The 127,601-nt window shown below is 41.9% G+C and overlaps 2 protein-coding genes across 2 annotated transcripts; both read right to left on the bottom strand.

Moving 5' to 3' along the window:
* Positions 1 to 7,803: 7,803 nt before the first annotated feature.
* LOC308105961 (uncharacterized protein) lies at positions 7,804 to 8,820 on the bottom strand. The gene is made up of 3 exons (XM_080456931.1): positions 8,796 to 8,820; positions 8,462 to 8,621; positions 7,804 to 8,318 (listed from the first exon to the last, which is right to left on the bottom strand). Exons 1-3 carry the CDS (start codon positions 8,805 to 8,807, stop codon positions 8,164 to 8,166), a joined length of 327 nt encoding a protein of 108 aa, XP_080313057.1. The 5' UTR covers positions 8,808 to 8,820; the 3' UTR covers positions 7,804 to 8,163.
* An 8,913-nt stretch (positions 8,821 to 17,733) lies between these two features.
* On the bottom strand, positions 17,734 to 109,354 carry acvr2aa (activin A receptor type 2Aa). The gene is made up of 11 exons (XM_080456517.1): positions 107,563 to 109,354; positions 83,388 to 83,613; positions 65,930 to 66,042; positions 52,084 to 52,238; positions 39,798 to 39,941; positions 38,353 to 38,496; positions 37,427 to 37,572; positions 35,445 to 35,559; positions 32,676 to 32,814; positions 25,911 to 26,041; positions 17,734 to 23,839 (listed from the first exon to the last, which is right to left on the bottom strand). The coding sequence occupies exons 1-11, from the start codon at positions 107,615 to 107,617 to the stop codon at positions 23,645 to 23,647; spliced, it is 1,563 nt and encodes a 520-aa protein (XP_080312643.1). The 5' UTR covers positions 107,618 to 109,354; the 3' UTR covers positions 17,734 to 23,644.
* Positions 109,355 to 127,601: the final 18,247 nt, after the last annotated feature.

Here is a 127,601-nt window from a genome sequence, read left to right as displayed (position 1 = left end):
TTTAACCGTTGGCGGATGGTTTCAGGTGGCGACACATGTGAGGGTTTATGTGACTTACTACTGTTAGAACAGTTTAAAAATGCAATCCCAAATCGTATAGCAACATATATTACAGAACAGCAGATTAAAACAGTGGCAGAGGCGGCCGCTTTGGCTGATCAATATGTGTTGACGCACCGAGAGTGGGTACCGCGGGGCGCCCAAAGTACGCACCGGGAGAGCAGCGCACCCAGCCATCATTATAGCGCACCCAGCCATAATTCTAACGCACCTTTCACCAGGTATTCGAAAATGGAGGATGGGAAAAGTAGGGCGGCCCGTGACGGTGAAAAAACATGTCACTTGTGGCAAAAAGGGTCACATAAAAGCAGACTGTTATTCTTTACAACAGAGGAATAAAACGCACGTGAACGTGAAGTCAGCAGCGTTTGTTGCGCCGGTGTCTGTGGTGTCGCGGTCGGAAGGTCCTTTACATGGGAACGAGAGGAGTCTCGTCGATGTAGACGAGGCGTACCGTCCATTCGTAGAGAGGGGGTTTGTCTCCCTTGTTGGGTCCAATGCAAAGGTGCCCGTAACAATTCTGCGGGACACTGCGGCGCTGGGCACATACGTGCTTGATTCGGTTCTGGCGTTTTCCTCTAAGTCTGCAACTGGGGATGCCATGTTGAGCCGTGGTATGGGCATGTCCATAATCTCTTCTCCTACACACAAACTTGAAATTGACTGTGGCTTGGTCCATGGTGAGGTGGAGGTGGCGTTGCGTGAGGCGTTTCCGATGGCTGGGGTCGATGTCCTCTTGGGGAATATGCATGCGGGTGGCCTCGTATGGGCTAAGGTGCCGCCAGCACCATTGGTGAGTCTGGTTCCGATTGTAGCCAGTGATCCAGACGAGAGCGAGCGGGATTTTCCGCAGGTATTTGCAGCAGCAGCTGTGACACGCGCCGGCGCTCGTGAAATTGAGCGTGACAAAGTTGAAAATTCTGATGCCGGTTTTGCGTTATCTGATGTGCCCATTTCTGTTTCCCAGACAGAGCTTGTTGCGGCGCAGCAGTCCGATCCGTCCATCAGAGGCCTCTTTGAGGAAGTTCTGACAGGTAGTGAGGTGGAGGATAGCGCAAATGGGTATTTCCTTGATAATGGGTTGCTAGTGAGGAAGTGGGTGCCATGTGGGGAACTTGGGGTGGGGGAACCAGTGTTCCAGGTGGTAGTTCCAGCTAAATACAGGGATTTAGTGTTGAAACTTTCACATGACCAGTCAGGGCATTTGGGTGTCAAGAAAACATATTATCGGATTTTGCAGTATTTTTTTTGGCCCAAGTTGAGAAAGGATGTGGCTGCATACATTAAAACGTGTCACACATGCCAGATGACTGGGAAGCCCAATCAGGTAATTAAGCCTGCCCCATTGCACCCCATACCAGCTATAGGGCAGCCATTTGAGCACATCATCATCGATTGTGTCGGCCCTCTGCCTCCCTCTAGGTCTGGCGCAAAGTACCTGTTAACAGTCATGTGCCAGGCAACCAGGTATCCAGCTGCCTATCCACTACGGTCAATAACGACTAGGGCTGTGGTTAAAGCTCTCTCGCAGTTCATGTCAATATTTGGTATTGCTCGGGTTCTGCAGAGCGACCAGGGATCCAACTTTTCCTCCCATATGTTTGCTCAGGTTCTGAAGCAGCTCCGGGTGAAACACTCTCAATCATCAGCGTACCATGCTCAAAGTCAGGGGGCGCTAGAGCGGTTTCACCAGACCTTAAAATCCTTAATGCGGGCTTATTGCATGGAGTTGGGCAAAGATTGGGGGGAGGGCTTGCCCTGGTTACTTCTGGCTGCTCGGGAGGTGGTGCAAGAAAGTACTGGGTTTAGTCCTAATCAGTTGGTTTTTGGTCATTTAGTTCGTGGTCCACTTGCACTGCTTCATGACAACTTTAAGGCTCCTGACCCTCCCAAAAATCTAATTGACTTTGTCAATGGGTTCAGGCAGCAGTTGTATGTGGCAGGTACAATGGCTAAAGAGAATCTAGCAAAGGCTCAAGTGAAAATGAAGCGCTCCTATGATCGGCGGGCTGAACGTCGGGAATTCAGTCCGGGCGATCAGGTGCTGGCTCTTTTGCCAATTGTGACCTCGCCTTTCCAAGCAAAGTTTACAGGTCCACACACTGTGGTTGAGAAAATTTCAGAGGAAAACTATGTCATTTCAACTCCAAACCGTCGTAAAGCTACTCAATTGTGTCACGTAAATCCGTTAAAACCATATTATGGGCGAGAGTCTGGGGAAATTCTACCTGTGTGTTTGGCAGCGGGCGTGGGTCCTACCTCTCAGTCGGTGGCAGTGGCTGAGGGCGAGGACACCAACACATTTGACGAGACATTGGTGTATGGGCGCTTGAAAAACACAGAGTCCCTTAGTAAGTTAGACAACCTGTTGTGTCATCTCCCCAAGGCTCGGCGGTCAGAGTTGGCTAGGTTGATTGGTAACTTCCCAGGTTTATTTGGGGATACACCATCACAAACACATCTTATCGAACATGACATTGAGTTGATTGATCCAAAACCCATTCGGCAGCGTTTTTATCGGGTCTCTGCAGACAAACGCCGGGTGTTGGATGCAGAGGTCCGGTATATGTTGGAGAATGGGATTGCGGAGCCGTCGTCGGCTAGTTGGGCTTCACCATGCATTTTGGTTCCGAAGTCTGACGGGTCATTTAGGTTCTGTTCAGATTTTCGCAAAGTTAACAACGTGACAAAACCAGATGCCTTTCCATTGCCTAGAATGGATGACTGTATTGACGAGGTTGGGTCAGCGAAATTTGTCAGCAAATTTGATTTGTTAAAGGGATACTGGCAAGTCCCACTGTCAAAAAGAGCTAGGGAAATTGCATCCTTTATTACTCCGTCCGGTCTCTACTCCTACAAAGTCATGCCATTTGGGTTACGAAATGCACCGGCGACGTTCCAACGCCTTATGAATAGGGTTGTTGGTGACCTCGAAGGCTGTGCCGTTTATTTGGACGACGTGGTCGTGTATAGTGACACTTGGGAGAGTCACATTGCACGTATCCACTCGCTCTTTCAGCGTTTGGCTGATGCGCAGTTAACAGTCAATCTTGCAAAATGTGAATTTGCTCGTGCAACGGTCACGTACCTTGGTCGTGTGGTCGGCCAGGGGGAGGTCCGTCCGGTGCACGCAAAAGTGATTGCTGTGGAGAATTATCCTCCTCCCGCTACTAAGAAAGATCTTATGCGATTCTTAGGGTTAATAGGATACTATAGAAGTTTCTTCCTCCATGTCTCTTATGAAGTTTATCGACGAAAAGTTTGCTCAGACTAATATCGTGTGTCCTCTCGGCATAGAAGTTTCTGCCGAAATTTTTCTTCTGTTGTCTGTCCTCTGACTGACCTTCTCAAGGACAAGGTGAAGTTTGTCTGGTCCTCCCAGTGTCAGCAGGCATTCCAAAATGCTAAGATCTTGCTGTGCTCTGCCCCAGTGTTGGCAGCTCCTCGCATGGACCAACAGTTCAAGTTGCAGGTTGATGCGAGTCATTTTGGGGCAGGTGCAGTATTGTTGCAGGCTGACAGTGGGGGGCTGGACAGACCAGTCAGTTTCTTTTCTAGAAAGTTTAATAAGCACCAGCTTAATTACTGTTATTGAAAAGGAAGCATTGGCACTGGTGTTGGCTTTGGTGCATTTCAGTGTGTATGTGGGATCTGGGGTGCCTGTTGTCGATACAGATCACAACCCACTTACATTCCTTAGCTCTCTTAAATGTCCAAACCAAAGACTTATTAGGTGGTCTTTGTTGTTACAGTCATTTTCTCTGGACATCAGGCACATTAAAGGGAAAGATAATGTGGTGGCAGATGCACTGTCTCGTGCTCCTGTGTAAATGACTGTCTAATCCTTGATGTCTTTGTTTTTCTAGAGCCTGGCGTTGTGGTCCCTGGCCTGTCCTGCTCCTTGACAGCCCTATTGCTAGCTGAAACACCAGGATCCAGCTGTTCAGGGGGGAGGAGAGTCCAGGGGTGTGCAAAGCCAGGGCTCTAAGGGTGTATTACACTCTAGTAGTAGACACATTTTCTGAAAGTATTTGAGTCTGAAATTGTAAAATTTAATGTTAAAATAGTGTGATGTAAAGTGCACTCAAGTGTTTGAATTTTGGGTTTGATTATTGTTTTGTATTTAAGTAGTGTTCAATGGGGAGCCGTGGTTCCTAGTGGGACCACGTCTTTAAGGGGGGGGGGGGTGTGATGCCCCATATATTAGTCTGGGTGGTTGTGGGGGTGATGCTTGCACTAACTCTTGCCCTATAGGGGAGCAGGGTGGAGCTGATTGCTCATTGGAGAGCACCTGGGCCCGGTGCCTCCAGGAGGATATAAAAGCCCCACCCTGGCCAGTCTCTAGGAGAAGCCTGAGAGAAGCAGACCTATCTCCACCAGCTCCAACTCTACTCTCCATGCCCTTACCATTTTGATTATGTTCTTTCTTTCCATCCACACACCTCGCACCACACCATGCTCCACACATCCACATCTACACTACTGATTACTGACTTCACACTCCATAGGATCCGTATGTTCTGTTCATTCCTCCTGAGTTTATTGTTAGTAGCTTTTGTTTAATAAATATGTATTTGATTTATAACTTCATCCTGGTCTCCGTCCCAATGTTTGTCACGGCCTAGAGCCAAGCTGTGACACAACTACACTTTAGCAACAAGCCCAAATAAACAACTACACTTTAGAAACAACCCCAAATAAACAAATACACATTAGAAACAAGCCCAAATAAACAACTACACTTTAGAAACAACCCCAAATAAACAACTACTCTTTAGAAACAAGCCCAAATAAACAACTACACTTTAGCAACAAGCCCAAATAAACACTCTTTAGAAACAACCCCAAATAAACAACTACACATTAGAAACAAGACCAAATAAACAACTACACTTTAGAAACGAGCCCAAATAAACAACTACACTTAGAAACAAGCCCAAATAAACAACTACACTTTAGAAACAAGCCCAAATAAACAACTACACTTTAGAAACAAGCCCAAATAAACAACTACACTTTAGAAACAAGCCCAAATAAACAACTACACTTTAGAAACAAGACCAAATAAACAACTACACTTTAGAAACAAGCCCAAAACAAACTACACTTTAGAAACAAGCCCAAATAAACAACTACATTTTAGAAACAAGTCCAAAAAAACACAACCCGCAACTACCAATATTTACAACAAGCAACTTTACAGAAAAAAAGCCCAAAGTCGCTTATAATAAGCAGACATGGCAACACTAGTTGGCTGACGGAAAAAAATAAGCCAAGTCATACTTCGGCGTACGGCGGTGCGGCACGCGCCGAAAATAGCCAGATCTACAAGCTCATAACGTGTCGCTGGCGCAACGCGTTATGAGCTTGTAGATTGGCTATTTTCGGCAAGCACCGCACCGTCGTACGACGACGGGAGCACAAGCACGACTATTTAAAAATAAAAGCATCTGTCATGATCCCGACAATATCATGCAGATATTTTTTGTGTTTTATACCCTTTCATCAACATAATAAATTACATAATATATGTAATAATAACAGTATATATCATGCAGATATTTAGTTTTATTATAGCCTTTGATCAACATTTACTAAGCTTCATTATAATAATGATAAATAATAAAGCATAAAGCAATGGTCATGGCGATAATAATAATAAAGCAATACTAATACTGATGTTATTTTTTACCATGACACCATTGCTTTATGCAAAGAAACATAACCCACAACCCTAGGGTGTAACTGTTGACAGTGCACTCAACTGTTCCAATATATTACATAATATCCCAGTGAAATGTAGGCCTTATTAAATGTAGGCCTCATTAAAGACCAAATGCTCGCATGATAATAATGAGTTGTAGTACAGTAGGCTATTACGTTATTAATGATAAGTTATCATTAATAACGTAATAGCCTACTACTGTACCTTGACCAAATAAACAATCTCGAGTAGGTTCGTTCATGTCTATAATTGGATATATATAAATGCTAGTCTGCCATTAAGATTAATATTCCATAATCCCAATCATTAAAAAGATGTAGCCTACACTAAGTAGTAGCCTTCGCATTTATTTATAGAGTTCTTACAGCGCACTCTAGTGGCAGTTATAAAGATGCCCACCAAATGGAAATAATAAACATAGCAGGCGCTCTACTGGTGGAAAAGTACTCACATTTTATACTTAAGTAAAAGTATCAATACTAGTAGAAACACTCTGTTACAAGTAAAAGATCCGGAATTAAAAATGTTCTTGAGTAAAACAAGTGTAACCAAATGGACTTTTGAGGTTATTAAAATACTCCCAGCCAGCACGCCCACGTGGGTCCCATATGGGTTCAAGGTGGGCTAAACCACATGGGCCCCATGTCGGCATGTCAGCGGGATCCACTGGGGTCCCATCTGGGATGCCCATGTGGGCCATACGTGGGTACTACCTGGGCCCCACATGGGCCCCATGTGGGCTTTTAGGTGGGTTCTACCTGGGCCCCACATGGGCCCCATGTGGGCTTTAGGTGGGTACTACCTGGGCCCCACATGGGCCCCATGTGGGCTTTAGGTGGGTTCTACCTGGGCCCCACATGGGCCCCATGTGGGCTTTAGGTGGGTACTACCTGGGCCCCACATGGGCCCCATGTGGGCTTTAGGTGGGTTCTACCTGGGCCCCACATGGGCCCCATGTGGGCTTTAGGTGGGTACTACCTGGGCCCCATGTGGGCTTTAGGTGGGTTCTACCTGGGCCCTAGGTGGGTCCCATATGGTTTCAAGGTGGGCTAAACCATATGGGCCCCATGTCGGCATGTCAGCGGGATCCACTTGGGTCCCATCTGGGATGCCCATGTGGGCCTTACGTGGGTACTACCTGGGCCCCACATGGGCCCCATGTGGGCTTTTAGGTGGGTTCTACCTGGGCCCCACGTGGGCCCCATGTGGGCTTTAGGTGGGTATTACCTGGGCCCCATGTGGGCTTTAGGTGGGTTCTACCTGGGCCCCACATGGGCCCCATGTGGGCTATAGGTGGGTTCTACCTGGGCCCCACGTGGGCAACAACTAGGCAAGTCTATATGGGACAATGGTTCCTTTGATTTCCAACGTGGGTCCTAATAAGATTTAAATATAAATGAAATAGATGTAAGCACACCTAAAGTAAAAATTGGGTATAAGATTTTACACGTCTTCAGTTTTACCAGGATGAAAATAGACAACATATATTTTGACAAATTTATTAAAAACAAAATTTCAAGATAATGAAAATACAATGACAATGAAAATGGGAATAAAGATAGCAGCAGTGTAAAGGTGCAGGAAAAGAAGGCACACATCAAATGTGCAGGTGTACATACAGTATATACATACAAATTGTACGCTTAAAATGCAAAAAAAATATTCCCACAATGCTCCACGAAGGCTCTGAGTCCTCCTGGTGGGGGCTCCTCACTGGCAGGTGAGTCAGTAAGATACAACAGCAGTGACAACACACAAATGTGTGTGGGGAGGAATCAATTGGCATAACAACTAAATTGGGGAGAAAAGGGTTAAAAAATAATTGGCTCTAATTTAGGGAAAAATAAGGGGGAAAAAGCAGCAGTGTAAATGTGCAGGAAGAGAAGGCACACACATCAAATGTGCAGGTGTACATACAGTATATACATAAAAAATTGTACACTTAAAATGCAAAAAAATATTCTCACAATCCTCCACAGAGACTAATATCAGAACAAAATATAAGAATAACAATCAAAATCTTCCATTGTCCATGTAACAGGGCAGAGGGATTCTGAGTCCAAGCAGTGCAATAAAAATGGTATTAAAAAAAATTGTGCGCATCAAAATCTTCCATTGTCCATGTAACAGGGCTGAGGGATTCTGAGTCCAAGCAGTGCAATAAAAATTGTATAAAAAAATAGTGCGCATCAAAATCTTCCATTGTCCATGTACAGGGCTGAGGGATTCTGAGATCCAGTTTCATGTTGCAGATGAATCTGGGCCCTCTGTGCGTGTGGGTGTCTCTTGAGCCTTTCGGTTTTAATCCCCAGTGACAGAACCAACCACAGGGCAGCATTGTGCTGCCGAGGGGAGAGAAAGAGAGACAGAGACTTTGCCTACTGGGGTGGTGCATCATCCAGTTGTGGAAGCTGTGTCTGGGGTCTAACTCTTTTTCCACCTCTATCGCGAGCTCCACTGAACCACTTGGAGAGAGCCTTTTCTGCATCCTTGTGGTTGGTTTCTTGTGTGAGGGCATTTTTCTTTAGTCCCCCTAATAGAAATGACAAGAGGCCAACTGTTAGAAATTATAGTATTATGGTATTGCTGTGGCATACCATCTACTGGTATACATCAAATGTGTTGCCAAATTAAAAGATTTAAAGTTAGACTGAGCAATTCAATACTCAAACTTACCATATATGACATCATAAAGGCGCATTTCTCTGAACTTCCTCTTGTTGTGACGTCCACAAAGGTTGAACTGGACTGCCAGATCATGCGAGAGGAGGTACTGCATCATTCTTCTGGTAGCATCATCCATTGAAGTACCTCCGATATCGGCAACCATGGCAACCTGAGTGAATGGGGGGGGAAGGAAAAAAAAAATCACAGGAAGGAAAAGCTGTTAGTGAACAGCAAGATATAAATTCCAAGCAGTCATTCTATCTTTAAACACACTTACATATTTCCCCCAACTCACATGTACAATACAAGCAAATTTTCAAGTGAATAAAAGATTCAAACTTACAACTCCAGACATGAACGCAGGGTCACTAAGCTTAGAGTAGCTAAACTACTACTACTAAGGGACCAGTCGAAATTTACATAAGGGGGGGCATGGAGGAAAATAGGGGAGGGTCATGCCTTTCTAATTTTGGTCCAAGGGAGGGTCAGCTAATTTTACTTTGAATCCAAGGGAGGGTCATGCAATTTTGAATTGATAAAATAGTCCGTTTTTTATATACCTTTTTAGTACAGCAGAACAGTGGTCAATGACCCCTCTCCATTTCAAAGGATACAAAGAATTCAAATCAAGTAACACCTTGTCTATTTAGAATCAATGACGGTCGTTAACAAGCCATCAACGCACAGCGAGTGTGAACGACCCAGTCAAATCTATTCAGCGTCTTAACGATGGTGGTTGAACAATTAAGCAAAACTTCAACAGGCGTTATTGGAGAGATGCATTATAAATAGGCCTACTATAACTGGATATTCATAATCATTTGAAGTAATTCTGTGCATGTGATTAATGTGGATCTATATGGACAGTTGTGTATAGATGCCTAGCTCCACAAGTAAAACCAGAAGCATCAGGCCATAATTGATAGCCTAATTTGTTTTATGTAGGCAACAGTGTAGTTGTAGTCACTGTAGTTGATAATTAAAAGGGCAGAGTGACAAAAGTTTTAAACTACTGGTTACCAAATATTCAACTTTCTTCAATCTGACCAGGATTCAATGGGTTTCCCACATGTAAGATGAGAACACTATCCATTCTGCTACCACTACTACAGATACACTGTGCATTTAGCAAGACTGACTACACTACAGCAATGTTCTAATCAATGTGGAAAGCAAAACATTGGACATATCAGTTTTAAATGTCATGTTGTATTTGATGGGGAGGGTTAGGGGTGTCAAGAATTTCACAATACGATGATGTTGGGCATGATATCGATATGATATATTATGAATGTTCTTTTCTCATGTATCATCAACATTGGCCATCATCTTATAAATAACGTTATAAAGCAAGTTAGAAACAATTACAAAGTGCTTTCTACACACAAATAAATACATTTGTGCAAGCTTAATGGAGAAGTGAAGTTCTATACTTAAACCCAACTATAAACCCATTGTTTCAGAGGACAGATAGACACTAATATAACAAATATAATATAAGACTGCATAACTATAAATTCCACAAACCTCATATTTTTGTCATCTGGACTTTACCAACCAAGTGCAGCCTAGTTATTTCCAACAGCTAAACAAAATCTATAATACCAGATACAGTATAATACAATCTTAGATTAGATGTAGGCCTATTTGAGAGTGCAGATGCATGTCACATTAACGAGCGTCAACGAGCATCAGCTGACACACAACACCTCCCCTCTGCAGTGCTCTAAACTGAAAGTGACTGACTGGAGTCTGTTTCATTTCTCTCCAAAATACCTTGAATATGATGGAGGACATGATTAATAATTACTATGATTATGATAAGCTTTACATTTCATATCATACAGTAAAAACTCCTAACTTTCACCGGCAAAAAAAAAGAAAGTGTTTTTTTTTGTATTAAAAAAACAATAAAAAAAATATTACGATACAGTATGACATCATGACAATACATATCATCACATTTTAATACCACGATAGGCTATATCGTGACACAATATATCGTGACACTTCTAGGCGGGGAGGGTTACTCTTTTTTTTGTAATCACTTGGGGAGGGTCATTGATTTTTTTTTTTGTCAAAGGGAGGGTCATGGCATTTTAGATCAGGGCACATACATTTCCTCCATGCCCCCCCTTATGTAAATTTCGACTGGTCCCTAAGCCAGTTGGAATTTCACCAACAACCAATTAAGGCTTTAACTTAAGAAAAGGAGGTTCGTAACGGAGCTTTAAAGAACTGGGTAGGGAGGCTCAGGAAAGACACCAGGTTAAAGTTGACATTTTATTTATATCAAGTTAAAATACAGTGCATTAGGCCACAATAAATTAGTCATGTTCTTCCCCAATAAATTACCATTTCATTGCTGACTCAAACACAAATTAATCAGCAAACAAAGCACACAACACTACAAAAAGGGTTTACTGCAATCTGAATGAGATATGGCATATAAAAGGAGGGAGGACCAACATTCTAATAAATAAGAGGGTTTAAAACATTACCAGATAAAACAAATACATATTTTCAGAAACAAGCTAACATTATGTGCACGTAATACCTAAAAACACTTACCACGGGGCGAGCAGAGTGCAGCGCCTTCGCAGAAAGCTGCCTCACTTACATCTACAGTTTTAACCATAAGCATTTAGACATCATTTACAAATCAACCCCATACCATAAAAACATCCCTTGCTGGTCACGCTGGCTCGCACTCTGCTTGCTCCATGTTCAGACTGCTTTGTGCCAGAACACATTGATTTTAAAGGGCACTGGCACCACACCCACAAACACCTGCAATCAATGAAACAAGCAATTAGTTGGTCTCAATGACACACCCACACATAGACACCAATACATGACACATCAAAATTCCACCCGGTTACACAAGTACAAACGTATTGGTATCAAAGTACCAAAAGCAGAAAGTAATCATCCCATTTCACAAGTTTTCAAATGTATAAATTGTATAAACATCTTTTGAAAATAGCAGATCTACAAGCTGGGACGCATTGTGCTTAGATGCTTAGATGGCTATTTTCAAATGGCCAAAATGTATTTAGGGCTGAAGTGGTTAATGTATGTTTTGTAATAATAGTCTAAATCTACAAAGTAACTAGCAACTAACATTTTCAAATAATTGCAGTGGAGTAAAAGTACAACATTTGCCTCTGAGATGTAGTGGAGTGGAAGTAAAAGTATTGAAAATTGGAAATACCCAAGTAAAGTACAAAAAGTACAAGCGACATGAGCTTGTTGTAGATTGCCGAAATGTATATATAGGGCTGAAGTGGTTAATGTATGTTTTGTAATAACAATAATAAAAAACGAACTAGTATTCTAGTTTTCAAATAATTATAGTGGAGTGAAAGTACCCTATTTGCTTCTGAGATGTAGTGGAGTAGAACTAAAAGTATTGAAAATTGGAAATACTCCAGTAAAGTAAAAACACCTCACAACTGTACTTACAGTAGGGAGACCAGGGACAAAAGAAACAGGGGGCAAAAGTAACACACTCAATAATTCCAATTAGAAACAAGCTAGAGGGGTGAGACTTCTTGTGCGTATGTATCTTTCTGCCTATAAGGATAGAATGATAATTTCACCTCAGCAGAAGTTTTCAACAAAAAACTGATTTTGAGGTGTAAACGTAGATTTTTTAGTGTACGGTATGTTCCTTATGCTGAATAAAGATAAGATGTCAGCTGATTTAAACTTAGATTAATAGTATCTGTATGTTATTGGTCACAAATTAACATCAGCAGCCTATGCTAGTATAGGTGTTTCTAGCTAGAATATGGGATTTTATCATGGTTGCCCCATCGGGGGCAATTGTAACAAAGTGACCGGGGTCAATTGTAACAATGTGTTTTCAATGCAAGCAGATTCTTTGTCTGGGATTACATACTTTTATGTTAGTAAATGTACATATTTCACTAAATGTCACTACATTTCAAAGTAAAAAATACATTTAAATAAAAAATTGAAAAATTGAAAAAACTAAATTGAAAAATTAAATAATTCAAATAAAAATACAAAATAATTGTAATTATGTATATAAAACATTTGTAAGTAAAAATGTTATTTTTACAGTGTTACAATTGCCCCCAACCACTGTTACAACTGCCCCCGTCACGGGGGCAATTGTAACACTGTGACTCATTGCATTCAAATTAATATTTTTGTCTTGTCCTTATTAGTGAAAGCTTAAAAATTGTATAATTAATTAGGGCACATATATATGTTTCTTATAGCAAAAGATGACTAGGATATTTCAAGTAGTCTGTGAATTATGAAGGCAAATACAAAAAGTGTTACTTTTGTCCTTGGTCTCCCCCTACTTAAATAAATGTACTTAGTTACTTTCCACCAGTTTTTTCCCTCATGCGGCTACCTTCTGATGTGGACCTGGGTTGGTTGTGCTGCTACTTTTTGCACCTTATGTCTGACCTCATGTATATACATACCTGCTTCTTCTTATTCCATTATGCCATGTGTATACGGTATGTGTATATACGGATACGGTACGTGTATGTGGATATCTTAGATGTTTATTTTTCATCCTTGATCTCTCTCCCTCTGCCCCCCCCCCTCCTCCCTTTCTTTCTTTCCTGTAAAACAACGTAATGATGGAGCTTGCACGAAAACAAATTTCACCCACTGATTACACCTGTAAACCTGTGATAATAATAGTCTTTATTGTCCCCTCAGGGATATTCGTCTACACAGTCTATTCTGTTCCAACTGAAAAACACATATAGCACAGAACAGCATAGCACGCAACAACATAACACAATACATGAAGTCCCCAGTATAACACAGAACCATCATATCAGCAAGGCAGTTTGTTTGCAATGGCTGAAGGGACAAAACTTCTACTAAAAACAAACTTTTTGCCATTTCACAGTTCTCATCTTCGTCCAGGTGGCACGAGTCTGAAGTGACTGATGTGATGCGACACAAGGGCGCCGATACTGTGGGTGCCTCGGGGCTAAAGCACCCAGGGGAAATGACGAGCACCCATCACAAACTCATCACAAAAAAAAGAAAAAGAAAAAAATGCTGACATCATTTTTGGTACCAAATTAACCGAATTAACTGCATTAAAGTAACAGAAAACCCTCAAAAAGGTAACAAACCCGTTACGCGCGCGTGCAACCCAGAAGCGCGGACATATATTGGCACCCCTGATGCGAAAACTGATTCCAAAATCACTGGGGCACACTAAGGCGCCCGTCCTACTGCGCTTACATGGACCATCTACAGGAAGCTGCAAGGAGCACATGCCCCATCACTAGCCTGGCATGGCCAGACTAATATCACTGCGTAGAATCTATATTAGACTGGAATGTCTGTGTGGAACCTACATTTCCGAGGGGCAAATTAAAAAAATGCCCCATATTTGCATACTGGGCCCTGATTGGTCCCTCACAACTTCGGAGGGAGAGAAATCCAAATTCTATTGAGAGGGGCCAGACCTAATCTGCCATGGGCATTTTTTTTTAGCAACGGTAGATTCGTCTGGAACCAGGCTACCTATTCACATCAACAGGGCTGCAGTGGAAAGTGAGCAGCTCAACAAGGACCTGAGCTGGTCACATCATGTTGGCACCATTGTTAAGGTGGTGGCGAGACGGTGTGGTGGCTCACTGCTTGGTATGAAAGATGCCCCACTCACGACCGCAGGCCAAGGCTCGACTTACATACTTACTTATGCCTATCGCTCCTTTTCATGGAGCATAGGCCGTTGACTACAGTCCTCCAGAGTCCTCTTTTCCATCTGTTTCCATGTCAGTCCACACTGCTTGAAGTCAGTCTCAGGGTCCCTGTGCCAGGTGTTCTCTGGCCTTCCTCTCCTTCTTCTGCCGTGAGGGTTTCATCTATAAGGGCTGGTCGTGTAATGCTGGTGTTGGGATTCCGGAGCAGGCTCTACAGAGGGTGACGTCGATACTGCCATCATGGTGGCTTTCTCAGTCACTATCAACCAAGGCCTGGGGCAAGAGTTGGCTGTCACGCAGCACACTACAGAAACAGGAGATAGGCTCCTGACCTATGGACCACATGACCGTATTGGTTCCCAAAGCCACTTATAAACGTATTAATACTAAATATTGTTTTTAATGCTGAGACCCGCAACCGACCAAATGCTTAACCTGTTCTTGCACTCTTAACAGTAACTCTGCTGGCAACTAATCCGTTTTTGCAGACCTGAGTATGGATGGAACTGTTCCCCTCCACGACCGATGACCGTTCTTTTAATAAGCTCTGTTTGTCAGCTCTACATTTAGATGTTGCCCCCTTCAAAATGAAAACCTAATTGGTTGGTGCAGTAAACTCACCCCCATGGATGAAGGAGAACATACGCAGTCAGAAAAGAGAGTGCAGTAAAGGCAGGACAACCCCAGAGCTCAATCAATAGATTGGTTGTCCTTGCTCCAGTAGTTCTCAACAATTTTTCGGGCCAAGGACCCCCAAAATTATATGTATTATTATTTGGCCGTGGGCCCCCCCATCTGAAAATGTTTTGTACCAGGGACCCCCCCCCCCCAGAAGAGAAGATCTGTGTTAAAGGGATACTTCACTTTCACATAAAATAAACATTAAAAATATATATAAAAAAAAATGAAAGAAGTTATGGCAAAATAAAGGCCCCCTCACACATTAGTAGGACACTCTAATGCGTGAGGGGGCCATGAATTTTCCAATACTTTTTTCATTTATTTTTAATATATTTTTTAAATGTTTCCCCCCGCCGAAAGTGAAGTATCCCTTTAAGAAAATCAAAAATAGCAGATGTACAAGCTCGCAGCGCGGCATGAAGTGACATGCTGTGAGCTTGTAGATCTGCTATTTTTTGAGAACTACTGCTCTAAATCCTAAGAGTAAAAAAAAATAAATATGTTGCTATATGTACACATACAGCTAAAATCTGAAATGACATGCGTTCCCGGTTTTAATGGGATAATGACTGTGATTTATTTATTTATTTATCATTCTTTCTGGATCAAGTTGCTAATATAGAGTCCAAGGCACTGAAGATGACATTCTTATGAGCACCGATCGATTGCACTACACATGTACACATGTATTGGAAAATGAGGACATTTTGCCTAAATAAACACAATACATGAATAATTAAGTAGCTTACATTCTGAAAGTGACAGGGTGGGGAAAGGAATGGCACTAAGAAGTAATAGATAATTGAAATAATATTCTTCGAGGCGTTTAAAAAAACTGTGATTTTTTTGTTTGTTTTTGTTCTGAACATTTCAGAGAATAAGAAAGCCACGCCCATGTCATATGATATGATGGAATGTGTCAGTTTTCTGAAGCAGGACCCAAGCAGGAGAAGGTAGACTAGACCTGTGGTTCTCAACCTGTGGGTTCGGGACCCCCAGGGGGGTCCTTACAGGATTTTGGGGGGGCCTCCAGATGACAGTGACAGTAACAATTTAAGGACTTTTAAGACCTTTTTAATACCTAAAAGAAATCTAATGAAAAAAGACCATTACTGCATCAAAAGTAATCAACAAACTATACTATAAATTGTCAAATAATATAAGAAAGATGCAAAAATTGTGAAAATAGCAGATCTACAAACTTGTAGATCTACTATTTTCACAATATTTATCTGTGGAGCCGAGTCAAACTAAATGTAATGCCCCAGTTCAAATATGATTATTTTGGGGGGTCCCCAGTTCAATTATGATTATTTTGAGGGTCTCCAGTTCAAATAGGATTTTTTGGTCTCCCGACCCACAGGTTGAAAACCACTGGATTATACAGACAGTACTCAGAAACCAAAAGCGAAACCTAAACTGAACTATTAATGTCCGTTGGTAGGTTAGTATGTCTTGATAACACCCAATGAATGGTCTGATAAATCGCGGGTAGGTAAGTAGGTCGCCTATTTCGCCCATTCAAAGGTCTAATAAACTCGCCTATCAGGTGACTCAGTACTAAAACAGTTCACAGTTTACCACGTTGCCACCTGGTGTCCAAAATGCTGAACTTAATAATTAAATGTTGCTAGGGAACAGCTTGGGTGGAAGTTTGTTTCCTCTTATAGCAATTAATATTCACATAAACATTGCAAAGAAATCTTGTCACGTGTAAAAAAATATCTATAAAGGTGTTAAAGTAGACAGTAGTACACGTAGACAGTAGGCCTAGTACACGTTTTACTACTAAATAGTTCTCATCAGTGGTGGAAGAAGTACTCACATTTTTTACTTGAGTAAAAGAATCAATACCACAATGTAGAAATACTCTGGTCTGGTTTTCAGAATTTACTTTTGTAAAAGCACAAAAGTATTGACCAATTATTTGTTTACCAACATCGACTGGACACTGGACGCACAGGTGATTGTTTCATGCAATCAATTCCCAACATATTGTTTCGGGGTTTCGCTGGTTTCAGTTCATTCAACTTCCTCTTGTGTGTTGGCTAGTGAGGCGCGTCCTAGCGGGACCTGACAGAATGGGTTTCATTTGGTGCCGGCCTGCGCGCACATACTGGTTCTTATCAGTGTGACGTCGTCTGTTAAGGGGTCTAAGTTAAGTACCACAAGTAAAAGTACTCATTGTGCAGAATGTCCAATTTAAAGTTGTCAAAATGTATACAAATCTTTTTAAAATAGCAGATCTACAAGCTCACAACGTGTCATTATGCGACGCGTTGTGAGCTTGTTATAGAGCTTATAAGGGTATGTTTAGTTATAATCCAAACTAACTAACTAAAGTTTTTAAATAATTATAGTGGAGTGGAGTTAAAGTACAATATTTGTCTCTGAAATGTAGTGGAGTAGAAGTAATAGACCCCTTAACAGACGACGTCACACTGATAAGAACCAGTATGCGTGCAACCAGTATGCGTGCACAATGAAACCCATTCTATCAGGTCTCGCTAGGACGCGCCTCACCAGCCAACTCACAAGAGGGGAAAGGGTTGAGAATTGATTGCGTGAAACAATCACCTGTGCATCCAGTCTCAATGTTGGTAAACAAATAAATGTCCTGTTAAGAAGGTGCAACTCTGAGTGTAGCCTACAAATGGAACCATTTGGTTCCATTTGTACACTCAAGAGTTATGGGGGTCCTTGAAATTAAAAGGTTTGAGAACCACTGTGCTACATGAAATGGAACAGAGCCTTCATTAGTATCATTGGTAAAACCTGTGAAGGAAGTAAGGAAGAGGACCAATTTCTTTCCAATATGGCTGCTGTGCATAGAGCCTATTCAACCAACCTGGGCCTTACAAGATCCAAAAGACAACAACACGCAGGTGCAGAGCAGTCACTATACTTTATTTTATTTTAGGGGAGGGGGAGGATAGCATACATTTTGTCTTCTGTACAATATTCAACAATCACTTCCAACCAAGCCCTGAAACAGTTTGTTAAATACTTGTAAAATGAAAAAATAAAATAAATCAAAAACAAAAAAAAGAAAAGATGTCATTCTTATCCTATTGGTGTGGGATGGCCATTTTCTGTCTGCTGATGGAAAAGCTAGGGCAGCTTTTTAAAAGAACACACGCACACACACACACACCTCGGGGTGTATTAATGGTGACATTCTGAACTACTGTGTTTTAGGGAGAAGCAACGTGTCAGATTATGGCTCTTTTCCACTACGAAGGGTTAAGCCCAGAACCTTCCATTCAACCTGAAACTAACCAGAACCTGTTATGTTCTGTGATAGTTTTTTTGTTGTTGTTTTACATTTCCGTTATAGCCAGGAACCCCCGCTGAAGGGGGAGGTAGGTGTCATTAAAATAAAATAAATGAAGTAGTGAAAATAGCCAGTCTACAAGCTGACACCTTGTGAACTTGTAGGTTGGCTATTTTCGCTATTTCTGAAAGAGTTTAGTTCTGAAATTTGTAGTTCTGAGTTTCCCCAGAAGTAAGGGCTCTAGCACCACCTCCTGGGCAAGGGACCAAATGAAAGTTCCGAGAACCTTATCTGGGAAACCGAGCTGTAGTGTATTGGTTTGGAAATGAATCCAGACACCTGTTAAATATGTTTCACAGCAAACAGACATGGTTCACTTAAGTTCTGGTTATGGAAAAGAGCCATATGATGTCAGCATATTTGAGGAGAAAAAAGACCCCCCAAAAAGGAAAGAAAAAGCGAGAGTTTTTTGCAGGTCAGATGTGGTGATGTCGTCTTCAAACACTGCTGCAGCATCATAAAGCCTGCTCTCAACACTGATTGACGCGGGGTGATGATGTCATTAGAATGGTGGAGCACCAGTAGAGGGATGTCTGAGGTATCTAATGAACCCATCCGAAAAAATGAAAGCAAAACAAACAAAAAATAACAAAACAAAAATAAAAGACTTCACCAGTGTGGGGGAAGAGAGAGAAAAAAAGAGAGAAGATATATACACACCACACCGATTCCTCCACAAGGGGAAATTAGTGTCATTTTTGAGCCTTGGACATAAATTAATAAAACAATTTGTTTTGTTTTTGTTTGTTTGTTTCTTAAAATATCATTGTCATATAAAATAAACAACATAAATCTTTTTTTTTTAATATTAACATTATAAAGGATTTTTTTTTTGCCTTGAGACCATAAAAAACAACCTCATGCTAAAATCACAATCTAAAACAACATTCATATGTACACACTGTGCATTTTGCCATCCAGTTATCTAATGTTCTCGAGGAGAGGTGGGGGGGGGGCGTGGGGGGGGTGTGGGGGGGTTTGGCTTTGATTAAAAAGGACAACAACAAAAAAGAAGAGAAATAAAAGAAAATAATGCGGGCTGCGTTTTCATAAAAACCATTTCAAAGAACACATTTACACGTGACATAAATAGCCAACTTTCGCTTGTATGGCGAGACAATTATTTCATTTTCTGGAGAGGATTGGTTGAGGAGACAGCCTTTTTTTGCAGAGCACAACAGCAGCATAAAAATAAAAATAAAACAAAAACCCAACAACTTTGTGGAGCAAAATGTGGATAGAAATGCCTAATAATGTTGACCGTCCTCTTTTAGCGTTAGCAGTGCTACAGATAACAAAGTTCGAGTTATATCAAAATGGCAGCGGGTTTGCAAAAATGTTAACTCCTCCCTGCATCTCGGATACAACCATCTTTGGCTTCACGTCCAAGTCCACGTATCGTCACCTCCACGAAGTGGCTTCTGGGACAGACAGCAACGTGAGCCAGCAACAGCATCAGTGGATTGAACACGAACGCTCATCATCACACCCTCCCTGGGAGAGCTTTGAGGATTATCTGTCTTTTTAGGTGTGATGAACAACCTATAGTTCTTAAAAAAAAACTAAAAACTCAACCCATTAAGACCTGAGGCGATTCTTAAAAATGTTTTTTTTCTTCAAAAATAGCAGATCTACTAGCTCATAGCGCGGCACCAGCTTGTATATCTGCTATTTTTGAATAGCCAAAGAAATCTAAAGTGACACAGATGCGTTCCAGGTCTTAATGGGCTAAAAACAAAGGAAAGCTGAGGATTCTGTGGTGTTGTGTGGCCATCTTTTTTAACCCAAAACCTGTGCTAATTAACGCAGTGGTTCTCAACCTTTGCTGGATCAGGGGCGCCGTTTGAAAATCTCGTGCATTTTCAGAGCATGTTTATTTTAATGATCAATCAATCTATTGTGTTCTGGCTTATATCAATTGAACTAACATAGTATACAGTTCCTTATTTATCGGTATCACAATGAAAACTCATTTTATCAAGGTTTTAAAATATATATATTTTTACATTATCATTTATTTTATATTAATGTTATTATAATAATATAATTAATTAATATAATATAAATATTATCATTAAAATCTTAAGTGGGCCCCCCCCCACTTGCAATACCCTCACGGGCCACCAGTGGTCCCCGCCAGCCCACAGGTTGAGAACCACGGCGCTGATAAAGCACGCCCACACACCCAGGGAGCTTGACAACCGTCCATGTGGTATAATATTAGCAAAAAAAAAGGCCAGAGGATGCTCTGGTTCATTTAACTTTTTTTTGTTTTTCTTTTTCAAAAGAGTTGAACAACAGCAACAACAACGGCAACAAAACGCTACAGAGAAGTAAAAAAAAGTTGGCAGGTCTAGTGTTTGCTCCAACTTTTGATTGCATACTGTTAAAAACTGAGTATAGAAAACATAGCGTTCCATCCCTGAATGTCTGTTTTGTGGAAATAAAACCAAAAAAAGGTTTTGCTGGGTAGTGGGTAGAGAAGCACACAAAAGTTTGAAGCCACCGTTTGTGGAAACCATTTTGCAAGATGACCTGTAGCCAAAAAAGATCTCGTTGACAGGTTGCCTCTTGTTTAAAATGCTACAAGCTCCTCAAAGTTATGCGAGGGCTGGCTTGCATTTGACCTTTCTACTTTATCGAAGATGCCGAGACTTGCCTTTTGAATACTTTTTTTTTGTAGTTGTAAAAATAGCACATCGCCAAAGGGAGGGGGAAAAATTCTATTGGGCTGATTGGTTAAGAGGGTCTACGGACCCCCAGAGAGGTTGAAGAGGCAACAAACACACGCTCCGCCCCATTCCAACCCCTGAACCCAACAGCAGAACACCCAACGCTGACTGTAGCAACTTCATGTCCGTACACCCCTTTTTGACATACTGTAATAGGTGTCAAAAAAATTAATGGCACGAGTCGCCCAAGTCAGTTGGACCGTAGCGGATGAATGTTTTCCTGAGATGTCTTTGAAATCTGGTGTGGGGTAGCAACACCTCAAAAGAAGAAAAAAAAACAATTAACTAAACACGAACATACAAACAGAGAGAGGGGAGACCTAACAAATGGAGTACAGTGGATAGTAGACGTTTTTTTGTTATAATAAAAAAAAAAAAGGAAAAAAAAGGGAGGGGGGTTTTACACATTGACCCACCTGTACTTATAGAGGCTCAAAAATGTAAAGAAATCCCCCCTTCAAAATAATATATAAAAACAACAGGCATGCATCGTAAATATTCAGTGGACACCGCAAACCTAAAAAGGGGAAGTGCTTTCATTTATTTCTTTTTTCACGCTCTCTCTCTCTGAAATTCATATTCTCAGGGATTTGTCTTAATCAAAAAGGGTCTAAATTTCAGGACAACAACAGTCACAATCACATTAAAAGTAGCATGGGGGGGGGGGGGGGGGGTCAACGAGGAAACACAGAGAAAACTACTAAGAAGGCAGAAACACTGTTTTTGTGAATGGCCTTTTTTTTTCTTCTTCTTTACGTTGGCATACTCATAAAGTCACCCCATCCACCCCCCCCCCCTACCTACACCGTGTGATTTGAAAAAAGCTTCAATACCAAACAGGTCATCTGAATGTTCCGTAGTGGTCGTTTTAGTGTTATACCGAGGAGATCCTCTACTGGTAGAATGTGACACTGAGGTATACCTGGTTGAGAGAGGTTAGAAGGATACGCGTTTTCCTGTTTTGTTTTTGCCATGATGCGCTGCTCAAGGTGGTTCTTTTTTGCTCTTACGGTCCTTTACACATCGGAAAAGCGTTTGTTTTGTGTGATTTCATTTGCCTTAATTCGAACGGATGTTGTCCTGACACAAGTCGTGCTCGTGTCAGGACTACAGACCGTAGTCCCGACCGTTAAGCAGTGATAAAGAGAATGTTTTTTAGATTTTTCAGCGTGAAGAGCATCAACCTGAATGAGGCATCGCCAAAATGTATAGTTTGATGTGAAATATTTGCCGACGCTGGATGTGTTAAGGACCTTAAGAGTAGTCAGTGAGCGGACTGGGCAAAACTGGAACGCACGGTTCCACTAGCCGCCGGTAATGATAAATGAACAATGAGGATCAGAGGGCAATAGCAGACATGTTGCATAGTTCTCGTTTCAATCACCTGAAGTCAGTGACACCGCGGTGCGAGGAGTTTTTTTTTCCTAAAAACTAAATTCAAAACATGCCAAGATTGCCTATGAAAGCCCTGCTCATTTAGCATTAGCTACGGCAAAATGTTTTACTCACAAAATAAAAACCATGCATTACATTCTCACTCAGCTCTCGACTCTTTGCGCTAAAGAACCCCATAACCACAACATGAAATGATTTTTTTCTTTTTTAAACCAGGATTTACCCTTAAATGGTAGTTTTCGAAAGAAATGCTGCGAGGCAGGTCTGGATAAATAAACTTGATTACACTCTTAGTCTCTCTCTCTCTCGGTTGATATATATGTATATATATGTATATATATACAGCAGCGATACACAGACATTCAGAAGCTGTTTCTTATTGGCATTACATAGTCATTCATAGAAAGACAAAAAAAACAAAAAACAGCAAATGTGTCTAAAAACCGAGTTGCCCTTTTTTTTTGTGTTTATACTGAAATGAAATGAAAGTGTGTATGTGAAGGATTCTTCTCTCCACGGCTCCTTTTTCTTAGAAAAGAACCCAACAGTCTGACGTAGTCTTTCCAGGAAGTCTTTCGACTAAAAACAGAGAAAACTAGTTTAGGTTAAGGGTCAACCTTAAAAGGGTCGAGTTCATTGTCATGGTGCTTAGCTTAGCCGTGGTCCACCTTGAAAGAGAGGTTGTTCTCTGTGCCGTTAAAGAGTTTTCTCCTCCATGATTCTGAAACAAGGTTTCGGGCTCCTGAAAGTTTTGTAGGCACACATGTAGCCATACGCTACAACACATGTAGCCATACGCTACAACACATGTAGCCATACGCTACAACACGTGTAGCCATACGCTACAACACGTGTAGCCATACGCTACAAGATATGTAGCCATATGCTACAGTAGCCATACGCTACAACACGTGTAGCCATACGCTACAGTAGCCATACGCTACAACACATGTAGCCATACGCTACAGTAGCCATACGCTACAGTAGCCATAAGCTACAACACGTGTAGCCATACAGCTACAGGGGACCAGAACAATGGGAGCTTCCAGCCAATCCGGGCCCCGGGATTCAGCCTGATCCGCCACCAGGTACACCTTGTGTACAATGTGATGGCGGTTACGTGGTAGAAAAAACAACAACAACAACGTAAAACCAAAATTAAAAACACAACGAACGGGACGAGTCTCGGCTCTTTCCGCTCACGGGGGACTAGGGGAGGTGGGGGTGTGGGTGGGTGGGTAGGTGGCTCGGGGTGGGAGGGTGTAAGTTTCGGGGCGTCGAGTGAGTCTTTTGAGGCATCCCGTCCGTCTCGTTGTGATTTTGGTTCTCAGCCTAGTCATAGGCTGGACTCTTTGGGGGGGTAGTCCACGTTGGTGACCATGGTGACCACGGTGACGATCTCCTCGGGCGCCGTGACGTTGCCCAGCCGCTGCATCTGCACCACGCGCTCCTCCACGCAGCCCGCCGACAGGCGCGCCTCGGCCTCGTGGTCCCAGCACTCCTCGATGGTCTCACACAGCATGGCCAGGCCCTGGGGACAGAAACGTGGGGAAGCAGCATTTTAGTTTTTATGCACCACATATCTGCAACAAACTCCCAGAAAACTGCAGGTCTGCTGCCACTCTTTCTGTTTGCCGTTGCCTTTGATTGAGTTACTTTTCTTTTTCTTTCTCTTCTGCACTGTAACTGTATCTATTCTGTTATTTGTTTTGTGCATCCTAATGTCATATATATAATTGTGTTTCCTTTGCTTGATGTTCTGTGTAAAGCACATTGAATTGCCTAACAAATAAATAAATGTGCTATACAAATAAAACTGCCTTGCCTTGGGTACAGCAGGGTCAGACACACACATTTTTTCCCCGTCTACACAACATGTCTTTGCCAGAAATAGCCGTTCTACAAGCTCATAATGTGTTGCCACACATTGAGCCACACATGAGCTTGTTGCAAGCTATTATTGATCATTTATTTTATGCATCACGTAAGTCTTAGATTTGTTTTTGCGGGGGGGCAATGCATTGATATTAATACGAAAATGTACTTTGTAATTTGTAGCATGTAATTTTGCATACTATAATATTTTTTTTTATAAAAGTAGTACTCCAGTACTTTCTAACTCCAGTACAAATTTGACTGAGCAACTTTCAATTGTAGTTGAGTAATATTTGACCAGGAGTACTGGGGGATCAAGTACTTTGTCCACCACTGCATAAATGGCATTTCATGGCCATGGATATTGAAAGACATATAATTATTTTATCAACTTTCTTTAATGGAAAAAAAGCACCAAAAAAAAGCAAAAATTATTTTATAATAACATAAAAAATGTTATTGTGCACACTGGGGTCAGGACATCCCATAAAAGACAAGGACATGACAGTGCACCACGGCCCCCACAGGGCACAGCGCTGGGGCCAGAGAGCAGACACCATTAGCAAAAGATAATCTGCCGTCACAGACACCGCAGGGGAGGAAGTGGCTCAATGCGGCCTGGAAAACAGATACGATGGGAGACACTGATAGTGCAAAAACAGTGAGAAGAAGGCCACTCAGCACCAATTTCAGACAGAAATGCCTGCTATCTTCTTTGACTGGGGGGTGGGGTGGTGGGGGAGGGGGGGGGGGGAGTAGGGGGGGGGCGAGGCGGGAACTGGCCACAGAGACGGTATCAGTCTGCGATCAATAGCAGTCTGCTGCTTGGGGGCTTGTTACAGTTAGGATGCTCTGCAGACAGACAGATTCGGACCACTATTTAGACCCCTGGTCAGTTAGGCTGCTCTGCAGACACAGACAGGTTCAGACCACTGTTTAAGACAGTGGTTTTCAACCTTTTTCATGCCAAGGACCCCTTAATTGATATACATTTGTCCGCGGACCCCCATCTAAAAATGTTGTGTGCCAGGGACCCCCAGAAACTCAAAGTGAGAAAATGTCACCCTCCTCCCCGCCCGGCTTCCCTCCCCCTTACACGGGCCGAATTGTGTTTGTATAGAAGCTCGACAAAGCCGGATAAACTGCGGTGGATTCGAACCCACGCTGCTGTTGTGTTTCACATGGTGGAGAAGTAGGTGTTGTAGTTTACAGTGGTGTAAAGTAACTAAGTACATCTACTCAAGTACTGTACTTTACTTTATTGGAGTATTTCCAATTTTCTATTCTTTTACTTCTACTCCACTACATCTCAGAGGCAAATATTGTACTTTTACTCCACTACAATTATTTGAAAACTTTAGTTACCAGTTACTTTGTATATTTTGATTATTATTACAAAACACACTAACCACTTCAGCCCTATATATATTTTGCCCATTTGAAAATAGCCGATCTACAAGCTCACAATGCGTCGCAAGCTTGTAGATCTGCTATTTTCAAAATATATTTTTTTGAAAACTTGTGAAATGGGACATTCTGCATAATGAATACTTTTACTTTTGGTACTTTAAGTACATTTTTAAGCCAATACTTTTGTACTTTTATTCAAGCACATTTTTTATTCCGAGTATTTCTACATATTCATACAGCAGAATTGATAATTTTACTTAAGTACAAAATGTTAGCACTTTTTCCACCACTGGTAGTTGACATGGTGGTGGACTCACCGCGTGTTTCTGCCAGCACTCCCTGAGTATGGGTCTCAGCTTCTTGTGCACCACCACCTCCTGCATGTCCTCCAGGGAGGGATGCTGGCCCACCTCCTCCTCAAACGGCAGCATGTACTCGTCCAATGGGCCTGGAGGAGATCACACATGTCTTAACGGTTAAATCAAACCCAACAGATTCAATCGATTATATATATATATTTTTTTTTATCATTGATCATTTTTATAAAAACACCCACATGTCTTTTGACGTCTATTAAAAAAAAAAAAAAAAAAAAAAAAAAAAAAAATATATATATATATATATATATATATATATATATATATAATTATTATTATTTTTCGTTTTTCACAAAGGACCAGGAGATAACGCGATCCAAAGATGTACTGCTCCATTCACTTCCTGGTCAAAATATTAGGGAAATATTCTGAATCTCGGCTCCTGTGTTTTACTATGTATTTTTGAGCGAAACATACTATTTTCAACTGGGTATACAAGCGAACGGGAATCGCGATGACATTTTTCTTTCTTTCACGGAAGCACAGTGAAACCCTCCGTGATTAGCAACCATCCGGGGATCGATCATACTGGAGATAAATATTTCTGTAACTACTTGAAAAAGGTGAAAATCGCAAAATCCCGGCAGTCTGGGTTTTTGGGCTATTTAGTGAATGGCAGTGAATGAGTTAATGATCAATCCATCTATTGGGCATGTCATTAAAGGCAAAAAATCTTAAAAAGAAAATTCTAAAACATAAAAATTGAGAAAATAACAGCTCTGATGAATGATACTCCTTGTCATCTAAATCTGATCGGGCAGAAACCTTGTATCTCCTTATATCAACTTTGCATGTTTTTTTAACTCATATAGTGCCAATGACGTCTTTTGACGGCCGTTTTCAGTGCGCCATTAGTGCCAATGACGTCTTTTGACGTCTTTTGACTTTTTTATCTCAAAGGAACTAGGAGAAAACGATTTTCAAAAAGTTAATTCTCCATCCACTTCAATGTTAAAAATTAAACGGAGAATTTTTTTTCTCCGTTTGATCCATAATGCCTTTGGCATATGGATCAACAAGCTTGAAATAAGCCTGGCAGTGAATGAGTTAATACATTAATGGCCTAATTCAATTGCATGAATCGGCTGTTTAAAAAACATTTTGAAAGTGACAGTGAAAGTGGTCAAGTATGTCTGTGGGTTTTATAAATATTGAACCAATGAAAAGTATTAAAGCGGCACTAGGTCACTTTCTTTTAATGATTAAAATGTAATTTTGTCCAACCTGTATGGTAGAGTATGTCAATACAATATAACTTATACAATTGGGGTGGTTGTATTTTGTCTCCCTGCTCTTCTATTGAGACATTTTAAATCGTGCCAAAGGTCACGTCTCACCTAGACACAGGATCCGACACGAAAGCAGGCAGGCAATGGCAAAAATGTCAGCACTTACGCAGGAAACCGGGTTCAAACCCGGGGTAGAAGAGGAAAGTTACATAGTGCAGCTTTAACAAGAGCTTCTGACTAAATAATAGATCCGTTGGAACACAGGTTCTTTTTCTTACAGTTCCTGAAAAGTAACGGTTTTGGTTTCCACCCGACGGTGACGATATAAGGAACAACGGTGATAGAAAACATAAATAATATCCCACCACTGACGGTTCTGTCACTGAACTCTGCTCCAATGTACTGACACAGGTCAGGCAGGGCCATAGGAATTAAGGAATAGAATGTACATTTTTTGCTGTGCGTCTACGTCAAATGGAAAGGAAGTAATACATCCATGGAGTTCTCTGTTAACGTAAGTAAGTAAATTTTATTTATAAAGCACATTTCAAAACAAGGTTACAAAGTGCTGTACAATGGAACACAATTAAACAAAATTAACAAGTTAACAACAGAGTATAAAAGTATATAAATAGAGTAATAAAACAATACAACAACAAGGATTAAAACAAAGCAATTTGTCCGTGAAAGTCAGGTAGAGCTATGGGTAAAAATGCTTACGGAACAAATGTGTTTTTAACATCCTCTTAAAACCTTCAACAGACTCTGCATTTTTTATGGCCAATGGTAGGGCGTTCCACAGTGTGGGAGCAACCACTGCAAAGGCCCGGTCACCCTTTGTTTTGCGATTGGACGCAGGTATTTTAAGAAGGCCTTTGTCAGAGGACCTGAGGGATCTCATATTGTCCTTAGGAGGCAGTAGGTCCAAAATATAAGGTGGGGCCAGCCCGTGTAACGCTTTATAAGTGGTTAGGATAATTTTAAAATCTATTCTGGACCTAACTGGTAGCCAGTGCAGTGCGGCTAACACCGGAGTTATGTGTGCTCTGCGGTTGGTGTTAGTAAGGATTCTGGCTGCCGTATTCTGCACTAGTTGGAGTCGGGATAATGATGAACGGCTCAGGGTGGTATAGAGTCCGTTACAATAGTCAAGACGGGAGGAAACAAAAGCGTGCATGACTTTTTCTAGATCTTGTGAAGTGAGCATTGATTTAATTTTTGCAATATTGCGTAGATGGTAGAAGCATGACTGGGTAACCTTTTTAATGTGGAACTCGAAGTTCATTTGATTGTCGAAGAAGACACCTAGGTACCCAACGTAGTGTTGTATAGAGTTATATAGAGTCTGGTACTACACCTCCTGAATGCTATATAGAGTCTTGAACTACACCTCCTGAAGGCTATATAGAGTCTGGAACTACACCTCCTGAATGTTATATATTCTGGAACTACACCTCCTGAATGTTATATAGTCTGGAACTACACCTCCTGAATGTTACATAGTCTGGAACTACACCTCCTGAATGTTATATAGAGTCTGGAACTACACCTCCTGAATGTTATATAGAGTCTGGAACTACACCTCCTGAATGTTATATAGAGTCTGGAACTACACCTCCTGAAACGACACGTCCTCCTTAAATAGAGTTCTAAATTGCCTTGATGACATCAAAGGCTGGATGGCAACAAATTTTCTCCAGCTGAACCAAAATAAAACAGAAATTATTATCTTTGGCCCGAAACATTCCATCACTGGCCTAAAAAGCGCTCTTGGCCCCCTCTCTGCAAATTTGCACACCACTGTAAAAAACTTGGGTGTTTATTTGGACTCCTCCTTGAACTTTAATAAACAAATTTCAAGTGTAGTGAGCAGTAGTTTTTATCAGTTACGAACCATAGCCAAATTGAAGCCCATTTTAACTCATAGGGACCTGGAAACAGTCATCCACGCTTTTATTACCTCTCGGTTGGACTACTGTAACTCGTTATACCATGGGCTGGCTCAGTCTACTCTCTCCCGTCTGCAGATGGTCCAAAACTCTGCTGCTAGACTCCTGACTGGAACTAGGATGCGAGAGCACATTACCCCGGTTCTGGCCCAACTGCACTGGTTACCATCGAAACATCGCATTGATTTTAAAATTTTACTTTTTGTTTTTAAAGCCTAAATGGCCTCGCGCAACAGTACATATCTGACCTACTTTCTGCACCTCCTACCCTCAGAGTTCTTAGGTCATCTTCCCAAATGCCCCTCGACATTCCCCCAACAAACCTTAGAACTAAAGGTGACCGGGCTTTCTCTGTTATTGCGCCCACACTCTGGAACAATTTACCACTGCACATTAAGTCCAGCTCCACCATTGAAAGGTTTAAATCCACCCTAAAAACCCACCTCTTCTCCATTGCCTTCAGCTCAGTCTGAGGGCAATTTTAACCTATGGCCATTGAATGTAGTTTTCCTCTTTTTTTTATTACTTTTATGTTCTCCTATCTTTGGTGTTTTTTTTTAGGTATTGCCTTATGTTTCTTTTACTATGCTGTATTTTTATTAGGTTATGCTATTGTGATTGTAAAGCACTTTGGGTCAACTTCTGTTGTTTTTAAATGTGCTATATAAATAAGGTGACTTGACTTGACTTGAATGTTATATAGAGTCTGGAACTACACCTCCTGAATGTTATATAGAGTCTGGAACTACACCTCCTGAATGCTATATAGAGTCTGGAACTACACCTCCTGAATGTTATATAGAGTCTGGAACTACACCTCCTGAATGTTATATAGAGTCTGGAACTACACCTCCTGAATGTTATATAGAGTCTGGAACTACACCACCTGAATGTTATATAGAGTCTGGAACTACACCTGCTGAATGCTATATAGAGTCTGGAACTACACCTCCTGAATGTTATATAGAGTCTGGAACTACACCTCCTGAATGTTATATAGAGTCTGGAACTACACCTCCTGAATGTTATATAGAGTCTGGAACTACACCTGCTGAATGTTATATAGAGTCTGGAACTACACCTGCTGAATGCTATATAGAGTCTGGAACTACACCTCCTGAATGTTATATAGAGTCTGGAACTACACCTCCTGAATGTTATATAGAGTCCGGAACTACACCTCCTGAATGTTATATAGAGTCTGGAACTACACCTCCTGAATGTTATATAGAGTCTGGAACTACACCTCCTGAATGTTATATAGAGTCCGGAACTACACCTCCTGAATGTTATATAGAGTCTGGAACTACGTTCTGCTTGTGTGCTGTGCTAAAGGCAAAAAGGGCTGGTGGGGCACTAGTCCCAAAGCCAGGTCCTGCTGTCAGTCAATACCGCTGAATAGATCCAGACAGATTGGATCCATACAGGCAGTGCAGCGCTGGCCTCTGTGACCAGAATGAAAAAAAAAACGAAAGCACGTTTTCTTCCTTGCATCCCAGACTAGAACAATGCAGGACACAAAACGCACAACATCACGTGTACGCTATGCAGACTAGTATGCACAGACAGACACACCCACTATTGATATGAAATACACGCTATTGATTGGAGTTCATGACCTCTCTCCCCCCTGTGTGGCTAATTGAATAGAAATATACAAACAACCTCTGTGATTAGTGTATGAATAAATACCGTATATTTCCAAATAGTAGCGCAGGCGTTTAATACGCAGAAATCGATTTGGACCCCGGGCGTTTAGAAGGAACCAGGCGGCTATTTGCAGCAGGCTTTTATTATTTATTTTTGCACCGGCCTGGAGGGGGGGGGGGTTAACTCTTTGACTGCCAGAGTATTTTCATAAAGTACTCCCCCAGTGCCAGAGATTTTCGTGTTTTTTTTTGTTGTTATTTTGTAATTTAATTTTCAAATAGTTTGTCTAGCTGCGGTTTTAAACACATACGACAGATCGACCAGCAGAGAGCAGTATATTGACACCTCGATCACTCGCTGACTCGTTCGACCCCCCCCCTCAAACAGTCTATACGTCATAACTGGATGTGACGTTTTCGACAATCGCTGATCGGCCTTAAGTACGATGTGATACACGACTACGATGACTGTTCGTCACCCAGACTAAAGAAAATAGAAGTGGAGCTCTCCCTTCGTTTTTTATACCGTGTGAAAAAAACGTGTTTTTCCCTATTCTGTCCGAAAATGACGGGGAAAAAAATTAGAACCGGAAACGGAATCTGCGTCATGAATCCGGTCCCGGGTGAGTCTGAAGGAATCAGAAAGCGAAACTGATGATGAAAAATAAACAGAACAGTGCGATCACAGTACAAAGTAAAAACTCGGGATTTCTCGTTCAGGGCTGGAAAAAACTCGGGATAACTCAGGGCTTGGCACTGAGAGAGTTAATACGCAAAAAGGTGTCAGACCCAAAAGGAACCAGGCGGCTATTTGGAAATACACGGTAGTCTGGTGGAGCTTGCGGATCTGCTAATTTTGTGCAGTGGTGGAAAAAGTACTCAAGTAAAAGAGTAAAAGTACCAAAACTGCAATATAGAAATACTCTGTTACAAGTAAAAGTCCAGAATTCAAAATTAACAAAAGTACAAAAGTATGGGCATCAAAATGTATTTAAAGTACCAAAAGTAAAAGTACTAAAATATTTGAAAATAGCCGATCTACAAGCTCACGCGTTGTGAGCTTAATATGTACGACATTAATATGTACAGTAAAGCCGCTTATACGTTTCCTATGCTGTCTGTTAATTATAGTACACTGCTCACACATGGCCTCCTGTGCCTGTCTGTTGTATACAGTACACATGTACTGTAATGTATTGGCAGCCCATTGATTGTATCATTGCACTACACAAGTCAACACGCTGGAACCAAGCCAAAGTTACACATTGCTACCAGAAGGCAATTTCCTGTTCTTTGCCCCCCCCCCCCCCCCAACCGGTATGACTGACACCAGGGGTGTAAAGTAACTAAGTACATTTACTCAAGTACTGTACTTAAAGTACAATTTTGAGGTATTTTTACTTTAGAGTATTTCCAATTTGCAGTACTACATCTCAGAGGCAAATATTATACTTTTACTCCACTACAATTAATTGAAAACTTTAGTTACTAGTTACTTTTTAGATTTTGATTATCATTACAAAAGATACATTACCCACTTCAGCCCTATATACATTTTGGCCATGCGGCGCATTGTGAGCTTGTAGATCTGCTATTTTCAAATGATTTTTATACATTTTAAAACTTGTGAAATGGGATATTCTACATAATGAGTACTTTCTACTTTGGTACATTTTGATACCAATACTTTTGTACTTTTACTCAAGTCAATTTTGAATTCTAGACTTTAACTTGTAAGAGAGTATTTCTACATTGCAGTATTGATACTTTTACTTAAGTAAAAAAAAATTACTTTTTCCACCACTGACTGACACCGCGTGTCCCTTTTGTCATCAAACGGACCAGCCCTCCCTCTCCTCTCCTCTTCTCTTCACTTACCATCTGCAGCCTTGCAGCGTGAGGCCAGCTCCCACAGCACCAGGCCCAGGGCGTACATGTCTATCCTCAGGAAGGCGTCCCGCTGGAAGTTGATGGCTCCCTCCAGGACCTCGGGGGCCATGTACCTCCTGGTCCCCACCTTGGAGCAGAGAGAGAGAGAGAGACGAGCAGCTGTTAGAAACCTACCGCGAGACGGTATTGTCTGGCTGACGGCGGCTCTGATGGCCAACTGCTGTTTCGGTTAATTGCGTTTTTCTTTCTTTCTTTCCTCGCTACTTGAACCACATGAACCCTAAAGCACTAGTTTCCCGAACAGTAGGTCGGGACTAGGCATGTAACGATTTATCGTGAATCGATTTAACCCCGTTAAGACCTGAAGCCGATTCTACATGTCTCCTATTGTATTGAAAAGAAGATAAGAGAAAACAGTATTGTAAAAATAATAAAAAATAAAATACTGGATTTGGTAAGAGAGAGAGATTATTATAATTTTTTTAATGGAAAATACATTATTGTGAGTTGAGTGAATCGTTACATGCCTAGTCGGGACCCATGTTTGGGTCGCGGAGCAATTTTTATGGATTGCGAGTAAATATCCCACATTTCTCCCATTTCCTACATATATATATTTTTTTTTATAATTTCAAAAGATTTCAAAAGTATTTCATAAGAAAAAAATCTAATGATTTTCATAAATAAATGTGTGGCGCGAAGCTTATAGATCTGCTATGTTCATTAGTTTGGGTCCAGGGCAAACGTCTAAATCTCTCTTTTGGGTCTTGAGCTAAAAAGTTTGGTAACCACTACCCTAGCATCCCTATTCTGGGCATGTCATACTAGGTGAACATTCACCGGAAATAGGGGGAACATTCGCTGAAAATTGGATTCACTCTTTGAAAGACCTTCTATCTAAGGAAGTCTCTAGGGTTCGGGATGAATCGGGCAAGAACAAGTTATGTTGGAGGTTATGGAAGGAAGGAGGCACCTCACCTCATTGTAGCTGGAACCACGATATAAAAGTTTTATTTCAATTTTTATTTTGGTTCTTCATTGACTTTGCAATGTACTTTGCAATATAAAATCCCCTGCTGGCGTAGTGGGATTTTAGAGAAAGATCCATGGGGAAAGGGTAGGTCAGGGTTAACGACTTGAACCCTATAAACTTCTTAGACCAGGGTGTCCCCAGGGCTCTATCCTTGGACCGCTAATGTTTTTCTCTCTCTCCAAAATTTTTTTTTGCTGAAAATAGCCGCTCTACAAGCTCGCGATCTGCTATTTTCACCGAATGTCCGCCTATTATGACATGCCCAGAATAGGGTTCATATGTGGTTAAGGAATGAACAAGGTTGCAGGTGTATAACTTACTGGTTGTTGTTTTTTTTGTTCTTTCATTATCTTAAGTCATAATGGTATGCTGTACATATATATGCATGCATGTTGTTACAGACACATTTAATTTATGTAAACCTGCTTATTTGTATGGAAAATAAATTACACAAATTGCAAAATATACAACAAATTGGTTTAAAAATGTCTGAAGGGGTGATGAGAGACTGAATGCCATGGTCTGATAAGGTACAGTGCACACACACGCACACACACACACACACACACACACACACACACACACACACACACACACACACACACACACACACACACACACACACACACACACACACACACACACACACACACACACACACACACACACACACACACACACACACACAGTTCCTTTCTGATATTCATTCATATGAATGAACAAGGTTCCATAGGCAGTGAAAATCAAAGGTTTGACCTTCACGAGGATCAAATGGTACACGTTCCATACAATCACTGTGCTATAGGCAGACTGAGATAACCTGAATGACGTATATGAGCTGTGCTTTCCTTTTGATAAGGACTAGGTAGCGTGAGCTACAAAGTCCATGTGGTATCATCATGCCACACCAAGCCCTTGTGCTACAACGACCAGCACGTTAGTACAAACTCTCACACTGGTCGCTGTGAGACGAGAAATGAACGTTCGGTCGATACCTCATCATGAACTCACCCCACCAACCACTAAGACTTTCTGGTACCAGCCTACCATCTAAATGGTAGGCTGGCTACACTTGGTTCTGTTGCGGTGTTGCCATGTCCACCTATGATAAGCCACTTTGGGGTGGTCTCCTAATGTTGTTTAAACCAGTGGTTAACATTTTCACGGCAAGGACCCTCAAATTAATTTGGCCGTGGACTGACTGGACTCCCATCTGAAAATATTTTGTGTCAAGGACTCCAATACAACATTTAAAATGTTTTTAAAAAGTTCCCCTTTTTTTCAAGATTCTTTGAAAATAGTCGATCTACAAGCTCACAACGCGATGCGTTGTGAACTTATAGATCGGCGATTTTCAAATAGCCAATATACCGGTATATAGGTTTAAAGTGCTTATGTGTCCTATAGTCGCCAAATCTAGCAACACTGTTCTCTAGTCTTTGACGAGACACAATGGCAGTTGAGGGACACACCTGGAACAAATCTTCTACCTTTTTCGCTACGCCACCGGTCTCCCTAACCAATAGAACTAACTCCCCTTTAAGTCATATGACTTAGCCAATCTACAAATTCACATGTCCCGAAACTCGTTGTGTGTAGCAGTATTGACATGCTAGGCCTCAATGGAATCCAAAAGATTGAATTCTTTAAGCCATATAAACATATTACAGCCCGACCCCCTAAACCCCTCCACAAGCCTAAAAGCTACGAGGCTAAAAGCTCACCTGTCCGTGCGTGTCTCCGGCAGACTTTCCGGACTCGAACCTCAGGGCCAGTCCAAAGTCAGCGATGCAGGCGCTCAGGTTGGCTTTCAGCAGGATGTTCTTACTCTTGATGTCCCTGTTGTCGGACAAAATCTTCACTCAGTAACTTTAAACATAGATCGAGGGCCAGCCTGATGAATCAAGCCTCTCCACTTGCTTCTACCACATAACGTAGCCCTACTTCTGCATACACAGCGATTACTTTGTTCAACTTACAACTTTTTTTATTTTGTGTGTTTCATGTCTGAATGACACCAGGGTCTTGTCCCTTTTCTGTGGGCGTTCCTTCAAACTTTATTTGAAATTCTCTGAGAGATCATTGAGGGAGACCCTCATTTACAATGATGCAGAGATTACACATATAAATGACATTGGAACAACAAAGAAAGACAATATGTTGACAACAATCAGTTAAAACAGTTGCATGTTGACAGCAATCAGTTAAAACTGTTGCATGTTGACAGCAATCAGTTAAAACAGTTGCATGTTGACAGCAATCAGTTAAAACAGTTGCAAACAGGTAATGAGCGGTTATTAACATGGCCAATATATGCAAGGGCAGTGGTTTTCAAACTTTTTCATGTCAAGGGCCCCCAAATTTACACTTATTAGCCCGCAGAACCCCATTTGAAAAGATATGCCAGGGACCCGCATAAGAGAAGATTTTTTACGGCTCTAGCAGTGATTCTCAACCGTTTTAATTTCAAGGACCCCCAGTTTGACATGCATTAGGCTACGGGCCCCCATTTAATGGTATTTCTATCTCTGGGACCCCAATTTCTATTGTAAAATCAATGTTAATTTAACTCTGAGAGTGTACAAAAGGAACCAAATAGACCCTGACGGGTCTATTTGGTTCCATTTCTACACTCTCAGAGTTACAGACCCATAAGGGTCCATTTGGTTCCTAACTAGCCATCATTTAGCTGGGGACTGCCTGGAACTCCCTCAAGGACCCCTGGGGGTCCCCGGACCCCACTTTGAGAACCAATGTGCTACTGTATTTAAATCTTGTTGCAAGAGGTTCCAAGAACCGGGTGCACCAGTGCTGCGAGCAGTCCTTCCCAGTTCAGATTTGGCAAGAGGAACCAGAAGATTTAGCCGTTCGCTAGAGTGAGTTAGAATGCGACTAGGGTTCTGACGTAACATGGGTGAAATACTATATGGTGGTAATTTTCCAACCAGGGCTTTATGAATGAAGAGGTGCCAATGATTATTGCGTCTCTCAGTCACAGAAAGACCAGCCCACTTTATCATACAGGACACAGTGATGAGTGTTGTAGTTGTCACCAGCGGTGGAAAAAGTACTCTAATGTTTTACTTAAGTAAAAGTATCAACACTGCAATATAGAAATACACTGTTACAAGTACAAATCTGGAATTCAAAATGTACTTGAGTAAAAGTACAAAAGTATTGACATCAAAATGTACTTAAAGTACCAAAAGTAAAAGTACTCATTAAGCAGAATGTCCTATTTCAAGTTTCCAAATGTATACAAATCTTTTGAAAATAGCCGATCTACAAACACACAATGCGTCGCATCGGGACGCATTGTGAGCTTGTAGATCGGCTATTTTCAAATGGTCGAAATGTATATAGAGCTGAAGTGGTTAACGTATGTTTTGTGATAATAATCAAAATCTACGAAGTAACTAGTAACTTAAGTTTTCAAATAATTGCAGTGGAGTACAAGTACAATATTTGGATCCGATATGTAGTGGAGTAGAAGTAAAAGTACTGGAAATTGGAAATACTCCAGTAAAGTAAAAAATACCTCAAAATTGTACTTAAGTACAGTACTTGAGTAAATGTACTTAGTTGCTTTACACCACTGACAGTAATAAGCCTCAGAGCTGAATGGTAAACCGAGTCCAGGGGCTTTAGTGTGGAGGCAGCTGCATGACGACAGATTACACACATATGTCAGAGGAGGTCTGTGTACCTGTGAGCGATGGCGGGCTTGTGGCCGTCCTTCAGCCCCGGGATGTCCTCGTGGAGGTAGGCCAGGCCACGGGCCATGGTCTGGGCCATGTGACACAGCTCGTTCCACGACAGCACGTTGGCCTTCAGGTAGTCAGTCATGGACCCCTGTCAGGGGAGGAAGGGAAGCAGTAACGGGGTCAGTCGTTATGATCAGGGTTTGCCAGATCTGCTTATTATAATTAATGAATTATTCCCCGCAAGATTTTATTTGAAAAATAGCAGATCTACAAGCTCACAACGTGTTGCATCGCGACGCGTTGTGAGCTTGTAAATCTGCTATTTTCAAATAGCTGATGTACATGTTTAAGTACTCATGTGGCCCATAGTCGCTTCTTTTGGGCTGGTTTTCCTAGACCTGGTTGCTTGTTTCTCTCACAGAATCTGGCAACGCTGGTTATGATAGTCCAATAAAACACTCGCTCCAAACCACCTTTCTCAGAGATGCTGGACAAAGAGGAAATATATATTTTCCAAAGCGAAGTGCAAAGAGGCAATTTTCTAGTTGCGGCATCTGACCACTAGGGGGCAGGCCGTGCCAGTACACGAACAGAAAGAACACAGAGTACACAGCCATCTAATTCTACTGTATATTACTCATGAGCAAGTATAGTTATCCAACTGCTGGGAATATTGCAGCTGCTTAGTGAAATAAACTGATAAAAACAAAGAAAAACAAAGAAAAAACAAAAATGTGTGCAGGTGAGATAAACAAACAACAATCTACCCAAAAAGTAAAAAGAAAGTAAAGAGCTCTACATTGAAATGTAGAAGGTAAACTGCAAATAAGAGACTGTGGTGTCCCTTTCATTTGGGGGGGGTTTATATATATATATATATTATGGTTGTAGCTGCTGAAAGTGTCCAGCAGGGGAGATAGAGCGTTACCTTATCGTGATAGGCGGTGATGAGCCACAGCTCGATGTCCATGTTGGTGCCTCGCTTCTCGGCGCCGATGAAGTGCAGCAGGTTCTCGTGTCGCATCCCGCTCAGGGTGTAGATCTCGTATTCGTTCTGCCACGACGACTTGTCCTGAAGGACCAAGAGAAGAGTTAAAGACAGGAGTTGGAGAAAGACAAACCCAAAGACTCAGCCTGCATTCTCTTCTAGGCCATGGGTTCCCAAACCTTTCAGCCCGCGACCCCAAAATAATGCGGCCATTGACTCGCGACCCCACCTAACCGTGGAGGTAATTTATGCACATAAACTTGCACGTTCGGTGCACATTAGTAACGTATTAAAATGGTAAAATGTACTATTTGTAATCATTTTTAGATTGTATTTCATCCATTCTGTCGAATAAAAAAAAAATCGTATTATTATTATTATTATTATTTATTTATATTTTTTTATGACCCAAAATAATTTCGCGACCCCACCGTCAGTGTCCCGCGACCCCACTCGCGACCCCAACTTTGGGAACCCCTGCTCTAGGCCAATGGTTCCCAAACTTTTTAGGCTGCGACCGGTGAAAAAAATCATAAATCATATTTTAACTGGGGACCCCACACCCTGACAAGCGCTTTGAATTGTAGGCATTACATTTAGTTTGACTCGGTTCCACAGATAAATATTGTGAAAATAGCCGATCTACAAGCTCGTTGTGAGCTTGTAGATCGGGCATTTTCACAATGTTTGCCTCTTTCTAACGTAATATTTGTCAATTTGGCCAATTTGGTATTAAAAAGGTCTTAAAAGTCATTGAATCTTTTTTGAAATGTGCAGATACCCTGTATACACTTATACTGTATGTTGGTTTGTTTACTGTGGAGTGAAAAAACAATGTTGCACTTTAAGCTAATCATCTGGGGACCCCCCCAAAATAATTTGGGGACCCCCAGTTTGGGAACCACTGCTCTAGCCAAGGAAAGAAAAAAGGCGTCCATTTCTCCCTCCCTGATGAGGAACAACAACAGAGTCATTTGTGGAAGGAGACAGAAATGTACGTTAACTTTATACATAGCTCCATATTGAAATAGGGATTAATATAGACGTTTACAAGCGCTAAGTGTTCTGCTTACAATCACTCAAACGGTGCACGCTGCGAGGGAGGGAGGGAGGGGGGGGGGGGGGGGGGGGGGTGGTTGCAGTCCTATCGGTACGTGCTCTGTGGTCAATCGAGGCCACGGAGGGCTTAGTGAACAGTGATTGGCCTAAGCTAAGGGCCCCGGTCAGCCTCCGAGGATTAGGACCTGGGAGAGCTTTAAGGCTGAAGCTCTCCTCTCCTTTCCGAAGGGAAACAGTCGGGAGAAAGACACCGTCATGCAACACGGGGAACAAAACACACGCACACACACACACACACACACACACACACGCACACACACACTTACCTGAATGGGGAAGATTTTGACCGCCACATGTTCGTTGAGCAGCTGAGCTTTCCACACGCAGCCGAAGCGACCTCTGGCCTTGATCTCGATCAACTGCAGGGGTTTCTGGCCCAGGATGGGAGAAGGGGGCATAGGGCCTGGGTCCTGTTGAGTGACGCAAAACAAACACACACACACACACACACACACACACAACACCGGTTGAGTCATCCATCACTCAGAGCTTAACATTCATCAGCCTGACTCACTGTGTGTGTGTGTGTGTGTGTGTGTGTGTGTGTGTGTGTGTGTGTGTGTGTGTGTGTGTGTGTGTGTGTGTGTGTGTGTGTGTGTGTGTGTGTGTGCGCGCTTGCCCGGGGGCCTCTGAGATGAGGGCCCCTCCGATGTAGGGGAAAGGGAAACTCGGCAGCAGCAGCAGCAGCAGCAGCTGCAATGAGGCTTTGACAGCAGGGGCTTACAGAGGCCGAGGGAAGTCCTGAGCTTGTTAAACTTAATCACAAACCTCTGTCTCTGGACTACTGGGAGGACGGAGGGCTAGATAGTAGATGGATAGATGTGTGGGTGGGTGGGTGGGAGGGTGCATGGATGGATGGATAGATGGATGGATGGATGAGGCCCAGGGTGACCTAGTTTTTCGATGGCAGCCTGGTGGGACACTATAGATACAACGTCCCATGAACCCGTTCTGCTCTCAAAGGACCCTATAGCGGTCCAATGTTGACTTCTGGCCATTAGCAGAGATTGCCACCGTCTTCAACCAATTTGGCAGTGTGCGCAGTGTTTTTGGTAGATTTCACTGCTCACATTTTTAAACGTCATTCACTTGTCATTCATGTTGAACTGGAGTGTTACAACATTGTACAACAAGTTGCTAGATATACGTGTAGGTAACCATTTTACTACATCCCACCACCATTTTTTTTTAAAAGGGAAAAAAATCCTTGCAAGTGCTGCATTTTGAGCAGCTAACAATACAGTGACATTTAGCTAATGTTGACAGAAATACACATACATTCTCTAATATTTATTGGATAAGCCTAGTGCCGCTCTATGAGCTTGTAGATCTGCTTCTTTAAATCGTGAAAAATGTTGCAAATCTTGAATATATATATATTTTTTTAACTCCAATCTTTGCTTCTGGGGGGTCCCTGGAACAACATATTTTGGGATGGTGGTCCACGGCCAAATATATATCATTTTGGGCTCCTTGACATGAAAAAGTTTGAGAATCACTGATATAGAAACATACGTTTTTCAAAAAAACTGTTAGGATTTAGAAGACATTTGTAGAATCCCCCCAGAAGCAAAGATTTGAGTTACAAATGTTTGCTTTAAAAAGCAAGAAATCTAAAATGACAGAGATGCGTTCCCGGATTGAATGGGTTAAGACCAACGGTCAAGCTCAGGGACTTTTAGAAAAACCCTGCTGAAAACAGAGAAAGAGAGAGAGAGAGGGAGGGAGGGAGGGAGGGAGGGAGAAGGAGAGGTACAGAGGGCAGGTGGACTGATTCACATTGTTGTTGTTTTTGTCCATTAGAGCATTGGTTCTCAAACTTTTCCGTTTCAAGGAGCCCCAAATCGATACGTATTTGGCCGCGGACCCTCCATCTGAAAATGTTCTGTGCCAGGGACCACCAGAGGAGAAGATTTATGTAAGCTTGTATATCTGCTATTTTTGAATAGCCAAAGTATAAAAGGTTAAAATGATTATCTGTGTGGAGTTTGCATATTCTCCCTGTGTCCCCCTAGGGTAGGTACCCTCGCAAAAAAATATCCTGGTCTCTATACTGCCTCCCCCTGGTCAGCCGGGGTGCCTGATGGAGGGGAAAGGAACTGGTTGGAATAACGTGTTCCTTCCACGCGCTACGTCCTACCGGGGAAACTCCCCCCTGTCAGATGACAAGAAGCGGCCTGCTAGCTCCTCATGCATTGACGGAGACATGAGCTCAGTTCTGGGCTCTCCCTAGGCTGGCAGAGGGAGAGTAGCGCCCAGGTTTACATAGGCAATTGGCACTGGGTGAAAAAATGAGTTACAAAATCGTGGGATAAAAATTTGAGGAAAAAAAAAGATGAGGATGCTGTATTAACACATTTTGCTAGGGACGCTCTGGTATACCCCCCGGCCGGACCCCTGGGGTCCCCACTTTGGACCTCGGACCCCACTTTGAGAACCAATTCATTAGAGGGAAAACGTAGCCGGTTCTGTGGACACAGCCTACTTGCGGAGAGTCCCTGCATCGGTGGTTTATATCCCTAATAGGGTACTAAAGAGTGACCTTTGCCTCAGTTCAATCAAGGAAGAGAACTACAAAGGCAGGATGATAGTGCTGGTGATGGGGCCGACTGATAAGAGAGAGCAGCGTAGCTATGGCTAAAGAGGTGACCTTTCTGTCCGTTTTATATGGCTAGAGACAGAGAGGGGGCTCCATTGTATACGTGGGGAGGTGGGGGGGGGACGCCCGGCGTAGCTTCCTGTCCGTCCGTCCGTCCAGGGCGGCAAGAGCAGAGCGGAGCGGAGCCGTGTTGGTCAGTGACTGTTCGCCACCTACAATGACCTTCTGCATCAGATGGGCCCTTTGTCAGCAAAATAAATGGGACGCTTCCTCTATAAACTCTGCGCCCTGTGTGTGTGTGTGTGCGTGTGTGTGTGTGTGTGTGAGGTAGGAAAGGGATCTGTAGTGTAGTCATACACGGGGCCTCTTCGCTCGCTCGCTGCTGAGCCTTATTGCGGGAGGAACCAGTGATTCAGTTTAAGGGTCAAATTTCAAGAGCCTTCAACTTTTTTTTTTAATCGGGGAGGGGAGGGGAGGTTGTTATTGAGCCTTCAGTGTGCACTGCGCAAAAAAATAAATAAAAAAAACTAGGACACCAGGGCCTCCTGTGTAACATATAAGGTGTTTGTGTTTTTTTGCTCCTATGGGTCTGGACAACAAGCCCCGAGGAAACCTCCTGAGCAGCGGACACGGCTTCACGCACACATGCCTCCCCTCCCTCCGCCGTAGGGAGGTGAATCATCAAATAAAAAAGCCCAAGCGAAGGGGGGGGGGAGGGGGGGGTTGTTGTTGGGGGAAGGAGCTAGGTGCTACGGCATGAAGAGGGTTAAAGGGCGGAGGAGAAATACCGAAACGAGACGAGGTGACATATATAGGTTACATAGGCTGGAGGCGAGAGGAGCTAGTAGAGCCCGGGCGCTTAACCCATTAAGACCGGGAAAGCATCATTTCTGTCATTTTAAGATTTCTTTGGCTATTCAAAAATAGCAGATATACAAGCTCATATCTACAAGCTGCTTTTTTTTTATCGTGAAAGTTTGGGCAAAAAAAAATTAAGCGATTGCTTCACAAATGTCTTCTAGATCTTTTTTTTTTTTTTTAAACATATGTTTCTATATCAGTGGTTCAAAAACTTTTTCATGTCAAGGACCCCCAAAATTACATGTATTTGGCCGCGGACCCCCATCTAAAAATATGTTATTCCAGGGACCCCCAGAAGCAAAGATTTGAGTTAAAAATGTATATACATTCAAAGATTTGCCCAAATTTTTCACGATTTTAAAAATAAATAAATAGCAGATCTACAAGCTCATAGCGCGGCACTCGGTGCCGCGCTATGAGCTTGTATATCTGCTATTTTTGAATAGTCAAAGACATCTTAAAATGACACAGATGTTTTCCCTTCCCGGTCTTAATGGGTTAAGCTAAAGGGATACAGTACATGCCTCGTGGGCCCCTGGGGCTCCGACTGCCGAGAACCTCACACCAGCCGTGCAGTGTACAAGGTCATGTTGATACTTCCATTCTCCTCGGTGTCAATCATTGGAGAAAGAAATAAAATGAATTGCGACAAGCAAAAAGGAGGGAGAAAAAAAGACAACTAATGAAAACAATTGCGTTTTCTTTATTTTTATGGTACGGTCGTCCCCCGAGGGACGGGTCGGGGATGGAAAGGCCCCCCACACAGGCATTTATCAAATTTTATGAGGCGTTCTTTGTCCTCAAAAGAGGAAAATCGATACTCTTGTTTACAGGCAACTGAGAGCGGTTTATCCTGCCGGTGACTATAGGGCGGAAAAAAAGAACCAGCTGACCTTGCCTTTAGAGGGGGGAGGAAATGTCCGGTATATATGTGGGCTGACATTGGTATTGAGAGACGGAGGGAGAGAGAAAGAGACACAGGGTGAAAAGGACAGAGAGAGAGAGACACTAGGAGATGATGTGAGCATAAGTGAGCATGGAGAGAGTAAGTGTGCGTGCGTGTGCGGGTGCGTGTGTGTGTGTGTTTTGTCCCTGGAACAAAATCTTTTGAGATGGGGGTCCGCGGCCAAATACATATCATTTTGGGGGTCCTTGACATGAAAAAGTTTGAGAACCACTGATATAGAAACATACGTTTTTAAAAAAAACTGTTGGGATTTAGAAGACATTTGTAGAATCCCCCCAGAAGCAAAGATTTGAGTTACAAATGTTTGCTTTGAAAATATATATATTCAAAGATTTCCACAAATTTTCAAGATTTTTCTAAAATAGCAGATCTACAAGCTCATAGCGCGGCACTCGGTGCCGCGCTATGAGCTTGTATATCTGCTATTTTTGAATAGCCAAAGAAATCTAAAATGACAGAGATGCGTGACAGAGATTTGTGTGTGTGTGTGTGTGTGTGTGTGTGTGTGTGTGTGTGTGTGACTATACTTGTGGAGGGCCAAATGTCCCCCACAAGTATAAGTAGAATTAGAAAAATACATAATACATTGTGGGGACAATTTTCCTGTTTTCCTCACAAAGAATGGTCGTTTTGAATTGGGCTTTTCCACAAGGTGGCACACACGTTTTCCCCTCTGCTTCGTTTGATTAGCTCTGTAAGCAGGATTGAACCGGAAACACACATCAATCACGACACCTTCAACATGTGTTTAAACCTGCTGCTGGGCCAATCAAAAGAAGCCATGGGAAACTGAGCTAGAACAGGAAAAGTGGGACTACTATTATGCACAGAGCCATTTAGGAACTTAGGAACTTTCGCGTAAACCCATTCAATCTGGGAACGCATGAACGTGTCATTTTAGAGTTCTTTGGCTATTCAAAAATAGCAGATATACAAGCTCATAGCGCGGCACTCGGACCTCCAGAAGCAAAGATTTGAGTTACAAATGGTCTTAATGGATTAATTTACAAAAAAAAACACAAACGGTTACAATATGGAGATATGAGGTTTCTGCCATACAGCAACGATATATAAAATATATAAATGGCGTTTACAAAATTGCATCCTAAAAATGTTTATGTCCTTGCTAGTATAGTAATAAGTTAGTGTTTGTGTGTGTGTGTGTGTGTGTGTGTGTGTGTTGACTTCGCCATTCCCACCCTCTGAATTGACACATTGTATCAGTTCATTCACTGCATGCTCAACCTGATAGAATTCTGATCAGTGATACTCATCCAGATAATCATCAGCCCATGCACATCAGCACCTGATTCTGGGGGGGGTGGTGGTGGTGGTGCTGCACACACACACACACACACACACACACACACACACACACACACACACACACACACACACACACACACACACACACACACACACACACACACACACACACACACACACACACACACACACACCTCCCCCCAATCAGGACAGTATATAGGTTCACGACATAAACGCCATCCGTGCATCATGACATAAAATTCCATGGCAGGGGGCGCATGGCAAAATGAAAAGTACAAAAGAGCACAGGAACACAAATACAAAAAGAGAATATTTGTGCATTTTGAAAATAATAATAAAATGGCGGGTGGCACAGGCCCAAGCTTGGAAGAGAGAGAGGGGGGTGCTAACCAAGGCAAAGATGCAAAAAGAAAACAGAGAAAATGAGGGGAACGGGGGGGGGGGGGAGAAACCAAAGAAACAACGTGAAAATGATAAAAAGAACCAAAACAATCTCATGGTGAGTGTGAACTCAAATAGCTAGACCAGACTTGTCTTACCTCTATCATAATATGAAAGGCGTGCTAGTCGAGGGGGGAAAGAGGAGGCATAGAAGAAACAGGTTTCCAGCATGAGAAACATGGGACGGAAAAGGCAGTAATAAGTAGAAAAGAGCAGCAACAAAATGACCTAAAAAAAGAGAAGATTTCCGTGAACCAATGACAAGGCGGAAGAAGGGGGCCTTTCTGCCATCACACCTTTTTATAACCAAACTGTTCTGGTTTGGTTATGTGGACCACAGTGAGTGGAAGGAGGACCTTTGGGCATTGGCGGAGGCCAACAGTGACCCAACCACCAGGTCCTGTCGATGGTACAGGGGGCAACATCTGGAGAGCAAGCCGAGCATTGGACCGAGCGCTCCGCTCCGGCTCACCTGCAGCCAAGATTTTCAAGTCAAGACAGCGCTCTCCTCCTCCTGTCCATTAGCGCTGGATGAGAAAACGCTGAAAGCTGAGAAGCAATCATCGCTCTATAATGCAAAGAGCTATACTTGCTCTCCCAAACCCCCCCCTCTTTCTCATTGCAAACAATGGAGCAGAAGTGTGAGCACCCAATTCATTTCTGTTCGCCATTCCGAGCAAAAACCGGGTGAGCAACTCTCCCTACATAGTGATGAAGTGTGTCATTCTCTTTGCTAGCGTGTTTGCTCTCCTTCTCTCTCGCTCGCATGTGTGTTGCGTACACACACACTGCGTTTGACTGTGTTAAAGGGCTGCTCAGACCGGCTGAGGATATGCGGTCCGCGAAGCACCCACACACACACACATACACCTCTTCCGTGTTGTATAGTACAAGTGTGTTCAGCCCCGGGATGCTATAAAAATGACAAGCTGACGGTAAGCGTTTCAGCAGCTGCCAACAACGCCCCCAGAATTTCGCAATGGCTGTTAGCTTCTCTGTCCCGTCCTTTCACTGGTTACAGAGTCAGCACACTTCTCCATAATACACACACACACACACACACACACACACACACACACACACACACACACACACACACACACACACACACACACACACACACACAGATGGAAACGCACCACTCAAAACATACACCTGCACTAGTACCCCTCCCCCCCTGTTTCACGCACAAGAGGCACAGGGAGATACACTCAAAATCCCCCTAAGACGCAAAAAAACACTGAAGTTGCCGTCTCACGTAGCTGTGGCATTGGAAAATATGGTGTCGCTTAGCGCCGCGCATGTGCATTTGCACATAGGAGAAGGAACATCAGATCAGAGAGCATGCAAAAAGCCTGCCGGAGAGAGAGCGAGAGATGTGGGCAAGCGAGCGAGCGAGCGAGCGAGAGCTAGTGAGTGTCCTTGTTTTGCCCAGGCAGGCGGTGGAAATTAAATTCAAGCAGAAGAAACAGCACACATAGGGCTCTTATTCACAAGGCCGGCTGAGGACTTTAGAGAGTGCAGGGGCCCAAGGTGGCGATGAACGCAACACCGCAGAGACGGACGGACGGAGGGACGGACGCACTAAGGATAAAAGGATAATTCCTTTTAACAGGTCGTTCATGAAAGTCCTTGCGGTCTTGTTTCCAATGAGAACCTGTGAGCAATTGGGGTTAAGAGTCTTGCTCAGGGACAAATTTCATATCATCGGCACATATGCTGGGATAGCCTGGAATCGAACCTGGGGCAACCAGGGCCAGCTGGTTCCCTAGGCGGGCTCACTAACCACTCAGCTATGGCCGCACTCACTCCACTCCCGTTGGCCTCTCACCTCAGAGAGACGCGTAACGGGGTGAGGGCACACACGGCGAGGCTTGTCACATTTATTACATAATTGCCTAATCGCAATCTTTTTTTTGTTGCATCATCGTCATAATCGTTTCCATGTTAAAAATGTTCATATACTTTCGACATTTTCAAAAATGGTGGAAAATAGCAGATCTACAAGTTCAAAACACGTGAGCTTTTATATCGGCTATTTCCACAATTTATGTTTTTTTCTTCTTCTTTTAACTCGGAGTTACAGAGTTCACAGAGTGCCGCGCTATGAGCTTGTAGATCTGCTATTTTTAGCAAATCTTTGAATATATATATTTTATATATATATATATATATATATATTTATTTTTAAAGCAAACATTTTTAACTCAAATCTTTGCTTCTGTGGGTCCCTGGAACAAAATATTTTGAGATGGGGGTCCGTGGCCAAATACATATCATTTTGGGGGTCCTTGACATGAAAAAGTTTGAGAACCACTGATACATATATAGCAACATACGTTTTTTTTTTAAACGTCAGGATTTAGAAGACATTTGTAGAATGCGTTCCCGGATTGAAAGGGTTAAAAGACCATGCCCCCCCCCCTCCCTCCCTCTTGACATCCACCCCCGCCTCTCTCTCTCTCTCTCTCTCTCTCTCTCTGCATGTTGCTGAGGAGCATGCTTACTCAGAGGGAGCCCATAGGAAGCTGATGAATAATGAAGAAGCTCCCTCCCCCCCCTCCCTCTCTCTCTCTCAGATCACATTGCACACACACACCGGGAATGGAGTTCAGGGGCAGGGTGAGGCCCGGGCCCCAGCGGCAGCCTGACTCCACACACTGACCAGCCGGGGCCTCTGCTCCGTGCTCTCAGCTTCTCTCCCCACGACGTGTACCTCTCTCTGTGTGTGTGTGTGTGTGTGTGTGTGTGTCAGTGGTGTAAAGTAACTAAGTACTTGTGCTCAAGTACTGTACTTGAGTAAAATGTTTAGGTATTTTTTACTTTACTGGAGTATTTCCAATTTTCTGTACTTTCACTTCTACTCCACTACATCTCAGAGGCAAATGTTGTACTTTTACTCCACTACAATTAAACTTTAGTTAGTAGTTACTTTGCAATTATTATATTATAAAACATACATTAACCACTTTAGCCCTATTTTTATAACTAGGCTATTTGAAAATAGGCGATCTACAAGCTCACAACGCGTTGTGAGCTTGTAGATCGCCTATTTTCAAACATTTTAGTACTTTTACTTTTGGTACTTTAAGTACATTTTGATACCAATACTTTTGTACTTTTACTCAAGTACATTTTGAATTCCGGACTTTTTACTTGTAACGGAGTATTTCTATATTGCAGTATTGATACTTTTACTTAAGTAAAATATCTGAGTATTTTTTCCACCACTGGTGTGTGTGTGTGTGTGTGCATGCGTACGCTCGTACACGCTTACTGCAACAAAGTGCACGCGTGCGAAGGAAACTAACATGTGGCCGCCGCGTATGTACGGCAGCTATCCCCCCCCCCCCCCCCCCCCGTTTCGTAGTTCGTACCGGTTTCCATCTCGTGTCGCCGCACTAAGCGACAATAGGAGCAATATCTATGCTAATGCGCTTCGGTAACACAATCTGCATACCGCACATGCCTATGTTGACTTGTTTTGGGGTCGAGGGGGGGGCGGGGGGGAAGGTTGCAGAACGGAACGTGTGTGCCCTTCATATATATGCAGCTCCTATGTGCTCCTCCTGTGTAAATCATAGCGCGCTATAATGCCTACCTAGCAGTGTTGGAAAAAGTAATCCAATGTTTTACTTAAGTAAAAGTATCAATACTGCAATGTGGAAGTACTCTGTTACAAGTGAAAGTCCTTGAGTAAAAGTGCAAAAAGTATTGGTATCAAAATATACCTAAATTACTTGTACGGCTATTTTCAAATAGCCTAGGTTTTAAATAGGGCTAAAGTGGTTAATGTATGTTTTATAATATCATAATTTATATCTGCAAAGTAACTAGTAACTAAAGTGTTCAAATAATTGTAGTGGAGTAAAAGTACAATATTTGCCTCTGAGATGTAGTGGAGTAGAAGTAAAAATAATAGACAATGGTAAATACTCCAGTAAAGTAAAAAAATACCTAAAAATTGTACTTAAGTACAGTACTTGAGTAAATGTACTTAGTTACTTTACACCACTGCTCCTGTGTAAATCATAGCGCGCTATAATGCCTAGCTAGCAACGACAACACAAAAAAGGGGGGGAAAAAAACAGTTTGTTATTGATCAACCTCCTGGGCTGGCATATCTCTCTGACCTACTGCAAGCCTGCCTTTTTATAACTACTATGCCCAGGGGGGGGGGGGGAGATAGAGAGAGCTGGCTAAGAGCAAGGAGAGAAAAAAAAACAGAGCGGTAGATAGAGGAGAGAGAGAGAGAGAGAGGGAGGGAGAGAGAGCATGCATTATTAATCCACCCCCTCCCCCACTCAGTCAGAACACTTTACTGCGCTCACTGTACTGTGTGCCTGATGAGTGGGAGAGAGAACTGACCACACACACACACACACACACACACACACAGTCCTACTTGACTAAGCAAGCCCCCCCCCCCCCCCCCTCTCACCATCGGTCTCTCGTGATTACCAGGAAGTTGCTGGGATGCCATACGGGGGGGGGGGGGGGGTCTGCAAGCCAGTTTTTTTTTGTCAGTGGTGGAAAAAGTACTCACGTTTTTCACTTAAGTAAAAGTATCAATACTGCAATGTGGAAAAACTCCATTATAGGTTTAAGTCCAGAATTCACAATGTAGTTGAGTAAAAGTACAAAAGTATTGGTATCAAAATTGACTTAAAGTACCAAAAGTGGAAAGTATTCATTATGCAGAATGTCCCGTTTCACAAGTTTTCAAACATATAAAAGATATTTTGAAAATAGCAGATCTACAAGCTCACAATGCGACACATTTCCCCAGAAGCAAAGATTTGAGTTACAAATGTTCGCTTTGAAAATATATATTCAAAGATGTGCACATCATGATTTTTCATAATAGCCAAAGAAATTTAAAAAAATGACACAGATGCGTTAACTGGGTTAACTACAGCCATAAACCTGGAGGAACGATTGCTCTGCGATTGGCTAGCTTGTTGTTGTCGTTAGGCCAACCGAGTATAGATTACATCCCATAGCCTGGAGGGACGATTGCTCTGCAACCGTTGTCAGGCCAACCAGCCGACCAATGCTGTAGCTTCATCGCTCAAGTCAGTGACATTTGCGTGTATAGGGCTGCCAAACACATGAACATGAACATGATAATGACTGGTTTATGGGTACATTTGGGTACAGAAGTACAAAAGTGACACGGTACAGCAATGGGTAGGTACTTGACGATTAATTGTCATACAAAATAATTACGATTAACGATTTAATTGTGCGGCTTTTAGGTCAGATATGACAAAAAACTATTTCCGCTATTTCTAAAAATGCTAAAAAGAATTATGGACATTTTTCAACGTGGACACGATTATGACGATTATGCAAAAATAATTGCGATTATCTCAAACAATTGGGATTAGGCGATTATGTAATAATTGTGACAGGCCTAGCAACGGGCTGCCATGTCCTTATCCTGTACGCTGCCCCACTTGGCCTAAATGAGACGAGTCACCCTGACAACATTGAAAGACATTCTACACGCCTCTACCACATGGAGTTGCTGTTTTTTCCTACCCTCGTTTTCTGAACCTATCCTCCCCTCGTTACAGAGCCTCGCACTCGGCGCGGGTTGACAAGTTGAAGCCTGCAAATGCTCTTCCAAGGTTGGCTGTCTTGTCACTGCCAAAGTCGTGCCATCTCCAGCGGGCCAAAGTGAGCGCCAAAGTGCGGGCCACTAACTTTAGCCCTGGCACAGAGTCGCGCGGAGATTTTCTAAGCGTTGCGTTTGGTAGGCATTCAACTCATCAGCTGATGGGGGTGGCAGGATGAGTCGAGATGTGCGCGACACGGAGCACATTTCCTCGGTAAAGGAGACGCTTTCACCGCGTTGTCAAAGCAGGGGAACAAAAATGACAGGAGGAGAGCAGGTGACAAAAAACAGGCAGCTTTTGAGTCAAAGAAAAAGAAGAGGAAGGAAATCCATGAGGTAGCGGGGTTGGTTCCATGTGCAATGGAACCTCTGCTGCGTGTGCCTCTGGCTCCCTGTGAATGACAGCCGAGACCGACGCAAAGTTATGGAGCTAATCCAAAAAGAAATTCACCTGGTTTCATCCCCGCAGCTGTATCGTTGCGGAGGCCGAGCGGAAGCTGGCATGTGCGCATCGCTCAGATTAGCCACAAAAACGGCTTTCTGACAACAATGCTACGACGATACATACCGCCACTTCCCAACGCACGGGGCAGCGCTATAAGGAAAAGCCTGGAGACGTAGGGTCTGACATGGGATTTGTTCATAATGTTTGTGCAGCAATGGCAAGCTACTGGGCCGGATGATGGAAAGTAAAACAAGGAAAAACAGAAAAGAAAAACGACTTGGTGGCATCTGATGGCTGTGTGTGTGTGTGTGTGTGCGCGTGTTCGTTCTTACCTGGGTGGGCACAAGGACGGGCGGGTAGGCCAGCTTGTGGTGGCGGTACATCCAGAAGGAGAACAGCACGATGGCCGTGATGCCCATGATGGGCACCAGCGAGTACATCAGCGTGGTCAACACTGGCGGCTTGGGAGGCCCTGGGCTGGATGGTGCTATAGGGGTGAAAGGGAACACAGGAAATGAGGAGGAGTGTGAGAGAAAGAAAAACTTCATAATGTTTCTGCCCGTCAACTTATGATTCAACTTATGACTCTCTTAACCCTTTAAGACCGGGAAAGCATCTGTGTCACTTGAAGATTTCTTCGGCTATTAAAAAATAGTAGATATACAAGCTCAGAGCACGGCACCGAGTGCCGTGCTCTGAGCTTGTAGATCTGCTATTTTTGAAAAATCGTGAACATGTGCTAATCTTTGAATATATTTATATTTTAAAGCAATTTTTTTTACTCTGTTACAACTTCTGGGGGTCCCTGGAACAAAATATCTTTGAGATGGGGGGGTCGATGGCCAAATACATATAATTTTGGGTGGTCCTTGACATGAAAAAGTTTGAGAACCGCTGATATTATAGCAATTTTTTTCTTCAAAAAACTGTTAGGATTTAGAAGACATATGTAGAATCCCCAGAAGCTAAGTTTTAAGTTACAAATGTTCGCTTTAAAAAAAAATATAGCCTATATTCAAAGATTTGCACACATTTTCAAGATTAAAAAAAAATATCATATCTACAAGCTTATAGCGCGGCACTCGGAGCCGTGCTCTGAGCTTGTATATCTGCCATTTTTTGAATAGCTAAAGAAATCTGAAAATGACACAGATGCGTTCCAGGTCTTAACACATTCCATGCCAGATGTTAATCTCATAATGTACTCACCAGTGCCAACGTGTTATTGTTGTTTTTTTGTTTTTTTCATGTCGCCATAGATCTTGTTAAAATCCTTAAGATTGAGCCGTGCACTGTCTGTTTACATCCGCGACATCTCACTGTATCTACCAGTGAAAACCGCATGTCAAACGGATCTCCATGATTGTAGTTAGAGCGGATTACGTTAAACAGTGATATGCGAGGAGAAAAAACTACAGGAAGAGAATTGAGTTTCAGTTTCGTCTGTAGAACGAGGGCCGACGTGATCGGCAAAACCGGATCCCAAATAATTCTGTTTCCGGTCTTCAAACCGGAACCGGAAATGGATCAAAAAATTCCGAAAGTGCACCTGGGGGGGGGGATCTACGCGAACCGGCGGTTCGCGTAGATCTACGTGATTGGCACGCTTCGGCTTTAAATAGGTTCGCGTAGATCTACGCGATTGGCATTCAATGTGTTAATGGATCAAGACATTTTCAAAATTCTGATAGCAAAGAAATTGCTATCTTTCCCTTGCTTGCTTTCCCTTTTAACCTGTACTATTCAGATCAGTCTGAACGACATTTAAAACATGGGAGATACATTTACAGCTAACATGGCAATATCGAGGAACGCTGAACATCGACTCTTCGCCATGAGGAAGTCATATCGCCCAGATCTGGTGCATACTGTTAACTAGGGCTGTCAACTTTCCTCAGAAATGATATTCGAATATTGGTCTTAGAATATATTCGAATATTAAAAAAATATATATATATTATATTATATATATATTATATTAATATTATTATTTTTTTTAATTATTTTTTTGTTGACAGAAACAGTACAAAAAACAATGTATCGAGTGCTCGGATCCAATAAAACATATCTTTTATTTGTTTTTAAAACTTCATACATTGTTTTTTGTATTGACCCTGTCAAATAAACATAATAAAAAAATTAAACTTTTTTATTTTTTTATTTTATTCAAATATACATTTTCATATTCGAATATACATATTTTCCCAATATTCGAATAATATTCGAATATCGAATATTCGTTTGACAGCCCTACTGTTAACTGTATGTGGGCATATCCTTAGCCGATAGCAATGGATTCCGGTTTGGCTCACGACTGTTGTCACCTGCCTATGAACTTTCTCCTTCCAGATCCATTTGCGGTGCTTTTGACTGAGGTGGAAATACCTTGAAAAAAAAAAAAAAACGACACATACACAAAAGCCTACTGTTGCGGCCTCATATCGAGCGGCGTTGAGAGAAGGATTTCAACATGACGTCACCCTACGACAGCTCGGCCAAGAATGCGAGCGCCCTCCCTTTGTGCCTGTCAACGTTCGCTGCAGGGAGGCTAGTGTGGGCTGGAATATCTCTCTTTTTTACCCTCTCTTTGGACTAAATACCTCACTGGCTCTGGATAGAAAGCTGCCAAATCCACAGGGGCTTAGTGCTACTGAGTACGATGGTTAACCCATTAAGACATGAAGCCGATTCTAAATCCTAACAGTTCTTTGAAAAAAACTGTCGCTACAGTGGTTCTCAAACTTTTTCATGTCAAAGACCCCCAATATGATATGTATTTGGCCGCGGACCCCCATCTAAAAATATTTTGTTTCAGGGATGCCCAAAAGCAAAGAATAGAGTTAAAAATGTTTGCTTTAAACAATATATATTCAAAGATTTGCACACATTTTCACGATTTTGCAAAAATAGCAGATGCACTCGGTGCAGTGCTATGAGCTTGTAGATCTGCTATTTTTGAATAGCCAAAGTGTAAAATAATGCTTTTTTTTTAATAGCTCAAATCAAAAAGTGACACAGATGCGTTCCAGGTCTTAATGGGTTAAATCAAGTTGATCTCACGCTCCACACACACACACTACTCCCGTTTCCCTCTCACACAATTGCAAACGCTAGCTCATTGCACAGCAGGTTTACTGGGGGGGGGCAGAATTATCTAAATTAACACACGTACTGTAACACACAGACAGAAAAAAGCAGCTTTTTAACCACCTGGCGTGCCTATTTTTGGGGCATGTCATCACAGGCAAAACATTTAGATTTTTTCTGTTTCGTTTCCGAAAATAGCTGACGGGACCAGCTCAACAATGCACTGCAACTATTTAAGCTGTGCAACGCTGTCATAACATGGTGAAGTATGAGAGAGGCCTTACATGGTTAAACCTCTATCAACGTATTACTATAACTCAGTGGTTTTCAACCTTTTTCATATCGAGGTCCGTTATTTATTCGGCATTTGAGCCACGGACCACCGTTTAGAGATTTAGCCTCTCAGACCCAAAACTTAGAATATTCCTTCTACGTTCTCTAATTGTGTCGACATCTTGTAAATTATGTAATGCAGCTATGTCAAACAATAATTTTACTCTTGAGAGCGTAAAATGAAACCAAATGGACCCGTAGGTTTCATTTTACGCTCTCAAGAGTTAAAGATCTATAATAAGGGTCTATTTGGTTACCAACTCTTCCATCATTTAGCTGGGGACCACCTGGAACCCCCTCAAGGGCCTGGACCACTGGTTGAGAACCACTGCTATGTATAATTGATTGGTAAATTGACAGCATTTTTGTAAAATGCTTTTTTTCCTCCTATCCTATTTTGGAAGGGCATGGCTTTTTATCATTATTCAAATGATACTTAAAAGGGAAACTCAAGGTCCAGCTTCCAGCAAGGGGTGCAAATCGTCTCCGTCGAGTGGAAACCTCAAACTGTTACGGTTCACGATTCAAATAAAAAAATAGCTGAAGTAGCAGATCTACAAGCAAAAAAAATGTATGGCTTCGCGCAGCATTTCGAGCTTGTATATCTGCTACTTTTGATGCTTTTGTGTGAAGCTGTAGTGTGATCAAGTAGGGCGTTCATTTACGAAAAAAACAACAAAAAGTTAGAATACGGAGATAAGAGGTTTCTGCGCCGACAGAAATGCTAATTATTCAAAAAAATATTCTAACATTCTAAATGGGATTTTAACCCATTCAATCCGGGAACGCATCTCTATCATTATAGATTGTTTTGGCTATTCAAAAATAGCTGATATACAAGCTCATAGCGCTATGAGCTTGTATATCTGCTATTTTTGAAAAGAGAATCGTGAAAATGTGTGCAATTTTTTAAAGCGAACATTCGTAACTAAAATCTTTGTTTCTGGGGATCTACAAGCTCATAGCTTGTAGATCTGCTATTTTTGAATAGCCAAAGAAATAAAAAATGACAGAGACGCGTTCCCGGATTGAATGGGTTAATATAAAACAGGTGTGGAGGTAGATGTAATAAGTGGGGTTAGGCGTGGTGGCGACTGGCGTGGAGTGTATGTGCGTGTGTGTGTGTGTGTGTGTGTGTGTGTGTGTGTGTGTGTGTGTGTGGGGCTCCAGTGAGGGAAAGGTGAGTGCAAGAGAGCGGAAATAATTTGATTGTGTGGTGCTGCTGAACCAAAGCAGTGGCCGTGTTGCTATCAAAAACACACTCGCATGCAAACTATGTCAGCCTCCCCCTCCCCCTCCCCCCCCACCCCTTGCCCTGCCCCGCCCCTCTCAGGGCACACAAAGTGCATGTGCCTCTCAGATTGTGTCAGTGTGTGTATAAAAGCGAGCGAGAGAGAGAGAGAGAGAGAGAGAGAGAGTGGGTGGTAGGCAGGCGACCTGAGCTGAACTGGTATTCAGTAGTGCCTTTACATGGTTACAGTGGGGCACTGTTTCAGGATGCTGACAGCAGCGCAACAGCACTCGACGACCTCGCCGTGCCCCCCCCCCCCCCAGCGCGCAATTTTAGCTGCGGAGCAGAGGATGAGAGCCTGGATTAGCCTCTTTGAGCTGAAAAACACAGCAGCAGCAGCAGCAGCAGCAGCAGCAGCAGCAGCAGCAGCAGCAGCAAGCAGTGTTGCCAGGTTTTGTGAGAGAAATAAGCAAACTCGGTCTAGGAAAACAAGCTGAAAAGAAGCGACTAATAGGCCACGTGAGCACTTTAAACCTATGTACTGTATACGCCGGCTATTTGAAAACGGCCGATGAGTCGCGATGCAACGCGTTGTGAGCTTGAAGATCGTTTTTTTTAAATAAAAATGCGGCATATTTTAAACAGGGGCTCCCAGGCACGAAACATTTTCAGATGGTGGGGTTAGGGGACAAATACACATTAATTTGGGGGTCCATGACATGACAATATTTGAGAACCACTGGTTTAAATAATAATACAAAAAATGGAAACAACCCCCAAAAAAACGCAACCCGCAACTACCAATATTTAAAAAGGAACTTCAAAGAAAAACAAGCCCAAAGTCGCTTATAATAATCGGACATGGCAACACTGAGCAGCAGCAGCAGCAGCAGCAGCTGCTAAGCCCCTCCCACCCTGCCTGCCTCTCCTCCAGGCTTCTCTTAGCGTTTGCTGCACACGCCTGGCAGCCCCTCCTCCTCCCTGCCAGCCCCTCCTCCCCTTGACCCACCGTGGGGCATTAAGATTGCCGCACGCCACTCAAAGCTGCACAAGATCTCCTGGTCAGCGGGTCACGCTCTCTCTCTCTCCCTCCCTCCCTCCCCTCTATATCCTCCTCTAAGTCTAAACCTCTCTCTCTCCCCCCCCGGTCCCCAGATAGGCCGTGTTGCTAGGTTAAAAAAAGCAGCAGCTGTGTGTGCTGTCCTGTCACCCACCCCCCCCCTCCCCCTCGGTCGGTTCCACACTACAGTCAGCGGGGGCAATGAGGCTTCCTGTGCTTTTTTTTTTTTTGATTCCCAAATATCCAGGGCATTCCACATCTAGTTAGTCGCTGCCCAAAAATAAAGCTATGTTTGGTTGCATAAGCATCACGAGAGAGAGAGAGAGAGAGAGAGAGAGAGAGAGAGAGAGAGAGAGAGGGGGAGAGAGAGAGAGAGAGAGAGCTGACACACACACACCCCCCCCGCCCCCAAATCCCGGCAAAGCTTTTATTACACTCTTTTGTGTATAAGCCTTTACTGGCTTTTAGGAAAAGAACTGTTTTAAGGCGCTGACAAATCCTGCTGTGACAGCCTTACCCCCGTCATCAATGACAAAAATATGTGAGGTGACACGTTTTTTTCTATCCCTGACTTCATACAGCCAAAACAACAAAAAAAAGGAACACAATTTTTATTATTATTATTATTGTTATTGTTATTGAAGAAAAACACACACAACCGAACCAACGTTTTCAAAAAAGAAAACGATCCGGTAGAAACGGTTGGTTTGAGGGGGGCTCAGGAAGGGCAAATAAGTCTGAAGTGACAAATCGGTGACCCTCACCCCCGCAGCCCTTCAATGCCAGCGCATTCTTGATGTTGTTAAGAGGATGGTGTTGGGGGGAGGAGGTGGGGGGAGCTGGGAGATCAGTCCCTGTAATCTGAAAGGCACAGCAATCCCTTAGGCATAAGAGACCCGGGAAAGCAGCACGTCGGCACACATGGCACTGCCACCAGCAGCAGCAGCAGCAATAGTAGTAGTAATTGTAAGTGCTGCTATTAAAATGCAAACTATAAAAATACTAAAATTGCTAAATACAGAAAATAAATGGTCATTAAGTTCATAAGGTATAATTCCTAATTTCATGATATAAATACATATTTTGGGTCATAATTGATTTCGTGTAAAGTTAAAAATGTAAAAACATAATGTGATTAAAAGTTCTGGGGCGGAACAAAGTTCCCTGTCTGTCAGTAGCACCCCCGGACCATTATTGATTGACACATGATTGCATGTCATTACTGACAGGTGGTGCAAACAAACCTGGTCGACTAAGCTCTGTAAAAACTTGCAGTTTGTGATTTCATGCTGCTAAGGTTATTAAAAGACGTCTGAAACGATAGACAGACGGTCAAAAGACATTCTAAGGACATTAAGCAACTCAACAACGAAGAACCTCTTTTCCACAACAAGCGGCCAACGAGGTATTTTATGTTTGATCTCACTTTGATGTTACCGTTGTGGTTAACCTGCGCGTTGCGCATTTCTACCGGTCATTGTATTTTCATTTATGTATGCTTTGATCTATGTTGTTATTTACCGTGCAAGTTATTGATTATTGTTTATTATTTTGTGTGTGAACATGTAGTTCTCACGGCATGACTGAGGGATGAGGAGAATGCCTGAAGCAATAAATGCCCGTTCATAAAGAACCCGACCTGTGTCATCATTGTTGTGCGAGGAGCTACAGTGAGAACTCGACTGCTCATCACAGCACGGGTAGGCGAGACGACGAGACCACCGCGGATGACGATGCGATCACCGCGGGTGCGACGCAACAAACAAACGTCCAGCATAAAAGAAGCAAGCCCACAAAGTAGGTGTCGGCATAGCCACGGCAAGCAACGGTGATAGACTGTGTTGAAAGCGCAACGTTTCAAGCTATAGCCAAGAAGTTCTCTACCACAATCCTCAAGTTAAGGTGGTCTGAGAAGCGGTTAAACTTGGACATTGCAACCAAAGGACTCAGATCTATTAACCCTGCTTATTGAGCTTAGCCTACACGTTTGGGGATAATTCTATGTGCTGGTATTTTCAGTTGTTACATTTATAAGGTTAACAAGAAGAAAGAAGAAAGTCACATAAGCAAGTGAACAGGGTTTTGTAAAGAAATAAGAAAACAAAAAGGGTTGAAATTAAGATTGTAATTTTGTGTTTTACCAAACTAAAGGGTTTAAAGTATAAGTCATTTTGTATTTCATGATAAGAAGTTAGAGGATAATAAATGTTTGTGTTTATTTAAAACAAAGGTTTAAAAGACAACTCATTTGGTTTTACACCTAAAAATAAGAAGGTTAAAGGAGAACTAATGTGTTTTGTTTTTTGTTTGTTTTCATGAAAGTAACCAAGGTTAAAGGACAACTCCACTGTTGTAAAAAATATTTCCTTATTTTTAGAATAAGTGATTTAAGGTATTTCTAAGCATATTGTATCTGCATTTAAGGTTAATTCTTGCATTTTTGCCAAGGTTATTTCTTATTTTGATTCTAAAATTGAAGTAAACTTAAAGGCTACCTAAGTTTCCCACATACAGTACAGTACACAGTGCACACAGGATACATACAGTCATATTTACACAGTTTACACATTCATTCACCATGTCTGACCCAAGCACCGAAACCGCCCAGGAAAACGCCAATCCACCTGTGCAACCCCAGGTTACAGAAAATGTCAATGCATCTACTCTATCTGAGGCTACAGCCACTGAATCAGAACAAGAGGAGACACTACGAAGAAGTGAAAGAAATCGAACTCTGACAGAAAAGGGAAGAGAACTTGAAGAAGACAAGCTAAAAGGTGTACAACGTAGGTACAGAATGACTTTCGCAAAGTGGAAGTATCATGTAAAAGTAGGCAAGGAAACATTGGCTGTTGAGGCCCCCGAAGAAGAATTAAAGGTACTGATTCAGAACATGGAGATCATCCATTCTGAGGTAACGTCCATTTATGATGAATTACGTCGACTGCAAACCCCTGAGCCAGACATACGGCGTACGGTAGACACCTGTGTGTCTCTTTCAGAATTCATTGTTAAGAAGGCAACAAAGAAACTTCAAGGGCATACGTCAGAAGAAGAGGAAGATCCATGGCCTGACATTGGTTCAATCCTAGACTCAACAGGTTCCTGGTTAAGGTCACCGTCACATAAGTCAAACTGTAGTTCTACCCACTCAAGTAACAACACAGTCAAAAGAAATGAGGCTGCAGCTGAAGCCGCTGCATCCCAAGAAGTTCTGGCAGTGTTGGAAGAACAAGAGAGGGAAACAAGAGAACTTCTAAGGCTACAAGCTGAGAAGCTAGCCAGACAACAATCAATGGAGGCCGAACATCTAAGGCTACAGGCTGAAGAAAGGGATCGACTGGCGCAATTTGAAGCCGAGAAGCTAGCCAGACAACAAGCGATGGAAGCTGAGACGCTGGCCAGAGAACAAGTGATGGAAGCTGAAGAAAGGGATCGACTGGCGCAATTTGATGCCGAGAAGCTAGCCAGACAACAAGCGATGGAAGCTGAGACGCTGGCCAGAGAACAAGTGATAAAAGAAAGGCAACGGAAGATTGAACGCTTAGACGAAATGAAGAAGTTGAATGCTGCACAAGCTCGAGTGAGAGTCTATGACCTAACCGAAGGAAACACTCTCAATGCCCCAAACCTCCCATCCACTTACCAACCTCTGCCAGTCCCAACACACACCCTCAATATTTCAAGCCCTCCATTCATTCCCCAATCTCCGCCATTTACAGCACAAGCCATACACGCCTCAACCCCCTCATTCATTCCTCAAGCCCTACCAGTTACAATACAAGCTCCCCACATCTCAAGCCCCTTATTCATTCCCCAATATCAACAAGTCACAAGTCAAGTCCCTAGTCCCCAAAGTCTACCTCAAGCTGCAACAAGCGCAACGCCCCTGCCCCAAGAGCAGAACACTCTTGATTTTGTCAAGATGCTAGCAGAAGCTATAAGTGCCAATCGTCTTCCAACGCCAGAGCCTGCGGTATTCACCGGAGATCCTTTGAGATACAAAGACTGGCAACTGTCTTTCAAGACATTAATTGACAAGAAAAACATTCCAAAGAACGAAAAACTGTATTACCTGAGAAAGTACCTAGGTGGTGCTGCGAAGAAAGCAGTTGAAGGTTTCTTCCTATTAGGTACAGAAGAAGCATATGACACAGCCTGGCAGCTGTTAGAAGAACGGTTTGGAAACCTATTCCTGATTGGGAAGTCCTTCACAGACAAGCTGCATGCTTGGCCAAAAATAAGTGTTAAAGATGGCCAGGAGCTAAGAGAATTGTCTGACTTCCTCAAGGGCTGCCAAGCCGCAATGCCCCACATTAAGACGTTGGAAATCCTCAATCACTTTAATGAGAATCAAAACCTTCTGCGGAAATTACCAGACTGGTTGGCATCCAGATGGAACCGCAGAGCCATGAAATACAGACAAGTAAACGCTGAGTACTATCCACCATTCAAAGAATTTGTAGACTTCCTGGCAGAAGAAGCAGACCTTGCTTGTGATCCTGTATGCTCAATGCAAGCACTCAGGAATACTGAAGGTGAGACACCAAGACAACCACGAAGCCAACCCATTCAAGCAAAGACATTGGCCACAAACACAACACGGAGTGATACCCTGTCATGCATGCTCTGCGAAAGACCAGGACATGACCTTGCAAAGTGCAGAAAGTTCCAAGAAAAGACAGTTCAAGATCGTGTTAAGTTTGTGCAAGCAGAGAAGCTTTGCTTTGGATGTTTGAAGACTGGTCATCGCTCAAATGTGTGTGATGACAAGAGCACATGTGAAAAATGTCAGAGGAGCCACCCGACATGTTTGCATGATGACAAGTTCAGTGAACGACAAAGCTCCAGACCTCCAAGAGGAGCCAACTCAAATGATGAGGCAGACACCACAGAGATAATTGTAAATGCAACTGCCAATAGAGTCATACAAGAAGGTCTAAATACACACGTGTCCTCAATCATACCAGTCTGGGTCTCATCCATGAAACAGCCAGATCAAGAAGTTCTTGTCTACGCGCTCTTGGACACGCAGAGCGATACGACGTTCATCCTTGATGAAGTGGCCCAAGGTTTAAACGCAAACAAAGAGACTGTCAAGATACGACTATCCACAATATCTGCAAGGACAACAGTCAAACACTGTCAGAAGTTGACCAATCTACAAGTGAGAGGTTACAACTTGGAAAAAAGGATTCCATTGACACCAGTTTACTCACAAGAGTTAATTCCAGCATACAGGTCGCACATTCCAACTTCGGAAACTGCTCTAGGGTGGCCTCATCTGGAACAATTGGTGGATAAGATTCCACCACTGTTGGACTGCAAAATAGGCCTACTGATCGGCTTCAACTGTCAACAAGCCCTCCTACCAAGAGAGATCCTGTCAGGTGAAGATGGTCATCCATATGCACAGCGGACCGATCTCGGCTGGAGCATCGTCGGCTGCTCGCATCCGGTGGACGACTGCAGTGATGTAGTGGGAACCAGTCACAGCATCATAGTGCAACAAGTGACACCTGCTGTGCAGCCATCGGTTGAGTTAAAGACAGAAGTGCACAAAGTGTGCAAAGTTCAAGTTAAAAGGATCAAATCGACAGATGTTAAACAATACACAGTTCAGTCAAAGGAGTCTAACCAGCTGAAGAGGCCTGACTGTTCTGGACAGCAGAATCTTCCACATGGAAAGAAAATGGTGGGAGAACTAGAAACAACCGCTGAGCTCTGTAAAGTTCATGACAACAAAGTCAAGACAAAGGAAGTGAATTCAGTGGTGAACCACTTAAAGAAATTCTCCAACTGGACCAGGGCAGTGAGGCCTGTCGCCAGGCTCAAGACATTGAGCCACTACGTGAAACATCCCACAATTCTACCCCCACATGGACAGTTCCACAAAGAAGACCTCCATCTGAACAAGAGGTGGAGAAGAGTGCACTTCCTAGCCAGTGAATTCTGGCCAAGATGGAAGAATGGATACCCCAGTGCAGATGGCATGGTGCAAAGGATCAAACCACTGGTCAGTGACACCACACTTAGAATAAGGCACACCACACACAAGGCCAACTTGGTCACATACATACACACTTAAAGCACGTAATCATACTTAAGGTCACACTCACTCAAGTTCGAAATATTTGTTTGTTTTTCATAATTTTGATTGCAAAAAATCCCACGTTTGTAATAACGAGTGATTTGGTGGGAGTGTAAGTGCTGCTATTAAAATGCAAACTATAAAAATACTAAAATTGCTAAATACAGAAAATAAATGGTCATTAAGTTCATAAGGTATAATTCCTAATTTCATGATATAAATACATATTTTGGGTCATAATTGATTTCGTGTAAAGTTAAAAATGTAAAAACATAATGTGATTAAAAGTTCTGGGGCGGAACAAAGTTCCCTGTCTGTCAGTAGCACCCCCGGACCATTATTGATTGACACATGATTGCATGTCATTACTGACAGGTGGTGCAAACAAACCTGGTCGACTAAGCTCTGTAAAAACTTGCAGTTTGTGATTTCATGCTGCTAAGGTTATTAAAAGACGTCTGAAACGATAGACAGACGGTCAAAAGACATTCTAAGGACATTAAGCAACTCAACAACGAAGAACCTCTTTTCCACAACAAGCGGCCAACGAGGTATTTTATGTTTGATCTCACTTTGATGTTACCGTTGTGGTTAACCTGCGCGTTGCGCATTTCTACCGGTCATTGTATTTTCATTTATGTATGCTTTGATCTATGTTGTTATTTACCGTGCAAGTTATTGATTATTGTTTATTATTTTGTGTGTGAACATGTAGTTCTCACGGCATGACTGAGGGATGAGGAGAATGCCTGAAGCAATAAATGCCCGTTCATAAAGAACCCGACCTGTGTCATCATTGTTGTGCGAGGAGCTACAGTAATAATAGTAATAGTAGTAGTACGTTAGTGCTCTCATTGGCCAGCGTGCTGCTGGCAGTTTGGACCAACAGCACAGGCTCCCAGAGTTGTGGAACTAAAAAAAAAATGCCAAAAAGAATTTGCCGTTTACGTATGGTTATAGGCTACATCCTTTTTTTGTTTGTTTATCCCATTCAATCCTGGAACGCATACTGTGTCGTTTTAGATTTTCTTTTAGCTATAAGCATTATTTTATACTTTTTTGTGCAAATCTTTGAATATATATATATATATATATATATATATATATATATATGTTTTTACTCAAATCTTTGCTTCTAGGAGTCCCTGGAACAACATATTTTGATGGGGATCGGCGGCCAAAAACATAATGTTGGGGGTCCTTGACAAGAAAAACAATAGTTTTTCAGAAAACTGTTAGGATTTAGAAGACATTTGTCAAATGAACATTGTGACAAATGACAAATGTTGGCTTTAAAAAAAACTATTTATTCAAAGATTTGCAAAACAAAATCTTTTTTTTTAAAATGTATTTTTATTGCAGATCTACAAGCTCATAGCACGGCACTCTATGGAGCTTGTATATCTGCTATTTTTGAATAGCCAAAGACATCTAAAATGACACAGATGCGTTCCCGGATTGAATGCATTAAGGAAAGCAAATGTTTACGGATCACAACAACCAGGATGATTCGGGGGAGGTATATGCCAGCTTTGTGCCATGCCTAGCGAGCGAGATGGCAGCTGTCACCCCCCCAAAAAAACGAAGAAAAAGGGGGCGAAAAGGCATTTGGGTAATGTTGCTGCTGCCTGTCTTTCCACCCTGAAAAAGGTGGATGACAACTTGACATGCTGGAAAAACTAAAGCTAGCCTATTTATCTTTTTGTGAGAATGCGATAGCTGTGCAATGTGCACACAGCCGATGACACACACACACACACACACACACACACACACACACACACACACACACACACACACACACACACACACACACACACACACACACACACACACACACACACACACACACACACACACACACACACACACACACACACACACACACACACACACACACTGGTGGAAAAAGTACTCAAATGTTTTTACTTAAGTAGCAATACTGCAATGTAGCAGTACTCTGTTACAAGTAGAAGTCTGGAATTAAACATTTACTTGAATAAAAGTACAAAAGTATTGGTATCAAAATGTATTAAAAGTACCAAAAGTAAAGCACTAAAATGTTTGAAAATAGCAGATCTACAAGCTCACGACGCGTCGCGTAGATCTGCTATTTTCAAATCGCCTAGGTATATAATAGGGCTGAAGTGGTTAATGTATGTCTTATAATGTAATCATTTATATCTGCAAAGTAACTAAAGTTTTCAAATAATTGTAGTGCAGTAAAAGTACACTATTTTCCTCTGAGATGTAGTGGAGTTGAAGTAAAAGTATAGACAATTGGTAAAAGTACCTCAAAATTGTACTTAAGTACAGTACTTGAGTAAATGTACTTAGTTACTTTACACCACCATGGACAAACAGGGGGGAACTTACTCTGGATCTGCGCCTGTGTGTCCGGGCTGTGGTAGAACTTATCGTTGCACATGCTGCCCTCGCAGCAGCAGAAGAACACGTCGGGCGCGTCTTTCCTCTCCACGCATTCGCCTCTGTGGAAGGGAGAGAAGGAGATGATGATGGAGGTCACAACAGTGCACGGTTACAGAGGACTGGTCCCAGAAGCATCGACATGTTCAAAGATGATTTTTATGATAGCATTTCTGCTTAATTGGACAGTACAATACAATAGAGCAGCGCTACTCAACCCGCGGCCCGCGGGCCGCATGCGGCCCGATCGCAGCGTCTTGGCGGCCCCCTCATGGTCAAAAAAAAAACAACCTTTTTTTTTTTTTTTTTTTTTTTAAGCACAGGATAAAAATATACATTTCCGTTCAAATATATGGGTTGCTAAAACATTTTTCAACAGACATACATACAGGTGCGTCAATTGTTACAGGTATAATGCATAGTTTTCTATGCATTTCGGGTTTTTGGGGGGGTTTGACCCCCAAATTTTCCCGGCCGCGCGGCTTTGCCGCGCGCCCAGGATAGGTGTCTGCCACTGGACGTACACACAACACAAAATAACCTGGTACAGTGAAAAGAATATGATGTCAAAATGTACATTTTCTTGTGTGTTACAAAATCGAAAAATCCAAAATAGGACCGTCATTTTTATGGCGGCCCCTTGGACTTTTGGTATTTTGCTGAGTGGCCCCTGAGCCATCTTAAGTTGAGTAGCCCTGCAATAGAGCGTGACAGCATAATAAAAACCAAAAGAGGAGGTTATGTGATGTTGGTCTTGTGAATTTGTTTACCACCTTATCCATTTCACGTCGGCTATTCAAAACTAGCAGATCTACAAGCTCACGGCGCGCCTGTCCCAGAGCTTGTACATCTGCTATTTTCGACTTGTACATCTGCCATATATATTTTTTAATATATATCAAATTTATTAATATTTAATTTATTTATTTATACTTTTTACATGCATCTTCTTTTCTGGGGCGGGGAACTTTTTCATGTCAAGGACCCCCAAATTGATATGTATTTGGCCACGGACCCCCATCTGAAAATATCGTGTGCCAGGGACCCCCAGAAGAGAAGATTTATGTAAAAAAAAATATATATTATTCAATATATATTTTTTAATATATAGATATACGCGGCACGAAGTGACACGCTGTGAGCTTGTAGATCTGCTGTTTTCGAACAGCCAACATATAAATGGATAAAGTGGTTAAAATGATTGTGACTCTATATTAACTACTTTTACTGGGGAGTGGGACCCCCCTGGAACCCCCCCCCCCCCCCCAAGGACCCCACTTTGAGAACCAATGGTTCAAACCAGTAGGGCTGGGGCGGTATGGATTTTTATTTTCCGCGGTAATTACTCCCCGTTACGGTACGGTACGGCGGTATTTACCGCCTCATGCACGCGCGCGAATTTTTTTTGTAATACAATTTTTTTTTTTTAAAGAACCGCGGGTTACCGTTACCGTTACCGCGCCATTACCGCTACCGCGGCGTTACCGCCGTTACCGTTACCGCGCCGTTACCGACGGTGGATTTTGCACCGTCGTCATTATTATTATTATCATCACCTATGCTGCTGCATTGTCTGAAGTAAGCCGAACAAAAATAAGTTTTGCTCTTAAGCAGTGGTGGAAAAAGTACTCAAATCTTGTACTTAAGTAAAAGTATCAATACTGAAATATGAAAATACTCAGTTACAAGTAAAAGAGAGAAATACCTGGATGATGTTTTCTCTCATCTCTCGTAGTTAACCAGTCTGCGTGGCCGAGGCATCGTTCCTAATGTTTATATTCCATGACCATGATGTTAGCGTAATCCGTCAAAGATTATTGGAAAGCCCTATCTCAGATAAAAACTATTAGGATTAAGTAAAGTAGGGAATCTATCCCCGTTTGTTATGAAACTTATGAAAGAAATGAAACCGTCGTATGTTTTGCGTCAGTGCCGTGAATGCCGTCAATCGATTGGTCTCGGCTGCCGGAAATAGCAGATCTACAAGCTTGGTGAGCTTGTAGATCTGCTCTTTTTGTTACGTGATGTAAGACACTATCGTACGACGAGGTATATATATGAGAGTGAAATTACACTGGTGACTCCGACCCAAGCTATCTATATATATCTATATATATCTATATATATCTATATATATCTATATCTATATATATATATATATCAGAGTCCTGCAACGGGCCGGGTACCCGCGTTTGACGGGTGAAAACGGGTGAAAATTTTACTTTGATAAGATAACGGGTACGGGGACGGGCGGTACTGAACTAATCGCGGGCGGGTATCATTTTATTGTGAAAATCAGAGAGCACTGTTTCCGCCCAAACAACGTAACTTGTGTAACTTAACAGCACAACTGCACGGAGCATGCTCATGCTGGTCAGTTATGTTAACTCACAAAAACATATTGAACATCCTGTTAAACCTTCAAATTAAAACTATGTGATGACGTAAACAACGACACATGCGTGCTGCGTAGATGCGCGTTCGCGCGTGGCTTAAGCTCGCTCCTCCGTCTTCACTTGATTTCTGTACAAACCTGACCACTGAATGTAGCGCTGTTGTTGAAGGCTGCTATCTTTTTCAACACACTTTTCAATAGGATTTACATTTTACACGGGTAAACGGGCGGACAACGGGTCGTTTATTTGACGGGCGGGGCGGGTCTGGTTCGTATTTTGAAATAATCACGGGTGACGGGTCGGTCTACGGATCTGAGTATATATATATATATATATATATATATATATATATATATATATATATATATATATATATATATATATATATATGCTAAGTACTTGAAAATAATGTAACTCAAACAGCTTATGCTTACTTTTTATATGTCTGTGTTGTGTGGGTAGACTATATATATATTCAATCTAACAATTTCTGTAATACTAAAGCCAAGAAATAATTAATTATCAGGCACACACACAAAAGCAAACCCCCAGTTTAATAATAATGGACTGGCCCTGCTCTGACTCCTGTCGACCCCCGGCCCCCCCCCACCCTCTTATAAGGGGTTGTAAATCTCGTCTTTCTACAGCAAAAGTGCAACACTTTGGGCTGTCGCTGAGCTTGTAGATCTGCTCGTTTATATCCGTCCTTTCCTACTTGCCATAACGCAATGTTAAAGAGCCGACCAACCCCGCCCCCGACACGACCCCGGCCGACACCAGTCACACCACAGCAGGCTAGAATAGCATGTCATGATATAAAATATAAAAAAAATAATATAATTTTTTTTTTTTTTTTTCTTTTTTATATGTTTTTTTTATTATTTTTTTTATCGCGGTAATGAACCTGACGTGCGGTGCGGTATACCGTACCGCGGTATGGCGGTATTGCGGTTACCGCACCCAGCCCTACAAACCAGTGGTTCTCAACCAGTGGTCCGGGGACCACCAGTGGTCCTTGAGGGCGTTCCGGGTGGTCCCCAGCTAAATGATGGAGAGTTGGTAACCAAATGGACCCTTATAGATCTTTAACTCTTGAGAGAGTAAAATTAAACCAAATGGACCCTTATAGATCTTTAACTCTTGAGAGAGTAAAATTAAACCAAATGGACCCTTATAGATCTTTAACTCTTGAGAGAGTAAAATTAAACCAAATGGACCCTTATAGCTCTTTAACTCTTGAGAGAGTAAAATGAAACCAAATGGACCCTTATAGATCTTTAACTCTTGAGAGAGTAAAATGAAACCAAATGGACCCTTATAGATCTTTAACTCTTGAGAGAGTAAAATTAAACCAAATGGACCCTTATAGATCTTTAACTCTTGAGAGAGTAAAATTAAACCAAATGGACCCTTATAGCTCTTTAACTCTTGAGAGAGTAAAATTAAACCAAATGGACCCTTATAGATCTTTAACTCTTGAGAGAGTAAAATTAAACCAAATGGACCCTTATAGCTCTTTAACTCTTGAGAGAGTAAAATTAAACCAAATGGACCCTTATAGCTCTTTAACTCTTGAGAGAGTAAAATTAAACCAAATGGACCCTTATAGATCTTTAACTCTTGAGAGAGTAAAATGAAACCAAATGGACCCTTATAGCTCTTTAACTCTTGAGAGAGTAAAATGAAACCAAATGGACCCTTATAGCTCTTTAACTCTTGAGAGAGTAAAATTAAACCAAATGGACCCTTATAGATCTTTAACTCTTGAGAGCGTAAAATGAAACCAAATGGACCCGTAAGGGTCCATTTGGTTTCATTTTACGCTCTCAAGAGTTAAATTATTGTTAAACATCTGCATTACTGAATTTACAAGAAGTCTACACAATTAGAGAACGTAGAAGAATTGTTATTTTGACTAAATCTTATCCAACGATAACAAAATATTCAAAGTCTCGGGTCTGAGAGGCTAAACTCATCAAACGGTGGTCCGTGGCTCAAATGCCGAATAAATAATGGACGTCGATATGAAAAAGTTTGAAAACCACTGGTTTAAACCAGTCGAAGCCCTTCAAATTCAATATTTCTGCCCCAATAGGACTGCAGTGTGGACCCAATGCCCTCGGCCAGGCTGGGTTCACAGTGAATGTCTCGCCCAGCTGCTCAGCATTGAAGGTTGGGCTCACAGATATAGCACGTTAGATTTGTCATTGCATCATCGATGATGATGGGCAAGCGGCTTAGCTTTCAGGGCGTGTGTGGGGTCCTCTGTGGTCTGGAATGAGTTTCAGGAGACTCTCACAAGCTTTCCATGCTGGCGAACCTCTTGGACTCGTAAAGTAACGCTCAAAAATAAAATCTCACGGCTGAAACATTTTTTGTAAGGCCAGGTCCTAATCTACGATTAAGCCCCCCTCACACACACGCACGCACACACACGCACGCACACGCACACGCACACACACACACACACTAGCGCTGTGTTTCATAAACAAGAAAAATTATATGTAAAATAATTATAATGTTTTTGTAGCCATACAGCCAGCCAGTTGAAGAAATTGCAGATTGAGGCCTTGACCTTCGATTTTTATGAAATATCCGAGATCATTAGGGTTTTCTGGAAGAATGGACATGTGTTCTATCGCTATTTTGACCACTTCAAATGCTCTTTGATGTTAAAACAACTAATAACCGAAAATAGGCTATTTTTGCTGAGCGACACGCTCCTGGAATCTAAATGACTGAAATCAGTAGAGTGGCGACTGAGAACTTTAATAATTATTATATGTGTATTTGTATGCATTTTGTTGTGTAGGCATTTGTATGTATGTATTTACAACAAGGCCCACCTGTAACAGAGACCCTGTTTGCATGCTGCAGTTAGGTTTCGCTTTGCGCGTTGTACAGTACAGTACAGTACAGTACAGACCGTACAGTACAGAACAGTACAGTACAAATCGTACAGTACAGTACAGTCCAGACCGTACAGTACAGTCCGTACAGTACAGTACAGACAGTACAGTACAGTACAGACAGTACAGTACAGTACAGTACAGTACAGTACAGTCAGTACAGTACAGTACAGACCGTACAGTACAGTACAGTACAGTACAGACCGTACAGTATAGTACAGTACAGTACGTACAGTACAGTACAGTACAGACCGTACAGTACAGTACAGACCGTACAGTACAGTACAGTACAGACCGTACAGTACAGTACAGTACAGTACAGACCGTACAGTACAGTACAGTACAGACCGTACAGTACAGTACAGTACAGTACAGTACAGTACAGTACAGTACAGTAAGGTACAGTACAGTACAGTACAGACCGTACAGTACAGTACAGTACTTTTTTTTATTTATTTATTTTATCCCATGATTTTGTACCCCCAAACAACATTTTCTTTGGGGGGGTTAGGGGGGGGGGGGGGGTTCTAGTGTATTTACAACAAGGCCCACCTGTAACAGAGACCCTGGTCTCAAGTTTGTCTCTCCTGTTTAAAATAATGGTTTTAGGTTAAAATAAACAAACAAACAATATGGGTCAACTACAACTACACAAACCTTAGTGAACTAGTTAGTCTCGCATTAGTCAGGTGATTAGATAGATATCTAACGTCAGGGGAACAACTATTGTACAACAACTATTATTAAGTGGCTAAGGACTGACCCCAGAGAGGAAAGAAATGTGTGAAAGACATTATGAGTTAACAACCGCGGATCAACAATGGATTTCCATCACAGCCCAATCAATAAGAAGCTTAGCTGAGTTTTTTTCTCGGGCAAAACCCGTACGATTCAAACCCTGTCGCTGGAATTGACTATAATGTAAGATGATGGTCCTCACCATGTGAGACTAGTAGAGGTAACATTACTGTGCTCTAAAGTTCTAACTGATAGCTCTCAACAGCACTGATCTGTTTAGCTAATTTAACATAACAAACCTTGAAATATAATTTAATCCATTAAGACCGGGAACACATCTGTGTCATTTTAGATTTCTTTGGCCATTCAAAAATAGCAGTATACAAGCTCATAGCGCGGCACCGAGTGTCACGCTATGAGCTTGTAGATCTGCTATTTTTTTATATATTTCTTTAAATCTGTGCAAAATTCGAATATATATATTTGGGGGGTCCTTGACATGAAAAAAGTTGGAGCACCACTGATATAGCGACATACTTTTAGGATTTAGAAAACATATTTAGATACGTATGTATTTGGCTGCGGACCCCATCTCAAAATGTTTTGTTCCAGTGACGTCCAGGAGCAAAGATTTGAGTTAAAGATTTTCTTTAAAAGAAAATATATATATATATATATATTCAAAGATTTGTACAAATTTTCACGATTTTTCAAAAATAGCAGATAGTGAGGACCAAGCATTTGAAGATAGGTTGAAAATGGGTGAAATTGTCCTTTAAAAGGACAACCATTCACTAGAGCTGACTCAAAGCGAGAGCCATTCCGAGGCCCAGTGCGATGCGCAGTGAGCTTGCAGATCTATTACTCCCTCCTGTTGTGACCGAGTTGTTGTTGTCCTAGTCTAGTCTTCTTTGTCTTGTCCTGATGCTTTTCTATACTTCTCTTTCTTCTCTCTTTCTCCAGAGTGCGCCCCGGGGCCATTGTAATAATAACTGGATGGGGGACGCACTACACATACCGAACCTATGACCTATAACCTATTAGATCCTATCTATCTTATAGATCAGTGGTTCTAAACCTGTGGGTCGGGACCCACAGGGGGGTCCCCACATGATTTTTTTTTGGGGGGGGGGGGTCCCCAGAGATGACAGTAAAGTGACAATTTTAGGACTCCTAAGAACTTTTTAATACCTAAACAAACTCTAGTATAAAAATAATAACAAGAAATAATAACGCCTCGCAAGCGTAGATCGGCTATTTTCACTTTAAAGGGACTACACACCATGAATTTGAACTTTTTCTTCTTTTTTGTGCGTTTTTGGTCTCCCCTACCTCTCTTCTATCCCCAAAAACACTCAGGCTTTCACAGCAAATCTGGGGTTTTCTGTAAATTGGTCTCAAAACAGGCCAAACTGATTTTCCCTCCCGTTTTTCAGTTCAAAAACAAACAAAAAAAGTTTAAATTTTTTTATTTAATTAATTTTTTTATTTTTTACTTTTTCCACACAGAACCAGGAGATAACATGCATACAAACTGGCTCAATAGCGCCCCGTGCCAAACAGGACAATGTGGTATTGCAGGTGAAAGTGCTTTATAAGCCAGAGAGAAGTTAGTTGGAATGAGTATATCTGAGGCTTGATTTAGGCTCAAACCGTTTGAAAAACGTTTGAGGGACATAAACAATATGATATTAAATATTATTATTCTTTTTTAAATTCATGGTGTAGATCCTTTCACTTTTTGTTGAACCGAGTCAAACTAAATGCAATGCCTTAATTCAAATATGATTAATTTGGGTGGTCGTGGCCTGAAAAGGTTGAGAACCACTGTTATAGGGGGCACGGTGGCGCAGTCGGTAGCGCTGTCGCCTCACAGCTAGAAGGTCCTGGGTTAGATTCCCTGCCGGGGACGCTGTGGGCACTGGGGGCGTGTCCTCTCCTCTGCGTCATCAGCACCCATACCCTGGGTGGGGGTTGGCGAAAGGGCCTACTCTGTGTGGAGTTTGCATGTCCTCCCCGTGTCTCCCAGGGTCGTTAATACCCTCACAAAAACATGTAGTAATCCTGGTCGCTATACCGCCTCCCCCATGACAGCCGGGGCGCCTGATGGAGGGGAGGGGAACTGGTTGGAATAACGTGTTCCTTCCACGCGCTAAGTCCTACCGAGGAAACTGACCTTCTTATCACCCTGTGAGGTGATAAGAAGGTCAGTTGGCTCTCAAGCATTGAAGGAGGCATGAGCTCGGCCCTGGGCTCCCTAGGCTGGCGGGGGGAGTGTAGTGCCCAGGATCACTTAGATAATTGGCACCGGGTGAAAAAGGGTTACAAAATCGTGGGCAATTTTTTTTTTATGTGAGAACCACTGTTATAGATGCTTTTCAAGGTGCGTGACACCCATGCACACCTACGTATAAATCAGGCACACGGTGTACTTGATGCTCTTTTTGGACAGGTCCTTTGGTTCGGACCCGTCTCAGTGCCAGTGGTGGAAAAAGTACTCACATTAAGTAAAAGTATCAGCACTGCAATGTAGAAATACTGTTTACAAGTTAAGAGTCCGGAATTCAAAATCTACTTGAGTAAAAGTACAAAAGTATTGGTATCAAAATATACTTAAAGTACAAAAGTAAAAGTACTCATTATGCAGACTGTTCCATTTCACAAGTTATTCAAATGTATAGCGATCTTCAGAAATAGCAGATGTACAAGCTAACAGATGCGACGCATTGTGAGCTTGTAGATCGGCTATTTTCAAATGGCCGAAATGTATATAGGGCTGAAGTGGTTAATGTATATTTTGTAATAATAATCAAAATCTAGTAAGTAACTAGTAACAAAAGTTTTCAAATAATTGTAGTGGAGTGAAAGTACAATAGTTGCCTCGGAGATGTAGTGGAGTAGAAGTAAAAGTACTGAAAATTGGAAATACTTCAGTAAAGTACAAAAATACCTCAACATTTTACTTAAGTACAGTACTTGAGTAAATGTACTTAGTTACTTTACACCATTGCTCAGTGCACACCAACAAAAAAAAACTCCAAGGTCGCATTTTATTCACTGGACGTTTGGCGGGCAGACAGAAACTGTTAAAAGGGGGAAGAAAGAGGGAGGACTGTGCGTGCGGCGCGCTGTAGTTAATTAACAAGGTTTGGTTCCACGACGGTTGACGCACATCAAAGATTACACTCACTGGGACACGCAGAGATAAACAACACGCTCATTTACACCTCTGCTCAAAACAAAAAAGGGAGTCCCACTTCATGACCAAATCAGTCTTATTTTTTATCTTGTGTGTGTGTGGGGGGGGGGGGGGGATAGGGCTGTCACGATTATGACATTTTACTTTTAAGATTAAATGTCGCTCAAATAGTAGCAATTGACGATTCAATTGTGTTTCTGTTATAACATTATGAATAGACATGACATTACATTTCTGATTGGCTTTTAGGCTTCGTAGACTAAAGTTACACAGGGCAGATATGATACAAAAAAACACACATTTTAAAAACTGTATACAAAAAAAAATTTTTAAAAAAATTCAACATGGAAATGATTATGATGATGATGCAAAAATAATTGAGATTATCTCAAATAACCCATTAAGACCTGGAACGCATCTGTGTCACTTTAGATTTCTTTGGCTATTCAAAAATAGCAGATATACAAGCTCATAGCGCGCACCGAGTGCCGCGCTATGAGCTTGTAGATCTGCTATTTTAGAAAAATCGTGAAATCTTTTTTTCATTTTTTTTTTCAAAAAACTGTTAGGATTTAGAATACATTTTTAAGAATCGCCTCAGGTCTTAAATGGGATAATTGCGATTAGGCAATTATGTAATAATTGTGACAGGCCTAGTGGGGGGTGGAGGGTGGGTGGTGGTCTATATTTTGCTGGCTGTTTACACGTCAGTATAAACTCATAAACTACCTGCTCTAGTTGTTGGGTAATAACATGGAAGCATGCCATGCCTGAAAAAAAAATGAAAAAGTAGATTTATCTGGTTACTACAAGTGGGAGGTAAACGGGTTCAGCAGCATGCTAAGACAAGAGAGCGCCAGGTAACTCAAGCCTTTTCAGGCTCCTCGTGCTCTCGCTCTCCTCTCTGGTTGTTCTGTCTTTTTCCTCGCTGTCACGCTAGGAGAGTGAAATGTTTGCTGGCAGGCGTATAGTTGGACGAGAGAGACGGAGCGGTGGGTGGGGCCGAGATAACATCTTATTTTGGGAGAATGGGAGGACGGTGGGTGAATGAGGCTCAAAAAGCAAAACATGTTTACACAACAGGAGAGGAGTCAAGTGTAACACTTAAAAAGAGTCAGGTGATGTCTAGTCTGGCTTGGTCTGAAACCTTTTCGGTTATATGGACAGCATGCGGCTAGAAGGAAGTGGAAGACTGGAGAACTTCCACACCGACCCTGATGGCAGGGTTCGCAGGACGCAAACCTTTAGGTTTATTTAACCCATTAAGGCCTGAGGTTCCGATTCTACAAAATGTCTTCTAAATCCGAACAGTTTTTTGGGAAAAAACCTATGTTGCTATATCAGTGGTTCTCAAACTTTTTCATGTCATGGACCCCCGAAATGACATGTATTTGGCCGCGGCCCCCCATCTCAAAATATGTTGTTCCAGGGACCCCTCAAAAGCAAAGATTTGAGTTACAAATGTTCGCTTTAAAAATACATATATTCAAAGATTTGCACACATTTTCAAAAATAGCAGATCTACAAGCTCGTAGCGCGGCACTCGGTGCCATGCTATGAGCTTGTATATCTGCTATATTTGAATAGCCAAAGACATCAAAAAATGCCACAGATGCGTTCCCGGTCTTAATGGGTTAAAACCCTTAACAAGTGTTAAAAAAAAGAAAATCACTTGAGCGCAAAACGTGACTCGTTTTATATCAGTTCCGAGGGTGTTTGAACAAGTCGAGGCCGCTGTTCCACTGCTGTCTACTGCTGACATGCCTTCATCCGCACAATGCCTTTTCTACCCCCCACTTCCACGCTTGCCTGCACTCAACACCTTTCACATGACTCGGAAAGCTGATATCAATCCAAAGCAAAGTGTCCCCAACAGCAAATAAATAGGCTTATCCATTCTTCTGCTCTCATGCCTTTTTTATGTGTGCAATTAGGTGAAATAAGCTACTTGGCGACACACACACACACACACACACACACACACACACACACACACACACCCCCACACACACACACACACACACACACACACACACACACACACACACACACACACAGAGGCAGAGTGACACACGCTAGCTCCACAACAGGAATGTCATTTTTCAGGGAGCCCCTCCTCCAAGAATTCAGGGTTTTTGTATCTCCCCATCAACTGATATAAAATACTTGGTATGAACCTCCTCCATCGGCAACTTTTGCAGTTCTTTGCGGTTATTTCCAACTTTGCCTAATCCTGCATCCTTGTGTTACATCCTTATGTTTTTAACCCAGTAAGACCTGGAACGCATCTGTGTCACTTTTTGATTTGAGCAAAAAAAGCATTATTTTACACTTTTGGCTATTAAAATAGCAGATATACAAGCTCATAGCGCGGCACCGAGTGCAGCGCTACGAGCTTGTAGATCTGCTATTTTTGAAAAATCAAGAAAATGTGTGCAAATCTTTGAATATATATATTTTTAATATTTACATTTGTAACTCAAATCTTTGCTTCTGGGGGGTCCCTGGAACAAAATATTTTGAGATGGGGGTCCGCGGCCAAATACATATACATGTTGGGGTCCTTGAGGTGAAAAAGTTTGAGAACCACTGACATAGTTTTTGTTTTTCATTTTTTGGAGAATCGGAAACTCAGGCCTTAATGGGTTAAAATAGGTAATTGTAAAAACAATAACGCCTAACACATTGTACGTGTCAAATAAAGAGTCACCACTCCTGAGATTCTTTTTTTTTTTTTATCAATTATTCGGCACAGTAATTTCATTCTCTCATCTTTCAGTTTTATTTTTTAACTGCTTGTTATTTTTAATTGTATTCAAATGTCCTTTTTATAATGCGTTTCTTTAATGCTCTGTGTCTTAATGTCTTAATGCTTAATGTTTTGTGTAAAGCACTTTCAAATTGCCTTGTTGTTGAAATGTGCTTGGTGTTGCGTAGCCAGAGACGATCAGAGATCCTCTGGTGACGTGATCAGTTAAATCATCTAAATGCAATGCAGGGGCTAAAACTGGGTGGAAACAATTCAGGAAAAAAAGAAAACAGCATAGCGGTACCAATTTAAATACTTTAGGGTGCTTTTTCATTTCGGGATGGTATCAGTATTGGTTTTCAAAGCAGTGGGCATAGGTTTGTTAGCGTTGGTTTTCTCCACTGTTCAAGCTAGGGATGCACCGACATGGAAATTCTTAGCTGATACCGACACCGATGTTTAAAATAACAATGTAGCCAGTGGTGTAAAGTAACTAAGTACATTTACTACAAGTACAATTTTGAGGCACTTTTACTTTACTGCTTTTACTCCACTACAATAATTTGAAAACTTGAGTTACTAGTTACTTTGCAGATATACATTATTTCATTATAAAACATACATTAACCACTTTAGCCCTATTTTATACCTAGGCTATTTGAAAATAGCCGATCACCGACGCGCTTGTAGATCTGCTATTTTCAAACATTTGAGTACTTTTACTTTTGGTACTTTAAGTACATTTTGATACCAGTACCTTTGTACTTTTACTCAAGTAAATTTTGAATTCCAGACTTTTACTTGTAACAGAGTACTTCTACATTGCAGTATTGATACTTTTACTTAAGTAAAACATTTGAGTACTTTTTCCACCACTGAATGTAGCCGATACTGGTACCGAGATTTGTTTATTTCGTTTGTTCGTTATTGTTTAGTATTATTACTTCCCCCATTTGTGCCAGGGAAAAAAATAATCTTCATCATAAGATATAACTGTTCAGAATCTATAGCTTGGTAAGTTGCAGATAACCAACACACCAACATAAAAGAGACATATCGGCTAACCGCCATCTGTGAATGGTTCCGATACCGATATGTGGCGATATATATCGGTACATCCCTAGCTCAAGCCCATACTTTGACTTTCTGTAGGCAGAGATCTCTGATAGTCCAGCTAATACCCCCGACAGAAATGTGCTATGAAAATACAAATTAAAGAAAATACAAATAAACTTGCCCTGCCAATACCCCAGTTGAAAATATGTGACCATACAATAGAGTCCTCATCACGGGTCATGGCAGGATAATACGAGTATCCTCCACAATACATATAGATATCACTTGTTCCATAGATAGACTAAACAATGGCCACTGTGCTGTTTATGGATGCGTATGTTTGTGTTCCAAAATGATCACGGTGATGCAACATTTTCCACATCTTTGGGAATTGAGGGGGGGGGGGGGGTGGTCCAGACGATAAGCAGCTGCCGTGGTGGAAGGAAGCAGCTAAAATTAGGCCTGTTTCTCCTGCCCCCGTACTGTGGATCAACGTACATTAACCACTGTCAACCTGCCTGCTGTCCCTATTTTTGGGCATGTTCATGGGTAAAAACAATGAACATTTTCAAGAACGTGCTCAAAAATAGCACATTAAAGCTCACGATGCATCCTCACGATGCGACACGTTGTGAGCTTGTGGATCTGCTATTATAGTAGTAGATAGGCCATTTAAAAAAAATAGGGCTTAACACATTGAATGCCAAAAACGGTCCGGACCGTTTTTGAGGGTCCAAACGAGAAGTGCCGAAAACGGTCCGGACCGTTTTTGACCCAATTCTATTTTTATACGAGTGGCCCACGTGGGGCGCTAAAACGAAACTTTGACATCACCCAAGGAGTTTCTGAGAAGAAGAGGCTGGATGTGGCTCCATGTCAAAAATCCTTCCGGTCGGCGTTTTCAATGTTATCTCCTTGACTAAAAGCTTAATATCTCCATTTCTTTTTAACGTGGTGGAAACGAGCCGTTTTCGATCGGCGATCACGCTGCAATGGAGGGTCGCGTTGGAAATATTATTGTTCCAGGCGTTAGTCGGGACCCTCCGCCGTCTCGCACGCACGCTTTGTTTACATGCACTTCCGCGTCGGGGCTTCTCACAGCACGAAACGTATAACGCAAGTGGATGGAAGAAATGCAGGCACTCAACGTATAATATTTTAATAAACCTCTGGCACCCAATGTGTTAAGTGGTTAAAGGTGCACTATGTAACTTTCCTCCTCTACTCCGGATTTGAACCCGGTTTCCTGCGCAAGTGCTGAAATTGCAAGTGCTAGTGCGCTGGTTCTCAAACGTTTTTATGTCAAGGACCGACAAATTGATTTGTGTTAAAAAGATTGATATGTATTTTTCTTTCCAAAAATAGCAGATGTACAAGCTCGCAGCGCCTGGGGGTCCCCGGACCCCACTTTGAGAACTACTGTGCTATATAGTGTGTTCTGGCAGATGAGCTGCGTTAGTAAATATTGAAATAATACCTACGTGTATGCCGTTGTTCAAAGGCAAATAACACCCTAGACTAGCTGTCTGCAAGGCAGGCAACATTTGCAAGTGCGACAGTGAACAATACTACGAACCGGTTCGAGCAATTTGGAAAGGGTCACAAAATGGACTGACTGCAGCTTTTACCTCATTAAGACCGTGAAAGCATCTGTCATTTTAGATTTTAACCACTTGAACCATTATCTTAAACTTTGGCTATTCAAAAATAGCAGATAAACAAGCTCATAGCACGGCGCTATGATATATTTTTTTTAAAATCTTGAAAATGTGTGCAAATCTTTATATATATATATTTTTTTAAAGCGAACATTTTTGACTCAAATCTTTGCTTCTGGGGATTCTACAAATGTCTTCTAAATCTTTTATTTATTTTTACTTGAGTTGATATAATCAGTGGTTCTCAGACTTTTTAAATGTCAAGGACCCCCAAAATTATATGTATTGGGCCGCCGACCCTCATCTCAAAATATTTGTTCCAGGAAGCAAATATGAGTTAAAAATGTTTGCTTAAAAAATAAATATATATATATATTCAAAGATTTACAGACAAAGATTTTTCAAAAATAGTGATGCGCTATGAGCTTGTAGATCTGCTATTTTTGAATAGCAAAAGTATAACAATAATAGTTAAAGTGGTTACACAGATGTGTTCCCGGTTTGAATGGGTTGAAGTTTATATTCTGAATCCCCTATTTGCTGGGATGCAGGACATCAAGAGAAGACAACAAAAGGTAGAAAATGTGGATCAGCACCAACATTGTGAGGCCTGAAGCCTCTGGTCTTTTCTATCATTAGAATCATTATGATTGTATTAGTCAAGACATACCCATTGCAACAGGCAACAACAGCTGCATAAAAAAAAACACAGTTTGTAATAGGGGGGAAAAAACTGTCAATTCAATCAAAGATATATTGAACTATGTGCAGTGCTTGCGTCATGGAATGCCCGGAATGGCCTTTTTACGCATGCCGTGTATCCTCTAATCTTATTCAATCAGAAAATGCAATCTGCATAGCCCGAGAGCTGAAACATGTGGCCAAATGTGGAGCGTACCGACAGGCAGTGTTCACTGCGTACACACACACACAAGGAGCACTTGACTTTAGGGTGTCACTTTGTACTTTAGGCCTATGTGTGCTACGGTAGGCTAATAATAGTCATCTTCCCTTGTAAATTAGTGGATCTGTAATGAAAATGTGCCTGTTCACAAACCTGTTGAACAGGACTCTGATGCCATGTTTTTTTTTTTGGCCTTATAATGTATTTTCCTTATGCAATCCGCTAGTTTATTTCCTTAGTATACGATAATGTGACCTGCGTTGAAGTTAGGTCAGCAGGCAAAAGTACTTTTTCGGCTCATGCCATAAGTTTTCTGCACAGAGCTTTCTCTAAACTTCACTGAAAACACATTTAACATTGCACATAGAATTTGGGAACACGACATTGAAAAATATCAGATTGTTGATGTCGGTCAGAAACCTCTTATCTCCATATTCTAACTTTTGCAACACGATTTAACCGATTAAGACCTGGAACGCATCTGTGTCACTTTTTCATTTGAGCGCTAAAAAGCATTATTTTACACTTATACAAGCTCATAGCACAGAGTGCCGCGCTACGAGCTTGTAGATCTGCTATTTTTTGAAAAATCGTGCAAATGTGTGCAAATCTTTGAATATATACATTCTTTTAAAGCAAACATTAACTCAAATCTTTGCTTCTGGGGGTCCCTGGAACAAAATATTTTGAGATGGGGGTCCGTGGCCAAATTCATATCATTTTGGGGGTCCTTGACATGAAAAGGTTTGAAAACCACTGATATAGAAACATAGGTTTTTCAGAAAAACGTTAGAATTTACAAGACATTTTGCAGAATCGGAACCTCAGGCCTCAATGGGTTAAGCTTGTAGATCTGTTACTTTTACCATTTTTGTGAATTTGACTCCTGAAAAGCAACAGTTTTGGACAATTTATGACAATTTATGACTTTATTCATCATTAACTAATTGAAAAGTATTGGTATTAAACAATGTAATTATAGTTTTGTGGATATGCAGAAGATTATGTGCCTTATACAGTATGTCAGCTTTGTTTGTCTGTGAGGTGTCCCTTGAACACAGAACACAAACATGACGTGTGTGTGTGTGTGTGTGTGTGTGTGTGTGTGTGTGTGTGTGTGTGTGTGTGTGTGTGTAAACAACACGCGCGATAATGATACCTGCTGTGGGGCTGGCCCTGTGGTGCAGCCAGTCAGTGCCAGACAGATGCACTCCTCGCCATGACAAGGAGGAGTTGGATCCCCCATTACCAATTTCTTTTCAAAATGTACTGTCTAATTAAAGGTAGGGCAAGTGATGTTTTTGGGTTAAAACAAAACGTTTTTTGTTAGAAGGTTAAAGCACTATAGTCTATATTCTGATAGTAATCATTGTAACAGGAGTCTCCCTGTCTCTCCAGCTCTTTAATAAACAGAAAACACATTTTCAGGTAGGTCACAAAATGTCAGCCAATCAGGAGAGATTTATCAGCTTAATTTTTTACAGTGTTCCAGTTCCAATTGTGTCTGCTCATTTCATCCATCACTTCCAATTTCACTTGTTTAATCTGTATCCTGTCTGAGTTCTCTATCCTGATTGGATAAAATTGGTATCCCGACCTGAACATGCATTTTCTGTTTAATAAAGAGGCGGAGACGTGGAGACTCGTGTTACTGAACAAACACACTTTACTAGCAACGAGTACTATCAGAATATAGAGCTATTTAACACTTATTTTAACCAAAGAAAATCACCCTACTTTTAAGCTAAATGTACTGTCCAATAAAGCAGATGTTCAACAAGTAAATAAAAACGGGTACCTGTCGTAACAGTTGACGTCGTCCAGCCAGCAGCCCTGTTTGACGACCTCCACGGCGCCCGACACGTTCCTCCAGGTAGCGAAGCAGTGCCGCCTCTTGTCCTTCTCTTGTCCTTGCCAGGTGCACGTCTCGATGCCGCTACGGTTGGCACGGCTGTCCGACACCCCCGACGGGTTGTAGTTGTAGTGGACACACTCCTGCGTCTCCGATCGACCCAGGATGGCACCTAGGGTGGAGATAAAACACATGGAATAAAGCAAAAATTAAATATCATGACTGAACATTTTATGCTGATGTTTAGGTATTACATAGACCCTCTAGAAAAGCACAGGCGAAAATCCTTGATTATGCGGGCTAAAGTTTTGCGATTATATGTGAGGGCCAGAAAATTAATGCCCGGCCTAACTGGGCCCTAACTGGGCCTGATGGCTGATAAACCAGACATGAAGGAGATCTCTGGATTTGACAAGGCCCAATTGAAGAAGACTAGGAGACACAAGAGAAAAAGAGTCTTGCCCACCAAAGAAGTCATTGAACAGTAGAAGGCAGCAGATTCATGAAGACCTCCTATGGTCTTCATGAATCTGAAAGATTATGGCCCGAACGATTGCCATAATCTCTGTTTTCAAAGTCACGCATCCATCAAGCTTTGAACTGAGCAGATTGGACCTTCCATTCCAGAGATAATGGCCAAAACATCTATATTATAGATATATTATATTTTTTTATAACACGGGCTAGGAAGGTCGGACGGCAACGAACTAGATACCGGAGTAAAGTTCACTTTGAGCTGCATCCAACGCATCCACTGCCATTTCTGTCAGCCTTACCGTTCGGTTAGGGTAATAGATGATTATTTAATTTTTTACGGAACCCGAAGCTCGGCCCGACTAATTAGCAAAAAAAAATGTCCCAGCCTGAAAACGTTGGGTCGGGTCGGGTTCTGGCAGAATTTGAGACCTCCAATATATAGTCCCACTAGATATAAGGGGCGCAACGGTTCTCAGTTTAATACTGAACCATACAGTTCAACATCCATGGTTCAATATGCACTTGGTTTTGCAATTCCTTTTGGCTTTACTACTTTACACAACATTTCTCACTGCTGAAATGGCACTGGAGGAAACCTCTCCCCGCAAGTGAATCCAACAGTGTTGCTACAAAAATAGCCGATCTACAAGCATCACGATACGTTGTGAGCTTGTAGATCATCTATTTCCGGCGAACAGCACCGTCAATATACCGTATATATGATTAGAACATTGCTTTGACGTGACGTCTTGTCGTCTGCACTCGCTGTAGCGTGAGCTCGTTGCCTCGTTCAAAAGTTTATTTTTTTCGAACACAGCAGCTCAAACAAAGTACTCCATGACAACAGAGTGGGACAACACTTCCCTCGCACGGTGATGTCAGTGACATAAGGTTTAGTTTTCTCCTTTGAAAATAATGAAAGGCAAATAGTGTCGTGTCGTACTGGAAATGTGTGTGATTGGAAAAACTATAAATGTTTTCGTTAATAAGCAAAATAAGGATACATAAAAAATCGAACTGTACCAAAACCATGACCCAAAAACCAAGGTACTACGGACCGTGGCTTAACTGAACCCTTGCATGCCTATTAGGTATTAGGCCCGTGATCCATCCTTGTTGTTGTTGACCTGGCACAGAATTTCAGAAAGCCGCCTTTCCAAGAAAGTGTCACGATCGCCGATTGATCTACAACTTGCACTGCCATACTTGTAAAAGGCTCCCAAGGCAGTATGACAATCAATTAACTTCAGAGAGATATCAATCACCACTCGGTTCTCTTAAGACAGTGCGCGCTAGCCGACGATCGGGCGTGACCGATGCGATTGCAATGCGTGAGAGAAGTTCCAACAGGCCAACATATATATAAATATACCATGCAGAACAGAAGCATGTGTATATGGCTGTTTTGTAGTTTACTATTTTTACGACCGACCCCATTTGCTGCTGTCATGGCAGCGGTGTGTTACAATGTGACCATTGCCTCCTGCCGGCCCTCTCTCACACGCTCGCCTGCAGTCTGTAGCGCGTAGCGTTAAGCCACACCGCTGTGTGGGGAACCGTTACACTTGCTGCTAAGGGGGACATCTGTCACCACCCAGGCTCCAGTGCAAGGGCCCGCCAACTGCGGCTCTGTAATTAACCAGCGCTGATGAACGCCTCGAGAGAGAGAAAGTCAATTCACGTGGCGCCGTGGCCTACTGCTGCCTGGGAGACATGAAGGATGACAACTTTTCTTTGTAATCTCCTAAGACCATCTGTTTCCCCCCAGCCCTCGGCGTTTGTATATTAACGGTTTGTTTGATAATAGAGATGTGTGTACCGATAGCATTTTCTTCTTCCCTGATGCCGATTCTGATACCCACCACAACTTGAGTGACCAAATTGACCCTTTGCGGGTCCATTTGGTTCCATTTGTACACTCTGAGTTATGGGAACCCCTTGAAATTAAAAAGGTTTGCGAACCACTGATCTAGGAATAAATACAAAATTCCATTAATAATTGGTAAAGTGTGATAAACTACGTGGTGTCAGGTTGGCACAGACTGGCATACTCGCCGATACCAGCATTTTAGGCAGTATTGGCAGCTTTTCTGATACTGGTATGGGAACAACTCTATTTGATAACTTTTTTCTTTCATTATCTCCCCATTTAACACATTCATTGCCAGGTATTAATTCATTCATCCGCCACTGCTAGCGGTTTTACCTTATTTTGACCAGATTTTGACAATCTACAGAATTATCTTTTTCAACGCGGAATCGCGGATGTAAACAAACGATGTCTCGGTGGAAAGACGAGTCCCTCTTCTTTTCACCGGAAAAAAAACCATTGTAACCGCAATAGTCCGTTCTGTCGTTATCGGCAGTTGAATATAGCTAGTTTTCACCAAACATGCAATCTGGGAAAAGAAATCCCAGAAAAAGGATAGGGGGCGGGATTAGTGGACTGTGACATCAAAGTCCACGGGCAAATCACAGAACCTTTCTGAGCCTAATTATTTAGAAAACCCCAGACCACAGAAAACCCACTGAATGTTCAACATTCATTTTTTTTGGGTGTAATTGAGGTCAGAAAAACAAAATGTATAATTAAATAAAATTGAATTTTGATGTTATGAAACCTTTACGTTATTGGCAATTCCCCCCATATAGCCTATATAGTCTGCTTCACTGCCAAGCCCTACTTGTTGGGTCTCTTAGGGAGAGTGGAGACTAGGGATGTAATGGAATGACATGTCACAGTATGGTACGTTAATTACCCCCAAAAATTACTACATACCCCCCTTTTAATGAAATGTTCTATGGAAATAAAAATCTTAAAGTATTTTGCTTAGAAAAATATTGTTTTATTGAACTCAGGAGAGCCTCCGCAGATAATGTATAGAATCTGTTTATTAGGAGTGGTTGAGATTTAGAGTTGCTGCGGTGTGGAGATTTCCCCATCAATTAATAAAGCCATATGAAAAATGGCAATACCAGTTACACCGGATGCGCAATGCGAATAATGCAATTAAATTACATTCGAATTCACTTATTTTGCTGTCTGCTTTTAATAACCGAAATAACGTTGTCAACGAGTAGGTGTCCAACTCAACACTCCTGACATTGGGTACCGTTATACAAGTAGACAGACAGACAATCTAAGCAGCCATGACGTCACAAACAAAGGAAATAAACAGCAGGTTGGTCGAGAGCAAATCGTGTAATCTTGTCCGCAACTGGTTGTTAAGTAAATAAAGCAAACGTACAAATAAGCTGTTGTCAAGTAAACATTAGAGCCTTCTTTCTATCTCTACGCAAGTCAAATGACTCCGTTGTGACTTGTGCTACTGCTGTGAGCAGCAGAATCATAGACAGACAAGAGTCTCCAATGTAAACACTTTCAATGTACAGTACAGTTACCGTCCTTTGTCCAACTAAGTGTTGATAAAAAATGCTTACGATGCAACAAGAACATGGGTGCCACACGAACATGAACTAAATGGGTTTTATTAAAATAACATTAATAATAATACAATTACAAATTACATGACTAAATGACAACAGCTGGGCCACCCTAAGTACCTTAAGACAATATCTTTATAGTTAAAGATGCAGTTGTAGTGCTTGGCGTGGTGTGGATGGCCCTTTATGGTCATTCCACCTTAAGGTCAGGTCAGCTCAGCTCATTAAAAACTGAAAATGCCAGGACTCATGTAAATGTCCTTCAGGTACTTTCTTATTCAGATAGGCACTTGGGATGCATTTCAGCAGAGCCTTACTCAGCATAAAGAGGTTAACTCATTAGACTGTTAAGATCCGTGACATCCGTGTCTATTTGGGAATATCTCAACGAGATGCAAACAGAGCCCATGGCTATCACGCACACGCAGGCGATCTGCAAGTTTTGCGAATCGACAAACAGTAGGAGCATTTATTCACTGACAAATACTCTAAACTACACACCCAGTGCACTGCTGCGTTCAGGACAGGGGGTCCTGAAGCTAGAGCCCTTCTTCCAATGCAGTGTCACTCTCAAAGTCAGAACGTATATATATATATATATATATATATATATATATATATATATATATATATATATATATATATATATATATATATATATATATATATAACTGCTCAATGTTATGGGTGCTGAGATCTACATTAACAGAGTATATGAACATGCATCACAACACACATGATGTTTTATGCATGTAAAGGACTTGCTTCTGCTGTTTTAGAAACGACAAAAAAATGGGGAAAGCTCTTCATAAATAATTTTATTTTAATGACTGCTGTATATGATGATTAAGGTTAGTGAGATTATTCATGTACTTTCATTTTATTTAATAATTTTATACAATTTTGAGGTACTTTTACCTAACTGGAGTTTTACTTCTACTCCACTACATCTTAGAGGAAATTATTATACTTTTACTCCACTACAATTATTTGACAACTTTAGTTACTAGTGACTTTGTAGATTTTGATTATCATTACAAAACATACATTAACCACTTCAGCCCTAAATAGACTTTGTCTATTTGAAAATAGCAGATCTTGTAGATCTGCTATTTTCAAATGATTTTATACATTTTGAAAACATGAAATGGAAGATTTCGGCATAATGAGCACTTTGACTTTTGGTACTTTAAGTACATTTTGATGCCAATACTTTTGTGCTTTTACTCAAGTAAATTCTCGATTACCGGACTTGTACTTGTAACAGAGTATTTCTGCATTGCAGTTTTGATACTTTTACTTAAGTAAAACATGCGAGTACTTTTTCCACCACTGAGGAGTGCAGTGACAGAGAACAACGGTGTTCGTCGGAGCGCCCACCCTGGCCGGAGTCCCACCACACACAGTGGCGGGCTGCAGCTTTACCCAATGCACCACCCTGGATGCCCCCAATAATCATAATTATATATTGAGTCATTGACCCATTGATGCATGGTGGTTGCGGTGCTGTGGCAATGCCCCGACCCCCCCCCCACCTCCACCACAAAAGAAATAGAATATATATATAGTGAATCACAGTGGTGTAAAGTAACTAAGTACATTTACTCAAGTACTGCACTTAAGTACAATTTTGAGGTATTTTTTACTTTACTGGAGTATTTCCAATTTTCAGTACTTTTACTTCTACTCCACTACATCTCAGAGGCAACAATTATACTTTTACTCCACTACAATTATTTGAAAACTTTAGTTACTTTGTAGATTTAGATTATTATTACAAAACATACATTGACCACTTCAGCCCCATATACATTTCAAAATAGCCGATCTACACGGTCACAATGCGTTGCGATGCGACGCATCGTGAGCTTGTAGATCTGCTATTTTCAAAAGATTTTAATGCATTTTATACATTTGAAAACGTGAAATGGGACTTTCTGCACAATGAGTACTTTCTACTTTTGGTACTTTTAAGTACATTTTGATACCAAGACTTTAGTACATTTTTAATTACGGTCTGTACTCTGTTACAAGTAAAAGTTACTTGTAACAGAGTATTTCTACATTGCAGTATTAATACTTTTCCTTCAGTAAAATTCTCTTTTACTTCTTCCACCTCTGGTGAATGATAATATGTAGGATCTTAGGAGGGTGATATATTCTTTCACATACATCGCAGGGCTGCAGAGGAACTTGTGGTGACAGAGAACCCACTGCATCGGTCTCCGCTCTGTGATTTATTGGCTCTTGTGTCTGATAAGAGGGTAATGGGATAGCTGGTCCCATTCAGCCCTGCTGAATCTCCTACTCAGCATAATCACAGCATGAGAAGGCGGGGAGGGAGGGGGGGGGGGGTTCTGGAGGGTCCTTTACTGTGCCGTAACGACAGTATATACTGCAGCACAGCCATTTGAGCCAAATGTGTCCTAAAATGAATGAGATGTCAATACAATGACGACATGTAAGCCCTCGCTGCTCCACTCGAGTTACCGGGAGAGAAGTTGTGCTGAAGTGGAGAGATTCTGTGGCATGCAGGAAGACAGCAGTGATGGTGTGTGGTGTAGGGATATGGGACGATGTGAAAATTACGATTATTGCGTCAAAAATTATTGCGACTAACGATATTATGGCGATAATCAAAATATGCTTAAAACTTAAAGAGATAGAAAAAAAGTCATTTTGGGGGAGAACTATCGATTACCCTATGGAGACTTTTTGTCACATTCCTAAGCCAACACTTTTAATGACCGGAGACATTAGCATCTTTCCGCCGGTCATCAAATTATTGGCTTAGGAATGTTAGGAAAGATATTTTTTTTGGGGTGAACTATCCCTTTAAAATGCCACTTTTGTTAACCACTTGAACCCCCAGCATCCCTATTCTGGGGTGGAACGTTCGCCAACTTCGCCAAAAATAGCCGAACTACAAGCTTGTAGATCGGGCTATTTTTGGAAGTTGTACTGAATTTGCAGCTCAGCAAAAGCCAATTCATCCTAGTGCATGATGGAGGACAATTTCACGATAACTTAAAATCTATGCGATATGATTAATGTGAGCTTTTTTTATTACGTAAACGATAATAGTCCCATCCCTAGTGTGGTGTTGTTCCTTCTCCCATTGTGCATGTAGTTTGGCCGAGTGCGGGAGAATGGCATTGTTAAATAGGATTGTATGGTTGTATGATTGTATGGACCGACTTCATCTAAAGCTGGGGAGGGCTCAATGGCCTGGTGTCATGTAGTTCCAAAGAACGAGTCCCTCATCTTCAGCCCAGTCATCCAAACCACACGTCACATGACTACTACAGCACTATAGGAAGCTTCACACTGCAGCAAAGTCCTCAACTCTCAAACACAGGAAGAAAAAAACAAAACAAGAACAAACACAATAATTTCTCTTTTTAAAACGTGGGCTAATCCTGGGCTTTTAATCTTATCTAAACACCAAAGGAGAGGGATCTCTTAATATAAAAGTAGGAAACCCTGGCCTGCAGGCACCGTACGGGTTTTGAAAGAAACAACAATATAAGCTGGTTTTTGTGGTTAGCCCCAACAAAACCTCAAGTGGTTCCTCTCTGACCGACAAAAACAGGCTCATTCAGTCAAAGGATGTGGCGGCGGGCGGGTGTGGTTTGACAATAACGCTTCTGCAAAGAAGCAGTGAGTGATGTGCCAACCTTCTGACCCCCCCCCCCCCCACACACACACACACACACACACACACACACACACACAACCAACTAGGCACCAAAATGTGGATCACTGGCTTCCTTTAACCCCATTCAATCCGGGAACGAATACTGTGTCATTTAATATTGTTATAGCTATAACCATTATCTTATACTTTGGACTATTCAAAAATAGCAGATATACAAGCTCATAGCGCGGCACAGATGAGCTTGTATATCTGCATACATTTTTGCAAATCTTTTAATATGTTTTTTTAAAGCAAACATTTTAAACTCAAATCTTGGCTTCTGGGGATTCTACAAATGTCTTTTTTTTCTTTTTACTTATGTTGCTATAATATCAGTGGTTTTCAGGTCAAGGCCCCCTAATTGATATGTATTTGGCCGCGGACCCCCATCTCAATATTTTGTTCCAGGGACCCCCAGAAGCAAATATTTGAGTTAAAATGTGTGTGTGTGTGTGTGTGTGTGTGTGTGTGTGTGTGTGTGTGTGTGTGTGTGTGTGTGTGTGTGTGTGTGTGTGTGTGCATATATATATATATATATATATATATATATATATATATATATTCAAAGATTTGCACACATTTTCAAGATCTTTTTTTTTCAAAAATAGCCAAAGAAATCCAAAATGACACATATGCGTTCCTGGATTGAATGGGTTAAAACAGGCCTGAAAATACACCTTTCAGGAGGCTAAAGGGGGAGGTAATTATTATCACTTCTCCCTTAGAAAAGGTGTTCACCCCCCCCTTCTACTCTGTACATATATTTGTGATGATATTGTATTTGTGTTATTTTTATTGCTGCTGTATGTTGATGAATTGAATATATAGGACCTCAATGGAAACAAGTCCAATGGACTTTTTTGTGTTATCCTTTTAGACTTTGACTGTACTCGTGCTGTTTGCATTTCTGTCTAATACAATATTCAATTAATCAAACCACTAGGGTACACAGGCGACAATACACAACAGAACTATCACCATCTCTTTTTGGCTTAAATGTGTGGAAGAATAGACTAACTCAGGCGTCTTCACCGCTTTTTCAGCCCAAGGACCCCCTAGCTGAGGGAGATGAAGCAGGGACCCCCACTACATATTGTATAACATTGTGTTGCAGATCAAACTTTTTCATAGATTTCATAGATAGCTTCATAGACTTGTTTGACAGCACTGTCGGTGTCATCAGTGTATGTTGGATTCATGTTAATGTGTATTTTCAGACATTTAACCACTTAAAACTTCAATAACCTGACTTTGTACTTGGTCCGCTCTTTTTTCCCTCTATGCCAAACCTCTTAGCTGAAAATAGCAGATCTACAAGCTCTCGACGCCTCGCAGCACGAGCCGTTGTGAGCTTGCAGATCGGCAATTTTTTGGCTTAAGTCCTCCTCGGAATAGGGATGCTAGGGTTCAAGTGGTTAATGTAAAAAAAAAAAGATCCTATCACACAAAGATTTGGCGGCCCCCCTGTTGAAACTCTGAGGACCCCCTGTTGAAGACCCCTGGACTAACTACTCGACAACAACCCGAGCTAAAGCGAAACATTTAGTTTGGAGCCTTGAACTTTACGCTACCATTTAGTGTGCCTGACATCTAAACTAAGCACTTTTTTAAATAAACCTTAGGGACTGACACAAGGCAACATTCTTCATCCGAGGCTACTTCAAGTCATTGTTTGGAATAGTACAAGGAGATATTTTGAGAGAGAACACACACACACACACACACACACACACACACACACACACACACACACACACACACACACACACACACACACACACACACGAGGGAGGAGGGAGAAAATAGAACCACCTGCCTTAGGTTAGCAGCAGGCAAATAGGCAGGCAGCCAGATTAGAAGAAGAAACACCAGATTCTCATTCCTCCCATGTCTAACAAGGGGCCAAGGGTTTGCGGGGACGCAACAGTGACATTTGTGCTGACAATCAATTATGGATGAGTCAAAGTGCCAGCTAAACATGGAACGCTGTGAGCCTCGGGCCACAGAGATGTGGAAACTGGTCACGCAGGTCGAGCGAGGAGTTGTTGGCGCCAAGATGGGGGGGCAGCTGCTGCCGCAACATACTAACAACGCGATTGTTCGCGCGCCAACAAAACGAATGCCATGGTGCCTTCAGGAGATGCTTACATTCTATTCTATGCCATGTTGCCGCAGTCTGATTTGACCCACGGGGTTAATAAGAAGGGGCAGGGCTTTTCAGTACCAGCTAGCTAGGGCCTTTCCAACGTCTGTGACTCAGGTTGCAGCATGGCGGCACCCGTTCCTTTTTTGTTTAGTTTTTTTCCCTTGTTCCCCTTTTGTCAGCTTCAATGGAGTTTCACATCACCAGATGGTGCTTTTGAACTTGTGCTATTAATAATTTTGAGCCGGTCCTAGGAGATCCCCAATAGTGCACTACAGGAGATACTGTACAGTTAATGTGATTGAACACATTTAGGCCCGAGGCCGATTCTAAAAACGCCTTCTAAATTCAAAATTTTGAAAAAGTTACTGTTGCTATATACCGTATTTACAATAGCAGCGACTACACACAGAGGTGTTCCCGGCTTGAAAGGTATAACGTTTGCCCGAAATGCCCCCTATACCCGCATATCTGTATAAATACCTCGAAAAAGTTAGTGACACCCACAGCCACGAAACTAGAGGGAGCGTAAACAACAATCTGGTACCACCCACCCATAAAACAAACATGGGCAAATTCTCCTTCTATAGCACAGCCACCAAGGAATGGAATAGTCTAACCCCATCCCTCAAAAAATGCAGTTCGCTGGGCTCATTCAAAACAGCCCTAAAAACTCATCTTTCTGGAGGCTGAAAGAGGAGATAGTACCAGTTTCCCTGTAGACAGACGACCCCCCCCCCCCCCTCCTCTTTTTTGTACATATTTTGTATTTCCTCATGCATTTTTTGTATATAATCGTTACTTTTCCATGCTTCACCCCCCCCCCTTTTTTTTGTACATTTATTTTTTATTTTAATTTTTTTCATGCTCCTTTTTTGGTACATAGTTGTATTTTTTCTGTATTATCTGTATTTTCATATTGATTTTTGAACTGTTTGGTTGCTACTATATATGTCTATGAAATTAATTCAAGGACCCCAACGGAAACAAGTCCGCAAGGACTTTTTTGGCCGGACCTTTTAGACAAAAGCATTATAAATGTAACTGTGTTGTTTTACATTCTTTTGCCTAATAAAAATGTCAATCAATCAATCAAACGTATAGGTGTTACAGGTCTAAATGGGTTAACCCTTTAAGACGTGGAACGCATCTGTGTCATTTTTAGATTTGAGCTAAAAAAAGCATTATTTTACACTTTGGCTATTCAAAAATAGCAGATCTACAAGCTCATAGCGCGGCACCGAGTGCCGCGCTACGAGCTTGTAGATCTGCTATTTTAGAAAAATCAAGAAAATGCGTGCAAATCTTTGAATATGTATATTTTTTAAAGCAAACATTTATAACTCAAATCTTTGCTTCTGGGGGGTCCCGGGAGCAACATATTTTTAAATGGGGGTCCACGGCCAAATACATATACATTTTGGGGTCCTTGACATGAAAAAGTTTGAGAACCAATGACATAGTAACATAAGTTTAATCAAAAAAGGATTTAGGAGACATTTTGTAGAATCGGCCTCAGGTCTTAATGGGTTAATGCAGTGATTTGACATAAAATGCCCGGACTGAGGTTACGGTACGCACAGGAATCACACCAGTAAACCATCTTTATGGTTTTAACGAAAACCCCAGTATAAAGCCACGAGAAAGGCATAGCAATGTTACAGCAACACAGGTAAAAGAATAGCAGTTGTGCCCATGGCTAAACCGCTTGTTTGGAGCTCATTTAAAATCTCTCTCCTACATGCATTTCTAAACAGCAGCCGAGTAAGTCTCTCTGGCGTAAAGAACCACTTTGTCACATTCGGAGAGAAACCTTGTATCTCCTTATTTCATCTTTTTTATGTTTGTTCATAAATTAATGCCCTATGTTATACTTCGTTGTATGATGTTGTGCAAAAGCAATGGAAATATCCGAACTACAAGCTCACAATGTGTTGCGACCACTTCGTAAATGTGCTATTTATTTGAAACTTGCCTATAATGACATGCCCAAAACAGGGACGCAAGGCTATAAGTGGGTTTCATAAATATTTAAATGAGTAGTTCACCCAAGAAATTACTTATTTTCTATCAATTAGGAGACACAAAGAGTCTCCTTTGTGTCTCCTACCGGATACATAGGGTCTTTATTATTATCATCAAATTATTGGCTCAGGAATGCGACAAAAACTAAAAAATCTCTATGAATTCAATGCTTCATGGGGTGTGTAATTGATAGAAAACTAGAAAATGTGCTCAAGTCTCCGCCAGCAGACCCGTGCTATTTTAATAGCACGGGTCGTCTTGGTAGAACGGGTCGTCTTGGTAGAATGCGTGTGGTTTTTGGTGTTCTGCAGGGGCGACTGAATATGTAGTGTCTGCATCTAAAAAAAAATCTTCTTGAAGCAATGTGTCATATGGGAGTCGTCGTAATTGACTGGTTTGTTCAAATGCTTGTCTGTCTTCTTCATCTTCATTGTCTTGAACAGTTTCAGCAGTTGATTGGTGTGTTTGATCTATGTCAGTTTTCTCTAGTGCTACATAATGTATTTGATCAAGGTGGCCAATTGTTACAGTATTAAGACTTCGGCCTTGTTGTGGGATCAATTCAACTCTATAGTCCTCTTCTGTGTTACTGTTGTAGATGAGTATGCTTTCTTAGCTTTGGCCTTCTGCGCCTTTGCTTGACCAATGTTAGGTGTTCTCAGAGGGACACACACACGCACGGACGGGTGATTTGTACTGGAAGGTACTGTTCCAATCAAGACTGATTGATCCTGTCTTACCTCACTTCAAAAGACATAAATGGCTTTTTGAAGTGACACACCTATTTATAGGATTTTATTTCGTCATGCGTCCCTCTAGCCAATCAAAGGCATTGGTGTCAACATATTGACACGTGTCACGCGGAGCTTGACCAATGTTAGCTTGGCTAGGAGGGAGGTGAACACACGGCGGGACGAAGCGAAAACATACTCTCCGCCTCCGGCGGAGACAATAAGTCATTTTTGGGGTGAACTACTCCTTTAACCAACTAAAAAAAGTATTAATGCTATAGCTTAAAGAGCTTGTGACCAAATAATAATTACATTGGATTTATTGAAACACAGATTATTTTTCTGTTCTCGGATGTAGAAGTAATGGAAATACAAGGTTTCCAACTGACAGCAACAGCTTCCTTTTTGAGGCAGCACAAAATGGTATAGTAAGAGTCTAACGTGCACTGAAATAGCCCTGGAGCGGCATACGTTGTGGAGTCAACTCAATTGTCTGTTTAAAAAAGAAAAAGTGTAACTGCTCTACTTGAATGCACCGAAGCTTTGGATGAAGAACATTATTTTTAGGGAGGAATTAATTTACTAATTGCCCCTCGGTGGGGATAAATCCAGGGGATTAGTTCCAGAGACACAAGTCGCCATTATCAGGATTACACAGAATCTGCCGGAATTACTGTCACATCCACGCGTAGGAGATGAGGAGGAGGAGGAGGAGGAGAAACCGGAGGAAGATGAGCATCAAGCCAGGTCTCTGAGCTATGATTATTACACAGATCTGGGACAGTGAATTAAGTTGGACAAATTGACCCGGGCGCTTCACACAGATCATGAATAGGGGGACCCCCACCCGGCTTTAGTCACTGTTGAGTACTGACCTGGGGTGACAGTTGACCGGTTGGCTTGTATAGGAGGTGAACAATGCTGAGGTGGCATTTCCTCTGTGTTCATTCAGCAATAGTGGGCCAAATCAGTGAGATGACTGCCACCGGTTTAGAAAATGAAATAATAATAATAGAGGGGAAATAAGGCCATTATAAATAGTTCACTTGTGGACACTGGGTCATGACAACAGGAATTACAGTTTAGCAATTGTTAAAAGGATATCCCTATCTTGGCCTAAAGCTACAATCTGGGATTTATTTGAATGAATACAACATTATTAACCCATCTGTATGGCAGCATATGATTAACTCAACTCATGATTCGATACGATTCAGATACTAGGTTCATTATATGATTTTCACACAATTTGTATTTCTATTTTTACAAAATGAGATTCCAGTCTAATTATTACTGTGTAACGGGCTCAGTTGTAGAACAGACGACAGCCACAGTTTGGGGTCAAAAGTTATCTTCATTTCTGTGTGGTGTGACCACAAACGGCTTGCCATGCCTTTGGTGTAATAATGTGGTAGATAGCCACAAGGAAACAAATAACATAAAAAGGCAGATACCAGGCCTGTTATGACCGAGGCTGTCCCTGTCCAAATGTTTGCGGGGATGATCCTGTGACTCTGAGCATCAATTAACTTGATGCACAACAGCAGCCTGTTGCACCAGGTTGTGTGCAGGTTCTCTCTTAGTCTTAAGTTAGGGTGCAAAAACAAATCTTAACTGATTTTGTTTTATTAGCCCAATCCCAATCTGGATTTGTGAAACAGTGTGAAAGGAGTCCTCCACACTAGTGCTGTGTTGTCTGGTATATTGCCCTGTATATTTATGTTATATTACCCTTATGGCAGTTCTCCGTGTCGAGATGTCCCTGAGCAAGAGACTTAACCCTCAACTGCTCCAACCCTGCGCCCAAGTCTGACCACTTGGGCAGCAATCAGCTGGGTGAAGCTGAAAACGTAATTTCCCCCATGGGATCAAATAGGTCTAAATAGATTTCTCTGCCGAAACAAAAACAAATAGGTCACCATTACCGATGTAACACATGCACAAAAGTCAGTAGGCAAAACACATGGCAAACACTACCAGGATTTTTATCCGAACTACTCGATAAATTGTGTTTGTTTATGGTTATGTCTGAGTCATAGTGATGTGGCCGTAGTCCTGCTTATAGGGCGTACCGTGTTTGTGTATGGTTATGTCTGAGTCATAGTGATGTGGCCATAGTGCTGCCTATAGGCCGTATCGTGTTTGTTTATGGTTATGTCTGAGTCATATTGATGTGGCCGTAGTCCTGCCTATAGGGCGTATCGTGTTTGTTTATGGTTATGTCTGAGTCATAGTGATGTGGCCGTAGTCGTGCTTATAGGGCGTATCGTGTTTGTTTATGGTTATGTCTGAGTCATAGTGATGTGGCCGTAGTGCTGCCTAGTGCTGCCTATAGGGCGTATTGTGTTTGTTTATGGTTATGTCCGAGTCAGAGTGACGTGGCTGTGGTCCGCTGGCCGGCCCTCCTATATTAGCCAATTTTAATATAGGATATTACCTGAATTGTGCTAAACTGTGTACCAATATGTACCGTAGCATCACATAAACTCCATCTTAGTCCGGCAGAGTCCCCAGCCGAAGCCTAATTCCCATCCTTCTCAACCAATATGACAGGTTCAATTGTTGGCCCAATGATGGCCACAGTTTTAGGTCAATGTACTCTTTATTTCCAAGTAGCCACAAACTGTGGTAGATAGATAGCCACAATGAAATGAACAAGATAAAAGCCAGATATCCGACCCGTCAAGACAGAGAGGCTATATCTCTTTCCATGTGCGTGGGGATGACTGATGTATCCTGTGCGCATCAATTAACACCTAGCTTCGAGTCGAATAAGTTTGACTTCAGGCTAGATGACTTCTTAAATCAGCCTAGTCCAAAGACTGAAAAATATTATTTTACTTATTTCTCAGACAGTAACAAGACAATGTTATCAAATGAAAGAATGGTTATGGCTAATCTATACTGTCATACGGTGTGGTGCATCGAAAATAGCAGATCTACAAGCTCACAACATGTATCGCTATGCGTGAGTTTGTAGGCGCCAACCACTCAACCAATCCATTATCTCTCTCATCCCACTGCCTACCAATTAACATTGCATAGCCTAGGGGGCTGAGTTTTCTGTGATTTGCTAGTCTGGCTAATCCTGTAACTCTGGTCCCCCTCTGCGGTCCCCACGACCAACCAATCCATTAACTGCAATCCTCTAACTGGGTGAGTCCCCAAAATCGATCAATCCTATAACAATTATCACCAAGAGGCACTAGGGTTTGTAGCGGTGAAACAATAGAAAGGCATTGCCTAGTCATCTGTGCCGGTGCCTAAACCTACAGTATACTTCCTATACTACTAATAAAATTTGCAAAACAATGGTATAAATGCAAGATTTTCAATTAACTTTAAACTGACAACTACATTTCCCCACAGTAGTATAGGTAGGACTAGGAACCTTTGGTATGATGTACAATGTTGTACTACTGGGGATACATCATTAAGTAACACTGTACTGGAGGGATTTCCTTACCGTCTCCAAGGTCACAACACTTAGCACATCGCCACTCGTTGTGGTCTCGTAGATTTACTACTCTTTGCGAGCGACACCACCGTATGATGATCATACAGAGTATTGCCAGTCAGTAGGCCTTCCAGCCAGTAGGCCTGGGCAATAAAATATATATATAAACCGATATTTAGAACCAATAACCGACACATAATCAAATCCTTTTTTTTTATATATTTGTTTTCTTATATCAATGAATCAACACGATAAAAGTCTGATTAACCACTAGACCCTGTGTTATACTTTGTTGTATAATGGCGGCATGCTAAATTTGTGAAAATAGCTGATCTACGAGCTCACAAAGCATTGTATTGCGACGCATTGTGAGCTTGTAGATCTGATATTATTAAAACCCAATAATCGTTCATTAATCGTAATTGAGGCACAAGTGTGAAATAGTCGTTATTTGACGTTGCATTGTTTAGACCGTTAGCGTTATATTAGGCAATTTAACCATGCTTAATCTAACAAGCCTACACGGTAGCCTACACTCTGCTGTTAGAGCAAGGTAAACTGTTGCTTACTAGTGGTCGCATGAGTGGTGAAGCTTCCGTTACCTGTAACGTCCGATTTGGAGCTAACTGACAGCGTTGGAATCTGTGTTGTGATTGGGTCCTGTAGGTACCAGACCTATAGGAACTGGCACCGAGATCCGGTACACAACCCTACGACATATACTGGCAAAGGGTAAGGAGTCAATCGCGGGTGTTTAAAAAAACACCTGTACATACTTGCAAGTTTTAGAAGGGAAAAGGGTAAACGATAAGAAAGCTTTGGTCTAAACCACCACTTTGCCAGCTCATCAAACCTGTTGCAGACTCCTCTGAGTATCCTGTGTGATCTAGTGCAGCGAGGGAATTAAGTGAGGGGGGGGGGTGTCCTTTGTAAAAATGCCAAAAAGGGAGCATGACACTTTCTCCTGTATACTACCCCCTGCAGGGGTGGAATGGGCACTCCCCAAAGGACATGAGAAGAGAACACTTAAATATATCCCACATTTGTTTACTGAAAGCCCCTGGCGTATAACTTCAGCCACATATCGAATTCCTGCATGAGAAGCATCTAATGGCCTTGGGTAACATCGGGTGACCTCTTAATACCCTGCAGAGGTGTGTTTGGTACAGTGAGAATGAAAACCCATACAGGGCCAGCGGAGACTAATGCATGAGTTGCAAAGACAACTCTATGCTGACATAACAAGAGAAATGAAGAGGCAGGCCGTGAAGAACCTCCTTTTTGTCCTAAATCGAACTAGCCAAAGCAGATTTCAGCACAAGCACAACAAACCAGCTAAAAAGGTGAAATGGGAACAAATTAAATGTTTGTCTTAATTCAGGATCCAGCGATCAGGGGCACAGCCTGTTCAATAATATGGTTCAACTTAACACAATGCTTGACCCTGTAGTGTAGCGGCCGCATTAGCATGCATGCAAAAAGGACTGCCTAGTTAGGTTATCTAGTGCAACTGCAAATCTAGGCTCGTTCCTGTTATCAGGCATTTGCATGTGGTGTGTGCTGTGATTGGGAGCTCTGAATTGTACCTCTGGGGAGGATGAATGTGGAAAACCCAGTCCAGCTTGTGGTCTACATAAAATGCCACATAAAAAAGGGCTCTTTCTGGGTAAAGAGAGCCTTGGCGTTATTCCTCCAGATCATTGTTGGGGCGGCGGAGGGCCGGAGCGATAAAGCTGCATAATTGGAGCAGAGTGAGACCCTGCTGGACATTCCAGCCAGGATTAGGAGTTCTGACTTCATCTCTGCGTTTAGCCGTTTTACAGAATGAATAGGCCTGCAGTCTTTGTGTCCGCACAGCGGGCATTGGAACACAAGGTCAAGAATGGGTGCTGTTGTTAGCAAGTGAAAGTGAGCCAGTTTCAGCCCAACAAGGTTGCATCATTGCATCCAACTCTGAGATGATGATACTTTGAGGATCGATTACGCTTGTTAAGGGGATGGAGCAGGGCGTGCAGGTGTGTGTGTGTGTATGTGTTAGTGAAGGACAACGTATGGATGCAATTTACTCTAATATACGTTTATTCGACTTTATTGCAAATAAGAGAGTATTCTCAAAACTATTCCAAATGGGAAGGCTGGATATTGTAAATATTTCCCTACTAATAGGCTAACATTTTTACTAGTAGGGGGTGGACCAGTTACCAGCCCTTGGGAGTTGACCCTCCAATGCTAGAGAGGTCCACATCTGCCAATAGTTGGCACAGAGTCCATTATGGTCGTTCAGTTAAATGCCCTCCGTCCCCCTTCTTAAAAACACTTCACCTCTGACTCCCTTGTGAATTTGGACAGGGAAACCCAATCCATAGAGCACTTCCACGTGCTCTATGAACTGTTATGTGGCACTTCTAGTGGTCCTGGCCAAGTCCACGGAGCGACGGAGAGGAGTAATGAGGGAGTTGGGGGTGCAGCAAATTGAGTTGGTGTTTAAAATCCCATAATGCTGTAGCGCCTGAACTACCCGGCACTCTACCACACAGATGAACAGAATGTTCTCAGGTGGGTGGGTGGGGGTGAGTGCAGGGCCAAGCGGAGAGGACGAGATGGAACTAAACAACGGCGCATGTGATTTTTAAATGCGATGCCTTTAAAAACAGTGAGCAATGTCAGCTCCAACCGTTTGACATAAATAATTCATGCAATCATGGTGCTATGGCCCTGCAACACTATCTTGGTGGCTGAAATCCACCTCTGCACTGCAAAACAGAAAGGGGGGAAAGAAGCCAAAACAAGAGGGGGAATATGTGATTCTTGGACTTAAGGTCAATGTATTTATATGGTTAGGAAGGAATGGTAAGCTCATACACTAGATGTGAGGCACATAACCAAATCTCTTTGAAGCCGTTAATATTGAGCAAGCCACTTTCAGAGCACATATTTCCAGAAACCTGATAACGATCACACTAAACCAACCAAACAACAACTTGTTCTGAACCGCTGCGTACGACCTGGCATATTTGTTGTGGCAACTCTTGAGCGTGCTGGGAAGTAGCTGAGGATTGGCGGTCCTGTTGACAGGAAGGCCCGGGTCCGCTGCCGGTCAAGCGGCGCGTATGAACAACATAACCCGTTACCTGACAGATAGGGGTAGGGGACCACTGCTGCACATTACAAAGACAACAAAAACAACTCTCAGGAAACTCTGTGACCGAGAGATGAGGGCTGCATGCTTGGTGGTATGTGATACTGAGAGGCAGTCAAATGTCCATTACAGGGCCATTAATGAATCATGTCCAGGCAGGTAGGATTATATTTGGCAGCATGCTTGGAGCAGGAACTCTATGTAAACAATGTGATGCGCATCCACTTACACCTGGCAAGGGGTAGGTTGAGTAAAAGGTGGATGAGGGAGAGGGGAGATCCTGCCTAATATAGCAACAAATCCATGTTTCATTCTGACATTACGGGGGCCTCTGGGTGATTTACCTTTTAACTTGTTTGATATTAAAGAGTTATTTTTTATGTATTGGACTGCAGGCCAGGGGTACACATCATGAAGGACGCCATTGATCACCTAATTTGAACACAGCACCCGTGGTAACGAGGAATACACATTCTAATTGTGCTCTTCTGAGGGTTCCTCTTGTGAGAGCTACTAGAGGTAATGTGATAATTGTAGTCGTATATAGAGCCTGCTTAGAATGCAGAGGGTACCGACAAGGGCGGGATTGTGGTCTTTTGTTGCACAGTTTGGGAGGAAAATTAACATGTGAGAAGCAGCAAGGGGGCCAACGAGTGAAATTGGATTTTGGGTTAAAGAAACCCAGCTGGTCATGGCCTTTCAGAATAAAACAACCACTGGTTTGGCTCATCTCTTGGTTGATGGGGTCTGCCTCCCAGTGCTTCCTTTACATTAACTTGACAGTAATGGGCCACTGCTGGAAAGACTGATAGGCTTAAGTAAGAATTCATATGTACGTAAAGCATCAGGGATTTGGACAGGTGGTCAACTATAAACTATTGCACAGTTTAACTTGACTTTTGACAGGTGGACAACTGTAAACTATTGCAGAGTTTAACTGACCTTTGACAGGTGGACAACTATAAACCATTGCAGAGTTTAAGTAACTTTGACAGGTGGACAAAAGTCATAGAGTGACCCATTATTTCACCCACATGAATATAACATAATCATAACCATATAAGACCAAACGCTACACATTTTATTGTCAATTTCTACAGGACCCAGTTGAAGGATCACTCGCAGGTCTTGGGACTCACTACACTGGAAACGGTTCAATATAACTACTCTTCCACTGCTCTTCCACGAACACATCAGACAACATAAAAAATAAAAAAAGAATATTTGTGACACAAGTGGTGTCATTGTCTAATGGCCTCCTGCTGGGCTGTACAAGTGATGATAGAACACCTGGGACACCTCCTGGTCCAGCTGTGACTGCCTGCTGTAATATCAGGCCAGCCAGCCGTGCTATGCTAAGCTGCTTGTGTGCCTTTGTCTTACAGCGTTTTTTGGTTGCACTGACTGTAGTGGTCATATCTTAGAGCTATGCCTAGAGGCATTTTTAAAAGAAAAACCTTTCCCAGGTTACACAGGATTAACTAGAATTTGTCTTTTCATCTATCTCTTGCTAGATAACATACAGCACAGGTCCCTGCACAGGATTCCACTTGGAGCCAATTAACTATACATGAACACTAGGATCTCTATTCTGTGGCAAACATTCAGCAAAAATAGCAGATCACATATTTTTGGAAAAAAGGAGATTTGGTGAAGAGGCAAAAAAGGAGGGGGTCTAGTATAGACCCTTAGAGGAGTCGGGTTAATGAAGTATAGGGTTTAAGTAGTTAAGGCTGAGGTGAGAAATCCATGTCGTAGTTCTCACATCCTATTCAGGACACAGGGATGTTGGTATGATAGTAGACGCTGCACCTTAGTTTCCACTTCACTAGCTCAAGAAATCTACTAGAGTCCCAAGGTGTATGCTGCCCTCAGGGCAATAAATTTAGCTCAGATGACAACTTTTGTGGGTCAACATCATGAAACGGACATGTGGGGTTAGAGGGCAATTCCTATTTCTTTAGAGGAGCTTCCGTGAGCGAACAAACAAAGTGGCCCAGGGTATCGCCAATCACATCAACAAAAACTGATATGCTTAAACGGTTTTACACAAGGTACTTTGTTTCCTTATCTGCTTTTGGCACAATGAATCGAGCAGGTGTTGGCTAGCCTTTCTATCATCCCTATGGTAAGAAAGAATGTGCACACACACGTGATCCAGCAACACACACACACACACACACACACACACACACACACACACGACCTGCCTTCAAACCACTGACATTCACACAGGAAAGGGAGAGTGTTGTTTGCTTCTCTGACTGAAACAGACAAAAAAATATGGCGCATCCTTGGAGGGCTGTCCCGATAATGACATTTAATTGACGATTAAATCGGATTAATTGTCAAACAAATAATTGCGATTAACAATTTCATTGTGCGGCTTTTAGGCCTTGTAAACAATAGCTGCACGGGCAGCAACGGGACAGTAGAAAATGTTCATAACTCCATCCTGAGTCCACCACAGCTAAAAACCAGAGCGGACGGTCCATGCGCTAGATAGCGTATTTTTGTTTGTTGATATCTGACGTTCATATTGACAGAAACCTAGTCACAGCGTTTTGTCCCAAATAGGCCGACGTAGTGTTTACAAGCTGACTTGGGTGAAATCACGGGTGAAATCTCGTCTTGCGAGACTTCCGGAGGGGCGCACATCTAACTCAAACACTGTGGCTAGGTTTCTGTCAATATGAACGTTATATATATATATATATAAACAAAAAAATATTTAGAATCGCGATAAAAATACGCGATCTAGCGCACGGACCGTCCGCCGGTGGACTCGGGATGGAGTAACACGTCCTAGGACATAAAAAGATCATATAAAAGGTAAGGAAAAGGCTAGTCCGAAATTCTCCTTTAAATACACAAAGAAACGACTGACAATAGCCGATGCCAATAATCAAAAATAAATAATGTATTATGGTGATTAAAGGAGAATTCCGGACAAATTAAGTGTTATCTTTCATGTCTCGTTACTCACCTAGCGACGTAAAAAGTGGCGTTCTTTTTTTCCATATATTCCCCTGTCGTCATTTTTTAAACACCCTCCGTTGTTATAATGGGTTAACACTGGTTGCTTGTTTCCAGAATCTGGCAACACGAGTTGCCAGGTTCTGGAAAGAAACAAGCATCCAGTGTTAAATCGTTCGCCATTAACGGCAGGCTCGCAGGAATTTTCAGCGCATGTTTGACTATCATGAGACTCTACAATGAATCGTAGTAGAGAAAAAAATAACATTGCGTTGGTTATAATAGACGAACTTCACTAACCCACTCGCTCCCATTATAACAACGGAGGGTGTTTAAAAAATGACGACAGGGGAATATATGGAAAAAAAGAACGCCACTTTTTACGTCGCTAGGTGAGTAACGAGACATGAAAGATAACACTTAATTTGTCCGGAATTCTCCTTTAAGTAGTAATTGTGACATGCCTACATTCATGTGGTCCTCCAACTTTACTACCATCAGCAAAAAAGGAATGAGCAAAGACAATGGCCACTTACTTATTGTGTACATCAACATGTGCATCTACCTATACTGCTTAACCAGGCTCTAAAAGTACAATAGTGTACAATTTACAGGCATGCAAACAGCCCCGAGGTGAAAAAGGTGACAACATGTTGTTTTCTTTCGGGTCAGGTGTCCCACAATTGCCCTATTTGGGTTCAAAAAGGTGACTGTAGCTGAAAAGTGACACTTTTGCATGTCTGAATTTATAATATTGTATAGCTTCTGCTGTACCATCTTTTTTGCATAAATGATATCTTGAGCAAGTAGTTGAAAATATGTGTTGGTTCAGTGTAATGCACCAGCCAGTGCCACCCACACAAAGTCCTTGTATGTGCAAACATGCATACATCATGGCAATAAAAAACAATTCTGATAAGCACATCATCATACAAATCGGCATCAAAATGCTGCCTGTGTGTGCCATGCCACGGTCATTCGAGTGCAAGTCACACAGGACTGAGGAATGTGACAATCTTCCTTATCCAGGTCGAAGTCCACACCAGGTAAAGTGCAGATTGATCGAATCTTCTTGGTATATTGCGACCCGAGTTTACTCACTTTGCCTCACACAACAAGCAACATATAATCGAGGTGTTTGGGTGTTAATCACTTTTAACCTGGCGTCCTTATTTTGGGCACGTCACTTTATGGGCGACATTATTTTTCAGAAATTGACAAATGAATAGCCGATCTACAAGGGTTATATTAGCAAAACCCCTGACAAAGTGATATACTGCCTAAGGTTAGATGTCCTCGTTTGGCTTGCTTGTTTGGCATTGAGAGACCTACAACAGCATGGTCCCACTAGGACTCGATTATTGTGTCGCTTTTGCTCTTTGACCCCTTTAGAACCGTGGACTGATATTTATTCATACATCAGCACATATAATCTGGAGGATTTGCATGTGGAAGCGGCTCGATTAAACATGCAGGAATTTTGACATGGTGGCATGCAAAGCAAGCAGCACACAATGCATTAATCATTGCACCGTATGCATTATACAACTGCCCGCTCTAAACCCCACATTGCACGCACGTTAACCCGTTTTGCGCATAGAGGCCCAGAAATGCATTACACTTGAATGGCCCTGCTTTAGGTTTGGTGGGTCGGACATGCTCTGCTGGTGTTCGATAGCAATGGCTCTCTCTCTCTCTCTCCAAATGTAGGCCTAATGTTTAGGATCGCCACAGGCTAGAGGAGGGAAAGAGCTGCTTGATTTCCAGCTCTGCATTGGATTTCTCTCCCCAGCGTGACAGTGTCAGAGGACCCGGGGCAAGGCGATGGCAACACCGGGGATCCTGTGTCGATCTCATATTCATGCATCTGATTCAGTCAAGTTGTATCTGTAACTGTATCAAATGCATGAGGTTCCCACTTGGAATATTCGATCTCTTTTCTTTTTTTTTGTGTGTGAATTGTGAGTTGCAGTAGCGTGTACAGACTGGTTTTTTTTCCAACCACACACAGTCACACACACACAAAACCCACCTGAGGAACAGGAGATGAGGAATACGCCGAACGCCAGTTTGGTCGCTGATCCCATCTTCGATCAAATGACAAAATCCTTTATTTATTTTTATTAAATCCCGAAGCGATGATGACTCCCTCCAGGGGATTAGCGTCCGTCCCCCCCAAACACCTAATCACAACGTATTGTATTCTTCTTTTATAAGTGACTGGAGCTGCGACAGGGTGCCTTGTTATTGGAAATAATAAACATCCAATCGAAGTAGAGTTCTTCTTGGCATGAACAACAGTTCGTTCAGAGAAATAAGTTCAATTAATCAGCATTTAAAACAGTTCAGTTAAAAATCCCAGGGCTCAGTCAGATCAGGAGGGGAAATATACACGTGTACTTGCTGGTAGGAGGAGGAACTGATGATACACAACAACAACAGTGTGACATTATTATTGTGCATTTCAGTTTTTTTCCCAGGCCGCTCAAGATCAAACACACCACGGCAATAAAGTACACAATGACATTGTCTAGTTATGCAATTAATTGCATATGACAATCGAGGTCAGTCAGTGTGTGGTGGGGAGAAAAAATAAGAATGTGACGGCAGAGCCCCCTTTTCTTTTCCTTTTCAAAACAGTCTTCTGGTCCAAGGGGACTGTATCGTCTTCATCAACAACAGCATCGTAGATGTCATTTCAAATGTGCATAGATTCATTCACTGTACGTCCAAAGGGTCCAAAAAAGGTTGCCACACGGAATACTCACAATTACCGATACGCCCCTTAATAATGATAGCGGTCAAACCTCGACTACCGTGATGATGGCTCCAACAACAACCCCCCCTTCCCATGTGGGAAACATGTCACTTTCCCTCTCTCTCTCTCTCTCTCTCTCTCCCTCCCAGGCGGGTCCGAAGGGAAAGTTGACACCGAAGCACAACAACCTAAACCTAGGAGGCACAACCTAAACCTAAGAACCTAAACCTAGGAGGCACAACCTAAACCTAAGAACCTAAACCTAGGAGGCACAACCTAAACCTAAGAACCTAAACCTAGGAGGCACAACCTAAACCTAAGAACCTAAACCTAGGAGGCACAACCTAAACATAGGAGGATAACCCAAAACCTAGGTAAAAAAAACTAAACCTAGGAGGCAAAACCTAAACCTAAACCTTGGAGGCCCTCCTCGCCATGATAGTATACTGTCCGTTAATCACAACGTTCTCTCTACACTGAGAGAGAGAAAACACACACATACACCGAACCAGTCTCGCTGGCTCCTGGTTTTAAACAATGTAATTGTTAATATAACAAATCAGAGTCCACTACTACTACTACTACTACTACTACTACTACGCCCTCGTCATGTCAAATCACAACAGCCGTCCTTGGCAGAGAGTGTCCATTAAGCCCGCTGGATGGTGTCTGAACGACGGCAGCGGAGCCTCCGTCCTCAACCTCCCTCTCGGACGGGATCTAGCAGCAACCTAGCTTTAGCTTAGCGTAGCTAGCCCCGATGCTAGCTCCGTCCCGAATGCGCCTGGTGGTTGGATTCGAGGCTCGAGCCGCTTCTTCCTTCCCTCCTCTCCTCTCCTCTCCTCCTCAGACCTGGATGGTCCGGTCGGTGGTCCGCGGGGCCGTACAGAGGTGAGCCAGGCGGTAAGTATACACACCGGTCCCCCGTCCTTTTTTTTATTATCCTTCCTTTTTTAATATATATGTAACGTTGCGTTGCGGAGGCTTTCCTTTCCTTCTCCGTTTCACGTCGGTATTCACATTCTCTCTCTCTCTCTCCCCTCCCCTAGCTCTCTTGCTCCCTCTATCTCTCTCTCTCTCTCTCCTAGCTCTCGTGCTCTCTCGCTCGCTCTCTCTCTCTCTCTCGCAAGATGGCTGCTAGCACACAGTGAGATTGTTTTTGTTTTTTTTCCACACACACTCATCTGTCACACATAGAATAAGATACCAAGGATGAGTCAGTGACGTCAGAAAGAAGGTCTTGGGTTTAAGCCCGATTCATACTTCGTCGTACCTACCATGTCGTGCGTCGAAACTAGCATGAAAATACGTTTATTTTGTCTTGCGAAATTGTTGTGCGATGAAGGAATTTATTGTGTTCTACTATTATTACTATATTATATTATCTATTAGTGTGGTTGCCCTAACAGAGTAACCAGACAATAGTAATCTTCAGAATGTATTGTTCTTCTTCTTCTTTCTAGTTATTAATAAATATTTATTAATTATTTGTTTATTATTTTTATTTTTCTTCCCTCATTAACGCTCATTGGTTCATGTGCCACTGAGTCTGAAGCATTTCTGCCTGATGACGCTGAGTTGTGACGTCACTTTGGAATCCTTGGTATCTCCGAGGCCACAATAAAGTGTTTGACATAAACAGTGGCCAATCGGATGCCTTTAAGTACCTTGGCATGCGCGTATCCACCAATCACGTGGGAGTACACACTAGCGAAGTCCCGACCTCTAATCCAAATAGGACTGGATCCAGAGAGTCTGACCTGGACCTGGACCCCAGGAAGAGATTTCAGATAGTGTGTAAAGAACTTACTTGAGTAAAAATACAAAAGTATTGCTATCAAAATGTACATAAAGTACCAAAAGTAAAAGTACTCATTATGCAGAATGTCCCGTTTCACAAGGTATGTATCAAAATATTTTGAAAATAGTCGATCTACAAGCATACAACTCGTCGCATGGCGCTATTTTAAAATGTTCAAAAAAAGTTTAAATAGGGCTGAAGAGGTTAATGTAGCCTATGTTTTGTAATAATAGCCTAATTCAAATCTACAAAGTAAGTAACTATAACCAAAGTTTTCAAATAATTGTAGTGCCTCTGAGATTTTGTGGAGTAGATAATTTACGATTCTGTCCCTATCGGTACATAACTCGAACGGCACTGGGTCGGCTCTAGCGGCCTTCGCAACGTTCGGCACAGCGACTCGCTCGCGTACTGGCTCGCTCGGCGGTGCCTCTCGTTGCTCAAGCCCGCCAGAGACGGCACGCCTCCGACGTTGGGGGCCGTCACCAAGTTACTGAGACCCGGGAGGAAACACCCGTACGCGTCACAGAAGCGGGGCGTGGTTTTTGGTAGACGAGAGGCAGTTCCGCGTTCGTCACAGAAGCGGGGCGTGGTTATAGCACAAGTGGTCTAGGCTTTGGTATGTCGCATCACAGGCGGGTAGCGAGCCAGCTATGCTCAGGATTGTGGACTGGTGGTGAAGGGGTGTAGGCTAGGGTGCATCCTAGGTGGGTAGAGGTATGTAGTGTGGTGGGCGTGGTAAGTATTATGGAGGTCAATGTGGAGCTAGTTCAGTGCAGTGGTTCTCAACCTGTGGGTCGGGACCCCCAGGGCGGTCCCCCAAATGATTTTGGGGGATCCCCAGATAATTTTGGGGGGTCCCCTGATAATTAGCTTCATGTGCAACATTGTTTTCTCACCCAACAGTAAACAAACCAACATACAGTATAAGTGTATACAGGGTATCTGCACATTCTAAAGTGACAATTTAAGGACAAATACAAAAAAAAATGCTATAAAAAATTGTCAAACATTGGCCAAATTGTCAAATATTACCTAAGAGGGGGAAATTGTGAAAATAGCCGATCTACAAGCTCACTACACTAGATCTACTATTTTCACAATATGTATCTGTGGAACTGAGTCAAACAAAATGTAATAATACCTCAACTCCTACAATTCCAAGTGCTTGTTGTCAGGGTTGGGGGTCCCCAGTTCGAGTATGATTATTTTGGTGGGTGGATATGGAGTTCACTAGTTCAGTGTGAGTGGAGCTGTCAGAACTCATGGCTACTGATGTAGGCAGAGCTGGTGTTTAGTGTTATGCTGAAGATGGCAGCTGCTGTTGTCAGTAGATTCCAGTGGTGGAAAAAGTACTACATTTTTCGCTTAAGTAAAAGTACCAATACTGCAATGTAGAAACACTAAAGTAACAAAAGTAAAAGTACTCATTATCCAGAATGTCCCGTTTCACAAGGTATCATTTATTAAAATCCTTTGAAAATAGCAGATCTACAAGCTCACAACGTGTCGCTTTGCGATGCGTTGTGAGCTTGTAGATCGGCTATTTTCAAATAGCCTAAGTATGCATAGGCTGTGGTTAGTGCATGTTTTGTAAGTAATAATAATCAAAATCGATCGAAAATCTAATCAAAAAGTAACTAGTAACTCAAGTTTAAAAAATAATTGTAGTGGAGTAAAAGTACAATTTGTGCCTCAGAGATGCAGTGGAGTAGAAGTAAAAGTATAGAAACTTGCAAATACTCAAGTAAAGTAAAAAATACCTCAAAGTTATACTTAAGTACAGTACTTGAGTACATGTACTTAGTTACTTTACACTGGCGGTGTTTAGTGCTATGCTGAAGATGGCAGCTGCTGCTGTCACAGTAGATTCTATACATGCATGCATTTATTTCACAAAATAACGCAAAATGGACTGACTGACTGCATAGCAGACCACACAGTCTCAGAAGCTCAGGCGCTGAAGCGTTTCGTTCAAAGAGTAACATAATACACAATAAGAAGAGCATGCTAATGTTGTGTAATGGTAACCCACACACAGCTGTTGTTGTCAAAAAGCTCATTCTAAAGTTACAAAACTCACTTCATATTGTAATTCCATTCTCTCTCTCTCTCTCTCTCTCTCTCTCTCTCTCTCTCTCTCTCTCTCTCTCTCTCTCTCTCTCTCTCTCTCTCTCCCACTCACACACACACACACACACACACACCCTGTCACTTGAGGTGACAGGGGAATTTATTTAAATCGGTTGTTGTTGTCACCATTGTAAGGTCACGGCTGAGTCGCATGTTGCCCACTTTCTCACAAAAATAAATGCTTCATATTTTTCCATCGAAAATACTATATTGTCTTCATTGACAGCCCGACGGGTCGGGTTGTGAAATTAGATGCGCTGAAGCCTTGTTTGTGTGAGCAGAAATACAGTTGTTTGTGTGATCAGAAATACAACTTGTTTGTGTGATCAGAAATACAGTTGTTTGTGTGATCAGAAATACAGTTGTTTGTGAGATCAGAAATACAGCTGTTTGTGTGATCAGAAATACAGTTGTTTGTGAGATCAGAAATACAGTTGTTTGTGTGATCAGAAATACAGTTGTTTGCGTGAGCAGAAATACAGTTGTTTGTGTGATCAGAAATACAGTTGTTTGTGTGATCAGAAATACAGTTGTTTGTGTAAAAAGGTCTTAAAAGTCCTTAAATGTTTTTACTGTCAACTGGGGACCCCCACAAATTATGTGGGTATCCCCCTGGGGGTCCCAACCACAGGTTGAGAACCACTGCCTTAGACCAATGGTTCTCAAACCTTTCACAAGGACCCCCAAATTAATATGTATCTGGCCCCATCTGAACATGTGTTCTGCCAGAGATCCCCATACAAGGTTTGTGTTATTAAAATGTTGTCACATTCTTTGCATGTTCTTTTGGGGGGGGGGGGGGGTTAAACTGATTATGATGCTATATTAAATACCCCCTGGAACCCCCTCAAAGACACTTTGAGAACTACTGCCTTATAGGCATTATACCCATACAGTATATACCCATGTATACTACTTCTCCATTGTGACACCCACACAGCCACAACACTAGAGGGACCGACCATGATCTGGTACCACCCAAATTTAGAACAAACATTAGGGAAAATTCCTATTCTACTGCTCTGCCACCAAAATGTGGAATGCCCTGAACACCATCCATTAAAGGATGTGAATCACTACTTCACTACATTCGGCGGATTTATTTTTCTCACTTCGCGACACAGTGTGGCCAGGGTCAGACTGTGGGTATTTCCATTACAAAGGCAAGTCAGGAAGTGACTTGAGTTTTTTTGGATAACACTGGTCCCGCCCCTCCTACAGACTAATCCGAAGCCGCGGTCCGTTTTCTCCCGTTTGTGCACAGAGATAGTAGGCTTTCCAGCGAAGTAGCCTGGATGCCAGGCTAGTGAATCACTGGTTTCTTTCAAAATTGGCCTGAAAAAACATTATCAGGAGACCACAAGGGGAGGTAAATGCAATTTCCCATCGAAAGGAGGTGTCATTCACTTTGTATTTAAGTACTATTGTGTTAATTTTTATGCTATGTTGATGAATTGAATACGTAAGACCACAATGGAACAACAAGTCCCCAGGACTTTTTTGTGTTATCCTTTTGAGCCTTAATGTCTTAATCGTACCTCTTGCTGTTTACATTTCTGACTTTTGAAGTATTCAATCAATCAATCAAGAAATCAATCAATGCATTGAACAGGCTGTGTAAAAGGGACTTAGGCCTACAGTATGTGAACATGTGAATAACAACATATCTTTCAAGAGCAAACGTAACAAAAATCCTTCTCTAAACAACCTCTTTCACATGTCAGTGGACAGTAACAAATAATTATAATGTAAATAATGTATAAATAATAATGTTTAAATCTTTATCCCTAGAATTGCGATTTCCGGCATGTTTACGTGAGATCATGTTCAGTTTATTGAATTCGCGTTCATGTATTGAATGTTCATTCATTTGCATTGTCCCGTCTAAATAAGCAAATAAAGTCAAGTAAAGTAATTTATGTGTGCCAAAACTGAGTGGAAAATGCCTGTTTGTGTAAATGTTCATTTTTAAATGACCTCAAGATGCAATCATACAATCAGACTCCATAGTACATAGGCTACATATATTGCAAGTATACGTTTTGTGTAACATATACAACAATAAAATAATTCACTTTTAATAAGCAGGGGCAATTTGAGGATGATTGAAAGAACATTTTGATTTAAAAAAATTATCATGGATTAACTTTTACAAGTGATTATCCCAATACTGAGCGCATGTATGATACATTATCAAACTATTAGTCTGCTGTAATAATGGAAATGTCATTGCATTTGTATTGCAGGCTAAACTTTCCAGCTTGTCGATGAACTAGTACTGCCTATTTGCCTCTTAGACTTATTTTTAAATTGATAATAATAAATAAATAATTGCAGTGGCTAGAGTAACTATACCAATATAGGAATGACACAATCTTCTACATGGTGGCAGATCAAGAGAAGGGTCGTTCAGTTAGGCCTACATGACATAAGATTGACCTGAATTCAAACAGCAATGGACATGCCATTATATCCAGATCAATTCTGAGCCATCAAGTGCATACATAATCCCCCTATTGTATAATCCTGCAACACCACAACTCATCTGTTAGTTAATTCTCCATTTACTGTTTCTCCATCTGAGTTGTTCGAAAAAAGGCATTTTCACAAGTACAGCATGAAATTACCATCAGTCTAAATGACATTTACTGTAGGTTTCTTTCCAGAAACATGCATTTTGAGATTGCACTGCAAAGGGCTTTGGAATTCCCCTTGGCTGAAAGCAACATGGGACCATTCCAAACAGATCAACTCTAGATATAAGCATGAAATTGAAGCGTGTCCCAACTTGATTACATCTTGATTTGACTGCATTAGCGCTCGCGGTGCTGTCATTCTATATACCTATAATGATAACAGTGTTCACTGACAGTGACTTTAACAAACACAAAACTGAAATGACCCCTATCTCATAATATAACCACGAAGATCGACGTACTCATGCTGCGCAATATGCCACATTTTCAAACAAAACTGACACTAGACCTCCTTGCCACTTGCTTACGATCATAGTGAAAAACCGGCGAGGCATCTGTCATTTTAGATTTTAGCGTTGGCTATAAAAAAATAACTGATAACTGGGTCCATGGCCAGATATATATCATTTTGGGGGTCCTTAGAAGGCATTTGTAGAATGGACCTCAGGTCTTGGTCTTGGTCAGGGTCAGGGTTAAGTTGACCTGAGGTCAGGGTCAGGGTTAAGTTGACCCCTGGTTGCAGAGCCAAAGCCCTGCTTCTTACACCTAAGCCAATCACATCGAGGACACATGTGCCACTGACATGAGGGGCTGAACCAATTAAACATGTCAAAGGGGTCAAAATATATATACAGGCCAGATCAGTGGTCACTCACTGGTCAGGGGCTTGAAATCAGCATGGTGGTATTAAAAAAAATCAACATCTGCCCATTCCAAAAGTTATCCAGTTGCTGTAATGGAAATCCTAATGGAGAGTTTAAGTCGACACTTATCATCAAGCTACTGACCGAACGGTAAACGTCTGCCAGCCCCCCTTGTGTTCCCATTACTCAGCTACGCTAAACACCCACCCCCCCCCCCCCGTCCTGCTACTCTACTGCAACATGTCAACCATTTTGTTGCCGGGGGTCCATGGGGGCAGAAAAATGCCGGGGCTGCTTAGCATTCTTCTCCTGGCGTAGCTCATTAACTTTTAATCAAAGTTCTAAAAGTGAGAGAGATTATCCCGATGGATTTCAAAGAGTTTGTGTGTGCGGGGAGATGTCAGGCTGGATGTCAGGAGGCAGCTAGGGGCCGATGCATCTGTTGCTGCGTGTCACCCTCCCCCTGTCAGGCCACACGTCCTTGAGTGGAGGATGTGCACACGTACAATACCTTGTCCATGGTTGATAATTGACATTTCTCACCCCCCATCCAGTGTTGGGGAAAGTACTCAAATGTTTTTACTTAAGTAAAAGTATCAATACTGCAATGTAGAAGTACTCCGTTACAAGTAAAAGTCCGGAATTCAAAATGTGCTGAGTAAAAGCACAAAAGTATTGCCATCAAAATGTGCTTAAAGTACCAATAGTAAAAGTACTAAAATTTTGAAAATATTTTCAAATAGCCTAGGTATAAAATAGGGCTAAAGTGGTTAATGTATGTTTCATAATATCATAATTTATATCTGAAAAGTAACTAGTAACTAAAGTTTTCAAATAATTGTAGTGGAGTAAAAGTACAATATTTGCCACTGAGATTTAGTGGAGTAGAAGTAAAAGTATTGGAAATTGGAAATACTCAAGTAAAGTACAAATACCTCAAAATTGTACTTAAGTACAGTACTTAAGTAAATGTACTTAGTTACTTTCCACCACTGGATTATTGACATTTCTCACCGCCCCATCTAACAATTTCCATAAAAAAATATTTTAAAAACACGTTTAAGAAGTAGTTTGCAACGCGTTGTGAGCTTGTAGATCTGCTATTTTCACTAGTTTGGGTCCTGGAAAAACATAAAATTTCTCTTTTGGGTCTTGAGCTAAAAAGTTTGGGACCACTAGGTCTAATCTATGCAATGTCAGATGGGTCACCTCAACTAATGCATGTGTATTGCATTTCTCAAGGATATTTAGGCATGCACACACAGCCCCGTTCCAATGTTATGCTCACCGCTAGCCTGCATACTTACATTTTGCAGTTCTCCTTCATGTGCATAGATAGGTAGCTAATCACTTGGCTTAAGCACTGGCAAATCACATTACATCCCGTCCTCTTAAATCAATGTTGAGCCTTGGCACACTGCAAGCATATCCTTCTCATTCGCAGCGAGACAAGCAGGGCATTGTCTGAGAGCATTCCTTCCTCATCATTCTGGTAGAGTTAACATAGTCCGTGCAATTCTAGTGTTTGTTTGTCACTGTTCCAGCAAGTGATTGAGTGTATGTCCTGGAGTTTGACACATGATTTTATATGCAAATATACAGTCCATTTGACCCCTCTGATGATGATTCTCTGCTCTGCAAAAAGATAAACTACAGATTGCACAATGGTCAGCATGATAATGTACTCGCATACTGTATGCATGTATATCTGTATACTGCTCCTTGCATAACCTAACCCTGTTTAATTTGACATCACACCACGATTGATAAAGAATGCACCGCCACTGGTGATGACGTGTGTTTCCGTTTCATATATTGTGCATCCACAACATGGAACAGCTTACAACCGGTTCTCCAGTTAGGGGTGCTGGTACCACTTAGGGAGTTGAAGGCCGTGTTTGGAGATGTTATTAAGGGGATATTTCAACATGTTTGGGGTCATTTTTAACATTTTATGTACAGTAGGCACACAAAACTCTCCACCTAATAAACGTCGCCATTTGAGCATAATGATATTAACAGAGGCGGAGACTATATTTTGCACCCTGTCCATCCATCTGTTCCTCTGTTCGTCTGTCCGTCTGTCCGTCTGTCCGTCCGTCCGTCCGTCCGTCCGTCCGTCCGTCCGTCCGTCCGTCCGTCCGTCTACGAGCAACTAATCTCTGGCACCGCTGGCCCGATCGAAGGTGTGCACACACACACTCCCTGGATGCCAGAGCAGAACCTCTGCTTCGAATTGTTCAGATCGGCCTGTTATAGCGCCACCAGGAGGCCGATTTCTGCAAAACACTTTTTCTTTTTGAGAGAGAGAGATTTATTTTGGGGGCTTTTATACCTTTATTGATAGGACAGTATAGGCTGACAGGAAATGGGGAGAGAGATGGGGAGTGACATGCAGCAAAGGCTGTCGGGATCGGGACTCGAACCCGCGACACGCTGTCAGGCTACATTGAGCCTATAGGTGCCTGGGCTGGACCGCTACGTCAGCGGTCCAGGCCGCAAAACACATTTTCTGATGTTACTCCTACAAATGTTTAGCAAAAATCACACAAATCGGTACACATTATCTCTATAGTCAAGTGATCAAGAAGGATTTTTCACATTCCATATTGATTGGTGAGTTCCGAACATTGCTGGCCCACAATAACCTACCTGACCTGGCGGAGACCTGTGCTCTTTGGGCATGTTTTTCTGTAAAATTGATTGTAAATAATTATCAGTAGTTGCGGGTTGCGGTTCTAAAGTGCAGTTGCTTGTTTCTGCTTGCTTTCTAAAATGGTTCTCAAACATTTTCATGTCAAGGACCCCCAAAATGTATTTGTCCACGGACCAGGCACGCACTTTTAGATGGACCCCCCCCATCTAAAAGTGTTTTGTACCAGATTTGTTTTGTTAAAATGTATTTTATTTTTTTCAAGATTTCTTTGATTTTTTTTTATTGCTATTTTCAAATATCCGATGCTCATGTGGCCTAGTCCAACAGTAAAGTGACAATTGAAGGACTTTTAAGACCTTTTTACCCCCCAAAAAAGAAGAAAAAAAAAGAAAAAAAATACCATTACTGCATCAAAAGTAATTGACAAACTGAATTATAAAAACGGGTCAAACATTGGCCAAAAGTTTGTCAAATAATATAAGAAAAAGGGCAAAAAATATGAAAATAGCCGATCTACAAGCTCACAACGGCTCGCGTTGTGAGCTGCTATTTTCACAATATTTATCTGTGGGAACTGAGTCAAACTAAATGTAATGCCTTGACTCCGACAATTCCAATTGCTTGTCAGAGTGGGGGGTCCCCAGTTCAAATATGATTATTTGGGGGGGGGGGGGGTCCCCAGTTCAAATATGATTATTTGGGGGGGGGGTCCCCAGTTCAAATATGATTATTTGGGGGGGGGGGGTCCCCAGTTCAAATATGATTATTTTGGGGGGGGGGGGGGGGTCCCCAGTTCAAATATGATTATTTTTTTTGGGGGGGTCCCCAGTTCAAATATGATTATTTGGGGGGGGTCCCCAGTTCAAATATGATTATTTTGGGGGGTCCCCTGTAAAAAGTATGATTATTATGTGGGGTCGCGGCCTGAAAAGTTTGAGAACCACTGGCCTAGACACTTGTTTTCATAGACCTAGTTGCTTATTTCTCTCGCAAAATCTGGCAACGCTGGCTGTCAGTGAGGCAGTGGCAGGGCGTAGAGGTGACAGAAGATTACTGCTGTGACCTGTCCTGTCCTGGCCAGCAGTGACACTCTGCTGTTGGTCTAATCTCAGCCAAGAGAGTACAGTACATCTCCCAATATAGGACATACATGTGTTTATGTTTAGAGTTGTTCCGTTAGCCATACCAGTATCAGAAAAGCTGCCGATATACTGCCTAAAATGCTGGTATATCTGTATATCGGGCAGTATGACAGTCTACATAGTAATAATAATACATACGATTTATATAGCGCTTTTCTAGGTACTCAAATTAGCTTTACATGCGGCCCCCACCTTCACTTAATGCGGCCTGCAGGAATACTGCTACTGTATATTATTGATTTTAGCTGTTACAATTCCAAACATGCAAACATGACCCGCTTTAATTACTTCAGTCTATAGTAGCTTAATGACTAGTATTAAAATGTTATCGTCTTTTTTTATGTCCAATGTATTTGTATTTAAGTTCATAAAGTTAACATAAGTATAACTAAATGCATTTGAAATTAAATAAAAATGATACTTTTCAGGATTCCAATGAAAAAAATAGCAAACAATAATTCAGGATTCCAATGAAAAAAATAGCAAAAATAGCCGATCTACAAGCTCAAAACGCGTCGCGCGTACTTTTGTGTGACATAGAATGACGAAGTAGGGCATTAACCCATTTTGGGCGGGAACCCCTATTTGTAACTTACCTTTCAGAGTCTTGGAGTTTTGTTGGGGTTTTGTTGCTATGTACAGTATACAGCAACAAACATTTGTTGTAATTTTTGAATAAATATTTGAAGTTATTCAGAAAACTTAGTACAGGATTTAGAAGGCGTTTTTCGAATCGCCCTCAGGTCTAAACGGGTTAATTACGAAAAAAGTTAAAATACGGAGCTAAGAGGTTTCTGCCGGACAGTATATGCAATGTCCATCCATCCATCCATCTTCAACCGCTTATCCGGAGTCGGGTCGCGGGGGCAACAGTTCCAGCAGAGAGCTCCAGACCTTCCTCTCCTGAGCAACATTAGCAACTTCCTCCTGGGGGATCCCGAGGCGTTCCCAGGCCAGTGTGGAGATGTAATCCGCCCATCTGGTCCTTGGTCTGCCCCGGGGTCTCCTCCCAGTGGGACGTGCAGCGAGGACCTCCCTAGGGAGACGCTCGGGAGGCATCCGTACTAGATGCCCGAACCACCTAAGCTGGCTCCTTTCCAAGCGAAGGAGCAGCGACTCTACTCCGAGTCTCTCCCGGGTGACCGAACTTCTCACCCTATCTCTAAGGGAGATGCCAGCCACCCGTCTGAGAAAACTCATTTCGGCCGCTTGTACCCGCGACCTTATTCTTTCGGTCATGACCCACACTTCATGACCATAGGTGAGAGTAGGAACGAAGATTGCTCGGAAGACCGAGAGCTTTGCCTTCTGGCTCAGCTCTCTTTTCGTCACCACAGTGCGGTACAGCGACTGCAATACCGCTCCTGCTGCTCCGATTCTCCGGCTGATCTCCTGCTCCGTCCTCCCCTCACTCGTGAACAAGACCCCGAGATACTTAAACTCCTTCACCTGGGGCAAAGCCTCATTCCCTACCCGGACTGCACAATCCACCGGTTTCCTGCTGAGAACCATGGCCTCAGATTTGGAGATGCTGATTTTCATCCCAGCCGACGCACACTCGACTGCGAACCGATCCAGTGAGAGCTGAAGGTCCCGGACCGATGGTGCCATCAGGACCACATCATCCGCAAAAAGCAGTGACGCAACCCTTAGCTCACCGAACCGTATACCCTCTCCGCCACGACTTCGCCTCGAGATCCTGTCCATGAAAATCACAAACAGGATAGGTGACAAGGCGCAGCCCTGTCTGAGACCAACCCCCACTGGAAAATAATCCGACTTACTGCCGAGCACACGGACACAGCTCTCGCTTTATGCAATGTGGCCCTCTGGAGTGAGTGTGGAAATATAGTGGCCCTCTCCATCAGCAAAGTTGCATCACCCACACCATTCTTATACCATTTATCACATGATGATATTTCATTTACAGCCATATTTTTGAATTGATGTTGCGCTACTGTTTAATATTCTTACTGTTCAATTTACATTATTATTTTACTAACTTGGAGCTCGGTATCCACCGTTATGCAGGTTATGCCGATCGGAATCGGTATCGGGAAGGAGAAAATGGTATCGGTGCATCTCCATTTATGTTTATGACAGTGTTTGAGGCTATGCCAAATAGCCTGGTGGAATGCAAATAGCATTGCTAAGTGCATTCATCGTATCATGCATTGTACATGTGTCATTGGTATGTCATTGAGACGTGATGACTATAGCCTCTAGTGCAGGGGTCTTCAACAGGGGGTCCGGGACGGCGGGACCCCTAGGGGGTCCTCAGAGTTACTACAGGGGGGGCGGGGGGGGGGGGGGGGGGGGGGGGGCGCCAAATCTCTGGGTGATTTGATATTTATTTTTACATTAGCCACTTGAACCCTAGCATCACTTTTCTGAGGAGAGCTTTAGCCAAAAAAATAGACGATCTACAAGCTCGCAGTGCGAGGCGTTGTGAGCTTGTAGATCTGCTATTTTTGGCAAAGAGGTATAGGGGTAGAGGGAAAAAAGAGCAGACCAAGTTAAAAAATTAAAATAATTTAATCGGCAACACAATGTTATACAATAGAGGGGGTCTCTGCTTTATCTCTCTCTCAGCTAAGGGGTCCTTGGCCGGAAAAAAACCTGTTGAAGACCCCTGCTCTAGTGGCTATCATGGTTGGATCTTGTTACATTCAAGGGTAAGGTTTAGGGGACAGTGTTTGAGGCTATGCCAAATAGCCTGGTGGAATGCAAATAGTGCATTCATTGTATCATACATTGTATATATACGTGTCATTGGTATGTCATTGGGACATGATGACTACATAGAGCCTCTAGTGGCTATCATGGTTGGATCTTGTTACATTCAAGAAACGTATACGGCAGATCTCTGTGTCCACTCCACCTGCATGGCCTATTCTATATCTAAATATATACCAAACAATAAACATGACCCAACCAGATACCATAGCACAGTGCTTCTGCAATCTTTTTCATGTCAAGGACCCCCAAGTTGATATTTATTTGCCCACGGACCGGACCCCCATCTGAAAATGTTTTGTGCCAGGGACGCCCGGAGGCAAAGATTTGAGTTAAAAATGTTTGCTTTAAAAAACATACATATTCAAAAGATTTGCACGCATTAAAAAAATAATAGCGCTCACTCTGTGCGCTATGAGTGCTATTTCTTTTAAAATGCTAATTCTGCTATTTTTGAAAAATCATGAAAATGTGTGCAAATCTTTGAATAGCATAAAAAAGTATAAAATATGGATTAAGTGGTTAAATGATTGTGATGATATATTAACACATTTTGCTGGGGGTCCCTTGGGGGTCCCCGGACCACACTTTGAGAACCAATGCCATAGCATATCTCATCATAACCTCATAACTCTACTTGACCAGGAAAGCCACATTATTCTGATACGTTTTAATTTCATTTAAACGCTAATGCTTTGTATCACAGACCCATATCAAATATACAGTAGTGTAGCTAGGGAGTGACACATTCATCCTAAAGAAAAGTCCTAAAGATGAAGCCATTCAGAAAAAAACTTTGTCCTTTGTCGTTGGAACATTAGAAATGTCTTCATGACAAATTAGGATTTTACTGTTTTTGTCACCGCCTTTTATCAGACAAAAAATTTATAAAAAAAAATCATAAAGGCTTAATTGCAACATCAACCTTACTGGAAACGTTATGTCATTGTATACCGTCTCTCTTCCCACGGTGCTTTGCCAAAGTACATGACATGTGTTAAAAAACCTTTTGGTTGTTATTTGAATCACACAATATGATACTATAGAAATGACAACAGCACTTTGCCACGATGACATTTATCTAGTGCCTTGCATTCTGTGACTCATACATAAGTCTTAAGAGTTGTCTCATTATAAGACAACCAGTGGAATAAATCTTAATTTATATATCATGATTGCATTTGTAAGCTATTAATACATTTAAACCGGGGAAGGCATCTGTGTGTCATTTTTTGATTTGAGCTATTATTAAAAAGCATTATTTTACACTTTGGCTATTAAAAAGATATCAGATATACAAGCTTGTATCTGCTATTTTTGAAAAATAGAGACAATTTGTGCAAATCTTTTGAATATACAGTTTTTAAAGCAAACATTTTTGCTTTAAAAACTGGCTAAAAACCAGAAGCAGAGATTTAACTCAAATCTTTGCTTCTGGGGGATTCCACAAATGTCTTCTAAATCCTAACAGGTTTTTTTTTGAAAAAACGTATGTTGTATCTGTGGTTCTCAAACGTTTTCATGTCAAGGACCCCCAAAATGCATTGTATTTGGCCGTGGACCCCCATCTCAAAATATGTCGTTCCAGGGACCCCCCAGAAGCAAAGATTTGAGTTAAAAATGTTCACTTAAAAAATATATACATTCAAAGATTTGCAAAAAAAAACACGATAAAAAAAAAAAAAAAGCAGATCTACAAGCTCATAGCATTTGTATATCTGCTATTTTTAAATAGCCAAAGTATAAAATGATGGTTAAAGTGGTTACACACAGATGCGTTCCCGGTCTAAATGGGTTAAGCCAAATAAATGAGCGTGTGTGAATTGTTTGAGTTTCTTACAAACGAGCGCACTATTTCTTTAGGTGAACAAAAGGCGCAGCTTTGACCCCGTCATAGACTCTTTTAGAAGTCAGTCTCACTAACGTTTTTTTTTCCAGTGATCTATTTGCGGAGTGAAAAGAGACGGAGACATTATTCCCACACATTATTCTGTCCATTTGAAAAAGGTCATAATCTTTTATTCCCACACCCACATTTTGTGTGAGAGCACATGAGCACTGCAAGGAGGCATTTCAGGTGCAGAATTTCCATGCTATGATTTGTTTGTCCCGACCCCTGTGATATTTCATACGTTATGCAACACACGCAGTGAGAGAGATGCATATCAGGCTGAAAAGATGTATAGCCTTTGGTGAGTGATTATGTTTGCCAGATGGGCCCGTGGGACACGGTCTTGAGACAGGCACTGCTTGAGGGTTTATTACAGGAATAGCATTTAAAATGAAGTACCGCTGCACAGTACACAATGTACTGTTATGCTGGAAACGGGGCCCAGTCGGTGCTCTGCACTGTAGCCCCCGTGCTTCTCCATAATGTACAGCAACGGAGAGAAGTGGAAGCGAGATAAGGAGAGGGCGAGAGACACAGAAACAGACAGCATATGCGTTCCATGAGGCAGGCGGTAGAATGCCATTAAAGCGATATGCCATGCCACCCACACAAAAGAAAACAAAACGGTTGCTTACCTTGAGATGGTTGCACTACACAGTCACATTGTTATCCTGCACAATGAGCTGACATACCTTATATTCCTTGCACTGTCTTTATATTCCTTGCACTGTCTTTAAGCCTGTTAACTACTGTACATTCTCTCTCGCAAAACAACAACGCATAAATAAGACTTGTACCCCACTGTAAACAGAAATGTGGACATATCTTTAAAAATCATAAACCTACTACTACTATACTGTTATTGAAAAGAAAATGTAATAATAATAAAAATAATAATTACATATATTTAAACTCATTTTGCTCAGCCCGCTAAGTTCTGAATATTTCCCAATTGTTCATTGCGGCTGAATTTTTTATGCTGCTATCGTATGTATGTAGTACGTATATACGTATGTATGTATGTATGTACAGTATTTATGTATGTATGTATGCATATATGTACGTACGTATGTATGTATGTATTTATGTATGAATGTATGCATATATGTACGTACGTATGTATGTATGTATGTATTTATGTATGAATGTATGCATATATGTACGTACGTACGTACGTACATTGTTATCAATCACTAAATCCAGAAGAGCAGATGTCAAAGACGTGCGGACCGCCAAAGGAATCTGTAGTGGAAAAAAAACGCTCTTATTCTCTATGTCTGTTGCTCAAACTCATAACTTGCTCTCATCCACTATTACATTATTTTATTTTATGTTTTATTTAACCTTTTTTGTTTAACCAGGCAAGTCATTGAGAACAGTTCTTATTTGCATTGGCAGCCTGGGAAAAGGCATGGCCTCTTGAGGGAGATGGGGTAAGGCAGGGAGTTCTCAGTGGGATATCAGAATCTATTATCCTGTTACTTTAACATAGTGGTTCTCAACCTGTGGGGTCCCCACATGATTTTGGGGGGGTCCCCAGATGACAGTGAAGTGACAACTTTGTAATAATACCTAAAAAAAAAAACTACTGTACACACTATGCAATACAAACATTGGCCAAAGTAATCAACAAACTATACAAATACAAACATTGGCCAAAGTAATCAACAAACTATACAATACAAACATTGACCAAATTGTCAAATAATAGGCTTTTCACAGTATTTGTCTGTGGAACCGAGCCAAACAAAATGTAATGCCTCAACTTTTACATTCCAAGTGCTTGTCAGGGTGGGGGGGTCCCCAGTTCAAATATGATTATTTTGGTGGGTCACGGACTGAAAAGGTTGAGAACCACTGCTTTAACATAGCTAACATGTAACATGTAACATAACTGTGAAGCACAACAACATTGTTATTACATTTTATTATAAAATGTAACCTCTTTCAACCTGGCATCCCTGGGCACGTCATTATTTTGTCACAAATGGTTTAAAAAATACAAATAACACGTCATTATGCAAGCTCACAACGTGTTGCATCATGACGCATTGCTACATCATACGAACAGAGTGGGGCTTAAGTGGGTAACGTCTGAAAAACACAGGTGCGTGCATGCGTGCGTGCGTGCGTGCGTGCGTGTGTGCGTGTGTGCGTGTGCGTGTGTGTGTGTGTGTTTGTGCGTGCGCGTGTGCATTTGGGTGGCCTCAGCTTCTGTCAGACGTAAGATCGGGGGCCTCCAAGGATTTTCTTTTTCTTTTATCTTGTCTTGTTTTTCTTGTTTCTTTTTATGTCTTTGAAACCCAGTATTATGTTTTCTGTCTTGCGGACATGCCTCACCGACATTTTGCTGCTTGTACCTGTATGAGCGACTGACAAATGAAAGTATAATTTTTTTAAATACTTTTACACACAATTTAAAGACATTGATTTTCCAGTACAGGTTATAAACGGCAGAAAAGTCAGCCCTCACTTGACGATTTGGGGACCGTCATTGGTTATGTTTTTAAAATGTAGCCATGAGACCATGTGAGAGACACTAGACAAACTGAAAGTGAGTAGTGGAAAAAGTACTCAGATATTTTACTTAAGTAAAAGTAGCAATACCACAATATAAAAATACTCTGTTACAAGTAAAAGGCCTGTGTTCAAAATGTTACTTGAGTAAAAGTACAAAAGTATTGGCTTCAAAATAAACTTAAAGTACCAAAAGTAAAAGTACTTTTTTTGTGAGCTTGTAGATCTGCTATTTTCAATATTTTTATAATATAAAATAAGGCTAAAGTGGTTAATATATGTTTTATAACGTAATAATTTACATTTGCAAAGTAACTAGTAACCTAAAGTTTTCAAATAATTGTAGTGGAGTAAAAGTACAATATATGCCTCTGAGATGCAGCGGAGTAGAAGTAAAAGTATCGAAAATTGGAAATACTCCAGTAAAGTAAAAATGCCTAAAAATTTTACTTAAGTACAGTACTTGAGTAAATGTACTTTAGTTACTTTACACCGCTGGTGACATTCAGAATATCCCTGGCTGAATGTCACTTTCAGCTTGTCTTATAGTTTCTCTCACAGGTCTCATACATACTTGTCCAATACAACTAACCACCCGATAAGATTAACCACATTTATTTAGTTTAGCAAAAATGTCCGCTTTTAGCGAGCGGATTAAAAGAGAAAAATGCACCTGGCTCATGTCCTCCGCCTGGCACTGATTATGTGATCACATTGTTCCAACCCTCTGAAGTTGAAAGCGGGGATGCTAGTGCCGCCTCTCATCAGGTCCTGTTAACTTAGCCACTCGCCTGTGGCTCAAATAAAAAGGCTGAGGGGCCCATGCCAAGTGGGCCACGGGCCAAGGACGGGCAGCTTGGCACCGGAGAGCGGACCATGCAGGTCTGTGGTGATACATTCCTCACACTAAGGCATTCCACTGCTGTCGTTCGTATTCATATTTCTAGCACCCTTTTAGAGGTATATTATCATTTGGTTCTGGTGAATAATAATCAGTGGTGTAAAGTAACTAAGTACATTTACTCAAGTACTGTATTTAAGTAATATTTTTTAGGTATTTTTTACTTTACTGGAGTATTTCATTGTTTTTGTACTTT

The sequence above is a fragment of the Gymnoscopelus braueri genome, assembly GCF_963280865.1.
Source record: "Gymnoscopelus braueri genome assembly, chromosome: 18".
Taxonomy (NCBI): Eukaryota; Metazoa; Chordata; class Actinopteri; order Myctophiformes; family Myctophidae; genus Gymnoscopelus; species Gymnoscopelus braueri.
The sequence above is the reverse complement of the archived record's forward strand: the minus strand, read 5'-3'. Positions and strand labels throughout refer to the sequence as shown.

Coding starts and splice junctions, on each gene's coding strand:
- LOC308105961 (XM_080456931.1), bottom strand. Junction 8,319..8,461: donor CCTTTATGATGTCATATATG/GTAAGTTTGAGT, acceptor CATTTCTATTAG/GGGGACTAAAGAAAAATGCC.
- acvr2aa (XM_080456517.1), bottom strand. CDS start 107,617: ATGGGATCAGCGACCAAACTGGCGTTCGGCGTATTCCTCATCTCCTGT. Junction 39,942..52,083: donor CCGTCCTTGTGCCCACCCAG/GTAAGAACGAAC, acceptor GTCACTCAACAG/GACCCAGGCCCTATGCCCCC. Junction 38,497..39,797: donor TCAAAATCTTCCCCATTCAG/GTAAGTGTGTGT, acceptor TTGGTCCTTCAG/GACAAGTCGTCGTGGCAGAA.